The 115450-nt window shown below is 39.5% G+C and overlaps 6 protein-coding genes and 1 pseudogene across 7 annotated transcripts; 4 read left to right on the top strand and 3 right to left on the bottom strand.

The window, feature by feature from the left end:
• Nucleotides 1-34039: 34039 nt before the first annotated feature.
• Nucleotides 34040-36729, bottom strand: LOC148766946 (uncharacterized; annotated as a pseudogene).
• A 6410-nt stretch (nucleotides 36730-43139) lies between these two features.
• On the top strand, nucleotides 43140-46288 carry LOC148766945 (uncharacterized). Its single transcript, XM_088825870.1, has 5 exons — nucleotides 43140-44890; nucleotides 45114-45578; nucleotides 45726-45897; nucleotides 46047-46122; nucleotides 46234-46288. Exons 1-5 carry the CDS (start codon nucleotides 43943-43945, stop codon nucleotides 46286-46288), a joined length of 1716 nt encoding a protein of 571 aa, XP_088681996.1. The 5' UTR covers nucleotides 43140-43942.
• A 7769-nt stretch (nucleotides 46289-54057) lies between these two features.
• LOC105973408 (putative F-box only protein 10) lies at nucleotides 54058-56428 on the bottom strand. Its single transcript, XM_012998427.2, has 3 exons — nucleotides 54841-56428; nucleotides 54666-54712; nucleotides 54058-54283 (listed from the first exon to the last, which is right to left on the bottom strand). The coding sequence occupies exon 1, from the start codon at nucleotides 56103-56105 to the stop codon at nucleotides 54879-54881; it is 1227 nt and encodes a 408-aa protein (XP_012853881.1). The 5' UTR covers nucleotides 56106-56428; the 3' UTR covers nucleotides 54058-54283; nucleotides 54666-54712; nucleotides 54841-54878.
• Nucleotides 56429-61783: 5355 nt separating this feature from the next.
• LOC105973374 (methyl-CpG-binding domain-containing protein 2) lies at nucleotides 61784-62625 on the top strand. The gene is given in 5 exon segments (XM_012998396.2): nucleotides 61784-61959; nucleotides 61962-62127; nucleotides 62214-62267; nucleotides 62363-62472; nucleotides 62564-62625. Coding segments are annotated over 5 exon segments (534 nt in total). The 5' UTR covers nucleotides 61784-61817.
• A 4997-nt stretch (nucleotides 62626-67622) lies between these two features.
• LOC148766944 (uncharacterized) lies at nucleotides 67623-69386 on the bottom strand. The gene is made up of 2 exons (XM_088825658.1): nucleotides 68238-69386; nucleotides 67623-67947 (listed from the first exon to the last, which is right to left on the bottom strand). Exons 1-2 carry the CDS (start codon nucleotides 69361-69363, stop codon nucleotides 67913-67915), a joined length of 1161 nt encoding a protein of 386 aa, XP_088681784.1. The 5' UTR covers nucleotides 69364-69386; the 3' UTR covers nucleotides 67623-67912.
• A 221-nt stretch (nucleotides 69387-69607) lies between these two features.
• On the top strand, nucleotides 69608-70700 carry LOC105973375 (uncharacterized). The gene is made up of 2 exons (XM_012998398.2): nucleotides 69608-70043; nucleotides 70568-70700. The coding sequence occupies exons 1-2, from the start codon at nucleotides 69629-69631 to the stop codon at nucleotides 70675-70677; spliced, it is 525 nt and encodes a 174-aa protein (XP_012853852.2). The 5' UTR covers nucleotides 69608-69628; the 3' UTR covers nucleotides 70678-70700.
• Nucleotides 70701-87269: 16569 nt separating this feature from the next.
• Nucleotides 87270-90909, top strand: LOC105973576 (methyl-CpG-binding domain-containing protein 2-like). 2 transcript variants are annotated; one of them, XM_088825333.1, is made up of 5 exons: nucleotides 87270-89761; nucleotides 89848-89901; nucleotides 89997-90106; nucleotides 90189-90251; nucleotides 90566-90909. In XM_088825333.1, exons 1-4 carry the CDS (start codon nucleotides 89661-89663, stop codon nucleotides 90248-90250), a joined length of 327 nt encoding a protein of 108 aa, XP_088681459.1. In that variant the 5' UTR covers nucleotides 87270-89660; the 3' UTR covers nucleotide 90251; nucleotides 90566-90909. The 2 variants fall into 2 exon arrangements, with proteins under 2 accessions (XP_088681459.1, XP_088681460.1); XM_088825334.1 differs by having other exon boundaries at nucleotides 87273-89761; nucleotides 90570-90909.
• The last annotated feature ends 24541 nt before the right edge of the window (nucleotides 90910-115450 follow it).

Raw genomic sequence — 115450 nt, 5'->3', positions numbered from 1 at the left:
GGCGCCGTACTTATGCAAAATGGAAAAGTCATTGCCTACGCCTCACGTCAACTCAAAGAGTACGAACGCAATTATCCAACGCACGATCTCGAATTAGCCGCCGTCGTTTTCGCACTCAAAATCTGGCGACACTACCTCTATGGTGAAAAGTGTACCATCTACACCGATCACAAGAGTTTGAAGTATTTCTTCACTCAAAAAGACTTGAACATGCGGCAACGAAGATGGCTCGAACTAGTCAAAGATTACGACTGCGAGATACTCTACCACCCCGGCAAAGCAAATGTGGTCGCCGACGCACTTAGCCGCAAATCGATCAACGCGCTCATAGTCCAACCAAACTTGGGAGAATCGATCAAATCAGCCCAACAAAACGATCCGCAAATTCTCAAAATCCGCAATAACCTCGAATCCAATCCCAACTTTCAAATCACCAAAGATGGTCTCGTCCGATTCCAAAATCGCATTTACGTCCCCGATGATCCAAATGTTCGCCGACTCATCTTAACCGAATCTCACCAAACCACGTACACTTGCCATCCCGGAGAAACCAAGATGTACCAAGATCTCAAAAAGCTGTACTGGTGGCCTGGAATGAAGAAAGACGTGGCCCGATTTGTCGCTGAATGCTTAGTTTGCCAACAAGTCAAAGCGGAACATCAAAGGCCCGGAGGTCTACTTCAATCGAACCTAATTCCGGAATGGAAATGGGAAGCTATCACAATGGACTTCGTGCAAGGATTTCCGAAGACCCAAAGAGGATCCGACGCCATTTGGGTGATCGTTGACCGACTGACCAAGACGGCTCACTTTCTTCCGATCCGAATGACGTTCAGTTTAGAAAAGCTGACCGAACTATACGTCCGCGAGATAGTCCGACTCCACGGTGTTCCCGTCTCCATTATTTCCGACCGAGACCCTCGATTCACGTCCAAATTTTGGAAAAGCTTACACGAAACCCTCGGAACGCGATTAAACTTTAGCACCGCCTATCACCCCCAAACCGACGGCCAATCCGAACGAACTATCAAAACCCTAGAAGATCTTCTCCGCGCTTGTATTCTCGATTTTGGAGGAAATTGGGAATCCCACCTTCCACTAATCGAATTCGCGTACAACAATAGCTTTCACTCGTCGATTGGAATGGCACCTTACGAAGCTCTTTACGGCCGCAAGTGTAGGTCCCCACTCCATTGGGACGAAATCGGTGAAAGAAAATTCCTTGGTCCCGACCTAGTCCAACAAACCGTCGATATCATCAAAAGCATCCGAGAGAAAATGCGAATAGCCCAAGATCGGCAACAAAGCTATGCCAACACCCGAAGGAGAGATCTCGAATTCGAAGTCGGAGACTCCGTATTCTTAAAAGTGGCGCATTTCAAAGGAATTATGCGATTTGGGAAAAAGGGAAAATTAGCACCGCGATTTATTGGCCCATTTGAAATTCTCGACAAAGTTGGTACTCGCGCCTACCGACTAGCCTTACCACCCAACTTATCCAACTTTCACAATGTCTTTCACGTTTCGATGCTTCGAAAATACATTCGCAGCCCCGACCACATATTGAAAACCGAACCGGTCGAACTAAACCCCAACCTATCCTACGAAGAGAAACCTTCCCAAATACTTGATTCCAAAACCAAAACCCTTCGAAACCGAGACCTTAAATTCGTTAAAATCCTTTGGCAAAATCATACACCCGAAGAAGCCACGTGGGAACGAGAAGAAGAAATGCGCGAGCGATACCCCGAGTTGTTCAGGTAACAATTTTGGGGACAAAATTTCTTTAAGGGGGGGAGATTGTAACACCCCACCTTTCCAAAACCCGAAAACCCTAAAACCCGAGGTTAATATTTCTAACCCGAGATTTAATATTCCTAACTCGAGAACCCTTAGGAAATATTATTACGTGATTATATGCATTACGTGAATTTAATTATGCTACTTACGTAAATAATTACATGCGTTTTTATACGTGTGATTATATGATTTAAATTTTCGTAAATTAAAATTCTAGGAATTTCGTGAATTACGTGACTTATGTGAATTATATTTTATAAAGTGTGATTATATATATATATATACTAATAATACTTGCTGCATATATATATATGTGTGTGGCCGTGTAAATGTGTGTGTAGTTAATGCAAGTTGTGTTTATTTCTAAATAAAATAATTAGTGATAAGCATGCATGCCTTTACACTTGGCACCCCCTAATCATTTCTCTAAACCCACACTCAAAGTAACCCAAAAGACACCCTTCATCTTTCTTCTTCCAACACCTCAACCCCTTACTTGTCTTCTCCATTTTTCTCCACCGTAGCAACATCACCACCTCCATTCTTCTCCTTCTTCCACCTCATCTCTTGTTTTTCAAAGAAAATGAAAAATCCCTTGAAAATTCCCCTATTTAACCACGGCCATGGAGCAGCCTAGATCACCACTCATCAAAGAAATATACATCTCATTTGAAAACCAACTCAATCTCTTCTACAATCTAAGTACCTTGGTTAGCTTTCGGTGTTGGAGTGCATCTCTTCTTTCGGTTGTTTTCTTCCCTTCGATTTTAAGGTAAGAAATTCGATTTCTTGCTGCAATTAAGGGACATCAATAGTATTGAAATGATTTTCATAAAATTTTAAAAGATTGGGGAAGATTTCGAAAATTTAGGGCTTTTTGAAGAAAAATGGAAAAATGAGTGTTCTTGTTAAATTCTTGTTCTTGCATGCATCATCTATGTTGATAGTGGTTAGATACAGCATTTATTGGCCAAAAGCCTTAAAAATTTCAGATTTCAAAAGGGGGTTTTCAAGAAAATGAGATTTTTAACTTTTTGTGGTTGCATGTGTAGATCTTCGAAAGTTTGGGCCAAATCTGTAATTTTTGTAAGGTCTGTCCGAAAAATGTTTTCAAAACTGTTTTCCAGCATTTATTGAACTAAAATTTCGGATTTAAAGAATTTTTGTAAGAAAAAGTTGATTTGGATATTCTATTAGGCTTGCATGTGTAGATCTAGAAATTTTTGGGCAAATTATGCAATTTCCGAAAATTTCTGCATAAAGTGACTTTTCAACTTCATTTTCTGCATCTAGTAAAGTGGAATTTCAGATTTGTTAGGGGTTTTCATGAAAAAGTTGATTTTGAACTTCTAGTGTGGTTGCATGTGTAAATCTCGAAACTTTTGGGTCAAAACTGCAATTTCCGAAAAATCTCTCATTTTTAAAGTGTGGATCTGTTTTTCAGCAAGTATTAGATAGGAAAAAGTTTTATTTAACAAGTTTTTAAATTAATTAGAGTTATGTTAGAGTTTTGGATTTTTTTTAAATTGAAAAAGGGATTTTCCTAGTTTTTTTTAATTTCAAGAAAATTCGAAACTTTGTAAAAATTCAAATTTATTTCAGAATCTGGAAATTTAGTCATTTAGGAGTCCTAGGATTTAATTTGAGAATTTTTGGAACTAGTTGCTATTATTTCGAAATTAGGATAACTTGCATGTCATTTATTATGTTTTGTGCTTTTATTTTCATGTCTTTGATTTAATGACTTTGAGTGATGAGATTTGGATTGTGTACCTTAAATGGCTGCATGGATGTGTTTATTAATGCTGTGAGAATTTATTGGAATGGATTATTACCTAGATGTGGTGATAAGTTCATTTAATGAAAGGTAAAAAGGGGTGCTTACTTTACAAGCATGGTTTCATATTAAATGGTGATGTTTAGTGTGTTGGCTGCATGTGTGTGTGCTGAATATGTGTGTGTGTGTGTGTGTGTGTGCTGAATGTGCATGTGGTGTGTGCCGTGTGTGGTTGTGTGTTTATATGTGTGAATTTGGGGATTCTTGCCCAAATTATAATTGTGTGGTAAATTGTGATATTTGTGTGACTTTGTGGCACTTGATTGATGTTTGTGATGTTATGTGTGGGTCATAAGCATGATTTCGAAAAGTTGCATTAAAAGGTTTTTAAATTGAAAGATTAATGGAATATCGGGTAATAAACAACTCGGATATAGTGGGCCGGTATCCAACTAGGATGATGTGTGTAGTGGTCTGATCCCCACTTAGTGAAAACGGGCTCGTAACAGGTTTATTATCCAGGTACAGAAATTAATCTTTCACGGATCCGATAAAACGAAAAATGTGTTTTTCATGATTTTACAAAAAGGGCATTTTAGTCATTTTGCATAAGTAAGTGATTTTGTGTGAATGTTGTGTTTTCGTGAGTTATGTGATTTTATTGTCTTGTGTTGTGGTACGGAACGTGGGTAAGAATGGGTATATAATATTATATATTATGTATAACGTATTTCCAAAGTTCGATATTTACTCGGATTTCTTACTGAGCTTTATAGCTCATATAGATGTCTTTTAATTGCAGGTAGTAGCGTTTGTAATCCTCAACCGGGATGGGTCGAGTAGCGGATCGAGGTCTTGCCCGGGATTTTGGAAGACGTACGAGGACCTATGAACGATGCCATGTATTTTGGGGTTTTCTTTTGGTGATGTAATATTAAACCGTAACATTTTCTTTTCGTACCTTTTGAACTCATTTTCCGGTATAAATCGTACTTAACCCCTATTATAATATCGTAAGTTTCGTGTTTTGCTATTTTCACGCCTCCATTAGTGAATTCCGATTTATTCACCAAAATAACCCTTCTAAACTCTGATTTCTTCTCGAACCGAAACCGATAGTAATACTGTAGCACTCGAACGAAAAGTTTCCCCTCGAAACTCGTTTCCGAAACCTTTAAAGTAACCTAAAGAAAGTTTTCGAAAATGCAAAGTTTTTAAATTACCCAAAAGAACTTATTTTTAATAATTGCATTTTCGCCCCAATCCAAAAATTACAAAGAGATCCTTTGCTTCCGCTAGTTTGATAAATATTCCGATAAACCGGTTCGATTTATCGCCCGTCTAGAAGGGGGGTGCTACAGTAGTTCAAAGGAAAAAAGATAGAATTTTTTTTTTTTTTTTTTTTTTTTTTAAGGAAATGACTGAACTTAGAGAATATCTAAGTTGCCTACGTACCCCGAGTGGGATCAAGTCATAACGTAGTTCAAAGGAAAAAAGATAGAATTTTTTTTTTTTTTTTTTTTTTTTTTAAGGAAAGGACTGAACTTAGAGAATATCTAAGCTGCCTAACGTACCCCGAGTGGGATCAAGTCATAACGTAGTTCAAAGAAAAAAAATAGATATTTTTTTTTTTTTTTTTTTTTTAGCCGTGAACAGTTTCAACTCATGCGGGCCAGGAGCCTTCTCCTCCAATTCATGCATAGTACCGCTTCAAGAACTTTCCATTTATCGGACCAATTCTTAAACCATCTTCGGCAACCAATTTGTACGCTCCATTTGTGTATGCTTCTTTGACGATATAAGGACCATCCCACTTTGAAGTAAATTTATTTCCCGTTTTATGAGTGACGATGATGGGCCTCCTTACGGCAAGTACCAAATCTCCAACTTGAAACGATCTTGGCCGTGTTAGAGTAGGTGACCAACAAGCCAACTTGTGGTTGTGGTCTTTCGTATTTATTATGGTAATGAACGAACCTTTATTCGTATTAATGATAAAACACCTTGGCATTCTATATCTTTGTCCCTTTGTCACAAGCATAGATATAGTCCTTACAGTTATTACAAGTACTAGTAATTGATCGTTAGGATCGTGATATATTTACTTAAGTATTATAACTGTTAAACATGTTCATAGTCGAAGGGTTACGCCACCAATGAGGATATCGGCCTTTCCCATTAGAAGATTAGCACTTAGTGTATGTGTACTGCATCTCATCAGTAAACGGTATTGTGATATCGGCATGCATAAGTGGGTGCTCGTAAGTTGACGAGTTCACTGAACTCCCTCACCCTAGAAATCTCTAAGTGGTTCCCAATAATCGAGTAGAGATATCTATGGTATAGTTGTACACCATTAGTCCTTATGACCTAGACATCACCGTGACTTCACTAGAGGACCAGCTGTATCGTGACCTGTCCCTGAGTTCCACCGAGGACCATCCCAAGGGCCAGTGTTCGTGCAGTCCGAAATCTAGTGGGAGGTCTGTGCATTGTAGTCGGGGATTCGATCGCTAGAATAGTCTTGGATGTCCTGTGTGTTCTGAAAGTTTGTAATCATTCTAAGTCTCTGGCCAGAGCTGACTAAGTGATGATTAGAGAATTCGATTCTCTAGGTCATGCACGTAAGGATTACAACGCTTGGAACGATCGCACCGTCATCGAACATATAAAGAGGTCTCGATGAACCAATGCCTCTAGTTCGATCGGGACATATGAATCGAAGGGACCGTACTGTACGTTAACTATATCTGAAGGTTCTTGCAGGCACTTCATTTGTATCTAGGGAATCATGACGCGTAGTTGCTAGACGCCAATCTTGATTCGTTGGGTGATTAAGGTGAAACGAGCTTCATCTTAATCATAACTCAAAGGGGACGAGTTTTGACCACAAAGGGTTGTGGGCCCACGGCTAGCTTACACCTGAACCATCGAGGGTCACACTGCTCGTGCACATGAGATCTTTGAATAAACGGTCAGAGATAAAATAGTTTATCTTTGCATGATTGGAAGTCAATATGATTGAGTCCAACATTCGTAATTTGGAATTATGAATGAGAATAAGAAAAGGAAAAGAATAGGCGAACGTATTAGTGAACTTTCTAAATCGGGAAGTTTCCAAATTTAGAAAGTGCACTGAACTAGGGTTTCCACTTTTGGAAAGTTGGAAAATGAGAGATGGCACTCGTAATGACGAGGAAGTTATAATGAATCCGAAAATGTAATCGTTGCAATTTTTCGGTCATTGAATTAAGAGAGACGAGCAAGTAAAGATACTAACGGACTTAAGCTGTTGGGCCCGGTCCAACTTAAGCCCGCTAGGGTTTTATGCAAGACATATAAATACTTGATTTATAGGTCTTGCACAAGAGACACAAGAAAAACCCTAACCCTAGCCGTCCACCCCTCTCCCTCTCGGCCTCTCTCTCCCACGGCCAACACCGCCGCCCACTCCGCCGCTTCGCCGGAATCGGCCGTTGATCGGCCGATTGGCTTGGTAGTATCTTTCCTCTTTTCGTTTCTTCCGTTTTATTCTAACTACTTCGTGTCTAGTGCCACGATTTAGTAGATCGAAGTGTACGAGGTGAAATCCGAGAGGAGGAAGACTGTAGATCGAAGAATCGAGGAGCAACGCACGAGCCGAAGCCGCACGCTGCCCCACGCGCCGCCCCGGAAGTCCGCGCGTGAAACTCACGCGCCGCCGTGAGGTGTCTCACCGCCGCTGCTGCTGCACCGTTGCTGCCCCGATTGTACGGATTGGTTTCCGTAGCAATCTCGACGTGCCAAACGCTCCTACCTCACGCTTCAAGAGGTAAATACGCGAAACCCTAGTTTCGATTTGAGTTTCGTTTAAACCTATGTATATGTATTCATGTTTGTTTCGTATGATTTTATGTGATTATGTGTAATCGATTTAAATCAATGCGAGCATGTTATTTGGTTTAAACGCGAGCATGTTAATTGATTTAAATTCGGTTAAATAATTAGCATGTATGTTGTTTTTTCAATTTCGCTGGAAGCGCAAAGGTACGCAATTAATTGATTTAATTTATCGGGCATGTACTTATGTGTTTTAAAGTCGTTTAAATCACATTAAATTTTTGTTTTCCGCTGCGTACGCGTGCCCGAAACCCAACAGTGGTATCAGAGCTCGTTGCGCAATTAATTGCGTCGTTTAATATGCTATGATTTTATGCATGTTCGATTTATTAAAGTAGTGATTGTCGTATTATGTAATTGGGAGTTTTCGTAAGTTTAAAATATTTTTGAAATATTGTTTAGAGTTTTTCCAGCTTTAAATTGTTTAAAATTGGAAAATCGGATCTGAAATTGTTTTAAAAATGTCGAATTTTTAATTGTTCGGATCGAACCGGTCGAACCGGCCGGTTCGATGGTTGTGCACGATTTAGTTGACCGAATCCTCGTGGATTTGGGTCGGTCAGACCGGTTCACGGTCTGACTGACCCGGCCCACTGATTTGGGTCAGCTGGACCGGGCAGAACCGGACCGCTTCGGTCCGAACCGGTCAGACCGGTCGGCCGAACCGGTTCACTGAAAATAAATAAAAAAAAAAAAAAAAAAAAATATTTCAGATTTCTAAAATTAAACTTAAAACAAATTGATTTTAATTTTTGGAAAATTATTTTCAATTAATCCCAATTAGATAATTGGATCGACAATCATCTATTTTAGTAAATAGGTGTTAGATTAATTAAATTGATTTAAATTGTTAAATTGATTTCAATTAATAGAACACATATATAATATTGATTATAAATTCAACTTAATTAGTAGTACCTCAACATTATTTGAATGATTTATGCTAGTTGAGGTTCTACAATTATTTTGAAAAAACTCGATAATTAATTAATGTAATTAATTATGAAATTAGGTCGTATGTTCCTCTTAGGACAATATGCGCTTCCATATACCTTTAGAGAACATAGATGTAGGAATCACATAGACCAATCCAAAACCTTCTGATGAGATAAAACATTTTAATAAAAATCCCTCATTCTTAATTTAATTAAGAATCATTTCAAGCTATAAAGAAAAACCCAATTTGTTGAGTTATTTCTTTCCTTCTGCCAACGGTTGGATTATGTGTAGCCCTTTACTATAGTGCAGTAAGCCGTGTTAGCGGGGAGTGCTATGGTAGAGTAAGTTGTAATTCGATTGACATAGTGATGAAGGTAGCCGTAGAAAAGGGTTATGTTGAATTAACGTGGTCGGCTAGATTAACTAGGGACTGCATTAGTTTGGCATAATCAAGTTCTATGAGCATCTTTGATTGGTAGGTTAGACTTGACACACGACGATTTTGATATTCGCGAGATTAACTTAGGTCATTATCAAGTGTGAGGAAAATTAATTTAGGGTCATATTGTGGATATGATTGATTGTGATCTATCTTTGGGCAAATATAATCGGGCTAGATTAACTACGGGTTATATTTGTCTATTGGACCTAAAGCCCATTAAGAAAAATCAGTTTTCTCGTTTGTCTACTAGAGGGAAGTGGAACTCGATAAAATTAGTAGGAGAACAATTAAATAACATAAGTCCAAACATTTAATTGTAACAATCATTTAACGCGAATCTCTAATAATCCTCTTCCCTATACCTCTCAGATAATCATGTCTAAGAATCCCATAATGTCAATCCTCGACAATAAACTCAATGGCCCTAATTAACTAGATTGGTTGCGTAGTCTTAAGCTTGTGCTAACCGTTGAGGGGCGTCTCTATGTTTTGAACGAGAGACTTCCCGCCACTATACCTGCCACAGCAACTGATGCTGAAAAGGAAACTTATGAAGCATGGAAGAAAGATGACACACATGCTAGGTGCTATATGATAGCCGCCATGGAGCCCGCGCTTGCGAGGAAATATGAGTCTCACTTGCATGCTTTCGATATAAAGGCTCATCTCGATAGCATGTATAGTGAGAATATTAGGGCATCGAGGTACGCTGCTACAAAGGAGTTGATCACAGCGAGACTGCGCGAAGGGACTTCGGTCCATGAGCACTGTCTCAAAATGATCACTCTCCTTGAAAAGCTAGTGAATCTTGATGTCACCCTCCCGGCCGAGCTCTCGTTGGATTTGATCCTGTTGTCTCTTCATAGTTCCTATGAATTGTTCACAGTGAACTTCAACATGAACAAACTAGATCCTCCCTTGGATTAGTTAATGAACATGTTGGTCAGTTACGAGTCCACCATTAAGAAAGAGAAGTATGTTCTCATTGCTGTTACTTCTGGAAAGAAGAGTTCTTTCCAAAAGAAGAGAAAGGAAAGAGTTCCCTTCCCAAACAGCAAGTTCGAAGTGGGTGAAGGTACGTAGTGGGGGCCCTAAGGCGAAAATCAGCAAAACGTAAGGAGATAGGTCAAAACCCCGCACAACTTTGGCACGCTAGATTAGGTCATGTCTTTTTAAGAAGGATGAACGATTTTGTTAGTGAAGGATTGTTCTCTTTGGAGAACGTGAAATCACTACAAACTTGTGAATCTTGTCTTAAAGGGAAAATGACCAAGTCACCCTACAAAGGGAAAATGGAACGAGCCGAGGGTCTTTTGGATTTGATCCATACAGACGTATGTGGTCCGCTAAGTGTTAGTGCGAAGGGTGGATATAACTACTTCGCCACCTTTACCGACGATTATTCTAGGTATGGGTATGTGTACTTGATGAAGTACAAGTCTGAAACATTTGAAAAGTTCAAAGATTTTAGACACGAAGTAGAAAAGCAACTCGGACGAAGTATTAAGAAGCTGCGATCCGATCGTGGTGGAGAATACTTGAGCATCGAGTTCATTGACTATCTAAAAGAGAATGGGATACAGTCCCAATGGACTCCACCGGGAACTCCTCAACTTAATGGAGTATCCGAACGTCGGAATCGAACTTTATTAGATATGGTTCGATCCATGATGGGGTTCACAAACTTACCGGCATACTTATGGGGTCATGCACTCCGTACTGCCGCATATTTGCTGAATAGAGTTAACACCAAAGCAGTTAAATCCACACCTTATGAACTTTGGCATTCCCGGAAACCCAACTACAAACATATTAGGATATGGGGTTGTCCCGCTTATGTGAAGCGGTTAATGGGAGATAAGTTGGATAGTAAATCCGACTTGTGCTATTTTGTGGGATATCCCGAAGACTCAATGGGATACGAGTTTTATTATGTCAAAGAAGCAAAGACGTTTGTTTCGAGAAATGCCACCTTTTTGGAAAGGGAGTTTCTATCCGATAGAAAGGGCAGCATGATAGAACTTGAAGTAGTTCAAGAACCACAAAGTGAAGTTCAAACGCAAGAACAAGTAATCGAACCAATACAACAAACCACTGATATACCTCCTGAACCTACGGTACGTAGATCCGAAAGAGTTCGGAAAATGCCGGATAGGTTATTCCTCCTCGAAAATGATGAAGATCATGTTGATCTTGGACGAGATCCAAGAACATACAATGAGGCCGTATCGGATGCGGACATGGGACATTGGCTAACTGCCATGAAATCCGAAATGGACTCCATGTACTCCAACAAGGTGTGGACCTTGGTAGATCCACCCAAAGGAATTGTTCCTATAGGCTGCAAATGGATCTATAAGAAGAAAATTGGAGTTGATGGAAAGGTATCGACCTATAAAGCTAGATTGGTAGCAAAAGGATACACTCAAAGGCAAGGTGTTGACTATGAGGAAACCTTTTCGCCAGTCGCGATGCTGAAGTCCATTAGGATTTTGCTGGCCATAGCTGCGTGGTACGACTACGAGATATGGCAAATGGATGTGAAGACCGCCTTCCTTAATGGAGATATTGAGGAAGAAATTTACATGGCGCAGCCGGAAGGCTTCATATCTTCTGGAAGTGAGCAAAAGGTTTGCAAGCTCCAGCGATCCATTTATGGATTGAAGCAAGCATCCCGTAGTTGGAACATTAGGTTCGACTCAACTATCAAAGAGTTTGATTTTGAGAAGAATCCGGAGGAACCTTGTGTATACAAGAAGGTTAGTGGGAGGGCAGTAATATTTTTAGTGCTTTACGTTGATGACATTCTACTCATTGGGAATGACGTAGGAATGTTACAACAAACGAAAGCATGGTTGTCCACACGTTTCTCAATGAAGGATTTGGGAGAAGCATCTTACGTACTAGGAATACGCATCTATAGAGATAGAGCAAGAAAGATGCTTGGCTTATCCCAAAGCCTGTACATAGACACCGTTATGAAACGGTTTAGCATGGAAGAATCCAAGAAGGGATTCTTGCCAATGTCCCATGGGGTTCGTCTCTCGAAATCTATGTGTCCCCAAACACCTAGTGAAATCGAGGAGATGAAAAGGACGCCCTATGCTTCTGCCATAGGAAGCATAATGTATGGCATGCTATGTACGAGACCCGATATTGCGTATGTTGTGAGTGTCACAAGCAGATATCAGTCTAACCCCGGCCCGGCTCACTGGAAAGCCGTGAAAGATATCCTCAAGTACTTGCGAAGAACTAAGGATATATTTTTGGTCTATGGGGGTGCCGAGTTGAAATTAGAGGGTTTTACTGACTCTAGTTTTCAATCGGATGTGGACGACTCAAAGTCGAATTCTGGATTTATATTCACGCTTAATGGTGGTGCCGTGTGTTGGAAGAGTTCCAAGCTAAGCACGACGGCTGATTCCACTACCAAAGCGGAATACATTGTTGCGTTAGAAGCTGCAAAAGATGGGACTTGGATAAGGAAGTTCATCCAAGAGTTGGGTGTCGTTCCTTGTGCTAGTGATCTAGTACCGTTGTACTGTGATAACAACGGAGCCTTAGCGCAAGCTGGGGAGCCGAGATCTCATCAAAAGTCGAAGCATATTCTGAGAAAGTATCATGTGATCCGAGAGATCATTGATAGAGGTGAAGTTAAAGTAGAACGAGTCACCTCGGAAGAGAACGTTAAAGACCCCTTTACGAAGCCTTTACCGAGATCGGTCCATGAGAAACATCGAGAGTCGATGGGATTGCGATTCATGGGTAGTTGGCTTTAGGTCAAGTGGGAGATTGTTAGAGTAGGTGACCAACAAGCCAACTTGTGGTTGTGGTCTTTCGTATTTATTATGGTAATGAACGAACCTTTATTCGTATTAATGATAAAACACCTTGGCATTCTATATCTTTGTCCCTTTGTCACAAGCATAGATATAGTCCTTACAGTTATTACAAGTACTAGTAATTGATCGTTAGGATCGTGAGATATTTACTTAAGTATTATAACTGTTAAACATGTTCCTAGTCGAAGGGTTACGCCACCAATGAGGATATCGGCCTTTCCCATTAGAAGACTAGCACTTAGTGTATGTGTACTGCATCTCATCAGTAAACGGTATTGTGATATCGGCATGCATAAGTGGGTGCTCGTAAGTTGACGAGTTCACTGAACTCCCTCACCCTAGAAATCTCTAAGTGGTTCCCAATAATCGAGTAGAGATATCTATGGTATAGTTGTACACCATTAGTCCTTATGACCTAGACATCACCGTGACTTCACTAGAGGACCAGCTGTATCGTGACCTGTCCCTGAGTTCCACCGAGGACCATCCCAAGGGCCAGTGTTCGTGCAGTCCGAAATCTAGTGGGAGGTCTGTGCATTGTAGTCGGGGATTCGATCGCTAGAATAGTCTTGGATGTCCTGTGTGTTCTGAAAGTTTGTAATCATTCTAAGTCTCTGGCCAGAGCTGACTAAGTGATGATTAGAGAATTCGATTCTCTAGGTCATGCACGTAAGGATTACAACGCTTGGAACGATCGCACCGTCATCGAACATATAAAGAGGTCTCGATGAACCAATGCCTCTAGTTCGATCGGGACATATGAATCGAAGGGACCGTACTGTACGTTAACTATATCTGAAGGTTCTTGCAGGCACTTCATTTGTATCTAGGGAATCATGACGCGTAGTTGCTAGACGCCAATCTTGATTCGTTGGGTGATTAAGGTGAAACGAGCTACATCTTAATCATAACTCGAAGGGGACGAGTTTTGACCACAAAGGGTTGTGGGCCCACGGCTAGCTTACACCTGAACCATCGAGGGTCACACTGCTCGTGCACATGAGATCTTTGAATAAACGGTCAGAGATAAAATAGTTTATCTTTGCATGATTGGAAGTCAATATGATTGAGTCCAACATTCGTAATTTGGAATTATGAATGAGAATAAGAAAAGGAAAAGAATAGGCGAACGTATTAGTGAACTTTCTAAATCGGGAAGTTTCCAAATTTAGAAAGTGCACTGAACTAGGGTTTCCACTTTTGGAAAGTTGGAAAATGAGAGATGGCACTCGTAATGACGAGGAAGTTATAATGAATCCGAAAATGTAATCGTTGCAATTTTTCGGTCATTGAATTAAGAGAGACGAGCAAGTAAAGATACTAACGGACTTAAGCTGTTGGGCCCGGTCCAACTTAAGCCCGCTAGGGTTTTATGCAAGACATATAAATACTTGATTTATAGGTCTTGCACAAGAGACACAAGAAAAACCCTAACCCTAGCCGTCCACCCCTCTCTCTCTCGGCCTCTCTCTCCCACGGCCAACACCGCCGCCCACTCCGCCGCTTCGCCGGAATCGGCCGTTGATCGGCCGATTGGCTTGGTAGTATCTTTCCTCTTTTCGTTTCTTCCGTTTTATTCTAACTACTTCGTGTCTAGTGCCACGATTTAGTAGATCGAAGTGTACGAGGTGAAATCCGAGAGGAGGAAGACTGTAGATCGAAGAATCGAGGAGCAACGCACGAGCCGAAGCCGCACGCTGCCCCACGCGCCGCCCCGGAAGTCCGCGCGTGAAACTCACGCGCCGCCGTGAGGTGTCTCACCGCCGCTGCTGCTGCACCGTTGCTGCCCCGATTGTACGGATTGGTTTCCGTAGCAATCTCGACGTGCCAAACGCTCCTACCTCACGCTTCAAGAGGTAAATACGCGAAACCCTAGTTTCGATTTGAGTTTCGTTTAAACCTATGTATATGTATTCATGTTTGTTTCGTATGATTTTATGTGATTATGTGTAATCGATTTAAATCAATGCGAGCATGTTATTTGGTTTAAACGCGAGCATGTTAATTGATTTAAATTCGGTTAAATAATTAGCATGTATGTTGTTTTTTCAATTTCGCTGGAAGCGCAAAGGTACGCAATTAATTGATTTAATTTATCGGGCATGTACTTATGTGTTTTAAAGTCGTTTAAATCACATTAATTTTTTGTTTTCCGCTGCGTACGCGTGCCCGAAACCCAACAGGCCGCACCTTCTTGTTAAATGCCCTAGAAAGACGAGCTTGGTAGCATTCAATACTTTGTTGTGCCTCTAATCTTTTCTCGTCAAGAGCTTCCAATTCTGCAAGACGCAAACGGGCATTTTATTCTTGAGTGAGTTCTTCTTGTATAGTTATCCTCAATGATGGAATTTGTTTTTCAAGAGGCAAGACCGCTTCCACACCGTACACCAACGCATATGGAGTGGCTTGAGTAGGTGTTCTATACGTTGTTCTATAAGCCCATAAAGCTTCTCCCATCCTTTCGTGCCAATCGCGTTTTGACTTGGCAATCACTTTCTTCAGCAAATTACATAAAGTCTTGTTGAAGGCCTCGGCGAGTCCATTGGCTGCAGCGTTGTACATTGAAGACTTTCTTTGCTTGAAGCCAAACTTTTCACAAAGTTTATCTATCACACCGTTGCAGAATGGATTTCCGTTGTCTGTGATCACATATCGAGGAACTCCGTAACGGTAGATGATGTTGATGCGGATGAAATCGGCAACATTCTCCTTTTTTACTTCTCGAAGAGGCACTGCTTCAGCCCATTTGGAAAAGTAGTCTGTTGCTGCCAAGATATAGAGATGTCCAGCGGAAGACTTTGTCATAGGTCCAACTACATCCAAACCCCAAGAATCAAAGGGCCATGAGGCAACAGTAGGGTGTAATGTCTCCGGCGGTTGATGAATAAAGTTTGCATGAAATTGACAAGGTTGACATTTTTGGGCATACTCCATGCAATCCTTTACCATAGATGGCCAATAATAACCCATTTTTTTTTATTCGGAAATGTAATTTGGGTCCTGACTGATGGGCGCCGCAAATTCCGGATTGAGCTTCTTCTATGGCTTGAATGGTTTCGTCATCACCTAAACATCTCAAGAAGACTCCATCAAATGAACGTCTGTAAAGTGTATCTTTGTAGTAGATGAAACGAGCCGCACGACGTCGAATATCAACTCTTTGACGTGGATCATTAGGCAACTTTTCGTACTTCAAGTAATCCACAAATGATTGACGCCAATCTTCCTTCTCGATTTCAAACACGTAAACCACTCGAGTTTCGTCTTCTTCAATTTCTCCATGTTCAACGATTGGTGGTACGACCCACCTCTTGAAAATTGATATATGAGCTCCGTCTTCGGGCATGGCTAAAGTAGAAGCAAGTTTTGCCAATGTATCTGCTTGTTTGTTATCATTTCTAGGCACATGTTCTATCGTCACATCACCAAGGTATCCGATAAGTCTTTTAGCATAATCGACATAAGAGAGTAAATCGAGCTTCTTAACTTCGTATGATCCGAGTATCTGATTGATCACCAACTTGGATTCTCCATATACCTCCAAATTTAGTTTCTTTATATCAACTGCCATTTCTAGCCCAAGGATAAGAGCTTGATATTCAGCAACATTGTTAGAGCAATTTTGTGTTAAGGTAAAAGAGTGAGGCAACACTTCGCCGTTAGGTGTGACAAATACTACTCCAGCGCCCGCTCCTTCTCTGTGAGAAGCTCCATCAAAGTACATCTTCCAAGGGGGACTAGTTTCAATCACAAGAACATCTTCATCGGGTAGATCATCGGATAACTCCCACTCTGCAGGGATAGGATGATCCGCTAAGAAATTGGCTAGAATCTGTCCTTTCACAACCTTTTGTGGAATATATGTTATGTCAAACTGCTGCAATTGCAGGTACCACCTTGCGAGTCTGTCGGATAGGACGGGTTTTGACATGACATACTTTAGAGGATTCATCCTTGAGATTAGACGGACAACATGTGTTTGAAAATAATGCTTCAGCTTTTGAATTGCAAAAATGAGCGCTAAGCATGTCTTTTCGATTGGTGAATAGTTCAATTCATTTGGTGTCATCGTTCTACTCAAGTAGTATAAGGCGCTCTCTTTCCCATCATCATTCTCCTGCGCTAGTAAAGCTCCGACATATCGTTCTTGAGCAGCAATATAGAGTATTAACGATCGTCCGGGCACTGGCGCGATCAACACAGGATGCTTTGTTAAATACGATTTTATGCTTTCAAAGGCACTCGTGCAAGTTTCATCCCATTCAAAGGGAACATCTTTCTTCATGAGTCGGCTGAATGGTTGACATCGGCCGGCTAAGTTTGAAATGAACCTTCTTAGGTACGTCAACTTCCCTTGCAAACTTTTGAGCTCATGAATGTTCCTAGGCTCGCGAATCTTTAAAGTTGCATCAATCTTGGCTTGTTCGATTTCTATGCCTCGATGACGAACTACGAATCCAAGAAACTTCCCCGAAGTAACACCAAATGCACATTTCAATGGATTCATCTTCAATTGGTACCTTCTCAAGCGCTCGAAGACTTTTCTCAAATTTTGGAGATGATCTTCCCTTCTTTTGGATTTAACTACCAAGTCATCCACATAACATTCAACATCTTTATGGAGCATGTCATCAAATATCTTCTGCATGGCTCTTTGGTATGTAGCACCGGCATTTTTCAAGCCAAATGGCATCACTTTATAGCAATAGATGCCCTTAGGAGTGCGAAAGGCTGTTAATTCTTCGTCTCTCGGCGCCATTCGTATTTGATTGTATCCTGATGACCCATCCATAAATGATAATGCTTCGTGGCCCGTAGTAGCATCAATCATTAGTTCGGCTATTGGCATTGGAAAGTCGTCCTTAGGGCATGCTTCGTTCAAATCTCTAAAGTCAACACATACACGAATTTGTCCATTCTTCTTTCTGACAGGGACAATACTTGAAATCCATGTTGGGTACTTGACTTCTCGAATGAAACCAACATCAATAAGTTTATTCACTCCAGCCTCAATTGCAGGGACTAATTCAGGTCTAAATCTACGTTGGCCTTGCTTTACAGGGCGAGCTCCTTTCTTCACGGAGAGATGATGTATTGCCACTTTTGGGTCCAATCCAGGCATTTCTTTATAAGACCATGCAAACACATCCTTGAACTCGTGCAACAATTGAATATAAGTCTCCTCTTCGTTGACAGCCAGTAAAGCGCTAATGTAGATTCACTACAAGAAAATTAGGTTTTAATAGCATAGTTTGATAGCGCTTTTTCAATAAATGCTATTATTAGCTTACAATAATTAAACAAACGCTATAACATAAATTATCAAAAAAAAAAAAGCGCTATAACATGGCTGCAATTTTTTTTATATAGGCGGTACTTTAAATACGAGAGATTTTAAGAAAATAAAGTCCAACTCCCACTCGCCTATTCCATTTACTTTTCATTCTTCAAGAAAAAAACCTTCAGTTTTAAGAATGACATCTCTCCGTTTTCCAACATCGATCGTCGATCTGCCGGCACGCACTCTCTTGTTCCAGTCATAATATGTCAAGCAAAATCCATTCATTTTCAGCGTTGTGGAACCATCTATCCGACTTCTCCAAACAGTTCTCTTATGTAATTCCGACTCTCTATCTCTATCTCCCTGCACGGTTGATTTGTCGATGCCATCTGTTCATTTTCCAGGCATAGTATGTAATTCCAACTCTCTTTATTTTTATATCTCTGAATCCCAATTAATTTGGAAAAAGCCCTAATTCCAATCGGGCTTTGTTTTGCCACCACAAGTTTGGATTAAGATTGCTATGAGTTTTTTTTGAAAGAAATTAACATTTCAATATAACCTAAGTAAAATCCCCAAAATCCCTATTTCACTGGAAACAAATATTGGTTAACAATCTGTTATGAAATTAGGAGTTGTACATTTTCCTTAAGTTATTCATCTTCAAATTATGTGTGCATACATCTATCTATTTAGCTAATTGCCCTATGTTCTGTATTTCGTAAATGTGCTTGACATTTTTGAACTGTTAATAAGTGTAACCTTTTAGGTTTTATGATCAATGTCAAATTAGTTTTTTGTTAAACTCAGAGACATGGATTTTGTTTTTTGGTGGGAATGGTGTTGTACGTATGTGATAATGCCCTGTTATCTTTTGTTAACAATTTAATCATGTATCTACAGGACTTGAAATAAGCTCCATACAAATTACAGACTAAACTTTGTATGCTCTTTTTGCTTTTTTATGTTTTTCTTCTTTTTGGGAGTGTAAGTGGATAACATTATGGGTCCATTTGGATGGAGGGATTTGGGGAGGGATTTGATTTGGGGAATGGATTTGAAATGACTCCAATTTTGGAGTCATTTGAAATCCATCACTATTGCTCCAAAATCAACTAAAAAGGAGGGTGGGGATTCGAAATCCATTTCCAAATCCCTCAATCCAAACAAGTCCGAGGGATTTGTTGTTATGGATTTGAAATCTCTCCCACAAATCCCTCTATCCAAATGCACCCTATAGGAATTTAATCTCTTCAAGTGGCAAAATTGACAGTTGATTCTATGCTTTCCATGATATTTATGAAATATAAGTTCCTCTTCAATGCTATTAACCACTATTTTTCTTTATATGCTTTACGGAATTGGTTTCATTGATTAGAGGATTCTAATGGTGTGGTATTGATATGAGATATTTCGTAGTTCTTTTCTGAACAGATAAGAAAGTTAGATACCCGAACTTGAAGAAGTTTTTATCTCTAAAGGCTCCTATTAAATAAAAGTAGGTTCTTTGTTTATTACCTTTTCATTTTTCATGTGTTAATTAATTTTCTATTATATGGACTCCTTTTAGTGTTCTTTTTTCGTTTAGTTTCTATATAGTTTGTTTATATGCAGGAAAAGTCGAACTAAGTTTAGTTTTTCATTAGCTCATTCATCATAATAACTCTTTGCATTTCAGTTTGCTCATTTTTTTCTTAACTTATGCAGTCAATAGACTTTTTAATGCTGCTAAACTCGTTACAAGCTGTGCGTCGAGGCTTTATTGAGGAAAAAAAGATGGCATTGCAATACAATAAGATGTGAGTTTATAATTTCTTAATATTGTTTTCTACCTTATTCAACTATCTTTTTTTATGAGTTTGTAGATAATAACTCCAACTAAAAAGTCGTTAAAACAAGATGGGGATTTATAATTTTCTACTATTATTCTTTATATTTTCCATTATCCTGCATCAACTTATAGATATACGCCTAATGTAGTTGTTGACTCGTTTCAAGTCCTACATGTCGTAAGAACTGATATTTTATTACTAGGAACCAAATATTTGCTATTTCTTTGTCTGAAGTTTATTCTTGATGACTTATTCTATGATTTATTTGGTCCAATTTTTCAATATCAACAGACAATAGTTGCATAATTGGGAAGCTTATGACAATTTATGTTGAATTTTCTCTATTACTATTTACTAAAATTTATATTTTTCCTTAACAGGTACTATAGAACATGAGTGGAAATTGGGGTCGTTGCATTGTCTCAACTGGATGAGCTGATCTAGTTCATTTGGGGTTATTCTTATGGTGAAAGTTGATTTTCTCTTCTTAAGTAACAATCTCCGTTTAGGCCTTTTGTAACCTTATGAATCCTACTGTATCAAATAAATTGAATATGTTTTGTGAATTCTTTTTCTTTATCATGTTAATAAAAATAATTATTTTAATTTTTTTGTTATGGGGTTGCATTAAATTATTTTAATATTTTGCAGTATCAAATAAATATTGCAAACAAATTAAAAATGGTTTCCATGGTAAGTAATCATTGGTTGAACAATTACACAAATGGAGTGCTACGACCAATTTTAATATAGCGTTATAAGATTGCAATGACCGGCTAATAAATGGCACAAGAAAATAGCTATAAAATGCAATAACATAGCATTTATCAGATGCTATAATTATGTAACATAACGATTATACACAGCTACAATATGGGGTCTAATAGCGCGACACAAACGCTACCAAAAGATGTGAAATAATAGCGCTCAGAAAACGCTATAGAAACATCCGGGTCTATTGTTAAGTGTATATTTATACACTTAATTGTACCTTTTAATTGGAGCTTTTGATGTGTTTTTACGATAATTGGTGCTTAATATGGTTATTATTTGTATTTTAGGTGCAAATTGAAGAATTGTCAACTTTTGGGGTGAAAACTGCAAATTCAGAGAAAAAGTGGGCCAAAAGTGAAATAATCAGAATTCTGAAGAATAGAAGGCCGCGCGGCCGTGCGGGTTTTAAGCTTATATTTCACACGGCCGTCCGGATTGACGTAGGGGCGCAGTGAAGGAAGTTTAATTACACAAGGAAACCCGCCCTATTATATTTTTGCACCCTATTTAAAGGCCACAAGCACACAATTAGGATTATCTTTTAACCTTTTATCGTTTAGCTTTAGTTTTTATCTTTTATCTTTTCTACAAGCAATCAAGGAGCAAGAGAACGAAGACGAAGACCTGACGAATCTTCATCCTAGTTTCCTTTTTCTTTTTCTTTTCTGATTTTATGAATTTTCGTATTTTTATTATGTTTTTCGTTACGAACATGAGTAGCTAAGTTTCTATTCTAGGATTTTATTGGAACCCTATGTGGTAATTCGAACCTATTTTTCTACTTTTATGCAAGTTTAATTCTTTGATTATTTCTTCTATTTTGATCGTATTTAGTGCATGAGCGTAGCTAACTTATGTTGCTATTTGTTATTGTTAGAATTGATTGACAGATCGTTTTAATAATTAGAACAGGGATAGAAGAGCCTTCGAGTAGTTTTTCACCGAATGCGTGTGTTGATTGCATGTATTATCGTAGACATACAGATAATACCTTAGGTAGCCGTTGTCGAGACTTGTTATTTAATGCTTTATTTATACTAGGTTTGCATAGACATATAGTGAATCTTTTATGAATAATAGGTTTATAGCGCAGCGACAGCTGGTTATGAATAATTTCGTGTCTTGGGTTAATAATCGGGAATCGTAACTTGCATAATAGGAGATTAATTGGGTGAAGAATTATCGCATAGGGGGAAGATAAAATCCTAGATCCGTTTATTATTGATTTTTTCTCGTGATTACTTGCGTTCTTAATTAGTTTAATTTATTTAGTTAATTAATTTGACAACCCTGCGTAGGCTGGATAAAAATCACAATCGTTAGGATTTGGTACTTAGGATTAAATAATTTGCGTATTCCCTGTGGGATCGACATCCGACTCTCACGAGTCTACTTTACTACTTGTTTGCGATACGTACACTTGCGTGTTGGTATTTAGCACCCAACAAGTTTTTGGCGCCGTTGCCGGGGAATACGGCTAAATTATTTATTTATCCTAATATTAAATTTGAGCAATTTTTCTTACTTCAGCCAATTTTTTTTATTTTATTATTTTTTTTTTATTTTGTTTTAGGTACTTTTTATGCGAAGAGGACACGACACGAGCTTGCTACCTCTTGATCCCGAAATTGAGCGAACGTTTAGGCAAGCCAGGAGAAATCAACGGTTAGCCCAAAACACTCCAGCAACGATGGAAGACGAGAATAATCGTGGGGAATGTGACCAAAGGCAACCACCTAATGTGGCGAGAGAAATCGTCAACGAGCAAAACCAACGCCAGATAATTAATCCACCACCGCGTCAACGAGCCTTGCACGAGTACACCGTTCCGACACTCAATGGGTTCCAATCAAGCATCCAGCAGCCCCCCATTGAAGCCAACAATTTCGAGATTCGAGCGGGACTCCTCACGATGCTCCAAAACAATGGTCTCTTCAGCGGACTGGCTCATGAAGATCCACATCTTCACCTGGTCAACTTTCTCGAAACGTGTGACTCGCACAAGATGAACGGAGTAACACCCGAAGCACTGCAACTCCGCCTGTTCAAGCACTCCCTACAAGGAGCAGCCCGAGAATGGTTGCAAACTCGTGCACCGCACTCCATCTCGTCGTGGGCCCAGCTAGCGCAACTCTTTATGAACACATACAACTCCCCAACAAAAACTGAGAGAATCCGGCGAGAAATTCAAAACTTCATACAAGAAGCCGGTGAAGCATTATTCGAGACGTGGGAGCGGTTCAAACAGCTAGTAAGGAGGTGCCCGAATCACGGACTACAAGAGTGGCGCCAACTGCAAATATTTTACGATGGACTGCAAGACAACTCGAGGACAGTACTCGACTCTGCAGCTGGAGGTATGTTCATGAGTTTGACCTATGACGAAGCATACGAACTCTTGGATCGAATCGCTAGAAATAAATACATGCGAGCATCGGACCGGTCGAATAGCGGAGCAATCAAGACGGGAGGAATTTTGGAGTTAGACGGAGTCACTGCAATCACGGCCCAATTGGAGAAGTTAACGAAGCAAGTAGCGGCTTTGCAGACTCAGCAAGTCCACGCAGTCCAAGTTCGCGACCAGCGCGTAGAAGAAACGGAGTCTCTGAATTATGTGCATGACACTAACCGACAACAGAGGAACCCGTACTCCAACACATATAATCCGGGATGGAAGGATCACCCTAACTTTGGGTGGGGAGGAACTCAGCAAGGACAAAGGCAATCAACACCTCAAGGTCAACCGCCAAATCATTCACGACCAGCTCCCGGATTCCAAAATCCGCCTCAAGCTCAACCTCAAGGTGTAGATCTCGCAAACATTTTGGCGCAATTCATGACAACCACCCAAGCCTCCATCCGAAATTTGGAAACACAAATGGGTCAACTTGCAACCCAGCTAACCGCGAGGCCATCGGGAGCACTGCCGTCGAATACGGAAGATCCTCGGAAGAACAACGTCGAGCAGTGCAACGCTGTGAGTTTAAGGAATGGGAGACAATTGGAGGAAGCCCCACGAAAAGAGAAGCAAAACACGGTGATCGAGAAGCCGAGCGTGATTGGGGAGAAAGAAGCGACTCACGAAGAACCACTATCATCTCCAGTGAAATCACGAGCCCCTCCAATTCCATATCCTCAGAAGCTTATGAAGAAGAAGCTCGATACCGAGTATCAAAGATTTTTGGACAAGCTGAAGGAAATCCAAATAAATATCCCGTTTATTGAAGCCCTTCAAAAGATGCCAAAGTGGGTGAAGTTCCTCAAAGATCTCGTGACAAAGAGGAAGAAATTGCAAGGGAACGAGATGATCCAACTCACGGAACAATGTAGTGCAATCCTTACACGGCCTCTTCCACAAAAACTTGGCGATCCAGGTAAGTTCACTATCCCTTGTACGATAGGAGGTAAAAATTTTAGGTCACTCATTGATTTAGGTGCTAGCATTAATCTTATGCCTTATTCCATTTACAAAAATCTTGGGTTAGGTGAGATTGAACCGACGGCTATAACCCTTCAATTAGCCGATAGGTCTTTAGTTTACCCAAAAGGTATTTTAGAGAACGTGCTAGTGAAAGTGAATAAATTTATTTTCCCTGTGGATTTTGTTATACTTGATATAGATGAAGATAGGGAGATACCTCTTATTCTAGGAAGGCCGTTTTTAGCCACGTCGAAAACTCTAATTGATTGCGCTAGTGGTGATCTTACAATGACGGTGCACGATCAAACGATCAAATTTAACGTTTTTAGCGCTAATAAAAATTCATGTGAGAATAATGATTGTTATGCTATTGATCTTGTGGATTTTACAAATCATGACGATTTTGACGTTTTGATCTTAGACCATGAGAAAGGATCTTTGAGTGCAGGAGATGGCGGAGGAAACGGCAGTCGAAAGCAGCAAGCTTATGGTGCGGACTCACGTTCAACTCCTCTGAGAGATAGTCAAAGGAGTTGGGGTGCCAACGGTGATGAACGTGCAAGGAGGATGTGGCCACCTAAAGAATCAAACGAGCATCATCGTGGAGGGGAATTCAATCGCCAAGTGACTTCGGTCACGTTAGCTTGAACAAAGAAGCAGACAAAGTCCGGCTGAAGACTGTAAACTTAGCGCTTCTCGGGAGGCAACCCGAGCTTTCATTTTTTTATTTTATGTTATTTTAAATTTTTAGTTTTGCTTTTATTTTATTTTATTTTATTTTTCAAAAAAAAAAAAAATAATAATAAACAAAATAAAAAAAAAAAAAAAAAAAAAAAAAGTTTCAGGGGCACTAATATGAAGTTTTTATTTTGCAGGGACCTAATTGCAATTATTCACACGGCCGTGCAAGAAAAAGGGAAGAATCTCACACGGCCGTGTGAGATTTCGGTGAAGCTACTGCCCAAAATTGGAAAAGGGCACGGCCGTGCGGATTTTACCCCTAAATCTCGCACGGCCGTGCGAAATTTGAAGAGGCTACTGCCCAAAATTGGAAAAGGGCACGGCCGTGCGGATTTTACACCTAAATCTCGCACGGCCGTGCGAAATTTGAGAGGCTACTGCCTAATTCGGAGAAAGGGCACGGCCGTGCGGATTTTTCACCTAAATTTCGCACGGCCGTGCGAAAAAAAAAAAAAAAAAAAAAAAAAAAAAAAAAACAATTTCCATAATTTCAAATCCCCTCTCTCCCCCACTTCAAACCCTCGCCTTCCTTTTTCGAAATTTTCCCTTTTCTTTGACAAATTTCACCGAAAATTTACCAACTACACACACATAATACGTAATCAAGGTGGTTTGTTGTTGATTTGCGCAGGGAGATTCAAGAATGGTGCAATTTTCTCGAAAAACCCATTCCACCAGGAACGCCCACAAGGTGTCGACGATTTTCCCGCACCGATTATTGAGCCGGTACCCGAGCTATTGGAGGATGACGAGAAGGACGATGCTCATGCACATGGTGGAGTTGGTGAGCAGCCCGACGATGGTCCCGACGTTTAAACAGGTGTTTTCTATCCTTAAAATCCGGGCGAATCACATTGAGGGCAATGTGAATTTTAAGTTTGGGGGTGGTTAATTACTTGTTTTCGTTTATTTGCGCTTTATTTTTTTTTAGTTTGCATGCTTTAGTTTTTTTTTTAGTTTTATTATTCCCGTTTTATTATTTGCTTTGAAAAAAAAAAAAAAAAAAATTTTTGCTTCGACGCATCGATGAATTATGATGATGGGAGATGGTCAATGTTTGATGATGAAATTGCTTGCTTTATGTGATAAGGAGTTAGTATTTGTTTAGCTTTCGATTCAACGGAACGTAGAAGTAAATTATTGCTAGGAATCACACCTTTTGCATTGCTTTGGTTGAATGTTTTGCATTTTAAATTTGGAATTTATTTGTGCTCAATCATGCTTTGTTCGGTTTTAAATCTCACCTTAGGACATTTATGATACGAAGTGTTGATAGTAAGTGATTTGGGATATGATTTGGGCCTTCTTTGAACCGTTTGAGCCTTTCAAGCCTACCATTTTTGTCAAATTATCATTAGAACCTTGATTTGAGCCTCGGAGAAAAGGTGTTCTTTCTTTTAGCCAATATGTAGAAGATAGAAAAGTGGAGATTTTTGAATAATTATCCCTTGGTGGTCGGTCGAAAAATTCTTATAAGATCTTTCTTCTTCTTCTTCGAAAAAAAAAAAAAAAAAAAAAAGAGAAAAAAAAAAAAAGTTATAGATATATATGTGCATCTTCATATATATATATATATCTAAATTCTTCGAATAAAAAAAAAACAAAAAAAACAAAAAAAAAAAAAAAAAAAAAAAAAAAAAAAAAAAAGAGAAAAAAAAAAAAAATAGAAGAAGAAGAAGAATAGATTATAAGGGAGAAATAAGGACTAGTTGTTGAATTGTGTTGAAAACTCGATCCATTGCCTCAAAGGCAAAAAGTGTTGACGTGTGAATTTTGGAGAGTCGAGTTTATTAAAGTCCCTAGAGGTGAATTCATTGTTTCAAACGCCTATCTTTCAAATTTTGGCGTAATCACCTCAATTCAAGAAAATTAGCCACACATTCCCATATTACCTACCTCGGACCAAAGAGCCTAACAATTGAAAGCCACAAAGTCCCAATGATCCCAATAGCTTATTGTTCAATATTAGTTGAGTAAAATAATTTGGTGAGTATTTGGAGTCAAATATATGCATGTAAGTATAAATTCTCTCTATTTTTAACTTGCAAATATTGGATACTTGAAGCAATTGTATGATTTGTGGTTTTTGGTAATAGTGAGTGTTTAAGTGCCGTTGAATGTTAAGCTTGCGAATACTTAGGAATTATCATCATAATTGCAAGTTCTGAAAACACGAAGTTGACCAATCGATCTATGTAATGAGATGTATGGTTTTGTTTTGTGTTCTTACATTGATTTTACTTGAGGACAAGCAAAAGTTCAAGTTTGGGGGTGTGTTAAGTGTATATTTATACACTTAATTGTACCTTTTAATTGGAGCTTTTGATGTGTTTTTACGATAATTGGTGCTTAATATGGTTATTATTTGTATTTTAGGTGCAAATTGAAGAATTGTCAACTTTTGGGGTGAAAACTGCAAATTCAGAGAAAAAGTGGGCCAAAAGTGAAATAATCAGAATTCTGAAGAATAGAAGGCCGCGCGGCCGTGCGGGTTTTAAGCTTATATTTCACACGGCCGTCCGGATTGACGTAGGGGCGCAGTGAAGGAAGTTTAATTACACAAGGAAACCCGCCCTATTATATTTTTGCACCCTATTTAAAGGCCACAAGCACACAATTAGGATTATCTTTTAACCTTTTATCGTTTAGCTTTAGTTTTTATCTTTTATCTTTTCTACAAGCAATCAAGGAGCAAGAGAACGAAGACGAAGACCTGACGAATCTTCATCCTAGTTTCCTTTTTCTTTTTCTTTTCTGATTTTATGAATTTTCGTATTTTTATTATGTTTTTCGTTACGAACATGAGTAGCTAAGTTTCTATTCTAGGATTTTATTGGAACCCTATGTGGTAATTCGAACCTATTTTTCTACTTTTATGCAAGTTTAATTCTTTGATTATTTCTTCTATTTTGATCGTATTTAGTGCATGAGCGTAGCTAACTTATGTTGCTATTTGTTATTGTTAGAATTGATTGACAGATCGTTTTAATAATTAGAACAGGGATAGAAGAGCCTTCGAGTAGTTTTTCACCGAATGCGTGTGTTGATTGCATGTATTATCGTAGACATACAGATAATACCTTAGGTAGCCGTTGTCGAGACTTGTTATTTAATGCTTTATTTATACTAGGTTTGCATAGACATATAGTGAATCTTTTATGAATAATAGGTTTATAGCGCAGCGACAGCTGGTTATGAATAATTTCGTGTCTTGGGTTAATAATCGGGAATCGTAACTTGCATAATAGGAGATTAATTGGGTGAAGAATTATCGCATAGGGGGAAGATAAAATCCTAGATCCGTTTATTATTGATTTTTTCTCGTGATTACTTGCGTTCTTAATTAGTTTAATTTATTTAGTTAATTAATTTGACAACCCTGCGTAGGCTGGATAAAAATCACAATCGTTAGGATTTGGTACTTAGGATTAAATAATTTGCGTATTCCCTGTGGGATCGACATCCGACTCTCACGAGTCTACTTTACTACTTGTTTGCGATACGTACACTTGCGTGTTGGTATTTAGCACCCAACATCTATTATAGCTCCGGCAGACATAGCGTTTGTAAAAGCGCTATAATAGCCTAAGATAGCGCTATTTGAGCGCTATTGATGACGTTTTATGTTGTAGTGATTGGTCGAGGATTCTCCGCATCTCCTAAATTAATTTCCTTTAATTCATCGATGGTGGCTTTGACTCCTTCTTCATGCTCGGGTGGAGCAATTTCAGCGTCTTCCGCCTCAATCACGTCCATTTCACTTAAAGTGATATGATACGATGATGCCACACTTTCTCTGTCATCTTCCTCGTCGTCTTGGATTTTTGTAAAGACGACAGTTCGCATTTTAGCCTTCAACTCTTCACCACATGATATGGTCAAATAAGTACGCCGTTTCATGCGAGATGGAATTGAACTTCGAATCCTTCGTGTTTTGGTGATTTTAGTATTAGAGACACCCACATCTTGCTTATTCTTTATGTTATGTGTTAAGTATATATTTTTATACTTTATCGTATCTTTTTATTTGAGCTTTTTGTGTGAATTAACGATAATTGGTGCTTAAAAAGTTGATTTATTGTATTCTAGGTACAAATTGAAGAATTGGAAAAGTTTGGGGTCAAAACTGCAATTTTGGAGAAAATATGGGCCAAAAGTGAAATAATCAAAATATGATGAAAATTGGCTGAAAACAGGCCCGAACGGCCGTGCCAAAATTAGCCTATTTTTGGCACGGCCGTGCCAAATGCAGAATTTGGGCAGAAGGTTCGGGGATTCTCGCGCGGCCGTGCGAGAATTGCACTGATTTTCGCGCGGCCGCGCCAACACCCGCTAGACACAATTTTGGACTTTTAAACACACAAGGAAACCTAGAATCATCTACCAAGTTGGGACATCTATTTAAGGGCAAACCAAGCACGAATTAAGGGACTTTTCACACAACCTTGGAGCGAGAGAAGCGAGAGAACGAAGAATCGAAGACGGAGAATTGACAACTCTTCATCATAATTCTTCTTTCACCTATCTTTTCTTAATCTATAACTTTTATTACTTTTATTATGTTTTTCGTTATGAGTAGCTAAGTTTTTAATCTAGAATTTTGTTGGAACCCTATGTGGGGATTGTGAACCCGTTTTCTTGAGATTATGCAATTATGATTTTATGATTATTTCTTATATTTGTTATGATTGTTAGTGCATGAACTTGATCAATTTATGTGCTTTATCTGTGATTATTGGGATTGACTCGACAGAGCTATTTTGATAATTAGACGGTAAGTATAAGAGCCTTCGAGTAGTTTTCACCGAATGAGTGTGTCAATTGCATGTGGTGTCGTAGACATATAGATATCACCTTAGGTAGCCATTTACGAGACTTGTTACTTAATGCTTTATTCATAATTGGTTTGCATAGACATATAGTGAATCGTTTATGAATAATAGACCCATAATACACGCGACAGCGGGTTATGAGTAAATTAGTGTCTCGGGTTAATAATCATGAATCATATATTGCATAATTGAGGGGTTTCGGGTGAGCAATTCTTGCATAGGGGGAAGATAAAATCCTAGATCCATCTTATATTGATATTTTCTCGTGTTTAACTGTTTTCTTAATTAGTTTCTTTTATTTAGTTAATTAAATTGACAACCCTGCGTAGGCTGAATAAAAATCATAATTGTTAGGATTTGGTACTTAGGATTAGGTAATTTGCGTATTCCCTGTGGGATCGACATCCGACTCTCACGAGTCTACTTTACTACTTGTTTGCGATACGTACACTTGCGTGTTGGTATTTAGCACCCAACAAGTTTTTGGCGCCGTTGCCGGGGAATACGACTAAATTATCTATTTATTCTAATATCAAATTTGAGCAATTATTTTTACTTCAGCCATTTAATTTTAATTTTTTATTTTTAATTTTTTTGTTTTTGTTACATGTCTGGTTACAATGTTGGGGCACCTCAAATAGGATATGAATGGCTTCCATCCGACGAATACCTCCAAAACACCTATGATATGCCTCTGCTTTGTTCCGGATGTGGTGGAAATCATTATTCCGATCTATGTTGGGGATCACCAAAAGCGACAAATTTCGTCGAAATTACCAACGGAAGTTATTGGAACACTTACACCAAAACATACGAGCAAAGCTTTCAAGACCAAGATTTGAACGAGTTTCAACATAGAGAGCCACAATTTGATGATTTTCAAAATTATTATCCAATGCAGCAGCAGACCACTGATGAACAACTTGATTGGGTATCCCTTATTGCCGAATTCATGAAGTCCACTCAATCATCATTTCGAAACATGGAGATACAACTGGAAGAGATGACGCTCAAATTAAAATCTGAGTCTCTTGAAAATATTCCAGACGAAATCGGCAATGGTTACATCAAAGAAAATTCGGGTGAAGCCTGCGGTGAGAAAAATCTTCCATGTCCAGAAAATAGTGTCGCTATGAGAGAAATAGAAATTACGAAGACACTTGAGCATGATGAATCTGAGAAGACAATCGAGCTAAACCACGAAGATGCCTCAGAACAAGAGAAGAAGGAGATGGATGTAATGATTGAAGATATTCTAGTTGTGGACCCTGTCATTGATCTAAATGTAGATTTGAAGGCATCAATAGAGGTTGATGAGAAGACGAATGTGTTTGAAGTGGAGGTTATACGCGGACGTGAGGTTTTTGTGTACCGATTTGAGGGAGCGGGTGATGAAGATCTCATCTTAGCTTCGTACCGATTGATTACAACCAAGAAAGACTACAAGCTAAGGTGGACCCTGATATATTGCAATGCTATCCATGCCTTAGTTGCAATTGAAGTGATAGAGCTCATGGATGGATGCGCAATCTATAAGGCTTTGGATTGGACATAACAGTTTTAAGAAGCAAAGTCTGGCTGAAGACTTAAAACTTAGCGCTTCTCGGGAGGCAACCCAAGCATTTATCGATTTTCGTATTTTTATTTTTTTTTATTTTTCTTAGGATTTTAGCATGAGCAAACTAATAATTTAATCTTGTTTTAATTTTTAGGTCGAAAATCAAACACTAAGGGATCAGACGTTAAATGTGGATTAAACGAACATCAAAGAGTGCATCCCGGGGAAGGACCTTCCGACTAATCAGGTGTATTCTATCCTTGAACTTTGTTCTAATTGCATTGAGGACAATGTAAATTTTAAGTTTGGGGGTGGAAAATTACTTGTTTTTATGTGCTTTAATTTTTTAGTTTGCATGCCTTAGGATTTTTAGTTTATTTTAGTTGTTTTAGTTTATTTATTACTTTCGAAAAAAAAAATAAAAAAAAAATGTGTTTGAGATAAATGCTTCGATGAATCATGATGATGAAAGATGGTCGATGTTTAATTATGAAATTGCTTGCTTTATCTTGATTTTGATCGAATTTTGCTGAGCTTTTGATTCAAAGTGTCGTAAGAAGGAGTCATTGTTAGGAATCTCGAATTATGCGTTGTTTTGGTTGAAAGTTTTGTGTTTTAAAATTTGAGTTAATTTATGTTATATCATATGCTATTCGGTTTTAAAACTTGTCTTATGAATTTACAAAGTGAAATATTAAATTGTTGAGCAATTTGGGAAGTGATTTGGGTCATCTTTGAACCGTTTGAGCCTTTCAAGCCTACCTTAAATTTTTATCATTCGAACCTTGATTGAGCCTTGGAGAAACGGTGTTCTTTCTTTTAGCCAATGTGTATAAGGTAGAATAAGTGGAGATTTGTGAAAAATTAACCCTTGGAGTTCAGTCGAAATTTTTTTATAAGGTCCTTCTTCTTCTTCGAAAAAAAAAAAAAGAAAAAAAAAAGAAAAAAAAAAAGAAATATAAAAAAAAAAAATAATATTAATCAAAAAAAAAAGAGAAGAAAAAAAAAGAAGAAGAGACTAGAAGGGGAAATAGGGACTAGTTGTTGAGTTGTTTTGAAAGCTCGATCCATTGTCTTAAGAGCAAAAGTGGAGACTTTTGAACTCTGAAGAATCGAGTTAATTAAAGTCCTTAGAGGTGAATTCATTGTTTCAAACGCATATCTTTCAAAATTTGGCGTAATCACCTCAATTCAAGAAGCATAGCCACCTATACCCATATCTCCTACCTTGAACCAAAAAGCCCAACATTTGAAAGCCAAAAAGTCCCAATGATCCCAATAGCTCAATTATTTGATACTAGCCGAGTAAAGAAATTTGGTGAGTCTTTGGAGTTGAATATTATTATGTAAGTATAAATTTTCTCCAATTTTAATGTACAAATATGGGATACTTGAAGCGATAGCATGGTTTGTGGTTTTTAGCAATGGTGAGTGAATACGTATCTTTGAATTACGAGCTTGTAAATTTTTGAGAATTGTCATGATAATTGCACGTTCTGAAAAAATGAAAGTTGACCATTAATCTATGTGATGAGAGGCATTTGTTGAGAGTGTTGCTGTGAAAGTTGCTAGTTTTTGCTTGAGGACAAACAAAAGATCAAGTTTGGGGGTGTGTTAAGTATATATTTTTATACTTTATCGTATCTTTTTATTTGAGATTTTTGTGTGAATTAACGATAATTGGTGCTTAAAAAGTTGATTTATTGTATTCTAGGTACAAATTGAAGAATTGGAAAAGTTTGGGGTCAAAACTGCAATTTTGGAGAAAATATGGGCCAAAAGTGAAATAATCAAAATATGATGAAAATTGGCTGAAAACAGGCCCGCACGGCCGTTCCAAAATTAGCCTATTTTTGGCACGGCCGTGCCAAATGCAGAATTTGGGCAGAAGGTTCAGCGATTCTTCCGCGGCCGTGCGAGAATTGCACTGATTTTCGCGCGGCCGCGCCAACATCCGCTAGACACAATTTTGGACTTTTAAACACACAAGGAAACCTAGAATCATCTACCAAGTTGGGACATCTATTTAAGGGCAAACCAAGCACGAATTAAGGGACTTTTCACACAACCTTGGAGCGAGAGAAGCGAGAGAACGAAGAATCGAAGACGGAGAATTGACAACTCTTCATCATAATTCTTCTTTCACCTATCTTTTCTTAATCTATAACTTTTATTACTTTTATTATGTTTTTCGTTATGAGTAGCTAAGTTTTTAATCTAGGATTTTGTTGGAACCCTATGTGGGGATTGTGAACCCGTTTTCTTGAGATTATGCAATTATGATTTTATGATTATTTCTTATATTTGTTATGATTGTTAGTGCATGAACTTGATCAATTTATGTGCTTTATCTGTGATTATTGGGATTGACTCGACAGAGCTATTTTGATAATTAGACGGTAAGTATAAGAGCCTTCGAGTAGTTTTCACCGAATGAGTGTGTCAATTGCATGTGGTGTCGTAGACATACAGATATCACCTTAGGTAGCCATTTACGAGACTTGTTACTTAATGCTTTATTCATAATTGGTTTGCATAGACATATAGTGAATCGTTTATGAATAATAGACCCATAATACACGCGACAGCGGGTTATGAGTAAATTAGTGTCTCGGGTTAATAATCATGAATCATATATTGCATAATTGAGGGGTTTCGGGTGAGCAATTCTTGCATAGGGGAAGATAAAATCCTAGATCCGTCTTATATTGATATTTTCTCGTGTTTAACTGTTTTCTTAATTAGTTTCTTTTATTTAGTTAATTAAATTGACAACCCTGCGTAGGCTGAATAAAAATCATAATTGTTAGGATTTGGTACTTAGGATTAGGTAATTTGCGTATTCCCTGTGGGATCGACATCCGACTCTCACGAGTCTACTTTACTACTTGTTTGCGATACGTACACTTGCGTGTTGGTATTTAGCACCCAACATTATGCCCCCACTTTCTAAGTGGTCCAAGCCTATCAAAGACGGATGGTGTAAGTCTATCAAACCCTCGTTTGTCGCTTTTTTCATGCCCCCACTCTCTAAGTGGTCCAAGCCTATCAAAGACGGATGGCGCAAGTCTGTCGAAGACAGATGGTGTAAGCCTATCAAAGACCAATGTCCTTCTCACTTTTGTTCTACTTTCAAGAAAATCGTCTGTTGATGAGAATTCATCTTCGATTATGTAATTACTAGTAGCTCTATTGATAGCAATACGAATTGGCTTTTGTGGAACAAATCCAAGACCAACTCTAGGACTTTGAATAGCATGTCCCTTTTCTTTCAACATTATCTGAGTAGTATTGAGGCCATGCACCTTTTCGCCAACAACTTCGGCAGGAAGCCTTCCAAGCGTAGAATCTTCACGTGGGTTGAAACCAGCTTTCACTAAGAGTTTATAAGCATTTGGGCCAAAACATTTTGTCATTTGGGACTCGGAGAATTCTTCGCATTCCTCTTGGGTTCCTTCTGTGGGATGAACAAATCCTTTAGGTGGTTGAGAAGTTGATTGCTTCTCGTCAATTGGTGTTAGGGGAAACATCAAATCTTTCAAAGCCTCACACGCTAAAAGAACATTGTCTTGATTATTTATTTGCTTTGGTTCTTCAACTGGTAGAATTTCTTTGGCCTTTACCTTCTTCTCATCATCAAGATAGTACTTAGCATCGGCAAAGTGGGCTTCTGCCTCGGTGAACGGTTTATCATCGGCGAGTATTATTTTAACTACTCCGTCTCGACAATACTTGAAACATTGGTGCCAAGAAGAAGGAACCACACTATTCTCATGTATCCAAGGTCGTCCGAGAAGCATGCGATATGAGGTTCTTGCATGAATGACATGGAACAGTGCGGTGGACAACATATCATCCATTAACAACTCTATCCTTATGATACCAAGGGCCCTTTGTCCTTCTTGATTAAATCCTTGGATCATCAAGCGACTAGTTTTGAGCTCCTCCGTGGAGATTCTCAATTCCTTTAAAGTCTGCAACGGCAAAATATTGACTGCAGAACCTCCATCGATTAAAATCCTATTCACCTTCTGTTCACGGGCGTAGCCGGCAACAAACAACGGCCTATTGTGTGGTTTGGAACCAAGAATTAAATCTTCATCAGCGAAAGTCATTGTTGAGATGCATCTACCAATCACGGTACAAACTTCATTTGGAGACGGAGTCGTTCCACTAGCAGCGGTCTCCTTTTCAATTATCGCGTTGCATGAGATGTTGATACAATCATCATCTCCTCTGTGTACGTTTGTTGTCGTCATGTCAAGGGACTCAAAAGTGGTGACGACAAAATTTGTAGTGGCGCTGATCTCTTCAAGTGATATCTTCCCTTGGCGAGCTAGTTTCATAACTTTATCTTTGAATACGAAGCAATCATGAATTGGGTGCCCGACCAACCGATGATACTTGCAGTATTTTGGGTCATCGATCTTGTTAGCTTCTTCGGGGCGCTTCATTTCAGGCAATTCGATAAGTTTTAAACCTAGCAAATCGTCAAATATTCCAGCCACATCGGTGTCAAGGAATGGATATTCCCTTGCTTGCATTTCTTTTAGAGTAAGTCTTCTTCTTTCTTGGGAAAAATCTTGTTTTTCCTCATTGTTTCCGTTCACTTTTCCTTGAAATTTGATAGGGGTTGCATTCACTGCCAAAGATTCTTTGCTTGAGGTCTTAGAGAAAACTCTACCCCCTTTCGAAAGTCTTGTTTTTCTTTGGACTGTCGAGGCTCTTGAAATGGTGGTCCCTCAACTCCACTAGCCATAATGCTCAACTCCATATCATGCGCTCTAGTGGCCAACTCTTCGAAAGTCTTAGGTTGAATCCCTTGCAGGATATATCGGAGTCCCCATTGCATTCCTTGAATGCACATCTCGATAGCTGAAGGCTCTGACAGTCGATCCTTGCAATTCAGGCTTAAATTCCTCCAACGGTTAATGTAGTCAATGACGGCCTCTTCTTTCCACTGGCGAGAGTTTGTGAGCTCGATCATGCTCACTGTTCTTCGGGTGCTGTAGAAGCGATTCAAAAATTCTTGCTCCATTTGACTCCAACTGTCAATTGAGTTCGGCTCTAGGTCCGTATACCAATCAAAAGCATTCCCCTTCAATGATCGGACGAACTGTTTCACGAGGTAGTCTCCAAAAGTCCCAGCATTGTTGCAAGTTTCAACAAAATGTGCCACATGCTGTTTTGGGTTGCCCTTGCCATCAAATTGCTGAAACTTCGGGGGTTGGTAACCAATTGGCATCTTCAAGTCATCTACTCTTAGAGTGTATGGCTTGGTGTATGTTGACGATGATTTTGAACCCTCATCGAATTTGTTCTTGATAGTTCCCATGATGAACTCCTTCAATTGGTCTATAGGAATCAACCCCTCTGACGAAATCTGGAATTCTTCAGCTGAGCTCTTCTCCCTGTCGGTTGGATGTCGCCTTGCAGAAGTTTCAGCTTCGGTGTGATTTTCACCTTGTTTTCCCATGTCGTGACTACCGTCAACTTTGTTCCTCAATATCGCGATTTGGGAGTCTTGTTCTTGAATGTGTTTTGTTAGCCCTTCAATGGCCTTGGTCAAGCTTGCCATTTGCTCCTCCATGGTCGTAGCATGTGTTGTCATGACGGGGGCCACCTCAGAGTAGTTTGATGTCAAACGGGACGTAGATGATAAAGCTCCTCCTCTAGATCCTTCCACGTCTTCACCTGTGTTGACGAGAGGTGATGAGCCTTTCTCAATGATTTGCGGTGTCGAGCTAGTCTCGGAGGATGCCTGCAGTTTCTTAGCCATACTCCTTGTAACTACGCCTACACTTGATGAATTCGAAGTAGCAGCCTTCATCGCGAGCGGTTACCGTAACACTTCGAGGATCTTCGAGAGAGAGAAGAGATGAGAGGTAGAGATGTCCCACCGGGCGTGCCAAAAATTTGTAACAACAAATTCTTATCTGCGATATAAACAAACAAGAAAAATTGAACAAAGATGATTTTATTGAATTAAAATAAATAAATTGCGGGTTACAATCTCTATTTTAATCCTTTGATTCTTCTCTCTAGAAAAATATATAGTTGACTTGAATTTTCGGAGTCGGGTCGTTGACTTGATCTTTTCCGGATTTGATTTTGGATTTGATTAACGTTTTCCAAGGGTCTTGCGACTTGAATCTCGGATCGAACGTTGAACTTTGACTTGATTTGACTTGAAGATCTTGAAATTCTTGATGGATTTGGCCCTTCAATCTTCCAGTGATCTTGACTTGAATTAGTTAACGTTAACCCGAAGGTTTGGCACCGTTATCTCGGATCGAACGCTAGATTTGATGAAGAATGCCTTGAATTTGCTCAAGAACACCTCGAATATGACGAAGAACACTTTGAATGTAGAGAGAGAATCTTACCTCCTACGAATTCTTCTTCCTTGCTTCTTGAATTGTAGAGAGAATTTTGCTCCTACGGTTTTTGCTCCTTCAGTTGTGTCCTTGAATTGTGAAGGGAGGGTCCCTATTTATAGTGGTAGGACAAGACTCCTTAATGGGACTTCTTGATGACATGGCTGTTGGGTTTCGGGCACGTGTACGCAGCGGAAAACAAAAAAATTTATGCGAATTAAACGACTTTAAAGCACACAAGCACATGCCCGACAAATTAAAATCAATTAATTGCGTACCTTTGCGCTTCCAGCGAAATTAAAAACAACATGCTAAATAATTTAACCGAATTTAAATCAATTAACATGCTCGCGTTTAAACCAATAATCATGCTTGCAACGATTAAAACGATTACACATAATCACATAAAATCACATGATAGCAAACATGAATTCATAGTTTAAACCTAAACGAACCGAAACTAGGGTTTCGTGTATTTACCTCTTGAAGCGTGAGGTAGGAGCGTTTAGCAAGTCGAGATTGCTATGGAAACCAATCCGTGCAATCCGGGGCAGCAACGGCAATGCAGCGACGGCCATGATCCGAGCTACGGCGGCGCGTGTGATTCACGCGCTGTCCTTGAAGGATGAATCGAATGACGACTCGAGAAGATGGCTAGCTGCTCTTCCCACTCCCATTGATCCAACCTGTTTGCTGATCTGAAATTACAGCCTTGCTCCGACTTCAATATCTCCATGCATATTTACTGGATGGACAATTCCTTCTGGAATAATTTAGATTTATGAGTCTTGAAGCTTCTGTCAAAATTTCACGTCCATCCGATCACCGGTTGATTTATGGCGAATTTCTCGCTGGACAGCGCAGAAAATCCGAGAGCAGTTTTTCAGAATTGCCTTCTCGCATCTTCGATTCTTCAATCTTCCTCCTCTTGGATTTCACCTCGTATACTTCGATCAACTAAACACGTGGCACTAGACACGTAATAGTCAGAATAACGGAAGAAAAGAAAGAAAGAAAGGAATACCGAAAGAGATCGGCCAACGGGTGGCCGATTCCGGCGAATTTCCGGCGACGGCGCAGTGGTGGTGGCCGTGGGAGAGGGTGGCTGATCGAGAGAGGCAGCGGCTAGGTTATGAACGTGTGTTCTCTTAGTTGTGTGTGTGCAAGACCTATAAATCAAGTATTTATATGTCTTGCATAAAACCCTAACGGGCTTAAGTTGGACCGGGCCCAACAGCTTAAGTTCGTTAGTTCTTTTACTTGCTCATCTCTCTCAATTCGATGATCGGAAAACTGTAACGATTACATTTTCGGAATCATTATAATGTCCTCGTCATTACGAGTGCCAACTCTCGATTTCCATCTTTCCAAAAGTGGAAACCCTAATTCAGTGCACTTTCTAAATTTGGAAACTTCCCGATTTAGAAGGTTCACTAATACGTTCGCCTATTCTTTTCCTTTTCTTATTCTCATTCATAATTCCAAATTACGAATGTTGGACCCAATCATATTGACTTCCAATCATGCAAAGATAAACATATTTTACCTTTGACCGTTTATTCAAAGATCTCATGTGCACGAGCAGTGTGACCCTCGATGGTTCAGGTGTAAGCTAGCCGTGGGCCCACAACCCTTTGTGGTCAAAACTCGTCCCCTTAGAGTTACGATTAAGATGAAACTCGTTTCACCTTAATCACCCAACGAATCAAGATTGGCGTCTAGCAACTACGCGTCATGATTCCCTAGATACAAATGAAGTGCCTGCAAGAACCTTCAGATATAGTTAACGTACAGTACGGTCCCTTCGATTCATATGTCCCGATCGAACTAGAGGCATTGGTTCATCGAGACCTCTTTATATGTTCGATGACGGTGCGATCGTTCCAAGTGTTGTAATCCTTTCGTGCATGACTTAGAGAATCGAATTCTCTAATCATCACTTAGTCAGCTCTGGCCATAGACTTAGAATGATTACAAACTTTCAGAACACATAGGACATCCAAGACTATTCTAGCGATCGAATCCCCGACTACAATGCACAGACCTCCCACTAGATTTCGGACTGCACGAACACTGGCCCTTGGGATGGTCCTCGGTGGAACTCAGGGACAGGTCACGATACAGCTGGTCCTCTAGTGAAGTCACGGTGATGTCTAGGTCATAAGGACTAATGGTGTACAACTATACCATAGATATCTCTACTCGATTATTGGGAACCACTTAGAGATTTCTAGGGTGAGGGAGTTCAGTGAACTCGTCAACTTACGAGCACCCACTTGTGCATGCCGATATCACAATACCGTTTACTGATGAGATGCAGTACACATACACTAAGTGCTAGTCTCAATGGGAAAGGCCGATATCCTCATTAGTGGCGTAACCCTTCGACTAGGAACACGTTTAACAGTTATAATACTTAAGTAAATATCTCATGATCCTAACGATCAATTACTAGTACTTGTAATAACTGTAAGGACTATATCTATGCTTGTGACAAAGGGACAAAGATATAGAATGCCAAGGTGTTTTATCATTAATACGAATAAAGGTTCGTTTATTACAATAATAAATACGAAAGACCACAGCCACAGGTTGGCTTGTTGGTCACCTACTCTAACAATGGCGCGATTTGATTGGCCTGATTTAAATTGATATTTATCTCTTGTAACTTGGGGAATAAGAAACAATTTTATTGGCCAATAATTAATTGATATTTATCTCTTATAACTTGGAAGAGAATAAATAATTTTATTGGCCAATATATATTTAATATCAATTATCTATTAGAAATTAATTTAATTAAATTCCAAAATATATAATTGATAAAAATATATGCATGACCGCATATATACGGGTCTTCAATTGGCATCTAAGTCCTTTGGCTATGTATAATTACACAAATGCCATTGGATCAAACTTTATTCCATATATAATTTATCCATCTAATTGGCTTAAATTTTATTCGTCTACAGCTACTGTCAGTGATTCAGCAAACGCCGACGGCGAAACCAAGCAGTCCTCGGCCGACCCTTTTAATCAAATCTTTATTTTCAGCTGTAAAATATTGATTATCGGCTTGTGGGCAGGTGTTCTTATTACAGAAAACGAGGTTCGGACAAAGATGATTCTTGTTTCTTCTCCGGTTGTTGAGACTCGATAATCTGAAAGAAGAGAAGAGATTTGAGGAGGGTTTTGAGTGGAAGTTGGAGAGCAGTGAGATATTCGACAAGGCGCACTAGGCCAAAACAGCTCACTTGCGACGTTTTTTTTGGCGACGATTCCGGAATCGTCACTAGTTTGCGATCATTTTGACTAAAAAACGTCGCAAGATATCGGAAAATAAGATTTCGATGGAATATATCGCGACGATAAAACTAATCGTCGCAACCTTTGCGACTAATGTCACTAAATCGTCGCAAAGGGAAAAAAAAAATAATAAAGCACTCTCGTAGCGACGTTTATATATAACCGACGCGCGGAATCGAGATTTGAGCTGAGGGATTAATTCAGTTGCTAATTGAAACACAATCAGGGAAAAATTCAAACGGGAAAAATGATAAGAACAAAAGGAGTATATTACCTTCACAAAAGAGAGTATCGGACAAAGGGGCGGATGCACAAGAAATCACGAATCACAATTTTGGATACGGATGAAAAGGGGCGAGATTAGCTGCAGTCGGTGGCAGTGACAGTGGTGATTGATTGAAGCGAGCACGAGCATCGAACCAAGCGGCGGCGGCCGGCGGCGGCGGCCCAAGCGGCGGCGGTGGGAGCATCGAACGAAGCAGCTGTGCGGCGGCCATGAAAGTGGATGCACCGTCGACCGAAGTTAGCAATTTGTGTGCGGAAGAAGATAAGGATGTTGAGAAGGGTTGATAAGATTGGACGCCCTCGAAACCCGCGCCTGTGGATGGAGCGAGGCGGTGGCCGACGTTGGAGAGGGAGAAAGAGAGTCAACAATAGTAGGCGAGGAAGGGGAGGAAGTCTGGGGTGATGTAAACGACGCCGTTTCGCAGCAAGCGGAATAAAAGAAAAGGAAAAAAGAAGCACACGCGTCGTGGTCGAGCTGGTTGAGAAATAAAAGGAAAAGAAAAGAAATCGAGAAGCTGATTGGAGAAAGGGACTCGAACGACACCCGTTTCAGCCTTAAATGGGCCAAAAGTAAATGGAAAAGAAAATGTTTTAAAAAAAATGGGTCTATCCCCATATGTGTTCCTTTCTTTCTCTCCAATCCCAAGCCAGCATTCTAGTCTTTTTGTTTAAATCTGGAAGCAGCTCGATTCCGAAAATAGTTTGTGTGGCCCCGTTTTCTTAATTTCTTTTCCCTTTTATTTTCTTGTTCTATTTTCCTCGCCTTTCCCTAACTGCTCGAATTTCTCTTTTCTTTTCTCAGATTCAATCCGGGGCCTTATGTTTATTTTTCCTTATGTTTATTTTTCCTTTTTCTCCTTATGTTTATTTTTCCTTTTTTTCGCAGATTCAATCCGGGGCCTGGATTCGAGGATCCAAATTTGACCGATCTGCTGTTTCAGAACTTCAAAAAGGTGGTCGAGCGCAGGTACAACAAATGTAGCTGATTCTCTTTAATCTATGTTAAAAAAAATTGATAAAGGGATGTATAGAATTGAGCTCATACAAATAAATCTTTGATGTCTACGTGCGTTGCATTGAAAACCATACATGTTAACCGTCTTTTGTTTTGTCATTTCCCAAGTTTGTAGATTGTAGTTCGCAACTGGCAACCTTCGATTTTTTTATGTGAAATTGTCATTTAACTTTGTGGAGTTTTGCAGTGTCCAGCTTTTTGAAGTTCTCTTATGGTTATTCGTGTGAACTGTTAGAATGATGATCACAGAAAGAAAAAATCCGCATCAATATCATTCGCTAAACGACACGAAAACGGCAGTACAGCAGCTTCACAAACTAGCGAGTGCGGTTGTGAGCGTGGTAATAGTGGTGGAAACCCTAATGGTGATGGGAGTTGCTTCCACAAAAGTGATAGCTTTCGTGATAACCCAGCTCCTTCTTTTAGGGTTTACCTTCCAGAACATGTGCAAGACCGTTTTCGAGTCCATCGTCTTCGTTTTCGTCATGCACCCTTTCGATATAGGCGATCGCTGCGTCATCGACGGTGTCCAGGTAATCAAAATAATTAATATATTTTTATAAATTTAACAATATTTATATATGTGTAAAGTAGAGTTTATTGATTTAGTACTCCCTGCATTATACCGAATTGCTAAAAAACTTCTCATTTTATTAATATTAGCCAAAAAAAAAGGGGAAACTACAGATAAATCCCTAATCCAAAACTCAACTCACAGATCAGTCCCTAGGTAGTTTCCCCTAGCAATTCAGTCCCTATTCACGCGTCTGACATGCAGATCAGTCCCTAATGTGAATTTTGAATATTTTATTATATTCTCTTTTCACTCTCACCATTTTCTCTCTCCTGCTTTTCTCTCTCCTGCTTTTCTCTCTCTTCATCTTCTCTTTCTTTCTTCATCTGCTCTCTTTCTTCTCTATTTCTTCTCCCTTTCTCTCCTCTGGTTTGCTCTTTTTCCGGCGAAAAAATCACTGTAAAACCCACCCACCCCACAATGGCTACAAATGATGTATCTAATGATTTACCCACTGTGATTCTTGGAAGTTGTCGATACAAAAATGAACTTCACATTATTTCCATAAAAAGTAATTCGACCTTAATGGAGATATATGGTGCTATTATCAACAAATGGAATCATATCCATCCAGATGCACTGATCCTCCAATACTTGGCTCCTCGGGAAAGATTGTATGTGACATTGGGCAGTGATGAAGATGTGGAGAATATGGTTGCATTGCATCTAATAATGAAGATGAGTGTGGTCGACATTGTCGTGATGTGCAAAGATGAAGCTAATTCGCGTGGAAAGAGGGTTCGCACCGATGGCTGGTAGGTCTCCATCTTTTTCTGTACTGCTGAAATGCATTTCTTTATGGTTGTTAATTATTGTGTGATACATAGTATAAAATATGGCACATAATAGTATCATGCTAATATAAATATGGTATGGACGTATGGTACTTACAGTACGTAACCTTGATCTGAGTAGTATGGGTGATAGGTAAATTTGGTACTGCTGGTGGGAAAACATAGTATCATATAATGAGGAAGATAGTACGTTACCTTCATCTGAATAGTATGGGTGATAGGTAAATTTGGTACTGTTGGTGGGAAAACATAGTATCATATAATGGGGAAGATAGTACGTAACCTTCATCTGAATAGTATGGGTGATAGGTAAACTTGGTACTATTTGTGGGAAAACTTAGTATTATAGAATGGAGAAGATAGTATGGAACCAGTGCATTGTTATGATATTTTCATGTACATTGTTATTTGGATTCCACTCTATTGTAATCCATTTTTAAATTTTTTTTGAAACCAAAAGCGGCGATCAATCGATGGAAATCGAGGGTAATCCGCTTGGAAATTCAATTGATGCATGGAGACATTGCATCCGTGGGGAGAATCAGTTTTTTAAAGATCCTGATGATTTTAGGCATATGCTGAAAAACTATTCTATTGCTAATAATCGATCATTTAAGTACATGAAAAATGATCAACAAAAGATCATAGCAGTATGCATTGACGAAAACTGCAAATGGAGGGTTTATGCATCATTGTACAAGTCAGATAAGTTATTTAGCATTCGCAAGTGCAATCTTGAGCACACTTGTGGTGATGCTACTCTTCGTACAAGGGGTCATCCTAAAGCCGATGCTACATGGATTGCCCAAATTATGAAACGAAAATTGAGAACGCAGCCAGCTTACAAACCATGTGGTATGTTAGAAGATATCCGAGACGATTATGGTCTGGAGCTTCAGTACTACACAGCATGGAGGGGTAAAGAAAAAGCCATGCGTGATATCCATGGTGATGAGACGACATGTTATGATAAACTGAGACGCTATTGTCGTGCATTAAAAATGCATAACCCTGGTAGCATGGCAGAGTATGAGATTGAACCTGCTACTCAAAAGTTTATTCGAATATTTATTAGTTTTGGGAGTTCTATTTCCGGCTTTCGTCGGTGTAGGCCGATGATATGTTTGGATGGGACTCACATTAAAAATAAGTACAAAGGATGCTTGCTTTCTGTTGTGTGCAAGGATCCAAATGATTCCTTATATACATTGGCATACGCAGTTGTTGATGCTGAGAATGATAAAAACTGGGAGTGGTTTTGCATTAAATTGAAACAAATTCTAGATCGTCACAATGACAATAGATCTTTTACCATTTTCTCTGATCGTCATTCGGGGCTTCTTAAAGCCGTCCCGTTGGTATTTCCTAGTAGCCACCATGCATATTGTTTGCGACACTTGGTGGATAACTTTAGAACCCAGGTATTTTGATTCTCTTTAAAAAGGCAAATTGGAACGTACCATTTGTCACCTCATGTCATACTTTTGTATAACATGTTTCATACTTTTGTATAACATGTTTCATACATTTGTGTAACATGTGTCATACTTTTGTATAACATGTTTCATACATTTGTATAGCATGTTTCATACATTTGTATAGCATGTTTCATACATTTGTATAACATGTTTCAAAATAATATAGGTCCTGAGGAAGTACCCATTGCACAACAAGTTATATTGGGCGAGTGTTTTACATAATGTTGCATATGCCCCTACTCGGCAGGAGTTCGATGCAACTATTTCTCGTATAGTGCAATCTATGCCTCTCGCGGCATCATTTATTTCGAATTCTGATCCAAATCATTGGGCCAATGCCTATTTTTCTGGAGAAAGATGGGGAATCGTGAACAATAATCAGGCAGAAAATTGGAATGGTTGGGTTAAAGATGCCCGATCTTTGCCTGTTCCATCCATGATTGATCACATACGGATCAAAATAATGGAGATGCTAGTTAAACGACATGGAAAAAGTTTGGCAATGACTGGCATATTGTGCAAGAAAATTCTAAAGAGATTAACAATCAATCATATGGCCTCTCGTTCCTTAAAATATTGTAGATCAAGTAGTACCGCTTTTGAGGTATATGATGAGGACAAGTCGTATAAGGTTGACTTGCAGCACAAGACTTGTTCTTGTAAAGCATGGCAATTAGAGAAACTTCCATGCAAACATGCATGTGCATGTTTGGAGTCAAAATGATACTCAATATATGAGTTTGTTGATCCATGCTTTCATATTGATACGTACAAACAGGTATATCAATTCATGATTAACCCAATTCCCTCGTTTGATGAGGACTTTGACTTGTACGATGCGTGTAATGCTCCGCCCGATGTCTTTGTTAATGCACCTGATTCGAGAACTCGACCGGGACGTAGAAAGACAAAAAGAATTCCTTCACAAGTGCAAACTCGTAAACTGAAGTGTACTCGTTGTGGGAAGCCTGGACACAATCGTCGTACTTGCACACAACCAATCTGACTAGCAATTTTTTTTAATGTAAATACTGTCTGCATTTGTGTTACTTAAACTAACTAGTTTTGTTTCTAATGTAAATTTTATGTTTTTCATCAGGGAGGACAAGATGGAGGAGAACTTACATGATTGCCCATTATGTTATTCAAGTGATTGAAGTGAATGAAAACTGGCTGTTTGTACTTTATTATTATGTGATTTGTACTATGTTTATTTGAACTTTGTACTATGTTTAATTTGCACTATGTACTATGTTTAATTTGCACTATGTTTTTGCTATTTGTAGTTTGTACTATGTATTAGGTACTCTGTTCATTGATGGTTTATCATTTTCAGTCTAATGGTACTATTTTTATTTACACATGGTATTGGATATGAGATAGGATGGTATGACTTACTCAATTTATGACCGTTACAAACTAAATCTATGAGATAGACTTACTCAATTTATGACCGTTACAAACTAATATAGCCGTTGCTTATTGTCAGAACTAGTCAAGTCATAATATGACCATAAATGACACATAGGCTCATTTGTTTCTAATTCATGGCTTCTTCGAGTAGCACCACTAAAATGAGTGGGTTAAAATACAAAAAAGGGAAATGCAAGCGTCTTGATTGTGGGAAGAAAACAATAATCATGGTTTCAGAAACTATTTCGAATCCCGGAAGGTTATTTTACTGTTGCCCACACCATGGCTACTCCCATTGGTGTGAACCATTTGAAGTTGGGCAAACTTTTTCCAACTCAAATCGTGAAGAAAATAAAGCTACAAGTGCGTCGATGAACCAAGTCCATCAAGAAAGTGAAGTGAAGAATTGCAATTCTGAAGGTGGAGTAGTTCATAGTTTGATAGTGTTGAATCTAGTAATATTTGCAGTCTACATGCTATGTAAAACCTATGTACTGTTGTTTAATTAGTGAACATAAGAGTACAATGTATAAGCTGGTAAAGTTCGGGTTATTCATGAATATAGTACGCTTTGTTCACCAATTAAGTATAATGTATAAGCTGGTAAAGTTCGGGTTATTCGTAAAGATGGTACGCTTTATTCATCAATTAAGTACAATGAATATGCTGGTAAAGTACACGTGAGTCGTAACTATAGTACGATTTGTTCACTGATAAAGTATATGTTTGCCATTCATATAGTATTTTTAAACTCTATATATTATTGTCGGGCCAATGCATCCATATGATCGCATTTTAAGACACAACTCTTCAGTTTAAGACTATTAAGAATGAATGGAGACAATGTGGGAGTCGATCAACATCGACTATGGTAAAAATTGAGGAAAATATTAGTTTTACACTTGAGCATTGTAGACTTGTATGAATATATTGTATAGTATATGAGTATCATGTATGAAATTCAACATATTTATGGGATCTTGTATACCAAACGCAACAATAATGCTCACCTACCTTAAGATAATCATCTAAAACATAATTTATGCATCTCCCGTACTTATTGATCATTAAAACGTCAATGAAATTGGTACAATTCAATTCATCAAAAAATATGGTACGCTTTATTCATCAATTAAGTACAATGAATATGCTGGTAAAGTACACGTGAGTCGTAACTATAGTACGATTTGTTCACTGATAAAGTATATGTTTGCCATTCATATAGTATTTTTAAACTCTATATATTATTGTCGGGCCAATGCATCCATATGATCGCATTTTAAGACACAACTCTTCGGTTTAAGACTATTAAGAATGAATGGAGACAATGTGGGAGTTGATCAACATCGACTATGGTAAAAATTGAGGAAAATATTAGTTTTACACTTGAGCATTGTAGACTTGTATGAATATATTGTATAGTATATGAGTATCATGTATGAAATTCAACATATTTATGGGATCTTGTATACCAAACGCAACAATAATGCTCACCTACCTTAAGATAATCATCTAAAACATAATTTATGCATCTCCCGTACTTATTGATCATTAAAACGTCAATGAAATTGGTACAATTCAATTCATCAAAAAATATGGTACGCTTTATTCATCAATTAAGTACAATGAATATGCTGGTAAAGTACACGTGCGTCGTAACTATAGTACGATTTGTTCACTGATAAAGTATATGTTTGCCATTCATATAGTATTTTTACACTCTATATATTATTGTCGGGCCAATGCATCCATATGATCGCATTTTAAGACACAACTCTTCGGTTTAAGACTATTAAGAATGAATGGAGACAATGTGGGAGTTGATCAACATCGACTATGGTAAAAATTGAGGAAAATATTAGTTTTACACTTGAGCATTGTAGACTTGTATGAATATATTGTATAGTATATGAGTATCATGTATGAAATTCAACATATTTATGGGATCTTGTATTCCAAACGCAACAATAATGCTCACCTACCTTAAAATAATCATCTAAAACATAAATGGAGACAATGTGGGAGTCGATCAACATCGATTATGGTAAGTTTTTCGTGAATACACATGTGAAGTACGCTTTGTTCATCAAATAAGTACAAGTCTATTGTTGACAAGGTATCTTCGAATGGACTAGAAAGTATTTGTTGCTCATTTTTATGGTACGCTTATATTCTTTATACAAACTAATTAATCGCAAAATAAAGTACCATGTGTTCAAAAGGCAAGTACATTTCATCGAAACATATAGTACAATGTATACAATGAAAAAGTACGAGTAGAGCTAATCAATAGTATTATTAGCTCTACAACAAAAGGACAGATTGTTTATGGCATAAAAACACATTCACCTGTTCATTAATTAATTACAAAAAACACAAGAACCCCAAAACACTTCCACTCCCAGTTTTTTCACAATAACGCCAGATCTATTTCATATTTAGCTTCCACTTCTAGCCGATGCCTCAGAAAGATAGCTGCTAGTTTTGGGCGAAGTATTTTGATATCGCAAGTTTTTGCCTTAAACCAAATATCTTCACTGTTTACAGCATGACAATATGCCCACATGCAGACAAACAAGCCGCAATCAAGGTTCCCATCCTGCTGCCTGCATCCATGAACCCATTTAGCTTCCGATTGTATCTCCAACCCAGACCTTCTTTCAACCACCTTGCTGTAAAACGAGGCCTACGAAAATAAAATATTATATTAGTCTACAACAATTCGCAAGAATAAAGAATAACTAATTACAAGAATATGGGCTTACGACATAATCCGCAATTCCTGGGAAATTCGGAGAATAGTCTATGGAGTTCCAATGGTAAATACATTTATTTATTGGGTTCAGAACAAGCAGGAACCAGTGTTCACTGGAATTGATAGGTATCATGAAAAATGTTTTACTGAAGATATTTGCTGTGTTTAGCTTGTCAAAAGCCATCGTTCCAAAAATAGTAAAATCATTGAGAAGACGATCAAACTTGGCATCGCTCATTCGTTCTACGTCCACCCGAGGTCGCGACATTAACTCTTGCTACGAAACATAATAGAGAATATTAGATAAACATTGTAATGTATGCAAAATTATTTGTTAAACCACTATATACCTGGGCAGGGGAGTCAGGGTAATCAATCTCATGTCCATGCTGGTTCATGATAGATTCGGAACATAATAGATTCAAGTACAAATCTATGTGTTCTGCACTCAGCATTTCATCAAATAAAAGTTCGCACATATGATTTCCCGTCAATTGATGTGGGCCTCTCTCCACAATAATTTCCCTACAGTAAGACATAACCACGTACTATTGGATAAGTAAACTTGTACTATGTACAAAGTTACTACATACTATAACATGTGGTCAACATATACTATTGGATAAGTAGACTTATACTATGTACAAAGTTACTACATACTATAACATGCAGTCAACATGTACCATTGGATAAGTAAACTTATACTATGTACAAAGTTACTACATACTATAACATGCAGTCAACATGTACTATGTATTCACTTGACATATACCATTAAAGACATTAACATGTACTATCAAGGTGGTTGTGCTCTTACTCTAAATCAACACTTTCCAAGAACAGATCCAACAATATCCTCTCTTCTTCGGATATTTGGTCACGACGTACGTAGTCCTTTCTTCCCCGGTAATAATCGGCAGTCTATATAACGAATAAATCACACCAATTATGACAAAAAATAATAATAATGTAATACTAATATAATCATAAATACCTTGATCCCAGGGACTGAAACCGAAACCTTGGACACAGGAACTTGTTTACGACCACGTCCTCGTCCTCGTCCTCGCACGCGTGGAACTTTGGCCTTTGACTTTGGCCTTTAACTTTGACTTTCGTCACCTTGATTTCTCTCTCTTTCTTCACTTCGTTCTCCTTCACCTTCCATCCCCTCTACTTCATTTTTTTCTCCTTCTTTTTCCCTTTCCTCTATCTCTATCTCTGCCTCTATCTCTATCTCTTTCTCTGTCTTTGTCTCTCTCTCTTTTTCTGTCTCTCTCTCATTCTCTCCCTCTGTCTCTTTCTCTTTCTCTTTCTCTTTCTATTTCTCCTGCTCTTTCCATATCTCTATCTCTTTCTCTTTCTCTATCTCTTTTTCTTTCTTTCTCTTACTCTGCATTTTTTTTTTCTTTATTTTCTTCTTCTGTTACATTCCCCCTCTTCCTTTTTATGTTATTCTTCTTATGCTGCAACTAAAAAAAACAATAGTACGAAACATGTTATACAATAGTATTATATTAGTTGACATATAGTATGTTCCAATGTGAACGGAAGTATGAAGTTTAGGGTTTATTGTATTAATGACTTACAGGTGTTGCTTCCACGTCTTCAATCTCATCTTCACTACTTTCAGAACTTATTTCAACAAACCTATCAGCACTAATTCCAACAACTGGACCAGAAATTACTTCCAAAACCGGAGAAAGCAACGTTTTCTCTTTTGGGTACACTGAAAATGGTATAACCTAATAAACGTAAAAAAATTGTTAACAAATACCTAATACATTATATATTTTGTAACTCAAAGTGTTACCTGTACTTGTTTTATCTGATCAAAAAGCAACCTAGCTGCTTCTTCATCGATTGGGATTTTGCTGTCTCGCCACCGGAAGAACCGGGGAAATTTGTAAACGCTGGTGGAAACCCCTAGTGACGTGATCCTTTCATGCACCCATGCCTGCGTATTTTGGAATCATTATTAATTGGTATATTCAATATAATATAATATATATTCACTATTAGATATCACTTACCAATAAGCCGATAGTGCATCCATCAAAATACTTTAACCCCCCCTTCAGATACATCTCCATATTCTCAACAAGAGTATCATATACCAACTTTCCCAATGCAAAAGACCCTAAAACCTCCAAATCTTCTACATGCGGATAAACCCACCTTTCTAACGTTTTGTTACCCTTTGGCAGTAGAATAGTATTAAACAGATAAATAGTGTACAATCTGCTGAAATCTTCAACAGATTGTTGATCGGTCATAACTGCATAGGCCTCCAGTTTATAACCAATATATGGCCTCGTCATTAATGATAACTTACCATCAAAAATTCGTGTAATGAAATCAGAGTCTCTGCCATCCATATTCACATCCACCGGTACGCCTTCGTACTGCAGCCCTAATACGATAGATAATTGCTGCGGAGTGAATTCCAAGCGTATAGTATTTCCCCCAAACCAGAAGGCCCGATCTTCTGCATTGTACGCTTGCATGAGAGACACAACCCTAGGGAAGTTGTGGTTTATTTTAGGCATGTCCATGTAGTGATAGAATGGATTTTTCTTCAGTACTTCATAATGTTGTTTCTTCATCACTTTTTTCACACCTTCCATAGTTGTTTGAAAGGCGAACGGTGAGCACCTGCAGCCTATTGATAGCTTGCTGCAATCTTCTTTTACAACAATTCCTGCAATTACATACACATAAAACAAATACAATTATAACAAATACAACGTACTATAAAGTTCCACATATCAATACCATCCGAAGTCACTAGTAATACCATTCAAAGGCACTAGTAATACTATTATGGCATATGACTTATACTACAGGACCATCAAACATTATACTTCTAGTACCACAAGTCAGTACCATCCGAAGTCACTAGTAATACCATTCAAAGGCACTAGTAATACTATTATGGCATATGACTTATACTACAGGACCATCAAACATTATACTTCTAGTACCACATGTCAATACCATCCGAAGTCACTAGTAATACCATTCAAAGGCACTAGTAATACTATTGTGGCATATGACACATACTACAGAACCATCAAAGATTATACTTCGAGTACCACATGTTAATACCATCTAAATGCACTATTAATACCATTACTGCGCATGACACATACTATAGAACCAGTACGAAAAATACAATAAGCCTCTTTCCCATATCCTATATGGAACCCTTGTTAGGACTCAAAATGCTTTGGGGACATGCTAATGTCACCGAATAATAATACCCATGAGAAAACTGTTACAAAATCATGAAATTCGACAACAAATAAATGATCTTTGCAAACCCAAACAACAGAACAACAAATATTGGAACCGATTTAATGATTAGGGGAAACACCGAATAAAGTCGAGGCATAATACCCATGAGTGGATATGTTCAAAATCATGAAATTCTATAACAAATAAACCTTTTTGCCCTGCTTAATCAACACCCAAATGGGTCTGTTTCCAAGAAAATGAAAAAAAAATAAAAAATCAAACCTTGTTGTTTGCCCTGCTTCACCATTGTTTATAAATGGGTTTGTTTATTTTTATTTTTCCGCGGTTTGTTGATTCTTCGTACTTCGTAATTTCTTCCTTCTTTGTTCTTCGTTTCTTCTTGGTTTCTCTGTTCTTCGTTTCTTCTTGGTCTGAAAATGGGTATAACTGAACGGTGGTTTTTTTCTGCGCCTTTTTAGCTTCTTTTTTGTTGTTTGATTTTTGAAATGTAACGGGCAAAGAGCGTGTAACACAAACGGCGCGTTGGAAGTTGTAAAGAAGTTATGTAAAATTAGTATAAAGTAAAGGGTATTTTAGTATTTGCACATTTTATTAGGGACTGAACTGCATGTTAGGCGCGTGAGTAGGGACTGAATTGCTTGGGGAAACTATCTAGGGACTGATCTGTGAGTTGAGTTTTGGATTAGAGATTTATCTGTAGTTTCCCCAAAAAAAAACCATTATAATGTTTTTTTTAGCATACGGCCCCCTAAACAGTGAGTTTTTAGGGTTAGTTTGCTGAAGTAACACGAGAGTTTTTTTAATAATTAGAGAAGATAAAGGGGTAGCGAATGCAATAAATAATAAACCCGTGCAAATTATATTGATGTTACGTGAAATTTGCGTTGCAGCTAATTGTGGAAGAGATGAACATATTAACAAGGGTGTTCCTCCGATACGACAACGAGAAGATCTACTACCCTAACTCGGTCTTGATCACAAAGCCAATCAGTAACTTCTACAGAAGCCCGGAAATGGGCGACGCAGTCAATTTCACGATCGATCTCTCCACGCCAATGGAGACAATAGTTTCACTCAAGAAAGCAATTCAAATGTATGAATTTTTTTCTTGTCCAAACATGCCCTAAAAACAAAACACATTGTTCGTAAAGATTGAAGCTAAGAGTACGTTTTTTTGTCGAACTATAATGCAGGTACATTGAGAGCAAGCCAAAGTATTGGAATCCGAAGCATTCGGTTATAGTGAAGGAAATCGAGAACGTGGACAAGATGAAGATGGCTTTGTGCGTACAACACACAATCAACCATCATAACTACGGGGACAGAAATATACGAATAACCGAGCTTCTCTTCGAGCTGAAGAAGATATTCGAAACCGTAAACATCAAATATCGAAACCGTAAACATCAAATATCATCTCTTGCCTCAAGAGATTCATCTCGCGCAATTCAACGGGAGCAATTGGAGGGGCCCGCCATTGCCTTCGTGAAGTATATGTACCGGCATTGCTCCAACAAGAACCTGATATATATATATATATATATATATATATATATATATATATATATATATATATATATATATATATATATATATATATATATATATATATATGTGGCTGGCTATTTATCTTTTTTAATTTGAGGAAGAATAAGTTAATAACTTCATTGTCATGCATTATAGATTGAGGTAAGGTTTCCATATTATTACAAGAAGTTCATAGAATAAAATCAAGAAAAAAACAAGTACAATGCTCTTCAGTAGTTCATACAGTATGTATACTATGTTCCTTGATGCAATTAAGATGAACGGTTCTGATCAATCAGCAGGTGAACGAGATTCAATCATCGGCAAAGTCAAAGTCAACTTCCTCAGCCACTGCCACTTCCATGTAAGACATGATTTTTGCACTGCAAGAATTCATTTTGACCATTATAAGAGTGTGTCTCTGTATGTGTATATATATATGTACTAAGCACAGTTTTATCCAGATAATATCTGTCAAGTTAAAGAAAATATGAAATCGAAAAGTCGAACGATAGAGGACTCGTTAACAGATGCATTTAAGTAGTCAAGTTTCGGTATCGTTCTAATACAAAATGAAAAAAGACGAAAATTTTGGCTTTGAGCATCTCGAGATTTATTACATGCTATACATGATGAAATAAACCGATCGAGCAACATTACCATTAGTAATTACTGCGACATGATATATTATATATATACATATACGTGTACCATTCATCATGCACGTGAAATATTACCACGTGTAGCATAGAATAACGACATTACCGTTAGTAATTACTGCGACGTGATCGTCCACTATCGATATAGTAAATCTGAAACGGAACATAAAAAGAAAAAAAGAAGTCAACAAGACTGAGTCGATTATTAAGTAAACACCAAACGCGTGTTTGGTTCTAACACGAAATTGAAGTAGATAATTAATCGACATAAAATACTATACCTTATCGAAACAAGCCATAAACAAAATCAAGAAACCTCTTAACATACAAAGCCAACACCAACTGATAGAGCAATAGACACGGTACTCAACCACGCACTCGGAGTTTTCCGATTATGCCACTGCCTTCGAACTCTGTCCTCGTCGAGTGGATAAAATCTTGGAGCAAATGCAGTTCCATACAATGTGCTACGGTTGGTGACGTTATCGGGAACCCTAAATTTAGTAGCCTGCTTTTTCTCTATACAGACGGAGACGAGTTCGACGCTGTCTTTTAGAGAAAGTACCACGTTTCCATTTGGTAATATTGTGAGCGCGTGATAAAGATCGGCGCTTTTCCTCATATCAAACGGAAGCCAACTTAATTGTACGACAATTTTCGACCAAGAATCGGAGATTCCGTACTCATCCATCGTCCATATAGTAATACGTTCATCAAAATCCGAACGATCGACCAGAGAGAGACGATCGTTGAACACTCTCAATCCCGTGACCCGATTTTCGTAGTACGAAATTCGCGTCAATTCACGAGGCGATCGAATCCCGGGAGTGAATTTCTCTTCCGATAAGTCGAGAGTGCGTATCGAAACTACACCGTCGTTATCCACGGAAACCCAATGGCAGAATCCCCTGAAAGAAACCCTATTCGACCAACGTGGCGAGGAAACTAACGGGTCGTCCAAGATTCGCCATTCTTGATCGATCCCGACGGCGAAAATCTTCGCTTGTGAGGGCTTTTCGTTGCCCGGGTCGGTGAATCTCACGATTTTGTAGCTTTTGATTCCGGGAACATAATCAATCATATACTTATAGCCATAACTCCACTCTGGACGAACTAAGCTGTTTTCTGCAACTTGAACACATTCTTTACAAAATGGGTTGAAAAAATAAATCTTTTCGGTGACGAGGTTGAGTAAAGCTTTCCGCAGCATCAAGAACAGCAGCCCGTTTCCGGTGCCGGCGAGGTACAGGGTGGAATTTTTTTCCCTTCCGATGTATCGATTTTTTCCGGGTATTTTAGGGTTTATGCGGGTCGCGATTAGATCCCCATTTGGGGCGAATTGAAGAAGGGAGGGGGGATTGAAGGTGATCACTGACTGTTCGGCGAAGACGGTGGTGATCGGCGAATTGGCGGCGTAGTTGGCGGTGAAAGATTGGTCGGAGAGGAGATCGCACCACGATGTGCAGACGCATTTGGAGATGCCGACGTTCTTGAATGGGAGTCTGATGAATATTTCTTGTAATAAATCGGTGGGGAAGGAATCCATGGCCGGCGAATCAAGATTCGATTTTTAATTACAGTGGAGCTGCTGTGAGGAGTGTTTGGCGGCGCTTTGTCGGAAGTTACAGTAGGGTTTTTTCAATATCCAACAAAAAAAAAAGGTTTTATATATTTATTAAAAAAAATAAAAAATCTAATTTCTATTATATTGTAATTCTTTTCAAGGTTTGCACAAATCAAATATGGGTAGTTGCAGGGATAAGCAGTGTGGGGAAGAAGAGGTTTGCACAAATCAAATATGGGTAGTTGCAGTGATAAGCACTGTAGTTGCAGAGATAAGCAATGTGGGGATGTGGGGAAGAAGAGGTTGCAAAAGAGTGAAAAGGAGCCTATTTAGAATGTATATATAGAGCAATATTCTCTCTCTTCTCAAACAAGGGGAATCTGACCGTTCATTTCAAATTAAAGAACGGCCACGATTCCTCAACGGTTCACATACCCCGAAATCTCAGGCATATCAACAGTCGCCATACAGAGGCAGACACGTGGACTTACCACATTAAATTTTCTGCCATCAATTCACATGCCTAAGGACAGTCGCCATACAGAGGCAGACACTCTTCTCAAACAATGGGAATCTGACCGTTCATTTCAAATTAAAGAACGGCCACGATTCCTCAGCGTTTCACATTGGCATATCAACGGTCGCCATACAGATGCTGACACATGGGCATATAAACATTCTAAATAGGTTCCTTCAACTTTTTCGCAACCTCTTCTTCCCCACATTGCTTCTCTCTGCAACTACCCATATTTGATCTTGCAAACCTTCGCCGTTTGCTTCATCTTTCCCGACGGCACGCGCACGCCATTTCCAAGAGTATCCCTTAGCTTCACCGGAAGCCATTCTTTCAGGTGATTTTCTCATTCCTCTTTGTAGGATGTCTAGCTCATCCCCCCTAGGTAGCTCTCTAGAATTGCTCTTAGGTGATTCAGATTCCTCCCATCTCCTCTTAGATGACGCCATGTATGAGGGTGTAGACGAGATAGGAGACGTCGCTATGTTAGACTCTACTCTTTCGAGCTCGAAACATCACAACACCACAGTGGACAGTAGTTGGGTCTTGGAGTCTGTGGAGTTCGGGCCTGGATATCGGTATGTACACCCAGGGCCGACCCAACTTCCGGGCTATTTTCATGACGAGCTTTTGACTTGGTACGAGGACCAAGCAAAAGCCGGCCTTTCCTTTCCCCTTAACCCCTTACTAGTGGATGTCGCCAACCGTTTCGAGGTACCTTTATGTCGGTTCACCCCTAATTCCTTTAGTATAATGAATTGTTTTTTTATGATATGCACCCTCCTACATATCAAAAATATCTGCGGCGGGCTATTGGATTATTTTTTCTATGTCCGCCGTTCTGGTTCGATGTACTATCTTTCCAATCGGCGAGGTAAGACTATTTTCACCAATATCCCGAACAAAATTAATTATTGGCGTCGAAGGTTCTTCTTCGTTCGAAGTGATGAACCTTGGCCCTTTAATACTCAAGCTGGTAGAATTCAAACCCCTCCTCCTCATACCGACGACATGCTAGCTGACATCGCACATATCGAGTCTTTCTTCCATAAAAAATTCTTAGACGTAGACAATGCTATACGGACACCAGGCCTGCTTGCTGCCTTTGGTTTACTCCGTACACCGGGGCCTGCTATGACTCCCGCCGAACGCGGTAATCAACTCACGCCTATGTGAATTGTTTTGTTTCTTTACAGTATTTATTATTTTTCCATCTTGTTATTGCAGAAGTAGCGATGTTCGCCCATCTGCGCTCTACTCCGGTTCCGAAGAAAACTGCCGCCAACGCCGAAGCCACTGCCGCGCCAGCTCCTGCCAATGAAGCCAACGCGCTGCCCTGCTCGACGGCCGATGTAGCCAACGCCCCCAAGTTCTCACGCCATAAACGGGTTGCCGAGGATGCTCTCACCCCCTTGCCCAACATATCGCCAGCCTCCAATCCATCGAGCTCGATGAAGACGCCACCTGCTAAAGCAACATCAACCTCGGCAATTGCTTTGGCTCGTCCTTCACCGAAAATGATTTCGGTACCGGCCTCGCTGCTTATCCTGCAGCCTGGTTCTGACGAGATGGTGAATTTTATCCGCAGTTTTCGGTCTTCCAACGACCAGAAGGTTCTGGAGAAACTGAGTGAAGACGAGCTTCAAAGGCAGGGCTGTGCAGCCCTCGGCCACCTTGTTGGTCTATTTGCCAACAGGGGCCTTCCCTCTGCCCGTTCACAGCAGGAGATATCTCGTCTGCGAGATGAGCTCGAGAGAGCGAAGGTCACCGCGCTGGAGCAAGAGAGGGCTCTTCGGGATCAGATCGTGATCTCGGAGAAGCATGCCGCAGAGCAAGCGACAACTCTTGAACAAGATAGGGCTGCCTTTGCTCGTCAGAGAGCAGCCTTTGAGGAAGAAAAAGCTCGGGCATGGCAAGAAGGCTTCCGTGCCTACCTTCCTTCCGACGAGGGTAGGGCAGTGCTGCAGAAGTTCTCAGCAGAACTTAGGTCTATGTACCCGAATTCTCCGGATTTTTTAACCGACTTAATGCCGTTTACGGAGTTTGCCGTCTCGCATACCATCAATATAGCGCAGATGGATATCACGAAAGCTGGCGCCTCGGTCCACCTAGATCCCATCGACGTAATGAGAAGACTGCCTGCCAACGAGATGCCAGCGACATGGCAACCTTTAAAGGTGCGCCGTGACGGGCAACCGTGGTATACAGTCCCGTTTGACGAGGCACTTCGGCCATATACCGGGGCAGGCCCTGTTGAGCTGGTGGATAAGGTTGCTGCCAGTGAGGAAGATGCCGAGGCTGATAATGTGGCGACCCCGGATGAAGAGGCCCAAGACTAAGGCCTTATGTCGGCTAATGTTATATTTCCTTTTTGTTGTTGCCCCCCTTTTTTTTTCTGAATTGAAACGTTTATAATAGTTGGTTTACTTTCTCTCTGTTATTATTTATGTTCCCGCAGTAATTCATTACAATCATTATACCAAGTGCGAGGTTAATACTGACCTTGAATTATTCGTGCTACTCCGGATTTAGACTAATTATCCCGGATGCGAGGTCAATACTGACCTCGATTTATTCCAGTAATCATTCCGATTACTTATTATTTGAAAGCGAGGTAATATTGACTTCGTCTTATTTCAGTGTAATCCTATGCACTAATTCTCTCTGCCCAAACAAAGGCAATCTGACCGTTCATTTGAAATTAAAGAACGGCCACGATTCCTCAACGTTTCACATATCCCAGAACCTCGGGCATATCAACGGTCGGCACACAGATGCTAACACGTGGCCTCACCACATTAAATTTTCTGCCATATATTCACGTGCTTACGCGAATTCCGAGGATGGGACTTCTGCGGCAAAAGCAGATGGGAATTGAGAAGACGGATGCCGAAGGACAGTCGCCATACAGAGGCAGACACGTGGACTTACCACATTAAATTTTCTGCCATCAATTCACATGCCTAAGGACAGTCGCCATACAGAGGCAGAAACGTGGACTTACCACATTAAATAGGTAATGATTAAAAGGGGTTTTTATGCAAAAAGCAGACGGCAAATGTATAGACTGATGCTGGACTCTCATCAACGCCACATTCCACATCACTAAATTCTTGTCGTAATGACGAACTGGGGGGAGTAGAGTGAAGATGCAAAAGATTTTAAAAACCAGTACTGTAGTTTTAGATACCTCGTCAAACAGGGAGGAACAGGGAGGGCCCAATACCACAACTATCGTAAGAAGTCATACGAGGTAAATACTGAGGAATAAACCTACGAGATAGTCTATCGGGGTAATTTTTTCTTCTTACGAGGTAAGTTTAGGCCTGTCGAGAGAATCGTTACGTCGGGCTCTCTAAGGCCGTGCAGGGGGCCATTTTTTTTTTACAATATTTCGGGATTTTTTTTTGAAAACAGGGGTGATTTTATAATTAATTTCATAATTACAATAAAGCGTCATTTAAAATGACGCTCTTTAAGAACCGTTGGATTGTGTCTGGATCAATGGCCATCTCTTCAATTCTGTCTCCTTAATCTGACGGTCCGAGATTGATCTGGACGATCGGACGGCCCTTAAAAGGCGTCATTCAAAACGACGCCCTTTGACATGCCACACTGGATTACAGCATCATTCACATGTACCCCTTTTAACAGCCGTTGGATTGTGTTTATATGAACGGCTGGATTTGAGCTGAGGTTTTTTAAATTTTACTTAATTCATTTTATTGTTAAATTCTAATACTTAGTTGAATTTTAATTTTAAATTAATTATATGTTGTATTTTAAAAAACATTTCTTCATTTATTTATGCAATTTATTTTATAATTTACTATAAAATAATACAAAGTTAATTAATTATAACCTAACAAAAATTAAGAAATAAAGAACTCTTTTATCAATTATATTACTTTTTTGTGAAATAAAAAGCTTTTTTTGCATAAATTATAAATAAAGAACTATTTTGTCAATTATATTATTTTATTGTTATTATTATTATTATTATTATTATTATTATTATTATTATTATTATTATTATTATTATTATTATTATTATTATTATTATTATTATTATTATTATTATTATTATTATTATTATTATTATTAATACCAATTATTACGATCAGCTGCCGTTGTTGACCAAGCCCAAAGCGGGAGAGAAATTGTACGTATACCTCTCCGTAGGCTCAAGTCAGATGTGTGGATCGTAGAGAGAGTAGAGAGAATAAAACTTGAGGTGAATTGTCAATAATGAGAACGTACCTTTACAAATGAGTAAAACACCTATTTATATCTCGGTGATTGGATTGGGCTTACTTTGTTGGGCCCAAGCCTTATTTTGAAGGAGCTTGGGCTTTCGTGTAATGGGCCTAATTGGTATATAAATTTGAGGGCCCATTGGGCCGGCCCATTTAGGTATATCACACTCCTATAATGAACACACACATGCGCGCGCACGCTCGCGCTTGTGTGTCTACTACGTAAGAGTATGAGTGTGCTCATGCGTATATTTAGAGTTTGTTTATTAATACGGACAAGGTGTTACTTCACCTAACTTTCTACTATGTTTATCATTAAAATGTCATGATATGATTATGCTTGTTAATCGATTTTTCTACTTAAATAAATCGATAGATGTCTGATTTCTTACAATTTGTGAGGTCTTCTTCTCTACGTCAGTGCACTGTGTTCATGTGTGCTCAACACAATTACACCACTGTCCTAAGTTTGAACGGCTTTTCATTTATGATGTCACTCTTTATGGTGGTAGTTTATTTCCGAACCGTTATCGTACTGATAAAAGAAAGGAAATAAAGCTACGTATACACGTGTAAGAATTTTATATCACCTATCTGGATATAGAACTCTAAATGCATCTAGTGCCGCCAATATTTCCCGTTGTTGTGCTAGTTTTTCCAATATAATTTGTGATTGTTCGTTCTTTTCTTGATGAAAATTCGTGCGTGTTGAAAATTGGGTGAAGAATATTCTATTTGGTCTAGATTTTTCCCGTGATGTGAAATTTTGCGAGTCGGATTCTGTTTCTTATCTTTCCGATCTTCTAGATTTTTTGTTTTCGCGTTTTCGTTGGAGTTCATTTTTTGTGCATAATCTGTGCTAGGTCAGAGCATAATTAGTCGTGAATTTGAGCAATGACTAATTAATTGCAGCTCTTCAAAGCAATGGAACAAGAACAAGGAATAGCATCCGCAAAAAAAGTGTGGGAATCCGTGAAGTACTACACGGTTAAATGCGCCGAATGCTCGAAATGGAGGCTCATTCCATCAAAGGAAAAATACGAAGAAATACGAGTAAAGATCGAAGAACAGCTCGCGAGTGGCGGCCCGAAATATCGTGCAAAGACGAATCCGATGTCAAGCAAGACGGTACCATGCGTTGGGCGATGGACAGACCTCGGATTCCCCAAACTCCTTCCGGATGGCAACGAATTTTAAGGATCAGAGCCGAAGGAGGAACCAAGTTCGCTGACGTGTACGTGTATAATATAATTTTCTTTAATTTTTATTTTTTATTTTTTTGAAATTGAAATTTAGGATTTCGATTTATGTCTTGTACAGGTACTATGTTGCACCGTCTAACAAGAGATTGCGTTCTATGGTTGAACTCCACAGGTATAAATTACAATGTTCCGATATTGCTATGGAATTGTTTTTTTCATTATTAATATTATTATTATTAATGCGTTATAAATAAATAAATGGTTTAGGTATATAGACGAGCACCCAGAATATGCACAAGAAGGTGTAAGCATCTCGCAGTTTTCCTTTCAACCGCCCGTACCGTTGGACGAGAAATACAGTGCAAAGCGTCGATCGGGTATTAATATTACGATTCTTTCCCCTGTTTTTTTTTTTTTTTTTTTTTTTTTTTTTTTAATAATGTGTGAGATTTCGTAATGTATTTGCAGGCGTGTATGGTGCAATAGAGACGCAAAATAACGACTCTGCTGCACCACAGACTCAAAATTGAGGTATTTTACGATTCTGTTATAAATTGTTTGCTATGATCATAAAATTACTCGTTGAGCTTAAATCGATAATCTAGTTTAAGGTGAGTACTTATCGCTCTAATTGTGCACTTGCACTACACTTGCATTGCACAATTTGATCTCGCGACGAGCTTTTTTTAACTCCTAATTAAATTCTTGAAAAAATATATATTTATTTATCTTGTCCAATTTAATTAATCCACGGATTAAGTTGCGTTATCGATATTTAGAATACATTAGTTTCTGTTTTTGATTTAATATGTTATAATTTAATTACTATTTGTTGTTGTTCGAAGACAGGGTTCGACCTTTGCTGCGAACGATAATCGACAGACAAGAGAATGGACAAACATCAAGTGCACAAATCATATGTAATAGGATTCCATTTACCTCTCCTTTTCGTTTGGCGGATCGTCGGTGGTGGTTGCTGGTGGCAGGCGGTGGTGATGGTCGGTCGAATTTTAATATAATTAATTGAATTAGGAATAAAAATTGGAAAATGTATAATTGATTTTAGAGTAATTATGTTGAAATTTTAGTTTTGAATTTCGTAATTAACATGTGAGACATTGTTAGCTATAGTGTGATTTACATCCCGTCCCAAAATATTTGCTTTTTTGGAGAATTTATTTGTCCCAAATTATTTATCATTTTAGAATTTCAAGAAAAGGGGGAAATCAAACCTAGGTTAATTTCTTTGTGAAAAGACATTTTTGCCCCTGTAAAACTCACGTGAAAGTCACATGTATGAGATTCCGGTCAAAATGCCCTGAAAATCCCATTTTTGAGGCACCGTGTAACAAAAAACGTAGTTCAGGTAAAAATATGCTAAAAAAAATTGTCTGGGGGGCAAAGTGCAAAACGGGCTATAGTTTAGGGGGCAAACTGCTTTTTACTCTTAATATTATGATATGCTTTATATCAATTTTTCGAGTATCCGTTACGTTCGATATTAATTAGGGTTACACATACATTTCTTTTATGAGTGGATATAAACTCGTTTCTTAATGCGAGTCATCACCGAGTTCGAAAGGTACTTCTTCGGGAAATGGATATAAACTCGTTTCTTAATGCGAGTCATCACCGAGTTCGAAAGGTACTTCTTCGGGAAATGCCTCCGATATGGTTCGATGGGCTTGGCGAAGTTCACCCGTGGTGTGGTTGTACCTTTCTGCTAGTGCACGGTAAGCTCGGTAGAACTCCACAAACTTCATCAGCTCGGGCCGTTTAAATTGATTTCAGATCTGATTCAAAATTAACATCCCCTTTCTTTCGATTGGTAATGGTTGACAGCCTTAGACGGTCAGATCTGGAGCGGCCGGTACGAAAGAAAACAACTGACCGAGCTATTGCTCAATTGGCGGCTCTGGGCTTCGGCGAAGAGAAGAGAATCGGATGTCGAGGTGATGAGCCCGCGAGATTCAGCTCGGCCGACGTTCGGTAGGCGAGCATGGGTTTGGCGAGAGATGGCTCAGCAAATCCCAGTTTTGCGAGATTCGATCTCGTTTAGACGAGGTCGGCGAGACTTCGCTCGGTGGTCATGGACCGACGAGCACTGAGACGGGGTTGACTGCTGCTTCTCTCCTTTCTCTTCCCACCCTGATTCGTCAAGCTCTTGACTTGGGATTTGAACTCGTTTCATGTTTTTTACCTCCAGAATCTACTTTGATTTTATTTATTTTTTATATTTCTTTTAAGGAAAGATTTATTTTTAGATTCTCCACCTCTTTGTACTTCATCGATCTAGATACCAAACACCAGATTTGTTGAGCCTCTTTCTTGGTTTCCCGTTAAAAAACTCCCCAAGAAATATTCTGAACCGTTCTTCTTCGATCTTCCCTTCAGATCTGATATCAGAGGCAGCTCATATTCTCCAACCTCATAGAGAAGACTCCAAAATCAAATCATCTCACGTCGCAAGGAAGATGCCGTCGGAGAGAATTATCTAGGTATTCAGATCTTCAGATTCTATTTCAAGTGCACTAAATGCTCGGCCGAAATCACTTACAAAACCGATCCCCAAAACTCCGATTACATTGTCGAGTCTGGTGCGACAAGGAATTTCGAACCCTGGCGTGCGGCGGAGGAAACAGAGGAGGAAAAAAGGAAGAGGATTTCCGAAGAGAGGGGAGATGCAATGAAATCGTTGGAGAATAAAACTTGTAGAAAACGAGTATATTGAAAAACTCATTCCCCGTTTTCTTGCTGTTTCTCCGTAGTATAAATACATCAAGCATAATCCTAACTTCCCTAAACTAGAAGATCATGAATCAGAAAATTAAAGGGAATATATACATATAAGGAAATAACAATCTTTTCTCTCCATCGATAAAGATTAGACAAATATTATGCAATATTGTCAATACCCCCCCTCAAGTTGGAGCATGAGGATTTTGAATGCCCAACTTGCTCATAATGAAATCAAATTGTCGTTTTCCCAAAGCCTTGGTGAAAATGTCTGCAAGCTGTAAAGTAGTATGCACGTATTGAGTTTGGATATTGCCTGCTTGTATCTCATTCCGTATAGTGTGACAGTCTACCTCAATATGCTTTGTGCGTTCGTGAAATACAGGATTTGCAGCAATGTGCAAAGCTGCTTGACTATCACAATGCAGACGCATAGGTTCAGTTTGCGCCACACCAAGATCAAACAATAGACGTTTCAACCACTTCAATTCACACACGGCGGTTGCCATGGACCGATATTCTGCTTCTGCCGAAGAACGAGACACTGTTTGTTGCTTTTTAGTTTTCCAAGATATAGGTGACTGTCCAAGAAAAATAAAATATCCGCTTAATGAACGTCTAGTCAAGGGACAACTTGCCCAATCAGAGTCACAATAGCCATAGAGTTTCAAATCGCAATTAGCACGCATCAGTACACCTTGTCCAGGGTTTCCTTTCAAATATCGCACAACCCGTAATGCGGCTTCCCAGTGGTCATGCTTCGGACATTGCATGAATTGTGCAAGTATATGCACACAATAAGACAATTCGGGACGAGTAATCGTCAAGTAGATTAGTCGTCCTACCAAACGCCGATATTTTTCCGGATCAAGCAACTCAGCCGTTTGAGACAATGCTAATTTATGATTTTCTTCGAGCGGAGTTCCGACGGGCTTAGCTCCCAATAGGCCTGCCTCAGCAATAATGTCGAGCGTATATTTCCGCTGACATAAGAAGATACCGTTTGAGTTTCGGGCAACTTCGATGCCCAAGAAATATTTCAATTTCCCCAAATCCTTCATATGAAAACACTTGCTCAAATAATCTTTGAATTTCTGCACACTCACTTTATCATTCCCAGAAATAATCAGATCGTCAACATAGATGAGAACGTTGAGGCGAATCACTCGATCATTGTAAATAAACAAAGAATAGTCAGAATTAGACTGTTTGAATCCGTAATTCGTCAAGGCCGTAGTCAGCTTGGCGAACCAACATCTTGGTGCTTGGCGCAATCCGTATAAAGACTTTCGGAGTCGGCATACCTTTCCTGGTGTTGGCGGAGTAAAACCAGGTGGCATTTTCATGTAAACCTCTTCATTCAATTCTCCATGCAAAAACGCATTGTGAACATCCATTTGATGTAATTCCCAATTTCTCGCAGCGGCAATAGCCAGGAACGTACGAACAGTGACTATTTTTGCCGTGGGGGCAAAAGTCTCACTATAATCCAACCCTTCAACTTGTTTGTTGCCAAGAATTACTAATCGCGCCTTACATCTTTCGATGCTTCCATCCGAATTGTACTTTATCTTGTACACCCATTTGTTGCCGATTGCCTTCTTCCCGGGAGGCAAGTCTTCTACTGTCCATGTCCCACTATTTTCAAGAGCATGTATCTCTTTTCTCATTGCCTCTCTCCACCGTTCATCTTTTATTGCCTCACCATAAGAATTAGGTTCATGACATGTATCAACAGCAGCTAGAAAAGAACGATGCGATAGAGAAAATTTGTCACAATTGACATAATTTGCAATGGGATAAGGAGTACCTGAGGATTTTGATTGGAGTGATGAACTCGCGGGGGGGCTCACTTGAATTGTATTGGTCACATAGTCTTTCAATCGAACAGAGGAATGTTTAACTCTTTTTCCTTTACCGAGTTCCTCTTCAGATACAACTGGTAGCTCAACATCATCGCCCCCGCTATCTTTTTCTCCAGTATCTTCACAAGTGACTGTTTGTTCAATATTACTTCTCTCAGCAGCGTTTTCTTTCTCCAAATTCGAGATGGTAGTGTGTTCCATGTCATTGAATTTGTCATCGGCACAACATTCCGCAATCTCTTCTGTGGTCAAAGAAGAATTTGTGACACTCGTGTCTACATATGGAAATTGCGTTTCATCAAAAAAGACGTCTCTCGAAACAAAGAAAGTCTCCTTTTCCAAATCATATAATCTCCAGCCCTTCTTCCCAAGCGGGTACCCGACAAAGATGCACTTGCGACTTCGACTAGCAAATTTATCTCCATCTCGATTTTGATCATGGACATAGCTCAAACACCCAAAAGTTCGTATATGTTTGTAGTCAGGCCCTTGTCCGTACAATATCTCATATGGTGTTTTCCCTTCCAACAAGACAGACGGTGTCCTATTGATTAAATATCCAGCTGTAAGAACACATTCACCCCAAAATTTAATGGGCAAATGTGCCTGAAAGCGTAGCGCTCTTGCTACATTCAGAATATGACGGTGTTTTCTTTCAACACGCCCATTTTGTTGGGGTACTCCAACGCACGAAGTCTGATGCAAAATACCATGTTCGGCAAAATAATCTCGTAAACACATAAACTCGGTTCCATTATCACTTCTAACGACTTTCACATTTTTTTCAAATTGCCGTTTAATCATGACAATAAAATTTCTAAGAACACAAGCAACATCAGTTTTCCTATTCAACAAAAATATCCAAACTGCACGAGAACAATCATCAACAATAGTCAAGAAATAAACAGCTCCACATGAAGCAGGAATTCGGTAGGGTCCCCACAAGTCACAATGAATCAAATCAAAACATTCTTTAGCTTTATTTTCACTGGAAAAAAATACGTCTCTTGTTTGTTTAGCTCTAAAGCAAATGTCACAAGGTTTATTTCCAACGCTACCAATCCTTCTATTTAAACTTACTTCAGAAATTAAATCTACTATTCTAGGAGAGGGATGACCCATTCTTCTATGCCACAACTCGAACAATCCGTTGGCAGTAGTCGAGTATACTCGCACCGGAGTGACCTCTTTAAGAAAATAAAGCCCCTCCCGTTGTTCACCCGCTCCAATCAGCATCCTCGAAGTGCGGTCCTGTATAGCACAGACTTTATCAGTGAAATGGAAAATACAGTTAGAATCAAGAGCGAGCTGTGATACAGAAATCAAGTTGCACTTTAATTCAGGAACAAAAAGAACATTGTGAAGTTTAAGTTTTTCTCCAAAGTTCACAATTCCTTCTTTCAAGGCCAAAGTTTTGGCTCCGTTCGGCAATCCAACAGAGCATGCTGCAATCTTGTGCACATGAGTCAAACATTCATATGTCCCGGTCATGTGATGTGAAGCTCCTGAATCAATAATCCAAAGTAACGAGTTATTCTTACCCGTCAATCTTTCCGTATTACCATCTTTGTGAGAATCCAAGATGTTGAGGAGAGCGGACCACTGTTCATTACTGAGGCCGGTAATTCCAGTTCTATCGGAATTTGTCACAATATTTCTTGTTCCATCAAAACTCGGAGTTTGTGCTGCGTGGGCTCGAGCTGCACCTCCACGCCCCCTTCCATAATTTTGTTGAGTACCACGACCATTTGTACTACCGCGTCCTCCAGTTGTTGTACGGGGTCTCTCACCCCACCACTCCGGGTACCCAATTCGTTGGAAACAATTTTCAGCATCGTGTCCCTTTCTTTTGCAAATCGAGCACGTCGAAGGCTTCTCCTTTCTCTCCCCCCCTGAATTTCGACCGGCCTGCACCACGAAGCTCATGGGGTTCCCTCTTTCTTCCTTCGTCGAAGTCATTATTTGCACCTGCTCTTGCTGCACCACCATGGCGTAAACTCGATTCAGATTGGGTAATGACTCGGCACTCAATATATTGGACCGTACTGTTTCATATCCACCTTCGTCGAGTCCCATTAAGAATTGATGGATTCTTTCTTCTTCTCGTTTCTTGTTCAACTTAGTGGTAACATTGCACTTGCACCCCGCACATTCACATACTGGAATTGGATCATAATTGTTCAATTCATCCCAAAGAGACTTGAGCCGACCATAGTAAGTAACAATACTCTGCCCATTTTGTTTGCAATTTGCAAGGTCTGATCTTATTTGTTGTACTCGAGGTCCATTGCTCACAGAGAAACGTTGTTTTATTTCTTCCCAAAGATCTTTCACATCTTCCATGTAGGATATGGTAGATCGAAGTGTTGGTTCAATGGTGTTAAAAATCCATGAAACAAGCATTGAATTAACACTCCACCAATCTTCAATATCTGGTGAATCATCGGTGGGACGTTCGATGGTTCCGTCAACGAAGCCATATTTCTTCTTGGCTCGCAAAGATGTGCGCACAGCCCGTGCCCATTCGTCGTAATTTTCGCCTTTCAGCCGTACTTGGGTAATAACATTACCCGGGTTGTCGTTTGACGTCAATGTATAAGGCCCCGACATCTTCTTATCAGTGGTGTTTGATCCTCCAACGCCACTTTTGTTTTCTTCACTAGTCATGGTGAATTTCGTCAAGTCTTATCCTCGCTCTGGTACCATGTAGAAAACGAGTATATTGAAAAACTCATTCCCCGTTTTCTTGCTGTTTCTCTGTAGTATAAATACATCAAGCATAATCCTAACTTCCCTAAACTAGAAGATCATGAATCAGAAAATTAAAGGGAATATATACATATAAGGAAATAACAATCTTTTCTCTCCATCGATAAAGATTAGACAAATATTATGCAATATTGTCAATAAAACTCACGATTCGAAGAGAGAGATGGATATCCTTGCTACTCTGGATGAAATGAAATCGATGAAATCGAGACACGCGACCGTGAGCGTTGACGCAATGCTGGAAGCTCTGCAGCGTTCGAACGAGCACAAGGAACGAGAGTTGGAGGAAGAAGACGAAGCTCTGATAAAATCGGTGTTTAAGGGGCGAAGAGCAGCCGTTGTCTTAAAAAGGGTTGATGATGATTATGATGAGGATTCGGAATTGGATTTGCATTCATTATCCGGTTCTTCAAAGAGGATTAAAATTTTCGATTCTAAAACTGATTCTCGGATAAAAGAAAGCGTTGATGACAGCTCCGACAATCGAGATAATGGTGGCGTTCACACGGCTTCTGGTGATAATGGTAAATTTGTTTTCAAGTCTCGAACGGTTCGAGTTTCTGTGATGAAGAAATCAGGTGCTGCTGATTCTGATGGGAACAAGGGGAATGAAAAACGGGGTGCAGAACGAACCGTCTCTGGTTTACTTTCGTTATGCCAGCAGTATGGAAGTGATGAAGCCGACGACCTTTGATTCGGTATGATTTGTAAATACTACGAGATTATAATCAAACTCTGGATTTCAATGGGAAAATTGAAAAGAAAAGTTTGGTTATGCTAATTTTAGAAGTTAGAACTGCAATAAGGACTTGATTTTCAGTTTAATAGGCTCTTATCATACAGTGAAGTGAGAATCGTCTTTTTCGATTCAAGAACGAAAGAAATCAAGCGTCCCATCTAATTTTCGTTACATGTTATACTGATTAATTTTTTTTTTCAATATAATTTTTTATTTTTGTTTCTGTTATTGATGAAAATTGGTGTTTGTTGAATATTAGCTCAAGATTATACTTGATCAAGGCTAATCTATTTTGTGAGTTTTCTAGACGGGCTTCTGTATCCGATTAACTCTCTCGCTTAGTTTCTGTGATTAAGAAATCAGGTGCTGATTCTGATGGGAACAAGGGGAATGAAATACGGGGTGCAGAACGAACCGCCTCGGGTTTACTTTCGTTATGCCAGCAGTATGGAGGTGATGAAGACGACCTTTGATTCGATATGGTTTGTAAATATTAAATAATAGTAGATTTGTAAGCAAACTCTGGATTTCAATGGAAAAATTGAAAAGAAAAGTTTGGTTATGCTAGTTTTAGAAGTTAGACAGTGCAATAAGGACTTGATTTTCAGATTAACAGGCTCGATACTGTGGAGTGAGAATTTTATTCCCGTAAATGTCTATCGTCTTTTCTTTATTCAAGAACGAAAGAAATCAAACATTATTTGGTAAGGTTATTCGATTGTCTTTTCTTTATTCAAGAACGAAAGAAATCAAACATTATTTGGTCAAGGTTATTCGATTTTGTGAGTTTTCGAGACGGGATTCTGTACCGATTAACTTTCTCGTTTAGTTCTGTATCCGATTAACTTTCTCGTTTAGTTTATAATCAGACATTATTTGTGCGCACAATCTGTGCTATATCAGAGCATAACTAGTAGTGAAAATTGTGCAATAACTTCTCCTTCATAATAGTTGCAGGTACTTCAAACTTCAAAGCAATGGAACAAGAACAAGGAATGGCAGCCAAAAATGGTGTCTGAATCCGTAAAGTATTACGCAGTTAAATGTGCCGAATGTTCAAATTAATGGAAGCTCATTCCATCAAAGCATAAATACAAGAAAAAAACGGAGAATTGAAACAGCTCGTAAATTTCGTAATTTTGACCTTACCTCAGCGGTAACAGTAATTTACCCTTAAAAATAGTGGTGTGCTGTGCACCTGAGAAGTTATATAAATTCAACTAGGTTATTGTTAACCAAGCCAATTTAGTAACGAAATGTAAGCACTTCTAAAATCAATTATGTTAACCACCATTAAAAAAAAGTTAATAATAAATAAATAAAAACAAATCAACGAAAACGTGTTAAATTATTAATTCAATAATTGGCTAAATTAATAGAATTTCCCTAGTTCCGACTCTATTAACTTGTAAAGATTTAACTGTATGTTGACCAAGTTATTTACAAAAATAGAAAACTAATAGTGTTAGACCGGTTTTTTTAGAAAAGAAAAGGGGCTTGCTATTATTCGTGCGGTTTTTACCACTCGCAGTGCAAAATAATTCATTTTTTTTCTTTTTCAAATCTTATCCAAATCTTCTCTCAAACACTCTCAACCTTTTATTCTTGAAAATTTTCAATTTTAGTAATTTTTCGACCAATATCAATTAGAGCAGAAGTATTATCGACATGGATGACAACGGCTTCGATTTTGAGGTGAAAATACACGTTTTTTGTTCATTTCCAACGTTTTGAACCGTGGCCTTTTTTGGTGTCGGGGTAGAACGCAGGTGAGCAAACATCGCTACTTCTGCAAAAACATGTGAAGGATTAGCAGATGTTTAAAAAAGAATAATACGGATATAGGCGAGATGATTACCGCGTTCGGCGGGAGTCATAACAGGCCCTTGTGGGCGGAGTAAACCGAAGGCAGCAAGAAGCCCCGGCGTCCGTATGGCATTTTATACGTCTAAAAATATATTATGGAAAAAATATTCTATATACGCGATATCGACAAGCATGTCCTCGGTTCGAGGGGGCGGGGTTTGGACTCTACCGGCGTGAGTAGTAAAAGGCCACGGTTCGTTACTCCGGACAAAGAAGTACCTTCGGTGCCAGTAAATCTTATTCGGGATATTAGTGAAGATATTTCTATCTCGTCGATTAGACAGATAGTACATCGACCTAGAGCGGCGGGCATAGAAAAAATAATCGAATAGCCCGCCGCATATGTTTTGGATACCAAGAAGGGTGCACACCATATAGAAGCAATTTAGTATACTAAATGCATTAGGGGACAACCGACATAAAGGGATTCCGAAACGGTTCGCGATGTCTACTAAAAAGGGGTTTATAGGAAAGGAAAGACCGGCTTTCGCTTGATCCTCAGACCAGGTCAAAAGCTCGTCATCGGAATAACCCGGAAGTTGGGATGGCTCGGGGTGTACGTACCGATATCCAGGCCCGAACTCCACAGACTCCTAGACCCAATCGAAAGAGGAATAGGGTAACTATTCTATGAGGATCTATCAAAGCGATATCCGCCATCTCGTCTAGACCCTCAAACATGACGTCATCTAAGAGGAGATGGGAGGAATCTGAATCACCTAATAGCAATTCTAGAGAGCTACCTAGGGGGGATGATTCGCTAGACATCATACAAAAGGGTAAAATTATTGAAACAAAGGAATGAGAAATCACCTGAAAGAATGGCTTCCGGTGAAGCCAAGGGATATTCCGGGAAAGGGCGTGTGCGTGCCGTCGGGAAAGATGAAGCAAACGGCGAAGGTTTGCACAAATCAAATATGGGTAGTTGCAGGGATAAGCAGTGTGGGGAAGAAGAGGTTTGCACAAATCAAATATTGGTAGTTTCAGAGATAAGCAATGTGGGGATGTGGGGAAGAAGAGGTTGCAAAAGAGTGAAAAGGAGCCTATTTAGAATGTATATATAGAGCAATATTCTCTCTCTTCTCAAACAAGGGGAATCTGACCGTTCATTTCAAATTAAAGAACGGCCACGATTCCTCAACGGTTCACATACCCCGAAATCTCAGGCATATCAACAGTCGCCATACAGAGGCAGACACGTGGACTTGCCACATTAAATTTTCTGCCATCAATTCACATGCCTAAGGACAGTCGCCATACAGAGGCAGACACGTGGACTTACCACATTAAATTTTCTGCCATCAATTCACATACCTACGCGCATTCCGAAAAAGGGGTAAACGGGTAATGATTAAAAGGACTTTTTCGGCAAAAGCTGACGGCAAATGAATAGACTGATGCTTGACTCTCATCAACGCTACATTCGACACCACTAAATTCTTGTCGTAATGACGAACTGGGGGGAGTAGAGTGAAGATGCAAAAGATTTTTTCAAAAACCAGTATTATACCTAGTTTTAGATACCTCGTCAAAAGGGAGGAACAGGGAGGCCCAATACCACAACTATCGTAAGAAATCATACGAGGAAATACTGAGGTATAAAACCTACGAGATAGTCTATCGGGGTAATTTTTTCTTCTTACGAGGTAAGTTAAGGCCTGTCGAGAGAATCGTTACGTCGGGCTCTCGAAGGCCGTGCAGGGGACAGCTGAAAAAGATGGGGTGTCAGGCCTGAACTGACCGAAGAACAGTAAAAAGGAACAATAGGAACACGCCACGTGGCAGAGTAGACAATGACGGCTTCTTCACCTAGGAAATGTAAGCAGGCCCAGAGAGGCCATATTGTAGTAGTATATATACTAGGTCATATGTAGTGAAGAGGACATGTTTTTCTTATGCAATATATTGGGCCACTTACATTATCTTATGCACATCAAAATTAATTATACCACTTATATTGTCTAACAAATCTCTCTTAGTTACATTATCTTATGCACATCTAAATTAATTATACCACTTATACTGTCTAACAAATCTCTCTTAGTTACATTATCTTATGCACATCTATATTAATTATACCACTTTTTGCGAATCCACTTTTGCGTGAGTACTTTTGTGCATGCATTTGTATTTTTACTTACGTGCGTATCTCTTATAGTGAGTGTTTTTGTGCACGTTTCTTGATGCGCATTCATGTCCTCGAACTATAGTACGTATTTTCACGATTGCTTTTGGAATCCAATTTTGACCATGTTCGAGTCCGAAATTGGAATTTTGCCGTTAGACATGAATTGTAGCCAACTGAAATAGCTTTCCAATGCCGCCAAAACAACTTGATTTGGAGTCCGGATGAGAAAGTTATGCTCGACTTCGTGGACACTACCAAAGATGTTCGGGGATTCTCTCTTCTAATTTGATTTTAGTTTCCTAATTGCAACTCTTTTCTTACTCGTTGATCATTTTTGCTTCATGGACACCTAATTTTCCATTTGTACCTATTAGATACCAAATCCACCAATTAGTAAAGAAATATAAATTAATCCGAAAAAAAATCCACGTAAACGTAAACGTAGAGTTTTATTTTTACACTCCATTGTATGTTTTTTATCTAGTGTTTTTGCTGTTGTTTGTTGATGCGTATTAATGTCCTAGTATGTCAGGCCTGCAGCAGCACCACCCAACTCACACCCCCACCCCACCCCACACACATAGCCGTTGGTGCGTCTTCCATGGTTTTGTGTGTGATGTTTTTTTTCCTGATGCGTGACATGGTTTCGTGTGTGATTTGTCAAAATGGAAAGAGTCAACGAAGGAGAAAAGAAATATGAATTTTGGGTGAATAAGTTTAGAGAGAGAAACATTTTTAATTATGTGCGTGATTCAATAATTTTAGTGTGGAATTTAGCATTTCATATATATATATATATATATATATATATATATATATATATATATATATATATATATATATATATATATATATATATATATATAGGGCCGCTCCCGCGTATTCGGGGGCCCAGGGCGAGAATATAATTTTTCGGTAGCCTGGGTGGCGACGTCCGGCATCTTAAGCTTAATAAAATAATATAATTAAATTATGGGGCAATTTGCTATAGGTCCTCCTATAAGAGATTATATGTGTTAAAATCCATCTAATAAACTCTAATTTCCAGCAATTTTTTGTATTTATAATTTGTCAAAAGTACCCCTATCAATATCCCTATTAATATACGGTAAAATATATCTTCAAAATCAAATCCCCTATTTTTCTCCCTATTATACTGCAAATCCGAAAATTATAATTGCAAAAAAAAAACGCTTTAGTTTGTATGAAAAAAAAAAACAAAAAAAAATGTAAATTGAAATTGCAATAACCAAATATGGACTGCATTTTAAAGTTGCACATAACATATTTGAGGAGTTTCGTTAGTGGTAGTTTCAATCAACGTTTGTTTATTATGAGTTTGCACTTAGATATGGCCCTTGGTTAAAATCTGAAAGTACCTTGTCCTTTAACCCTTTTACACAAAAACCTCCCCCCCTATACCATCTACTAATTCCTCTCCACCTCTGTCCAGTTCAAAACTCTCCCCTTCTCTCACCTCCTCTGCAAAAATGATGAATAGTGAAGATTTGAGTCTCCCTACCAAAAGTCAAAAAACCAAAGTATCAAACTCTGACATCAATCCCGAAAATTACGGCCCTAAAGCCACAAAAAGAACCTTTTTGGCTGGAAAAGACCTTTCTCTGAGCCCTAAGGACATCATAGGCCAAAAAGAATTTTCTCCTAAAAAATTCCCTCCTTTTTCAGAGGACACCTCAAATTTTTCAAGATCAAAAAAGGGGGAAAAAATGAAACCTCTGACTATTCTGAAATCATTTCTTTGGTCAACCAAAATTCTCCCCAAAAGCTCAAGGCCCAAATGGACCCTTTTTATCTTCAGCCCATTCAAATTGGGTTTGCCGATTATCTATGGGCACAAAACACATCCTCTCATACTTCTCCACACCTCCTTACTAAAGCCCACACAGATAACCTGGAAAAAAATCCAATACTGCAAAAACGTCCCCCTTTGGAAGAAACGTCCCTTGACTCAAAAAGGGCAAAAATAAACTTCCCTATCCCTCCTCCCATTTCTCATAGCCTTCTCAGCTCTTCTACCCAGTCGAACCACCCTCATTCTCCCAACACTTCAATAATTTCTCCATTGGAACCTTTGTCTGGCATTGAATTCACCTTGTCACCTATGTTGGATGTCTATCCAAATAGACAAACTTATGCGATTAAAAGGACTGCGAATGGAAAACCTTTACTTATCAAAAATAACAAAAGTTCAGTCCATATTGTTGATATCACGGATGCTCAATCTCCTGAGACTCAATCTCTAGAGGTCTCTCAAAACTCCTTTATGCTCCCCACAAGCCCTAAGGGGTGGAGGGAGAAATATCAATGAAGATAATTGCTTGGAACTGCCAAGGGCTGGCCAAGCCCAAGGCAGTGCGATCTCTCAGGCAACTCCTAAAAGACTCAAAGCCTGATCTCGTTTTTCTCAGTGAAATTAAAACTCCGCGCTCGTCTAATATTCTCAAAGCTCTTGCTGCTTTCTCTCTCTCGAATTTCTCTCTTGTTCCCCCCATTGGCTTTGCCGGTGGGCTCATTCTTGCTTGGTCTCCCAACATCAACCTTCAAATCACTGCCCAAAGTAGCTCTTTCATCAATGCTACTATCATCAGTGATCCAAACTTCCCCCCTTGGCATTTTACTGGTATTTACTGTCCCTGTACTCCTACTGGGACAACAATTTTTTGGAGCTCTATTAATGATCTCTCTTCTTTCATCCCAGGCCCTTGGCTTATCATTGGAGACTTCAACTCCATTACCTCAAATTCTGAAAAAAAGAGGTGGAGCGCCTTTTGCCTCCTCTTCCAAACAAAATCTCTCGTCTGAATTTAATAACCTTGGGCTTATTGATCTAGGATTCCATGGTTCTCCATTCACCTGGAATAACAAAAGAGAGGGTCTTGCTAATATTCAACAGAGAATAGACAGAGGGGTTGGCAATTCCCAATGGCTCACTCTCTTTCCCATGCTAGCATTCTCCATCTACCGGCCATATCCTCCGATCACAACCCGCTTCTCCTCAATACTTCTATTGATTCAAACCCTCCAAAACCTTTTAGATTCGAATCCATGTGGTTGGATGATAAATCTTGTTTTGATACAGTGCACACTGGTTGGAACCAACAAGTTACTGGCTCTCCTTCTTTTAAACTCCACTCCAGAATTCAAAATGTGAAAAATGCTCTAAAGCTCTGGAATACCAATCTTTTTGGAAATTGCCATAAAAAAATAAAGGAGCTGAAAATTCATATTGAATCTGTTCAAAATTTGGATAAATCTGCTAACAATATTGCTATTGATGCAGCGCTCCAGGTTGAACTTGATGTTTGGCTGGCTAGAGTTGAAACATTTTGGTGGCAAAGATCGAAGGACAAATGGCTCAAAGACGGAGATGCCAATACCAAGTATTTTCATTTATCTACTATTTTGCATGCTAGAAATAATAGAATTCCATCCATCAAAAGCATGAATAATCTGATTTTCTTTGAAAGAAATAGCATTGGAAATTGTTTTGTGGAATTTTATTCTAATCTTTTTACTTCTGATTTTAATCCAAACCACCCCCCTTTCCCTGCTGATCTGGAGAATATTTTCCCCTCCATTTTGAATAGTAATGATAATATTGATCTTTGTGAGATTCCTTCCCATGCTCTTATAAAAAAAATCCTCTTCTCCTTTGCTACAAACAAGAGTCCAGGACCTGAATAGTAATGATAATAGAAGGATGACAGGACAATGGCATCCAGCAGAGCAAAGATGATTATAAATTAACCTTCAATGCAACTAAAGTGCAACAAGAGAAATTTAATTGATTATACTTTCTCCTTCGACAAAGGAATTTCCCGATAAGCAGTGGCACATAGTTTTTAAGTAGTTATTTCCATTAAATACAAAGACTAAACATTATTGTGAACTCCCGCCATATATACCAAGTGAAATATATTGGAGTAAACTAACATATTAAAATGTGAAGATTTACTAATTACTTGAGATAATCAATTAATCATACATCACTTACGCTTACCTCACAGAGAACTTCTGGGTTCTCCAGGCATCATGGTTCCCCAAAATGATTGCTTTTGGAAAATCGAGATTCGAAATGCTTCGAACAAGATCAACGTTCTCATTACCAAAATCACCTGAACAAACTCCAACACGATAATAAGCAAAACAAAATAAGCTTACACAAATGCCGAATCCATAGATAGATAGTACAGAAGGTGGGAAACAAGACCTGCCTGTAAAAAGCACCAGATCCGGCTGCATTTCCCCAGAAACACAAATTACAAAAAAATATAAGAAACGACAGAGAGCAACAATTGTGAAACGTAGACAATTGAATCGAATAAGGCAATCTACATTTTGAATACAGTAGTTATACTTATATTGGCAATAAAATGGAATAAAATTCCTACTCAACTGTATGATAAAAGCTCAATTAGTCCTTATTACACAGTCTAATTTTCAAAATTAGGATAACTAATTAAACTCTGTTTCAACAAATCAAATCGAATGTGAATTTCACCGAGCTCGTTAAAACAAGCTAAATCATCTGTAAACATTTGACATAAAAAATATACGTTTATTCTGACGATAACGGAAGTGGAAATTCTCAATAGAAAAACGAAGCACGAAACAGCTAAGAGTAAATTGAATTAACACAAACAAATGTAGAGAGAGAAAACGAAACCTTCAACAGTTGCAGAGCTTCGGTATCCTCTTGTAGATTCCAGTCGTCATGCTTCAGAATAAATTAAAAAATAAAAGCAGAAATCGAAACAATTAACAACTACCCAAATTAAAAACATGTATACACAGAGAGAGAGGGGGGTAGGGTTGCTCACAACGTCTCCAACAATGGAGATTCTGATGGAGGTAGCCATACGAACGTTGTAGGAAGTAAGGAGCCCAGAAGGCGGCGGAGAGGAGGAGATTGCACAACGAAAAGGTGGCGCGTGTAACCACGTCGAACCGCTCAGCATTCGGGGTCCTAAGATATAGGTCCCTAGTGACAAAATTTATTAGAACTAAATGACAAGTCTAACTAAACTTTTGCTTCACATCCTTTATAAATTTCATTCCAGAAATGCCCTTCATTCAAAAAATATGAAATATGCACCAAGTAATATTTAAATTGCATAATATGCTAGGAGTCCCTCATACGAAACCTAATTTGAACTAAATGACAAGTCTAAATCTAATTTTTTAATTAAATCCTTAGATTGAAAATTTATATGACCCACATCCTTCATTTTTTTTAATCCCTATCTTGCCCTTACACCCTAAATCTTATAACCAACATATTCACGTTTCTTCTCAGATCTATTTTTCCTCTTTGTTCTTCTTTCTCTCGTTCTTTCTGTCTCGCTCTCTCTCTCTGGCTTTCTCTATCTCGCTCTCTCGATTTATTTCTCTCAATCTCAAGATATCTTTCTCGCCACACTCCATGTCATGATTTGAGAGGGGTCGGTGGTTGTGACGATGGAATCGACTATGATGTTGGAGGCGGTGGCATGGGGAGAGGGATGGTGATGGCGGGCCGCGGCTCTTGGGAGGCGGTGGCGGTGAGCGGCGTTCGTCAGGAGGGCAGCGGTGGGGGGCGGCGCTCGGGGGCTGGGGATGGTGTCAGTGGTGCTCGACGTTGTGCAGCTATGATGTTGGAGACGGTGGCATGGGGGATGGATGGTGATGGCGGCGGCGGCTCTAGGGCGGCGACGGCGGCTCTGGGGCGGCGTTGGTCATGAGGGCGGCGGCGGGGGGCGGCGCTCGGGGGCTGGGGATGGTGTCGGTGGTGCTCGACGTTGTGGGCGGTTATGGCAGCGTGGGTGGTGTTTTGTGGCTGTTTTAGCGGCGTGGTGATGTTGGCGTCACAGATCTAGGGTTTGGTGGAGGAGATCTACGGTTTGGTGGGGTAGATCTAGGTTTTTTCGACTTTATGTCTATAGATTTCTATGAGTATCTATGGGTGTCTATGGTGTTTGACGGCTAGGGTTCAAAAAGAGGAATTAGGGTTTTGAGAAAACGTGACTATGGATTACTATAGTTTTCTATGAGTGTCTATACATGACTACGGACTACTATGGTTTCCTACGGGTTTATATAGAAGACTAAAACTGAAAAAAAAAATTAAAAAATCACAATTTGTAATATTATGTAAAAAAAAAGGAAAAAATACGAAAATGCAAAAAAAAAAAAAAAAATTGTTCTACAAAAAAAATAATAAAAAAAATGCTAGATGCGAAAATAAAAATGTTAAATGCAGAATGAAAAAATTTATAAACGTAGTTTAAATATCATTTGGTGCATATTTCATTTTTTGTATGTGGGGGCATTTTTGGAATAAAATATATAAAGGATGTGAAGCAAATGTTTAGTTAGACTTGTCATTTAGTTCTAATTAGTTTTGCTACTAGGGACCTATATCTTAAAGCCCCTTTTTTTATTCTTTATTTAACATATTCACATTTGGATCCAACATTTTTTTATTATTTTTTTCACGTAGAAGAACGTTATGTTACGTTTTTTTTTTTTTTTTTTTTTTTTCATTTTCGAATTTTTCACAATTATAAATATATCCTTTTCTACAAAATATTGAAAATTATAAATTTAAAAAAAAAAATCGGCCATAGACATCTATAGACACCCATAGGATACCATAGAAAACCATAGTAATCCGTAGACATCTCTGACCCCATATTCTTGAAACTCTAACTCATCTTTGAACCCTAGCCGTCAAACACTCATAGTAACTCATAGACAACTGCAGAAATCAAATCGAAAAATTATGAATCTTACCGTCATAGTTGTTTAATTTCCATATGCAACCGCCTCCACCGCCGTGGTCGTCGTCATAGCCACCACCTTCCTCAATCATGGAGTGGTGGCGAGAGATAGAGAGAGAGCGGGAGATTGAGAGAGAGAGAGAGACGAGATCAAGGGAGAGAGAGCGGGAGATTGAGAGGGAGAGAGAGACGAGATTGAGGAAGAGAGCGTGAGATTGAGAGAGAGAGAAAAAAAGAGAAGAATAATAGATCTGATAAAAAGAAATGTATATTTAGTTTATAAGATTTAGGATATAAGGGCAAGATTGGGATATAAAAAATATTAGGGATGTGGCTCATATATTATTTTAAATTAAGGATTTAATTAAAAGAATGAAATTGGACTTATCATTTAGTTCAAATTAGGTTTGGTTTGAGGGACTCCTAGCATATTAACCCTAATAATAATCATAAAGTCAAATTGCAGGTATTGTATTACAAAATTAATTTTCAAGATGGCAGCACTTCTTATAATCCTCGGACCAAACAAAACGTTTTACAATTATTATATATATTGACGCATTTTCTACCTGCAATTAATACACACACGCGCAGATATACAACTCCTCACACAAAACACCCACCGCCACACACACTTACACACACACAACTGTGTGTACTCTTTTGAGGGCCTGCTCGGATCTGCGATTCTTGGTGATTTATTTATATACATACATATATATACAGGTTTAGTCTCTCAGCTTGTTTTCTTGATCTTGTTTAATGATGCAAATTTGTTGATTCTTGATTTTTGATTTTTTTTTTGCAACATTGAATCGCACATATAAAAATCACACACACATTTCATTCTGTGGATCATTTGTTTCAATGAGGTGGCTGTGCGAATTTGTTAATTAATTTTTTATTTTATTTTTTAATTCTAATTTTTATTTGATTACATGTAATTGTTTCTGAAACGAATTTTATGATCTGTTTTAAATTTTGTGAAACGCGTGCATGTTGTGTATCTGATTGCAATTTTCGTGTTTTTCCGGTAGATTCCGAACAAGGGTTTCAGCTGCATGTAATTATTTAAGCCAAAAAGAAAAGGGGAAAAAAAAAGAAGAAACCCTATTATTTTAGCTTTTTTCGTAAGCAAGTGAGGTTTTAAAACCTATCTGATGTGCCGAAATTAAACTTTTTTTTTTCTGTACTTGTGTGTATTCAGATTGTTTGCTTCGTATAAGCGGAAAATTTCTTATCATGCACGTACGTACATAAAACGTTTTACGATGCATGTTATGTGACGTTGATTTATACGCGTTTTGAATTTTGCCGCGGCAAAGGACTGTACGAATTTATGATGGTGATTTTGTATACTCTGCCATTTTTTTATTAATCATATATTTCAATATATGTGTAGTCATCTATATGAGTATAAGACGAGCTCGTAAGTCTATCGCTTAATAGGCATCTTTGGCTAGAAATTTGTCATCGCATATACTAGCGTACATGATCGACTCGATTATTCTTTTACCATCCAAGCTATCATTGCTATCGGTTTTAGAGTCGTCCCCAACTTGTGTTCATTATATTATCTAGTTTTACAACCCTTTTGATGTTTTTTGGTATGGATTTTTTCAATTTATAAACACGTACATTACGCGGTTTTATAAATTCACGACCTTATTTCTATAAATGGCCCAAAGGTGAACACTTGTAGGAGTTTGAATTACCTCATCCCGTTTTTGAAAGTAAGTGGGAACCGGAATATACCATTTAAATTGTTATGAACTTTTAACTTGTAATGTGATGCTATCAATCAGTTGGTTGTCAAACCACTCCTATAATGAACACACACATGCGCGCGCACGCTCGCGCTTGTGTGTCTACTACGTAAGAGTATGAGTGTGCTCATGCGTATATTTAGAGTTTGTTTATTAATACGGACAAGGTGTTACTTCACCTAACTTTCTACTATGTTTATCATTAAAATGTCATGATATGATTATGCTTGTTAATCGATTTTTCTACTTAAATAAATCGATAGATGTCTGATTTCTTACAATTTGTGAGGTCTTCTTCTCTACGTCAGTGCACTGTGTTCATGTGTGGGCTCAACACAATTACACCACTGTCCTAAGTTTGAACGGCTTTTCATTTATGATGTCACTCTTTATGGTGGTAGTTTATTTCCGAACCGTTATCGTACTGATAAAAGAAAGGAAATAAAGCTACGTATACACGTGTAAGAATTTTATATCACCTATCTGGATATAGAACTCTAAATGCATCTAGTGCCGCCAATATTTCCCGTTGTTGTGCTAGTTTTTCCAATATAATTTGTGATTGTTCGTTCTTTTCTTGATGAAAATTCGTGCGTGTTGAAAATTGGGTGAAGAATATTCTATTTGGTCTAGATTTTTCCCGTGATGTGAAATTTTGCGAGTCGGATTCTGTTTCTTATCTTTCCGATCTTCTAGATTTTTTGTTTTCGCGTTTTCGTTGGAGTTCATTTTTTGTGCATAATTTGTGCTAGGTCAGAGCATAATTAGTCGTGAATTTGAGCAATGACTAATTAATTGCAGCTCTTCAAAGCAATGGAACAAGAACAAGGAATAGCATCCGCAAGAAAAGTGTGGGAATCCGTGAAGTACTACACGGTTAAATGCGCCGAATGCTCGAAATGGAGGCTGATGATGCTAAAAATATAGCTCACCTAGGGTGGTGTAGAAAATGAACTGGGAGAGCAAAGCGGATTAGTAGCTTGACAACTTGATGATCCTGAGGTACCTGCGATCATAGAACACATGAACTAAGCCGGGGGTTGATCCGGCGGAAACCCCTCCGACGCTCAAGTCAGACGTGCTGATCATAGAAATAGTCCAGAGAATACATATTTTAGTATTGCTCAGTTAATAGGACGTACCTTATGGAATGAGTTCAAATGTGTATTTATAGCTTAAATGAGATTGTTGGGCCCAAACCTTGCTTGAAGGTGATTGGGCCTCGGTGATAGTGGTCTTCGATATTGGGCTCGTGGCCCAATAGGTAAATAATTTGTAGGCCCATTGGGTTCGGCCAATTAGGCATATCATTAAGCCCCCACTCTCGAGTCGATGTGGGGACCATGTTGAAATGGGTGACATATCGTGTCGAGAGTAAGAATTGTAGTAGTCGATGATGTGCGATAATGCGTTGGAGCGTGTGTCGGAGGGGCGTGAATGCGCATTGGTGCATAGCGCGACCAAGTTGTCGCGACGTAAGTTAATTGAGTCGTCGGTTTTGTCCCGCGACGATGTAGTCGCGAATTATCTCCTCGTGGGAGTTGTCTCGTCGCGGGGTAATAGTGTTGATCGAGTTATCTCCTCGTGGGAGTTGTCTCACGATAATGTAGTAGCACGGATCAATTAATCTCCTCGTGGGAGTTGTCTCTGGGGTAATAAAATTGATCGAGTTATCTCCTCGTGGGAGTTGTCTCGCGATAATGAAGTAGCACGGAGCTAGTATTCCCCTCGTGGGAGTTGTTATTTATCGACATTGTCAATGTTTGGACGCGTTGCTTGTATGTGTTTACATATAGCCTTGAGCGTGATGTACTTGAAGAGGGGATCAGGCTCTCAAGATTTTTTTTTCTTTTTATGGGGATCGTACCCCTTGTTAGACCTCGTGGGTCGTAAGTATGTTTGGACCGTGGCCACGTTTTAATGAAGGACCCATCGAAAACAAGTAGATAAATTTGAGTAATCAAGCTGGCCAGGCTATATATATTCTCATAATATCTCTAAGTGTTTCTAGGGTTGTAATCGTGCTAACTTGAGCTTGCGATTATATAGTGAATTTCGAGCGAGTTGTCTCCTCATGGGAGTTGTCTCGCAGCGAAGTTGTAGGAGCATTGGACGCGCGACTGGGGAGCATGCGGATTCAGGTCGCTCTGTGAGAGTTGTCTCCTTGTTGGAGTTGTCTCGCATCGAGTCTTATTACCGAGCGAGGTAGTTCCTCGTGGGAGTTGCCTTGCACTAGGCTCGTAGTGCCGAGCGAGTTGTCTCATCGTGGGAGTTGCCTCGCTGCGGGTTGTGGTATCGAGCGAGTTGGCTCATCGTGGGAATTGTCTCGCAACGGGTTGTAGGACAGAGCGAGTGGTCTCCTCGTAGGAGTTATCTCGCTGTGGTTTTGTAGACCCGAGGGAGTTGGCTCCTCGTGGGAGTTGCCTCGCTGCGGGTTGTAGTACCAAGCGAGTTGGCTCCTCGTGGGAGTTATCTCGCTGTGATTTTGTAGACCCGAGTGAGTTGGCTCCTCGTGGGAGTTGCCTCGCTGCGGGTTGTAGTACCAAGCGAGTTGGCTCCTCGTGGGAGTTATCTCGCTGTGGTTTTGTAGACCCGAGTGAGTTGGCTCCTCGTGGGAGTTGCCTTGCTGCGGGTTATAGGACGGAGCGAGTAGTCTCCTCGTGGGAGTTATCTCGCTATGGTTTCGTAGACCCGAGGGAGTTGGCTCCTCGTGGGAGTTGTCTCGCTGCGGGTTGTAGGACGGAGCGAGTGGTCTCCTCGTGGGAGTTATCTCGCTGTGGTTTCGTAGACCCGAGGGAGTTGGCTCCTCGTGGGAGTTGTCTCGCTGCGGGTGGTAGTACTGAGCGAGTTGGCTCCTCGTGGAAGTTGTCTCGCAAGACCCCCACTGTCGAGACGATGTGGGAGCCAAGTTGAAAGGGGTACCGGATCGTGTCGAGAGTAGATCGGTGTTGTAATGTTTCGTTAATCGTTGGCGTGGCATGGAGAAATAATATTTTTTATTTATCCGTTTGATAGCGAGCACGATTTGGTAGGGGCGTTGAAGAGCTCGCACAATTTGGTTAAGCGAGGTGGAACTATCAAGCGATTTGGTGGAGCACACAGAAATTCTCGCGCGATTTAGTAAAGTGCGTCAAAATCTTGACGTGATTTGAGGTAGAATTTTGAGAGTTGCGCACGACCTCAGGTATGCGCTTGCTAGGAAGTAGGAGGGGCGGCACGCATTGTACGACGCTGATGTGCCTGAGTTCGCGCGCACTTGGGGTCCGTGCGCGCATTAGCCCACATGGGGGAGCACGCGCGCATGCATTGCACGGAGTAAGAGAGTGTGGAGTTGTTAAGAATTTTATGAGGAGCTGATAGGGACTTCTTCGAGAGTGACGCAGCATGTTGCTTTATTCGCTTTTTCCTTTTTTTTGTCTCGGGAAGCGTGCCGAGCGCGCGCCTCGGTAATCGTGCCCAATTTTTTTTTTTCGGGAAACGTGCCCGTTTTCTTTTCCTTGGGAAACGTGCTCGTCTTTTTTTTTTTTTGGCCTCGGGAAACGTGCTGGATGCGCGCCCTCGGGAAGCGTGTCGTGTGCGCCTCGGGATTCGTGCCCGTGCACACCTCGGGAATCGTGCCCGAGTATTTTTTTCTTTCTCGGGAAACGTGCCCATTTTTTTTTTTTTTTGCAGACGCGCACGTTAACCGAGGCGCCGCGTTTGCGAACACGCTAGTCGCTTCTTACATTTTTTTTATTTTTTTTTTTGCTGAGAACGAGCGCTATTGGGTGGGGCGCGTTAGAATCCTTGCGCGAATTGTGCAGCGCGCGATGAGATTCTCGCGCGTTTTGGTGGTGCGAGTGGAAGTTGCGCGCGATTAAGTGAGTTGAGAGAGGTGCACGCGCGGATTGATGTTCGTAGAACCGATATCGCAACTTGGACGCACATGAGGATCGATGTTGCACGATGGAGAATCACGTGGGTCGAGGTCGCTCGGTAGAGGATCACGTGGATCGAGATCGCGGGCGCGAATGATGGTCCTACGGTGAATGAGGAGCACACGCACGTAGCGCGGTTGGAGATGTCGGGGCGTGCAATGCGCGATTGGCGTGGAATCAAGTTGAGAATAGATTGGTGTTGTGGTGTACCGTTAATTGTTGGCATGGTGTGGAGAAAAAATAATTTTTATTTATCGCTGTGGGAGCATGCGGGATTCGGTGAGGCGCGCTGGAGAGCTCGCGCAATTTTGTGGAGCGTGTTGAAATTCTCGCGCGATTTGGTGAATCGAGGTGAAATCCACGCGTAATTTGGTTGAACGCGGTAGAATCTGCGCACGCCCGATTTGATAGGGGTGGGTGCGCGCGCACGCGATTTGATGTGTCTGGGGGCGCGCGCACGAGATTGGACTGTTCTGGGAAAGAGCGCGCGGTTGGGCGTGCTGGGACGTGTGCGCGTGTATTGCACGCGCTCTGGAGGGTGAAATCGCGCGTGGAAGTCACGCACTGGAGATGGCTTTCACGCACGTACTGTGCAGAAGCTCTTTTTCCCTTCTTTTTTTTTTATTTTTTTTTTTTTTTCTTGTTTTTTAATTACTTGCGCGCGCGCCCCGAGGCAGTAGAAATGCAGCCCAGGTGAGGCTGACGCGGCTTGGGCGGCTTGTACTTGGCTGATTCTTTTATTTTTTTTTCATTTTCCTTTTTTTTATTTTCTTTCTTTTGCTTCCATTTTTTTTCTTCTTCTTCTTTTTCTTTTTCCTTCATCTTCTTTTTCTTTCTTTTTCTTTTTCTCTTTCATTTTTTTTCTTCTCTTCATCTTCATTCTTCTTCTCGCGCGTGCTGTGCACGCGCTATTTCTTTTTTTTTTCTTTTTTCTTCTCATCTTTTTTTTTTTCTTTATTCTTCATCTTCTTCCTTTTTTTTTTGTGGTTGATGTTCACCCCTTGGGGATGTTCTATTCTTTGAGTAGGGAGATTATACTCATTTCTTGAGATGGGATGTGCACCCACTTAGGGTTGATGTTCACTCATTGGGGATGTGATAACCCCCCACTTTAGGATGAGGCGCTCGAAACCTATGGTATGAGGTGGATGCGCACGGTTGTACCGTTGCTTCAGTGGCAACACTTAGGGTTGATGTTCACTCCTTGGAGATGTGATAACCCCCCACTTTAGGATGAGGCGCTCGAAACCTATGGTCTGAGGTAGATGCGCACGGTTGTACCGTTGCTTCAGTGGCAACACGAGTTGAAACTTTTGCGGTCGTACGCTGAAGGTCCTTATCGGTTATCTGAACCGTTCGAGGAGCAAGTAGACATTGGCGAACGAAATATTTTGGGGGCAGAGGGAAGCCCTCAGGGAGTCGATAACCCTTGGCAAACGAAATACTTTGGGGGCAGATGTAAGCCCCAGGGAGTAGATAACCCTTGGCGAACGAAATATTTTGGGGGGCAGATGTGAGCCCCAGGGAGTCGATAACCCTTGGCTAACGAAATATTTTGGGGGCAGATGTAAGTCCCAAGGGAGTCGATAACCCTTGGCGAACGAAATATTTTGGGGGCAGATGTAAGCCCCAAGGGAGTCGATAACCCTTGACGAACGAAATATTTTGGGGGCACTGTAAACCCCCAGGGTTTTTGTTAAGGGTCGGTGGTCCCTTCAAATTGAGGTAACCCCGAAATCTTTAGTCCTTGAGGTAATACCTCGTTGAGGATGTCTATGGTGAAGGGACTGCGTCTTATTGTGACGGGCATTCTTTCACCCATTAGATTATTTGGTTGGGGGAAAAGATTTTGGCGAGACATTCTGCTGTTTACCTAGCCTTCTCCCTCATTAAAGAGAGAGACTCTCTGTGGTGACGCATTCCCCCGTGGGGGTGAGCGATGACGCTACTGTTTGGGCTGTGCCCCTCTGTGATTAGTAGATAGCTGCACTCGGGACCGTGGGTCCGAGGTAGAGGATGAGACACTTATTTGGTTGTGCACTAGCGGTAGCGCCATAGGTTGTACTACAGGCGGCACCACAGGTGGAGCTGGTATCGCATTGGGAGCGTTTGCTCCCATCGTGGCGATATATTGAATCACGGCCTCCGTGACGGCGCGAGTCGATGCTTCTGCTATCATGCGTTGGAGCGCGTCCTCGGTTATTTGAACCGTTCGAGGAGGAGGGAGTGGTGGATCGGCGAGTGGTGGGTCCCGAAGAGGGATCACCTGAACCTCGCGAGGTGGATTCGCAGAATGTGGAGGAGGTGGTTCCGCTGCACGTGGAGGAGGTGGTTCCGCTGCACGTGGAGGAGGTGGCATGCCAGATCCTCCACGGACTGGGAGGTTATTAGCCGTGTCATTTTCTCTCCGAGCAGACGCCTCAGGAGGATCTTGTTGGCTACGTGATCTGGTTTGCATCGTTCCCACAGACGGCGCCAAAATGATGATGCTAAAAATATAGCTCACCTAGGGTGGTGTAGAAAATGAACTGGGAGAGCAAAGCGGATCAGTAGCTTGACAACTTGATGATCCTGAGGTACCTGCGATCATAGAACACATGAACTAAGCCGGGGGTTGATCCGGCGGAAACCCCTCCGACGCTCAAGTCAGACGTGCTGATCATAGAAATAGTCCAGAGAATACATATTTTAGTATTGCTCAGTTAATAGGACGTACCTTATGGAATGAGTTCAAATGTGTATTTATAGCTTAAATGAGATTGTTGGGCCCAAACCTTGCTTGAAGGTGATTGGGCCTTGGTGATAGTGGTCTTCGATATTGGGCTCGTGGCCCAATAGGTAAATAATTTGTAGGCCCATTGGGTTCGGCCAATTAGGCATATCGCTCATTCCATCAAAGGAAAAATACGAAGAAATACGAGTAAAGATCGAAGAACAGCTCGCGAGTGGCGGCCCGAAATATCGTGCAAAGACGAATCTGATGTCAAGCAAGACGGTACCATGCGTTGGGCGATGGACAGACCTCGGATTCCCCAAACTCCTTCCGGATGGCAACGAATTTTAAGGATCAGAGCCGAAGGAGGAACCAAGTTCGCTGACGTGTACGTGTATAATATAATTTTCTTTAATTTTTATTTTTTATTTTTTTGAAATTGAAATTTAGGATTTCGATTTATGTCTTGTACAGGTACTATGTTGCACCGTCTAACAAGAGATTGCGTTCTATGGTTGAACTCCACAGGTATAAATTACAATGTTCCGATATTGCTATGGAATTGTTTTTTTCATTATTAATATTATTATTTTTAATGCGTTATAAATAAATAAATGGTTTAGGTATATAGACGAGCACCCAGAATATGCACAAGAAGGTGTAAGCATCTCGCAGTTTTCCTTTCAACCGCCCGTACCGTTGGACGAGAAATACAGTGCAAAGCGTCTATCGGGTATTAATATTACGATTCTTTCCCCTGTTTTTTTTTTTTTTTTTTTTTTAATAATGTGTGAGATTTCGTAATGTATTTGCAGGCGTGTATGGTGCAATAGAGACGCAAAATAACGACTCTGCTGCACCACAGACTCAAAATTGAGGTATTTTACGATTCTGTTATAAATTGTTTGCTATGATCATAAAATTACTCGTTGAGCTTAAATCGATAATCTAGTTTAAGGTGAGTACTTATCGCTCTAATTGTGCACTTGCACTACACTTGCATTGCACAATTTGATCTCGCGACGAGCTTTTTTTAACTCCTAATTAAATTCTTGAAAAAATATATATTTATTTATCTTGTTCAATTTAATTAATCCACGGATTAAGTTGCGTTATCGATATTTAGAATACATTAGTTTCTGTTTTTGATTTAATATGTTATAATTTAATTACTATTTGTTGTTGTTCGAAGACAGGGTTCGACCTTTGCTGCGAACGATAATCGACAGACAAGAGAATGGACAAACATCAAGTGCACAAATCATATGTAATAGGATTCCATTTACCTCTCCTTTTCGTTTGGCGGATCGTCGGTGGTGGTTGCTGGTGGCAGGCGGTGGTGATGGTCGGTCGAATTTTAATATAATTAATTGAATTAGGAATAAAAATTGGAAAATGTATAATTGATTTTAGAGTAATTATGTTGAAATTTTAGTTTTGAATTTCGTAATTAACATGTGAGACATTGTTAGCTATAGTGTGATTTACATCCCGTCCCAAAATATTTGCTTTTTTGGAGAATTTATTTGTCCCAAATTATTTATCATTTTAGAATTTCAAGAAAAGGGGGAAATCAAACCTAGGTTAATTTCTTTGTGAAAAGACATTTTTGCCCCTGTAAAACTCACGTGAAAGTCACATGTATGAGATTCCGGTCAAAATGCCCTGAAAATCCCATTTTTGAGGCACCGTGTAACAAAAAACGTAGTTCAGGTAAAAATATGCTAAAAAAAATTGTTTGGGGGGCAAAGTGCAAAACGGGCTATAGTTTAGGGGGCAAACTGCTTTTTACTCTTAATATTATGATATGCTTTATATCAATTTTTCGAGTATCCGTTACGTTCGATATTAATTAGGGTTACACATACATTTCTTTTATGAGTGGATATAAACTCGTTTCTTAATGCGAGTCATCACCGAGTTCGAAAGGTACTTCTTCGGGAAATGCCTCCGATATGGTTCGATGGGCTTGGCGAAGTTCACCCGTGGTGTGGTTGTACCTTTCTGCTAGTGCACGGTAAGCTCGGTAGAACTCCACAAACTTCATCAGCTCGGGCCGTTTAAATTGATTTCAGATCTGATTCAAAATTAACATCCCCTTTCTTTCGATTGGTAATGGTTGACAGCCTTAGACGGTCAGATCTGGAGCGGCCGGTACGAAAGAAAACAACTGACCGAGCTATTGCTCAATTGGCGGCTCTGGGCTTCGGCGAAGAGAAGAGAATCGGATGTCGAGGTGATGAGCCCGCGAGATTCAGCTCGGCCGACGTTCGGTAGGCGAGCATGGGTTTGGCGAGAGATGGCTCAGCAAATCCCAGTTTTGCGAGATTCGATCTCGTTTAGACGAGGTCGGCGAGACTTCGCTCGGTGGTCATGGACCGACGAGCACTGAGACGGGGTTGACTGCTGCTCTCCTTTGCCGCAGAAGTCTTAGCAATCATGACCCCTTCCTCGGAATTCGCGTAAGCACGTGAATATATGGCAGAAAATTTAATGTATTGAGGCCACGTGTGAGCATCTGTCTGGCGACAGTTGATATGCCCGAGGTTCTTGGTTAGGTGAAACGTTGAGGAATCGTGGCCGTTCTTTAATTTCAAATGATCGGTCAGATTCCCTTTGTTTCGGCAGAGAGAATAAGTGAAGGATTACACTGAAATAAGACAAAAGTCAGTATTACCTCGCTTCGAAATAATAAGTGTAATCGGAAGGATTACTGGAATAACTCAGTATTGACCTCGCATCCGAAATAATAAATGTTATCGGATAGATTACTGGAATAAATCGAGGTCAGTATTGACCACGCATCCGGGATAATAAGTTTAAATCCGGAGTTGCATGAATAATTCAAGGTCAGTATTCACCTCGCACTTGGTATAATGATTGTAATCGGAATTACTGCGGGAACATAAATAATAACAAAAAGAGTGAGAAAGTACACCAACTTCTATTATAAATGTTTCAATATAAAAATAAAAAAAAATAAAAAAAGGGGGGCAACAACAAAAAGGAAATATAATATTAGCCGACATAAGGCCTTAGTCTTGGGCATCTTCATCCGGGGTCGCCACATTATCAGCCTCGGCATCTTCCTCCATGGCAGCAACCTTATCCACCAGCTCCACAGGGCCTGCCCCGGTATATGGACGAAGTGCCTCGTCAAATGGGACTGTATACCACGGTTGCCCGTCACGGCGTACCTTTAAAGGTTGCCAAGTCGCTGGCATCTCGTTGGCAGGCAGTCTTTCCATTACGTCGATAGGATCTAGGTGGACAGAGGCGCCAGTTTTCGTAATATCCATCTGCGCTATATTAATGGTATGCGAGACGGCGAACTCCGTAAACGGCATTAAGTCCGTTAAAAAATCCGGAGAATTCGGGTACATATACCTAAGTTCTTCCGAGAACTGCTGCAGCACTGCCCTACCCTCGTCGGAAGGAAGGTAGGCACGGTAGCCTTCTTGCCAAGCCCGAGCTTTTTCTACCTCAAAGGCTGCTCTCTCGCGAGCAAAGGCAGCCCTCTCTTGTTCAAGAGCTGTCGCTTGCTCTGCGGCATGCTTCTCCGAGATCACGATCTGATCCCGAAGAGCCCTCTCTTGCTCCAGCGCGGCGACCTTCGCTCTCTCGAGCTCATCTCGCAGACGAGATATCTTCTGCTGTGAATGGACCGAGGGAAGGCCCCTGTTGGCAAATAGACCAACAAGGTGGCTAAGGGCTGCACAGCCCTGCCTTTGCAGCTCGTCTTCACCAAGTTTCTCCAGCACCTTCTGGTCGTTGGAAGACCGGAAACTGCGGATAAAATCCACCATCTCGTCAGAACCCGGCTTCGGAATAAGCAGCGAGGCCGGAACTGAAATCGTTTTCGGGGAGGGACGAGCAGGTGGCGGAGTATTCTTCTTCGAGCTCGACCGGTTGGAGGCTGACGATTTCTTGGTCAAGGGAACAAGAGCATCTTCGGCAGCCCGTTTACGACGTGAGGACTTGGGTGCGTTAGCCACATCGGCCGTCGAGCTGGGCAGCGCAATAGACACTGTACTCAACCACGCACTAGTTTTCCGATTATGCCACTGCCTTCGAACTCTGTCCTCGTCGAGTGGATAAAATCTTGGAGCAAATGCAGTTCCATACAATGTGCTATGGTTGGTGACGTTATCGGGAACCCTAAATTTAGTAGCCTGCTTTTTCTCTATACAGACGGAGACGAGTTCGACGCTGTCTTTTAGAGAAAGTACCACGTTTCCATTTGGTAATATTGTGAGCGCGTGATAAAGATCGGCGTCTTTCCTCATATCAAACGGAAGCAAACTTAATTGTACGACAATTTTCGACCAAGAATCGGAGATTCCGTACTCATCCATCGTCCATATAGTAATACGTTCATCAAAATCCGAACGATCGACCAGAGAGAGACGATCGTTGAACACTCTCAATCCCGTGACCCGATTTTCGTAGTACGAAATTCGCGTCAATTCACGAGGCAATAGAATCCCGGGAGTGAATTTCTCTTCCGATAAGTCGAGAGTGCGTATCGAAACTACACCGTCGTTATCCACGGAAACCCAATGGCAGAATCCCCTGAAAGAAACCCTATTCGACCAACGTGGCGAGGAAACTAACGGGTCGTCCAAGATTCGCCATTCTTGATCGATCCCGACGGCGAAAATCTTCGCTTGTGAGGGCTTTCCGTTGCCCGGGTCGGTGAATCTCACGATTTTGTAGCTTTTGATTTCGGGAACATAATCAATCGTATACTTATAGCCATAACTCCACTCTGGAAAAACTAAGCTGTTTTCTGCAACTTGAACACATTCTTTACAAAATGGGTTGAAAAAATAAATCTTTTCGTTGACGAGGTTGTTGAGTATAGCTTTCCGCAGCATCAAGAACAGCAGCCCGTTTCCGGTGCCGACGAGGTACAGGGTGGAATTTTTTCCCCTTCCGTAGTATCGATTTTGTCCGGGTATTTTAGGGTTTATGCGGGTCGCGATTAGATCCCCATTTGGGGCTAATTGAAGAAGGGAGGGGGGATTGACGGTGAAATGTGACTTTTCGGCGAAGACGATGGTGATCGGCGAATTGGCGGCGTAGTTGGCGGAGAAAGACTGGTCAGAGAGGAGATCGTACCACGATGTGCAGACGCATTTGGAGATGCCGACGTTCTTGAATGGGAGTCTGATGAATATTTCTTGTAATAAATCGGTGGGGAAGGAATCCATGGCCGGCGAATCAAGATTCGATTTTTAATTACAGTGGAGCTGCTGTGAGGAGTGTTTGGCGGCGCTTAATTACAGTGAATCAAGATTCGATTTTTAATTGAAAGAGGAAGGGTAACTATTCTATGAGGATCTATCAAAGCGATATCCGCCATCTCGTCTAGACCCTCAAACATGACGTCATCTAAGAGGAGATGGGAGGAATCTGAATCACCTAATAGCAATTCTAGAGAGCTACCTAGGGGGGATGATTCGCTAGATATCATACAAAAGGGTAAAATTATTGAAACAAAGGAATGAGGAATCACCTGAAAGAATGGCTTCCGGTGAAGCTAAGGGATATTCCGGGAAAGGGCGTGTGCGTGCCGTCGGGAAAGATGAAGCAAACGGCGAAGGTTTGCACAAATCAAATATGGGTAGTTGCAGGGATAAGCAGTGTGGGGAAGAAGAGGTTTGCACAACTCAAATATGGGTAGTTGCAGTGATAAGCACTGTAGTTGCAGAGATAAGCAATGTGGGGATGTGGGGAAGAAGAGGTTGCAAAAGAGTGAAAAGGAGCCTAGTTAGAATGTATATATAGAGCAATATTCTCTCTCTTCTCAAACAATGGGAATCTGACCGTTCATTTCAAATTAAAGAACGGCCACGATTCCTCAACGGTTCACATATCGCCGAAATCTCGGGCATATCAACAGTCGCCATACAGAGGCAGACACGTGGACTTACCACATTAAATTTTCTGCCATCAATTCACATGCCTAAGGACAGTCGCCATACAGAGGCAGACACTCTTCTCAAACAATGGGAATCTGACCGTTCATTTCAAATTAAAGAACGGCCACGATTCCTCAACGGTTCTCATATCGCCGAAATCTCGGGCATATCAACAGTCGCCATACAGAGGCAGACACGTGGACTTACCACATCTAATTTTCGTTACATGTTATACTGATTAATTTTTTTTTTCAATATAATTTTTTATTTTTGTTTCTGTTATTGATGAAAATTGGTGTTTGTTGAATATTAGCTCAAGATTATACTTGATCAAGGCTAATCTATTTTGTGAGTTTTCTAGACGGGCTTCTGTATCCGATTAACTCTCTCGCTTAGTTTCTGTGATTAAGAAATCAGGTGCTGATTCTGATGGGAACAAGGGGAATGAAATACGGGGTGCAGAACGAACCGCCTCGGGTTTACTTTCGTTATGCCATTATTTGTGCGCACAATCTGTGCTATATCAGAGCATAACTAGTAGTGAAAATTGTGCAATAACTTCTCCTTCATAATAGTTGCAGGTACTTCAAACTTCAAAGCAATGGAACAAGAACAAGGAATGGCAGCCAAAAATGGTGTCTGAATCCGTAAAGTATTACGCAGTTAAATGTGCCGAATGTTCAAATTAATGGAAGCTCATTCCATCAAAGCATAAATACAAGAAAAAAACGGAGAATTGAAACAGCTCGTAAATTTCGTAATTTTGACCTTACCTCAGCGGTAACAGTAATTTACCCTTAAAAATAGTGGTGTGCACCTGAGAAGTTATATAAATTCAACTAGGTTATTGTTAACCAAGCCAATTTAGTAACGAAATGTAAGCACTTCTAAAATCAATTATGTTAACCACCATTAAAAAAAAGTTAATAATAAATAAATAAAAACAAATCAACGAAAACGTGTTAAATTATTAATTCAATAATTGGCTAAATTAATAGAATTTCCCTAGTTCCGACTCTATTAACTTGTAAAGATTTAACTGTATGTTGACCAAGTTATTTACAAAAATAGAAAACTAATAGTGTTAGACCGGTTTTTTTAGAAAAGAAAAAGGGGCTTGCTATTATTCGTGCGGTTTTTACCACTCGCAGTTCAAAATAATTCATTTTTTTTCTTTTTCAAATCTTATCCAAATCTTCTCTCAAACACTCTCAACCTTTTATTCTTGAAAATTTTCAATTTTAGTAATTTTTCGACCAATATCAATTAGAGCAGAAGTATTATCGACATGGATGACAACGGCTTCGATTTTGAGGTGAAAATACACGTTTTTTGTTCATTTCCAACGTTTTTAGGGATTTCGTGTTATAACACACGAAATATATGCTTTCATTTCGTGTAATACTATACGAAATATGTCTTTAAATCGTTAGTTGTTTGTTTCGTAGACAATCACACGAAATGGAAGCTTACATTTCGTGGTAAAACCTACGAAATGGAAGCTATTATTTCGTGTGTGTTTACACGAAATGTAGGTTACATTTCGTATGTTTTTCTACGAAATCCCTTAAATATTGTCTTTTAATTTTAAATATTTATGCAGGAAGTAAGAGAACAATCTCACGATCATAGTCACTTCTTTGAACGTGGTATTGTGTGTGATAGTAGAGAAACGTTAATCATGTGGGCAAAAGACACAACAATTAGTCATAATCATCGACTGATTAATCATTGTAAATCAGAAAAACATCATGTTTTAACGTGTGCAAAATATCAATCTCGACGACACGTACTATTGAAGAAACGTTCTTGTCCGTTCAGGTTAATTGGCAAAAAATCAACGGAGGATGGATTATGGCGATTGAGTGTGAGTAATGGTAATCATAACCATCTGCCGGATATTTGAAAGTTTAACTTATGTTTAAATTTATATTTGTTTTAATTTTGCATTCAAACTTATGTTTTGGAATATTTAAATTTGTAGCGTTGTGTTTTGCATTTTATATGTTTAACCTATGTTTTTGGAATGTATTAAATTTGTAAGATTGTTTGTAAGGTTGTTTAAATATGTACTTTAATTGCTTCAGTTGTACGTAGTTTCTAAATTCAAATAATAAAACTAGTGAATTAAAATACAAAACAACAAACTAGTAAATTAAATAGTTCGTAATAATAATAAACAAAATTAGTAAAATAATTAGTTCCTAATTAAAAATAAAAACAAATTATTAAATTAAATAATTCCTAACAATAATAAAAATGCATAGTCCTAATAATAATAAAAATAAACTTTAAAATTAAATAGTTCATAAAAATATATAACTGGCAAAAAAAACCGATAAACTACCGCCTCGCTCTCCTCGGCGGCTGTACCTCATGATCGTCGTTGTCATCGTCGTCGTCGTTGTCGTTGTCACGGTCGATGCCAAGATATCGGGCGGCGGGCTGCATAATATCTCCAACAATTGAGTATCTAGGCCCTGTAAATAACATCGGGCTAGGGGATACAAACCGGTCATCCGCAGAAAATGCTTGTCTACGGATACATCTACGTCTTCTAGGGCATCTACTATCTTCTCGTAGTTGAATTGGTTCAGGGAGTTGATACGGGACTCCACTCGTCCAACCGGACGTTCCTGCAATCATTTATTTAGAAAACATATTAATGAATCAACTATAAAAATATTTTAATAGAAGATACAAAAATTATAATATTAAAATTAAAACAAGTAATTAACTTACTTCTCCCCTCCAAATATATGCTGCTACGTGCGACTTGAAACTCGGTATCAAAGACGGATCCCGCGGGCCACCGGGAAATGGACCATCTAGCACATCCGGATTGACTCGAGTATGAGGTCGACCTCCACGGCCCCGTCCTCGGCCTCCACGACCTCTACGACCTCCACGAGCTACAACTTCAGTCTCGTGAACGGGGTCCACATCTTCCTCCTCCTCCATAGCACGAGAAGACCCAACATCGGGATGTGGAACTGATGATCTGGCTTCACCAGCTCTCTCAGCCTCTCGCCTACGTCGTGTAGACATAGTCATGCGCTCGCGCTCTTGATGTTCAACCTCTTCACGAACTGCTGGCATAATTGCACTTGATTTCCCTTTGCCTGCCATCTGTTAAATAAAACACTATTAACATCAGTCTAAATAATAATAATAAATAAAATAAATCTTTAAAAAAAAAAATGAACCGTGCTATTTCACTGTCACTTCGTGGACAAACACACGAAATTAGTGCCTTTATTTCGTGTAAGAACACACGAAATACAAGCACTAATTTCGTGTGTTTGTCCACGAAATGACAGTGAAACAGCCAAAGTACATACGTTTCGTGTACAATTACACGAAACAAAAGTTTACATTTCGTGAGATTTCTCACGAAATGTAAGCTTTTGTTTCGTGTAATTGTACACGAAACGTAAGAAAAACAAACAAATACGTCTATTTCGTGTAGAAACTCACGAAATTAGCCCCTTAATTTCGTGAGTTTCTACACGAAATGTAAGTTTATTTCCGAAAACTTTCGAACATAATCAAAATACTCAAAACGTATAGATTTTCGACGAAATTTGTTAATAAACTACTACTATAAAAACATTGGGTCAATGATTTCGAGTTCGAATTTTACCTTAAATCGTTGTTGAATTGCTCGTTTAATCCGAAAGAACTCGAAGAACCTTGGATAGGGTTTGAGAGAATTTTGAATTTTCTTAAGAAAAGTTACAAATGAAATAAAGTCGCACTGCAAGCCGGTAAAAGTTGTTCTATGAATAGCATTTCAGAAAAGAAAATTATAAGTGTTAGACCGGGTCAGTTTTAGAAAGCGCTCGGGTCAGTTTTAGAAAGCGCTTGGCACGTAGAGTCAGTACAGTCAAATTAAACCCTCAATAGATTAAGGGGTAATATGCTAGGAGTCCCTCAAACTAAACCTAATTTGAACTAAATGACAAGTTCAAATTCATTCTTTTAATTAAATCCTTAATTTAAAATAATATATGAGGCACATCCCTAATATTTTTTATATCCCAATCTTGCCCTTATACCCTAAATTCTCTAACCTACATATTGTACCTTTTTTTTTATTTTGTTCCTTCAACCAGAAATGCACCCAGTGGGGGTCTGTTGGCACCGGATTTCCACGAAGGAAGAAATCCGCCTCACTTGGGAAGTAAAGATTGGCTAAAGATTTGTTCCCATGTTTATTTTGGAAATTTAGAGTCCTACCTTTGTAATACTTTAGGACTTAGATTTATTTCCTAGTACTTTATTCTTGTTAGGAATCTTTTATGGTTATCTAGATTAGAACTAGATATTGACTAGGATTCTGTTTCCTAGTTATTCGATTCCTTTGGAAGACAGGTCTTTGGAGGCCCATCTCACGCCTATATAAGGCTCCTCACCTCACAAAGACCGTGACACTTTTTTGGGAGAAAAATCACTTCGTTGCTTTGAAGAATCGCTAAAACGTTCTGCTGAACAGAAATGTGCCATCGTTGGATGTGTCACCATATACAGATTGGCTGTATAGATCTCTTGGGAGATCAACCGCGTCACTGAAGGGAGTTCAGGCCAGAAAGGAGTTCTAGGCACGCGGTGTGGAGCTGCTGTTGGAAGAAACACGAAGTTCGAGTTGTGTACAAGAACGGCATATTACATAAAGAGGGAGTCTTTAGTGTTTTTAATAAGTCCTATTAATGTACACTGTAAATCTGAACTAGTGAAATCGTGTTTGCAGATCCACGTGGATGTAGGGCACAATTGTGTCTGAACCACATTAATTCTTGTGTTTTGTTTATTTACTTTAAGTAGAGTATAACTGTGACAACACAAGATTTATAGTTGTAACTGAATACTGTTTCTACAACTTAACTGTTACAACTTAGATCAACTGATTTCTATAGGCATATAAATCAACAATTGGCATCAAGAGCCTCTCACTAGATATACATAGTGTGTGATTTTGGGAATTTGATTTATTTGCCATTTATTATTCGTAGGTACTATGAGTTCTCATATGGAAGGAGGTTCCACGACTCGCCCACCACTACTCACGGGAACCAACTACTCCTATTGGAAGACTAAGATGAAGATGTTCATAAAATCAATGGATGAAGATGCATGGCGAACAGTGTTAACTGGATGGAAGCGACCCGTTGCCACAGATGAGAAAGGGATTGAAACTGAGAAGCATGAGAAAGACTGGAGCAAAGCCGAACAAATTGCAGCAAACATGAATTCCAAGGCCTTGAATGCTATATTCAATGGAATTGATATCAATCAATTCAAGATAATCTCTGCGTGTGAGTGTGCTAAAGAAGCATGGGAGAAACTCCAAACAACATACGAGGGAACTGCTTCAGTCAGACTGTCCAAACTTCAAATGCTTGCCACCCGGTTTGAGGATCTTCGTATGGAAGAAAATGAGACCGTGAGCGAATTCAACTCCAAATTATGTGACATATCAAACGAAGCTCATGGCCTTGGTGAAACTTATCCTGAAGTTAAACTTGTACGAAAAGTGCTCAGATCCATGCCAGACAGATTCGCGTACAAGATCACTGCCATAGAGGAAGCAAGTGATGTGGACTCATTGCGACTTGAGGACCTGATTGGAAATCTACAAACTTTTGAAAACAAATTGAACATCAGCAGAATGGACAAGGAAAGGAAAATCGCCCTGCAGTCTGTATCGGACACCACAACATCTGTGCCTACTGCTCCTATGTCAGCACTTGAAGTCAAGCTCACAAAATCCATGTCCTTAATAGCAAAAAATTTCGGAAGATTCATCAAGAAAAATGGACATCCTACAAACTCTGAGAGAAAACCCAGGACATCTACAGATAAGCCAGAAGTCAAGAAGGGAATTCGATGTAGAGAATGTCATGGTTATGGTCATATCCAAGCAGAATGTGCTAACACACTAAAAAAACAAGGAAAATCACTTGCCACAACTTGGAGTGATGACACCTCAGAGTCTGATGATGAAAGTGAAGCTAGTGACGATGATACAAACAATGATTTATGTGGAACTTGCAGAATCACAGAAGCCACACTTGAGGACATCACGTGCACAGAACCGCCACATCTCAGGTATGTCACACAGGAAAATGAAAATTACGAAAATCTAAATATGTCTTTTCTGGCCACAGGGAGTGACGAATCAGAAGGTGAAGGTGAAGAGTCCATCCAACAATTTCAAAAACAATTGGATGATCTCCTGAAGCAATGTCATGAAGTTAGTAATGAAAATAAACTCCTGAAAGAAAGAATCAAAGAACAAGAGGAAGAAAACAAAGGAGTTATCACAAAACTGAATGACATGATTGATGAACTTGAGATGGAGATTGAAGTCTTTGAAGTGGAACAAGACTTTGCACAAAGAGACATCGACAATCTCAAAGATTTGTTGAAATATTGGCAGGACTATGATGGTGAAAGAGCAAAAAGGGTGAGGAAAAATCTTTTTCCAAACGTACATGCTAATGATCACCAAGATGTTTCACCGCCTGTTAGCACAGTGTTTGATGCCTCTGTCAGTAAGTTAAATCGCACTGCATTTCTTCCCTCTAATAGATTAGATGAAATCATAAATGCTCATCCTTCCAATTCCAAAAGAATTGGGTTAGGGTATACTGATGGACAATCTAATGCTAACACTGGGTCAAACCAAAAAATCAGATTTGTCAATTCCACATCTTCTTGTGTGAACAACCAAACCTATCCTACTAAGTTTATTCCTATCTGTCACTTCTGTCACAAAATAGGGCATGTTAGGCCTAAATGCTTTAAACGATGGAAATTGATAAATAAACAGTTAGCATATCAGACATCCAAATCCGCTGCGTGGGTTACTTACTCTCAAAGTAACAACTCTCATAAACAAAGGATGACAAATGATAGTACTAACTGCTGGTCAGCTATTTTATCTTTAAATGCATGTGCTACTAACTCTTGGTATTTTGACAGTGGATGCTCCAAACACATGACAGGTGAAAGGAATTTCTTATCAAATCTGCATAACATGTCTAGTGGACAGGTTACTTTTGGAGATGGAAATAAGGCTTATGTAAGGGGAAAAGGAGACTTAAATGTTGGAGGGTTGCCAAACTTGAACAATGTTCTGTATGTGGAAGGTTTGAAATCAAATCTTCTGAGTGTAAGTCAGTTGTGTGATCTATACGACTCTGTATTGTTCACAAAGCGTAAGTGTGAAGTATTTGATGAAAGCAAAAATTGTGTTCTAACTGGATACAGGTCATCAGACAATTGCTACAAAATTGATCAGATTGACAAATCGGATCATTGTCATCACACTTCTTCTGATCTCACTGATCTCTGGCATCATAAACTAGGTCATTTAAATTTTCATGATCTAATCCGTCTTGTTAATACAGGTTGCGTGAAAGGGATACCCCAACTGAAGACTGACACACCTGAGTCATGTGGTGACTGTCCTCTGGGAAAACAAGTACGGACATCTCACAAGAACACAGATCATGCAGGGACTAGCAGGACCTTGGAACTCATTCACATGGATCTAATGGGACCAATGCAAACCGAGAGCATTGGTGGAAAAAGGTATGTTCTAGTTTGTGTTGATGATTTCTCAAGGTTCACTTGGGTACGCTTCATTAGGGAAAAGTCAGATACCTTTTATGAGTTCAAAACTCTGTGCAAGAAATTGCGAATTGAAAAATTCAGCAATATTGGAAGAATTCGAAGCGATCATGGGAGAGAGTTTGAAAATTCTTCATTCACAAAATTTTGTGATAAACACGGTATCTCCCACGAATTCTCAGCACCAAAGACACCACAGCAGAATGGTGTGGTAGAAAGAAAGAACATAACTCTCCAAGAAATGACTCGCGTAATGCTCATCTCAGCAAGAGTGGCCACAAAGTTCTGGGCTGAAGCTATGAGCACTGCCTGCTACACCATAAACCGTGTACACCTCAGACCAGGTACCAAGAAAACTCCATATGAAGTATGGAAAGGTAAGAAGCCTAACTTAAGTTACTTTCATGTCTTTGGGTGTGAATGTTACATCCTGAACGATAGAGAACAACTCGGTAAGTTCTCTGCAAGAGGAGACAAAGGTACCTTTCTTGGTTACTCTTTAAACAGCAGGGCATATCGCGTTTATAATGAACGTACAATGACTGTTATGGAATCCATTAATGTAACATTTAACGAAGTTTTATCTGCAGAAATGGATGAGGAAGACGCTAATCCTGGAAAAACCATTGTACCAGTACAAACGCCAGGCGTCAGCACAGAGGAAGTGACGGCAGTGAAGGAAAGCACAGAAGGCGTGCCAACAGCGAAGGAAAGCACAGAAGAAAGAAAAAGACCATCAAAACGAGTTGTAAAAAATCATCCTTCTGAACAGGTGATAGGAGAATTTGATGAAGGTATGAAAACTCGAAATAAGCCCAAAGTTGATTACCAAGAAATGGTCAGGTATGTTTGCTATACTTCTACTATAGAACCAAAAAACATCAAAGAAGCAATTCTTGATGAGTATTGGGTACAAGCTATGCAAGAGGAACTTGAGCAGTTCACTCGACATGAAGTGTGGGAACTTGTTCCACGACCCGACCAGGTAAACGTTATAGGTACAAAATGGGTGTTCAAAAACAAAACGGACGAACTTGGTAATATAACTCGCAACAAAGCTCGTCTTGTTGCTCAAGGGTACACCCAAATTGAAGGAGTAGATTTTGACGAAACATTCGCTCCGGTAGCTCGTCTTGAGTCAATACGTCTTTTACTCTCAATTGCTTGTGCTTTAAAGTTTAAACTCTTCCAAATGGATGTAAAAAGTGCGTTTTTAAATGGTCTCTTAAATGAAGAAGTGTATGTCGAACAACCAAAAGGTTTTCAAGATCCACTCAAACCTCAACATGTCTATAAACTTAAAAAGGCCCTATACGGTCTCAAACAAGCCCCTAGGGCTTGGTATGAGCGACTTACGACCTTTCTAGTTGAAAAAGGATATAGAAGAGGTGGGGTAGATAAAACACTATTTGTCAAAAATTTTAAAAACGAAATCCTTTTGGCTCAAATCTATGTGGCCGATATTGTTTTTGGGTCTACTTCTGACCACAAGAAAGATGAGTTTATCTCTCAAATGTCAAACGAATTTGAAATGAGTATGGTTGGAGAGCTAACTTACTTTCTTGGCTTGCAGGTAAAGCAGATGAATGATGGAATTTTCATCACACAAAGCAAGTATGCCAAAAATCTGGTAAGTAAATTTGGGTTAGATAATGCAAAACCTCTAAAAACTCCGATGAGTCCTACTGAAAAGTTGGGACGCGACTGTGAGGGCACAGACGTGGATCCCACATTATACAGGAGTATGATTGGAAGTTTACTTTATCTTACTGCCAGTAGACCCGACATCTGTTTCAGTGTAGGAGTATGTGCTAGGTACCAATCAAATCCTAAAGAAAGTCACTTAAGTGCAGTCAAACGCATCATACGATACGTGAGTGGAACTCTTGAACTAGGAATATGGTACTCCAAAGATACTAATACTTGGCTTGCAGGATACAGTGATGCTGACTGGGCAGGAGATGTGGATGACAGAAAAAGTACTACTGGAGGCTGTTTCTACATGGGAAACAACCTAGTATCTTGGTACAGTAAGAAACAAAACTGCATCTCTTTATCAACAGCTGAATCTGAGTACATAGCTGCAGGTAGTTGTTGCACTCAACTTCTTTGGATGCAACATATGTTGAATGACTATGGCTTTCATGAAAAACTCCTTCATATATTCTGCGATAATGAAAGTGCCATAAATATCTCAAAAAATCCTGTCCAGCATTCTAGAACCAAACACATAGATCTTCGACACCATTTCATCAGACAATTAGTTGAGCAGAAACGTGTGACTATAGAGTATGTGTCCACAGACAATCAATTAGCTGATATTTTTACAAAGCCCCTCGATTTCCTTAGGTTTGATTCCTTGCGTAAAGCGCTTGGGATTTGCCATGTGCAAAACTGAATTTTCTATGATACGTGCAATTAAAGTTTGTGTCCGGATTGCACTTGAATTTTTTAATCGGACATTATATGTGTCACCTACAAATGTGACATCACTGTTTTTGGACTAGGAATGATTGGAAGTTCATTTTGACTAATTGTTTGTGTGTTAGTTTTGGTGAATTAATTTTTGTTTCCACAGATAACCATGATAGAAGTGTGTTGCCCCCTCTATCGGGAGTGATCAATGACTATGACCTCATTCATCTCAAAGATCATACCTCTATTGGGAGAATTATGCTATCGCATATGCATCTCTGACTTCTATTTAAAAGCTATGTGGATTCTTAAGGAAGTTGCCCTCCTAATGTTTGCTTGAACATCATATCAACAAAAAAAAGGGAGGAGAAGAAAAATTAGTTCGAACTCAAAAAAAAAAAAAAAAAAAAAAAAAAAAAAAGAGGGGTTGGGATGATATTCAAGCATATATTAGGAAATTCTCCTTGAAGTCCACGATCGAATTGCTGTGCTAATCGCATATGCATTCATAACCCTTAAAATTTACCTAAATTATGGTTTCTTGAGTATGGTCATGGGGTTATAGTTATATCGTGCATCCAAGAGTTTGCTAGGTGGCCTTCTATTGTGATTCTCTTTAAGATTATCTAATTAATTCATGAAAACCAAGCCCTCAACTTTTAATCTTGTGATCTTCTTGATTTTCTTTTCCTTAAAAAGTTTTTTTTTCCTTTTAAATTTTTTTTTAAATCTTTGGGCTTTGTGAATTTTTGGCTCTAGTTGTCTCTGGCCACGTGGCTATAAGCCATGTCATCTGCCTTCTTTATTTTTTGATGTTTCGTGTGGAGAATATCTTGCTTGTTATTGGTGGCGGATTTTGTGGGATCTTATTCTGATTTGAAAATATCCAGTATCCGAAGAGTCCTCTCTTTTTCTGCCTATTTTCTCGGTCCCTGTGCTTTAAATATCCGCCTCTTTTAGGGTTTGCTTCTCACACTTTATTCTTTCTCTTCTTTTCTTCCGCCGTTCCTTTTCTATTTTCTTGTTTTTCTCTGTATTCACTATTCACCATGGGCAAGAATCGATCTGCTGAGGGCTCCAAGAAACGACGCCACACTCCATCTGCATCGCCTGCTGAGAAGAAGTCCAGAAAATCTTCAAAGAAAGTCCGCCCTACTGTTATGGAAATCTCTCCTGTTCCCGTCACCACAGATCTGGACCCCGTCCCTTCTCCTGTGGCTTCACCATCACCAAGTCTCAAGACAAGTGATGTGCCTGACCCTGTCGACACCGGCGTGGCTGTTCTTGACGGTGATAGCCTTTCTGGAACTCCACAAGATGATCTGCCCTCAGATCCAGAGGTTGCCCCCCGCAGTGTTGAGTTTCCTGTTCAACTCCGCCGCTCCAATCGAAAACACGAAGGCCCATCTGCCTCCTCTCCTGCCTTCGTGTCTGAAGGTCAACAATCCTCTTCTTCTGAGCCTATTCCTGAGGATGACCCTTTGCGTTCTGAATCCTCTGATTCATCTGTGGGCTCTCAACTCTCTGCTGGTAACTGTTTCTCTCCTCTCTTCTATTCCGCTCTTGCTAAAGAAAATTGGGATAGTATGAGTAAGCGTGCCTGCTCTCCTGAGCGTGTTTTGTCTAGGTCTGTCTTACCTTTGTCTGGGATTTTCCGTCTTCTAAAAACTCAAGGGTTGCTTGGCACTATTGTGAGTGCACAACCTTTTGAACGATCTGTTATTGTTGAGTTCTATGCCAATCTTTCTGATCGCTTTTCTGTTGTGGGGTCTCGTGGGTATGGGAAAGTGTATGTGAGGGGGTCTTTCTATTCTGTGACACCTGCCTTGATTAATGAGTTTTATAAATGTCCAAACGAGGTTTCTTCCAAACCCTCTGTTTCCAAAGACACTCTGGCCTCTGTCCTCACTGCCAAAGTTCTGAAAAAATGGCCTGGTCCAAAGTCGGCTTTTCATGTGTCTAAGCTGACTCAGCTGTACTCAGTCCTCTTTAAAATAGGCATTTCCAACTGGTTTCCCACTACTCACAATGCTACTCTCAATCCCACCCAAGCTGAGTTTTTATGGTGCATCACTCACGACTTCAAGATCAATATTGGTGAATTAATTTTCACTCAGATTGGTGCCTTAGCCAATTCCCGCACCGAGCGTGAGCATCTGCCGTTTCCTTCTCTGATCTACCAGCTTCTGATCAAACAAGGCCTGCCCACTCGTGATGCCACTCTACTAGACCCTCCTGGCCGTCCAATCACTATCCACGGTAAGGTCCTTTCTGAACATTTTGCTGATCTGCCTCCTGTCGATCCTACTGTTGTTCAGACGGTCCCACGTGTGAAGAAGGCTCCTATAGTGGCTGCCTCTGTTCCCATTGTAGCTGCCTCTATTCCGCCGCCAGTTGATGTGGTCACCAAGGATGAGCTCACTCGTTTTCAGGAGTCTATCCAGGCTCAGCTAGCTCAAGGGTTTGCCTCTATTCAAGATCAGCTGCTTAGGACTTTGGCACATTCTGGTCAGAAAGGGGGAGTAGCAACAACTCCAACTCCTGCGGCTTCCACCAAGACCAAAGATAAAGGCAAAAAGCAGGCATCCCTCCTCACTCCTCCACAGCCCAGCTCTCGTGATGATGATAGTTACTAAAGCAGAGAATTGTGTTTCTCGTTTTTATGTTTTTTTTCTTAAAAACTATCTGCTATTACTTTTGGTCTGTAATAGCTTAGTATTGTTTTCCTTTTGCATCTCTGACTCTATGTGTTATCTCTTTATGTGTTATCTCTTTATCTGCATTGATAACTGTTTTTGAGTTAATTTTGGAGTGATTATATATCTCTCTCTTATTTGTCTCACTGCAGGAAATACTTAAGTAGCACTGCTATTGTGCTAACAGTATGTGATATTATGTGCTAACAGTCTGTGATGCAGGGGGAGTGCTAACAGTCTGTGATGCAGGGGGAGTTCTCGGTAAACATGGGTTCTGACCAAATCTATGCCAAAGGGGGAGATTGTTGGCACCGGATTTCCACGAAGGAAGAAATCCGCCTCACTTGGGAAGTAAAGATTGGCTAAAGATTTGTTCCCATGTTTATTTTGGAAATTTAGAGTCCTACCTTTGTAATACTTTAGGACTTATATTTATTTCCTAGTACTTTATTCTTGTTAGGAATCTTTTATGGTTATCTAGATTAGAACTAGATATTGACTAGGATTCTGTTTCCTAGTTATTCGATTCCTTTGGAAGACAGGTCTTTGGAGGCCCATCTCACGCCTATATAAGGCTCCTCACCTCACAAAGACCGTGACACTTTTTTGGGAGAAAAATCACTCCGTTGCTTTGAAGAATCGCTGAAACGTTCTGCTGAACAGAACTGTGCCATCGTTGGATGTGTCAACATATACAGATTGGCTGTATAGATCTCTTGGGAGATCAACCGCGTCACTGAAGGGAGTTCAGGCCAGAAAGGAGTTCTAGGCACGCGGTGTGGAGCTGCTGTTGGAAGAAACACGAAGTTCGAGTTGTGTACAAGAACGGCATATTACATAAAGAGGGAGTCTTTAGTGTTTTTAATAAGTCCTATTAATGTACACTGTAAATCTGAACTAGTGAAATCGTGTTTACAGGTCCACGTGGATGTAGGGCACAATTGTGTCTGAACCACATTAATTCTTGTGTTTTGTTTATTTACTTTAAGTAGAGTATAACTGTGACAACACAAGATTTATAGTTGTAACTGAATACTGTTTCTACAACTTAACTGTTACAACTTAGATCAACTGATTTCTATAGGCATATAAATCAACAGGGTCAATTTGTAATTTCTGGAAATCCACCTCCCTGGCTGAAATAGTTTTTAAAATTGAAGAAACAACCCTATCTTTACTCCATCTTCCCAGCCGCTCCACCCAAATTGCAAATTTAACCCCAAAGTGGATATCTCTTGCAATATCCGAAATATTCGCCACCAACGCAGTATGCTTCTACTCCTCCGCGATTATATCAACTATAATCGCGTGTGATTCATTTACGAAAATTCGTAATGCCGAGTTTAAATTTTTATGATTTAGAACTCAAATCTTACAATTCAATTCGTTCATACCTAAGTCGATTCAAAAGTAAAAGTAAATCTTAAATATCAACAAAACGATTACATTTTACGATTTAAGATTTAACAACTTTAATTTATTATATTTTTTTTAATAAACTTATGATAACTACTGATTTAGGCCATGTATTATATACCCTTTTTAATATCAGTTCTTCAACTGGAAATGCCCCCCAAGTGGAGGTCAATATGTAATTTCCGAAAATCCACCTCTCTGGCTAAAACAATTATGAAAATTGCATAATTACCCCTATACTTACTCCATCTTCCTAGCCGCTCCACCCAAATTGCAAATTTGACCCCTAAGTGGATTTCTCTTTCACCATCCAAAATATCCGCCACATTTATGAAAATTCGTAATACCGAGCACAAAATCTTATGATTTACGATTCAAATCTTACGATTCAATTCAGTCATATCTGTGTCGATTGAAATGTTAAAATATATCTTAAATATCACTTAATCGGTCAAATTTTACGATTTTTAATCCCTATATTATTATACTTTTTTAATATTGTTCCTTAAACCAGAAATGCACCCCAGTGGGGGTCAATTTGTCATTTCTGAAAATTTACCTCGCTGACTAACACAGTTTTAAAAATTGCAGAATCACCCCTATACTTACTCCATCTTCCCACCCGCTCCACCCAAATTGCAAATTTAACCCCAAAGTGTATCTCTCTTGCAATATCCGACACCAACCCAGTATGCTTTGACTCCTCCTCATCTATAATCGTGTGTGACTTATTTACGAAAATTCGCAATACCAAGTTTAAAATCTTATGATTTAAGATTCAATTCGTTCATACCCAAGTCGATTCAAAAGTTAAAATAAATCTTAAATATCAACAAAACAATAAAATTTTACAATTTACGATTTAAGAAAACTTTAGTTTATTATATTATTTATAATAAACTTGCGATAATTACAGTTTTGGTCCCTATATTATGTACAGTTTTTAATATCGGTCCTTAAATCGGAAATGCCCCCAAGTGGAGCTCAATTTGTAATTTCCGAAAATCCACCTCTTTGGCTGAAACAGTTCTGAAAATTACAGAAGCACCCCTATACTTACTCCATCTTCCTAGCCGTTCCACCCAAATTGCAAATTTGACCGCAAAGTGGATCTCTCTTTCATTATCCAAAATATCCGCCACAATTACGAAAATTAGCAATATCGAGCACAAAATCTTATGATTTACGATTCAAATCTTACGATTTAATTCAGTCATATCTGTGTCGATTGAAATGTTAAAATAAATCTTCTATATCAATTAATCGGTCAAATTTTACGATTTTTGATCCTTATTTTATTATACTTTTTTTTTTTTTTGTTATTTGGTTCCTTAAACCAGAAATGCACCCTAGTGGGGGTCAATTCGTAATTTCTGGAAATCCACCTTGCCGACTTAAACAGTTTTGAAAATTGCAGAATCACCTGTATACTTGCTCCATCTTCCCACCAGCTCCACCCAAAATTGCAAATTTTAACCCCAGTGTGGATCTCTCTTGCAATATCCGAAATATCCGACACCAACGCAGTATGCTTTGACTCCTCCTCATCTATAATCGCGTGTGACTCATTTATGAAAATTCGCAATACCAAGTTTAAAATCTTATGATTTAAGATTCAATTCGTTCATACCTAAGTCGATTCAAATGTTAGAATAAATATTAAATATCAACAAAACAATCAAATTTTACAATTTACGATTTAAGAAAACTTTAGTTTATTATATTATTTATATCATTGGCGAAAATTCGCATTACCGAGTTTAGAATCTTATGGTTTACGATTCAAATCTTATGATTCAATCCGTTTATACCTAAGTCGATTCAAAAGTTAAAATAAATCTTAATTGTCAACAAGACGATCAAATTGTACAATTTACAATTGAAGACAACTTTAATTTATTATATTATTTATAATAAAATTGCGATAATTACAGATTTGGTTCATATATTATAGATGAATTTTAATTTTGGTCTTTCAACCGGAAGTGCCCCCAAGTGGAGGTCAATTTGTAATTTCCGAAAATCCACCTCCCTTGTTGAAATAGTTGTGAAGATTGCACAATCAACCCTATACTTACTCTATCTACCTAAATGATCCACCCAAATTGCAAATTTGACCCTAAAAAGTGGATCTCTCTCTCACTATCCAAAATATCCGCCACATTTACGAAAATTCGCAATAACGAGCATACAATCTTATGATTTACGATTCAAATCTTACGATTCAATTCATTCTTATCTATGTCGATTCAAATGTTAAAATAAATCTTAAATATAAACTAATGGATCAAATTTTACGATTTTTGGTCCATATATTACATACATTTTTTTTAAATTTGGTCCTTAAACAAGAAATGTACCCCAAGTGGGGGTCAATTTGTAATTTCTGGAAATCCACTTCCTTGACTGAATCAGTTTTGAAAGTTGTAGAATCACCGTTATATATACTTACTCCATCTTCCTAGTCGTTCCACCCAAATAGCAAATTTAACACCAAAGTGGATCTCTCTTGCAATATCCGAAATATCCGCCTCCAACGCAGTATGCTTCGACTCCTCAACTAATATCGCGTGTCACTCATTTACGAAAATTCGCAAAGCCGAGTTTAAAATCTTATGATTCACGATTCAATTCTTACGAATCAATTATTCATGCCTAAGTCAATTCAAATGTTAAAATAAATCTTAAATATCGACAAAACGATCAAATTTTACGATTTACGATTTAAGAAAACAATAATTTATTATATTATTTATAATTAACGTGATATAATTACTATTTTGGTCCCTAACCCAAATTGCAAATTTGACCCCAAAGTGGATCTCTCTTTAAATATCCAAAATATCCGCCACATTTATTATCACAAGTTTATCATAAATAATATAATAACTTAAAGTTTTCCTAAATCGTTAATCGTAAAATTTGATCGATTTGTTGATATTTAAGAAAACAAATCCACCTCCCCGTCCGACAAAGTTTTGAAAATTGCATAATCACCTCTATACTTACTCCATCTTCCCAGCCGCGCTACCCAAATTGCAAATTTAACTCCAAAGTGGATCTCTCTTGCAATATTTGAAACATCCGCCACCAACGCAGTATGCTTCGACTCCTCAGCTATAATCGTGTGTGACTCATTTACGAAAATTCGCAATACCGAATTTTAAATCTTATGATTTACGATTCAAATCTTACGATTCAATTCATTCATACCTAAGTCGATTCAAAAGTTAAAATAAATCTTAAATATCAACAAATTTTACGATTTACGATTTAGGAAAACTTTAATTTATTATATTATTTATAATAAACTTGTGATAATTACAGTTTTTGTCTCTATATTATATACCATTTTTAATTTAATAATACACCATTTTTCTATTTAGTCCTTAAACCGGAAATGCCCCCAAGTGGGGGTCAATCTGTGATTTCTGGAAATCCATCTCCCTGACTGAAACAGTTTGAAAATTGCAGAATTACCCCTATACTTACTCCATCTTCCCAGTCGCACTACCCAAATTGCAAATTTGTCCCCAAATTAGATCTCTCTTGCAATATTCGAAATATATGTCACCAACGCAGTATGCATTGACTCCTCCTCGGTTATAATCGTGTGTGACTCGTTTACGAAAATTCGCAATACCGAGTATAAAATCAAATGATTTACGATTCAAAACTTGATTCAATTCATTCATGCCTAAGTCGATTCAAAAGTTAAAATAAGTCTTAAATATCAGCAAATGGATCAAATTTGACGATTTAGGAAAACTTTAATTCATTATATAATTTATAATAAACTTGTGATAATTACGGTTTTTGTCCCCATGTTATATACAATTTTTTATTTTGGTCCTTAAACCGGAAATGCCCCCAAGTGGAGGTCAATTTGTAATTTCTGAAAATCCACCTCCCTGGCTCAAACAGTTCTGAAAATTGCAGAATCACCCTTATACTTTGATGCAGAGGTGGCGGAGTCGGAATTCTAGTTTGATTAGGATTTGAATTCCGCAAGTTGGGTTGTTTCCAACTTTCGGTATTCTATTAGGTTTAGGAGTTATTTTATTTTTATTTTTGGTAATTTTCTCGTTTTCCTAGTTTGATTAGGTTTTTCCTTTTTTTTTGGTAATTTTCTCGTTTTCCTAGTTTGATTAGGTTTTTCGTTTTTTTTAGTATAAATAGTTGCTCTAGGATTTATTTTTCAGCATCTTCATTATTAATAAAAATTTCTGAGTTTTCTCTCAATTATCTGGTGGGTTCCAGAGTTATCGTGTTCTATAGGATTAATTCGTAGAAATTAATTCTTTCTGTGCTTCCGTTCTGCGTCAGTTGGCATCAGTAGCGAGGTTTTTCCTGGTTAGATGGCGAAAGGTGCGAAACAAGGAGACGACAACCGCGATGGCGATGACCTCGAGGTTGATAACATTCAGGCAGCAGTCAAGCTCGCTCGAGAAGAATCTCGACAGACTATAGAGGAATTTCGAGTAGAGATTCGAGGTGAGCTGCAACAACTTCGGGAGTTGCTACAGGGAATTGCCCTCAATGGCAACAACAGGAGGGGCGAACCTAATATAGCGCGCGCTGGGGAATTAGCCCGAGGTGCACATGTTAGGAATCAGATTCATAACCAACCATATCTTCACCCGGACAGTGACGAAGACTTGGATGAGAACGACAGAGCAATAGCCGACGGAAATCAACCTAGGCAGGGACAAAGGCAGTACGACGATTATCCGACAAGGGCTGAGATTCCACCTTTCCATGGAAACCTCTCCATAGAGGATTTTCTGGATTGGGTGGTCGAAGTGGAGAGTGCTTTTGATGTGATGAACACCCCACCCGAGAGGATGGTCAAGATGGTTGCGTACAAGTTGAAAAGTGGTGCGGCTGTATGGTGGGACCAGTTGCAGCGATCACGGACTCGACAAGGGAAGGGCCCAGTGCAGTCTTGGAGGAGGATGAAGGGGCTTCTTCACAATCGATTCCTACCGGCCGACTATGAACAACACTTATACAATTTATACCATAATTGTTCGCAAGGTAGTAGATCTATACACGAATACACCACAGAATTCCTGAAGCTGGCAGATCGAAATAATTTAAGGGAGTCGGAGAACCAGCAAGTGGCCAGGTATTTGAACGGGTTGAAAGCTAATATCCGTGACCGAATAGGTTTGCAGCCAGTTTATACCATCCAGGATGCGCAGAGTATGGCATTGCGAGCAGAAGAATTTGAGCGACGGAACAACGTGAATAATTATCGTAGACCGCCAAATTATGCACCACTGCCGGTTGATAGGGGTAAGTTCGTATCCCAAAACCCTAATCCTGTTGCCCCGCCAACACGGGCACCACAGATCCAGACGAGAGCCGGTGCCGGTAGTTCGAGCACGCCCGTTCAGCCTCGAACAAACAATCCTTATGCGAGACCAGTCCCTGGAAACTGTTTTAGATGTCACAAACCTGGGCACCGCTCTAACGAGTGCCCTGAGAGAAGACCCGTGAACTTAGTAGGTGGGTCGGAGCAGAGAGGCGAGAGTGATCAAGAAGGTTATGATGAAGACGTTTTTCAAGAAGAAGAGGATACGGCAGAATATCATAGTCAGGAGAATGGAGAGCAAGTTAACTGCGTGGTGCAACGAGTTCTTTGTACGGCGATGCAGCAAAACCAACGAAATAGCATATTTCGTTCTCAGTGCTCAGTTAATAAGAAGGTGTGCGATCTGATAGTTGACAATGGTAGTTGTGAAAATTTTGTTGCGAGAAGATTGGTAGATTATTTGAAGTTACCGATGGAAAAACACCCAGTCCCCTACACTATTGGGTGGGTTCAGAGAGGACCAACAGTCAAAGTGACAGAAGTGTGTCGTGTGCCTATCTCAATAGGAATGAACTATGCCAATGAGGTGTCATGCGACGTGATAGACATGGATGCTAGCCACATACTACTCGGTCGGCCTTGGCAATTCGACGTTAATATGACCTATCAGGGGA

This window comes from Erythranthe guttata, chromosome 11 (genome assembly GCF_056151865.1).
Source record: "Erythranthe guttata isolate IM_541 chromosome 11, IM_541, whole genome shotgun sequence".
NCBI lineage: Eukaryota > Viridiplantae > Streptophyta > Magnoliopsida > Lamiales > Phrymaceae > Erythranthe > Erythranthe guttata.
Note: the sequence above shows the minus strand (reverse complement) of the source record. Positions and strands in the feature narration are given on the sequence as shown.

What these genes read in the sequence shown, in the direction of transcription:
- LOC148766945 (XM_088825870.1), top strand. Translation starts at nt 43,943, where the DNA reads ATGGAAATCGAGGGTAATCCGCTTGGAAATTCAATTGATGCATGGAGA. An exon ending in ATGAGGACAAGTCGTATAAG is followed by an intron (nt 45,579 to 45,725) that starts GTTGACTTGCAG and finishes ACGTACAAACAG; the next exon opens with GTATATCAATTCATGATTAA. An exon ending in GCAAACTCGTAAACTGAAGT is followed by an intron (nt 45,898 to 46,046) that starts GTACTCGTTGTG and finishes GTTTTTCATCAG; the next exon opens with GGAGGACAAGATGGAGGAGA.
- LOC105973408 (XM_012998427.2), bottom strand. Translation starts at nt 56,105, where the DNA reads ATGGATTCCTTCCCCACCGATTTATTACAAGAAATATTCATCAGACTC.
- LOC148766944 (XM_088825658.1), bottom strand. Translation starts at nt 69,363, where the DNA reads ATGACTAGTGAAGAAAACAAAAGTGGCGTTGGAGGATCAAACACCACT. An exon ending in TAATACGGAAAGATTGACGG is followed by an intron (nt 67,948 to 68,237) that starts GTAAGAATAACT and finishes TGTGCTATACAG; the next exon opens with GACCGCACTTCGAGGATGCT.
- LOC105973375 (XM_012998398.2), top strand. Translation starts at nt 69,629, where the DNA reads ATGGATATCCTTGCTACTCTGGATGAAATGAAATCGATGAAATCGAGA. An exon ending in TTCTGTGATGAAGAAATCAG is followed by an intron (nt 70,044 to 70,567) that starts GTGCTGCTGATT and finishes TTAAGAAATCAG; the next exon opens with GTGCTGATTCTGATGGGAAC.
- LOC105973576 (XM_088825333.1), top strand. Translation starts at nt 89,661, where the DNA reads ATGCGTTGGGCGATGGACAGACCTCGGATTCCCCAAACTCCTTCCGGA. An exon ending in GGAACCAAGTTCGCTGACGT is followed by an intron (nt 89,762 to 89,847) that starts GTACGTGTATAA and finishes TGTCTTGTACAG; the next exon opens with GTACTATGTTGCACCGTCTA. An exon ending in CAGTGCAAAGCGTCTATCGG is followed by an intron (nt 90,107 to 90,188) that starts GTATTAATATTA and finishes ATGTATTTGCAG; the next exon opens with GCGTGTATGGTGCAATAGAG.